Source organism: Vicugna pacos, unplaced genomic scaffold (assembly GCF_048564905.1).
Source record: "Vicugna pacos unplaced genomic scaffold, VicPac4 scaffold_19, whole genome shotgun sequence".
Taxonomy (NCBI): Eukaryota; Metazoa; Chordata; class Mammalia; order Artiodactyla; family Camelidae; genus Vicugna; species Vicugna pacos.
The window spans coordinates 78,261,873-78,406,051 of NW_027328740.1; the positions used below are offsets into that span (position 1 = coordinate 78,261,873).

A 144,179-nucleotide genomic window follows, 5' to 3' on the forward strand; every position below is an offset into this window, starting at 1 on the left:
CTCACAGGGCACACAGCCTGGTTGGGCAGGCGGTGTTCAATCATTGCCCTTTTGTCTTTAATATACTTACAAATTATGGGAAATGCTATTTAAAAAGAACAAAATGAGTCACTGAAAGTGAAAAATACAAGGACAGTATTTAGGCTGAGGGAAGACAGGGAATCTCTTTGAAGATCTGACACTCCACTGAGACCCAAAGGACAACTCTGGCACTGAAGGTGAAGGGCAGGGACACACTGATAAAGGGCTGAAATCCAGAATATACCAAAATTTCTTTACACTCAACAAGAAGGATGAATAACCTGATTAAAAAATGAGCAAAATGCCTGAACACACACCTCATCAAAGAAGAAATCTGGATGCCAAAGAAGCCTTTGGAAAGATGCTCCACAGCACCTGTCATCAAGGGGATGCAGACTGAAACAGCGAGATACCACTGCACACCTGTCAGAACTGCCAAAATGCAGAACACTGACAGCACCGAATGCTGGTGAGGATGTGGAGCACCAGAAATTATAATGCATTGTTGGTGGGAATGAAAAATGGCCCAGGTACTTTGGAAGACGGTCTGGCAATTTTTTACAGAGCTAGACGTAATTCTAACATATGATCCGGCAACTGTGCTCCTTGGTGTTTACTCGATGAAATGGAAACTTATGTTCACACACAAATCTGCATACAGATGTTAATAGCAGCTTTATTCATACTCAACAGGATTCAGAAGCAACTAAGCTCTTCTTCAGTAGGTGAATGGATAAATAAACTGTGGTCCCGCCAGAAAATGGACTATTATTTGGTGCTAAAATGAAATGAGTTATCAAGGAATGAAAAGACATGGAGGAACCTTAAATGCATATTACCAAGTGAAAGAAGCCAATCTGGGAAGTTTCAGCAACTGTCTGATTCCAACTGTATGGTGTTCTGGGAAAGGGAAAAACACAGAGACTGAAAGATCAGTGGCTGCCAGAGGCTAGAGGGGAAAGAGCAATGAATGAGGTGCAGCACGGAGCATTTTAAGGTCACTAAGACACACGACTCTGTATGATGCTGTGATGGTGGATACATGTCATTGTACATCTGTCCAAACCCACAGAGTGCACAACACAATGTGTAAATCCTAGTGTCAACTATGGGCTATGGGTGATGATGACATGTCAGTGTAGGTTCACCCATTGTCACAAATGTACACTCTGGTGCAGGTGTCAATATTGAGGAGGCTGTGGGGGCAAACTGCAGTTCATACACCCAATCCAGCCCCAGCCACCGCTGTTAATAAAGCTCTATGGGTGTGTGGACTATCTGGTTGTTCTGGCATCTAAACAGTAGAGCTGAGCAGCTGCACCAGAGATCAGGAGGTTTTCAGACCCTGAAATATTTACCCCCAAGCCCTTGAAAGGAAAAGTCTGCTGAGCCCTGTTCTAAATGAATCAAGATTCACCCTGATGAGGCAGGACAGCAGGGCCCAAACCAGGCATGGTTAATGGGGCTGAAGCAATGTTTTAGTTCCAACACATTTGCTGAAGTCCTGCAAGTCCAGTGACAGACTGTAGCCAGGAAGCGTCTGCAGGAGGAGTCGGGAGCAGGCCTTCCCGCCAGGCTCCGGGATGCCGGGGGCCGCGTGGCGCACGGGGGCCACCCGCTTGAAGAAGGTGGACTTGCAGTGGAAGCCGATCAACTGTAGAGCTCGGAGAGGATGCTGCACGGCTGAATTTTCTCCTCGGAACGCTGAAGCACAGGGAGAAAAGCAACAAGCATCTGAATGAAACACGTAAGTGAAAAAAGACCCATAAAAATGGTTTTCCCTTAAAACAGAGACCCGATGACACAGGAAGGAAGAGGAAGGCTGACTTAGTGCACTGATGGGACCGGATGCAGAAACGCAGGGAAGCAGCACTGTGCAGACACTCCAGACCCCCTCTGGGCCCCACCTCTCCGCATTCCACCTGTCCCTTTACTAGAAAAGCCCGTATTACCTGAAATAGAGGAATCTGCTACCTAAACATGGGACACAGAGAAGGGAAAGAGGAAAAGGAAGGGAAAGTAAAGGAACAACAGTTCATCTAGACCCTAGGGTCTGGGCGGGACTTTCACCAAACACACAACTTCTCAAAGCACAGAGCGCACAGGGAGAAGCTGACAGAGTGATTGCGACTTCTGCTCCTAAAGCACCCAGCTACCTGTCAGCACACGCTGCGCCCATTACTGAATCATTACAATCATCTCAGAAACAACTACTACCCCGGCTCACAGGCAAGGAAATCTGAAACTCGGGGAGGAATTATTATCATCCTGGACAAAGTCCCACAGCCCAGTAGTCTCAGAGCCTCCGGCAGACCCTGGGCTAAAATGCTCCTCATCACCACGGGCCCTGAGACTCAGGCTGAGGCCACGTCAGGTCTGCACGGGCCCAGAGCACAGTCTGTGGGACAGGGAATGCTCCCACTCGAAGTGCCAGGTCAAGGCCCTCAGGAACTTGTGTAATGAAACCAAATCCCCAAACTCATTTCCAACCCACTGCCCTGTCCGGGAGGACTGCTCGGCACAACTGCGCTGTCACCTGTGCACAGGCTGAGCAAGGGGCCCAGACAGTGATGTGACATCCCAGTGGAAGTGGCTCGGAGACCACTTCATCACAGGACAGATTCTCCCGGCTTCCAACGTTAACTCTCCATTCCATTTCCAACTGGAAAGTAAGTTTAGACTTGTTTTCCTCTCTTAGAAACAAAGAGAGCGGTAACATCAGAGGGAAACTCAAGACAGAGGAAGAGTCTCCTGGTCATTTGCAAGGATAGGCCGGGGAGGGAACAGAGACAGGGATCAGAAAGACCCGTGTTCCAGTCCAAAGTCTGCACGTCACTCGCTTTGACAGTTTCCTTTTTAATACAGGTGATAAAATCTAAATATGATTTTTGGGAAAACTAAATGAAATAACGTATTCCACTAGCATAGGTGTAAAATCCTCCATGAGTGTTCCAGAAATGGACGTGATCGTGGTTAGTTACTGTCTGCCAATTCTTGTGTTCTCAGCTCACATCACCCAACCAGAGATGTGCGAGAGATTGCCTCACCAGCCAGCAGCCTTCTCCAACTTGGAAACTTACAGTGTCCGAAGAGCAGGCAGTGTTGGATGCTTTGCGGCACTCTGGAGGTAGCACTCCAGTGATGACTTTAAAAAGCTGGGGAGAATTTAGGGGACCATACAGTTCAAATACAGAGTACTCATTCCATGTCTACAAATATTCATCTCTAGCCATGATGAGTAAGAGAGGAAATACATATTCAAACATACATCATTTTCCCACATAAGTGCATCAAAACAATTTGGAAAGAGTGTAACTTTCTTCTCTAGATCACACAGCGGGGATTACAAGGTTTGTACTGACAGCCCTACTTGTAAATCATCTGCAAACGTAACTGGGTCCACTATCAGTCATCATAATTTGAAGGGAATGTTAGAAAAGAAAAAAGCCAAGCTAATACTCTCCAATCTTTTGTTTGGTTACGATGTCACAGAGGAGATGGACAGCTCAATAAGGAACCACTCTGCCGTGATCACGGAGCCGGGGAGCGGGATGTGCGGCAAGATGTATGACGCAGCCGCAACTGTGCCCATGATTCTAGGCAGGTACCCAAAGTCACCTTGACAAGGTGTGAAACGTTTATGCCCACGTCCTCCTAACCTGACATGTATTAAGGAGAAATGGAAACTTATAAACGGCCAATACCCTTGGTGGATACACCGTCCAAAGAGCAAAGTCACAGTTTGACAACTGGCCATCCCGGTACCTTGGGATTCATTCTTGAAGAACCTTAAAAACCACTCCTCTGCCCTCAAGAAGTGCTGCCTACTAGTCCTATCTTTGGCTCATGGATACCACATGTTGAAGTGAACTTCAATGTCTGCACAGATTTGACTGTCTTTCTCCAGGTTCACTTGTCCATTCTGAAGAGGCCTGAGCTAAGTCCAAATTCCTTAAGATTAATTCCCTCCAGTGACAACTCAACGAGCCTGTAATTACAAGCCAACTGAACAGGACTGTCCTCAGCGAAAAATGTCACCAACCCTTCACTGCTTTCTTAAACTCCTCTCCTGGTTAATTGCAACATACTAACACCACCCTCCACCAAGTTCCCCAACTATGTCAAATAGAAAGTAAGGTCCATAAAAGAGGAGACAACTCCATAGTCACCTTTGAATTCCTAGCATAAAGTAATGTCAATAAATAGAACTATGATTATGGCTTCTTTCCTTTAAAACCTTTCTGGTTATTTAAATGAGACCATGGAAGGGAGGTGTTTGAGTCCAGTATCTTGATCCAGAAGACTCTGGAGGCCTTTTTCAGAATGGCTGTCCACTGATTCATTCAAAACACACCTTCTCTTTCCGGGAGGAGCTGTGATTTTCTGCCATGGGTTTGTGGTCACTCTCATGCCAGAACAGCTTTAAACTAAATCCTTACTTTGGATATGTTATTTTTCCCGCTTCCAAAAAATTTTACTTTCCTTACTTCCTTGCCTTGAGGAATGCTTTTATTCTTTTCTTTCTAATTCAACCTTTTATAAAGCAGGATTCTCAGGATGTGTTTGGCCTTATATAAGAACAGCCATCCAACTCCCAGTGTGAGAGGACACAGGCTCACCTCCTGCCCTCCTGCCAGGGCAACTGAAACTCAGTTCAGGAGCCAACCGGCACCCCAGGGCTTCTAAGGCTCACGTATCTCCCAGAATCCCTGCTTTCTGGTTTGTCTTGGCTTCTGAGAATTTCCCCTCACTTTCTTGACAATTAGCTGTGCAGCTTGAAAGATGAGGAAGGAAGGTTTTATTTCTTAATCAGAATTTAAAGGAACTTATGTAATGAAGCTTTTCACGAGTTTCTAGAACCCTCCATTGCTGAGACAGAAAACACACAAGATATTTTCTAAATTTAGCTATCATGTGCATTTTTTCTTTGCTTTTGTTTTGTTAACTGCTAATAGACATTTTTTAATTAAAAAATAAAATAAGGTCCCAAATAAGATAGAAAATTGAAGGGGCAAACAAAATTAAAGAGCAAAGACAGAAAAATGATAAGTACTCTACAAAGTTAATAGAATAAATACACTATGGATCAGACCAGCAATTCTCAGTAACAGCTAATTGAAACCTGACCATGAGGTAAAACGTCTCTCCTGTCAGGAGATGACCAACAGAAAATAGAATTAAATCAACAACCTAAAATTCTAAGTCTGGCGAGGTATAGAAGTCTACCAGCTAAGTGTGTCTTCTTCTGGAAAAGAGGGAGACTCACCAGCTCTTTTCTGTGGAGCCTGAGCCCAGGGGAGGACAGTGAAGTGTGTTCTGTAAGTACCCAATTAGCAAAGTGAGTGATGAATAAAGAGATGTGAGCTTTGATGAGAGATGATACTACTATTCACTTGTCCTGTAAAGTATGTCTTCGCGTTCAGAGATCAATATCTCAGCAGGAAAATGCACAGCCCGGGACCAGACCACTTCTGTGATTGTGACACTGCACTTAGATGTCTCAAGGGCACCTCCAACTCCACCTGCAAAGAGCTAACTTCACGGTGTTCCTCCCATAGCCATCCTGCCCAGGGCCCTTGGTCGGGGGCAAGGTCTCCCTGCCTCTCCCAGCTCAGGCCAATCACTCACAGATGTGACAAGACCCCTCCTTCAGGGGCAAATTTCCTCAGTCAACGAGATCCACCACCCACACCTGTCCTACCAGGTACTCACTGGCACTCCCTCAGCACTGACTCTGTGCTGGGGACCATGCTGCACACTGTGCACACGTTATCTCACTGGATCTACACAGCAGTCCTGGGAGTTCGGTACATCACTGCTTCTATTGATTAGATAAATTGTTTCACTTCCTTGGGTGTGTCATACAAAGTGACACGGCTACTGAGCCACAAACCTGGGACTGAAAATCACTTGAAAATTGAACACTGCTACACCTCGCAGCCACCCTACTCTGACTCATCACATCACCTCCTGCCGAGCCTTCTAAATGTTTCTAAGCATTCTACAAGACAAAAGTGATCTACGAGAGCATCGCACTAGCCTACTTAAAATCTGTCAATGACGGTCCACTGCTCTTAGGAGAAAGCCCCACCGGGCCTGAGCACAGCCCAACGGCCCGGCATCCGCTTTCCCTGCGCGGCCGCGCCGCCTCACCCACCACGCAGCTCTACACGTGCAGCGTCCAGGACAGGGATGCTGACTCCGTACAACCCGGGGCTCGTCTCACTCAAACAATGATCACCCTCTTCAGTGGTTACCTTCTTCAATACTGAATCTCAGAAAAATATTTTCTCTGGATGAATCAATATCTTTTTCCTTACAACTTCCCATCATTGATAATGAGCTCCCCCCAAAAGAGAGAAGACCTAATCCTCAGTCTCCTTATCTGTAAAGTGCAAATAACAGGGAAATATGAGAGGTTTTATTAGAAGTAATATTCATGTGAGGCTGAGGGACAATTCCCAACATACAGTAAGTACTCAATATGTGCTTACTTAATATTAATAAGAATAGATTACATTCCAGCAACCTTAAATCAATGCTTTATGGCTTTGTCTAAAAGACTACCGACAAACTGTTGGACGAACTGTTTTGAGCAGATCAGCACAAGTGTACTGGGTGAGGTAAGCGCTGACTCCAGTTACAGCTGCAACCAACCAGCACTACAGGGCGGGAGCAGTTTGCTCAAACTCTTACATGTTGCTTGAGCATTTAGTTGTAGTTATTGAATAAAGACAGGTATTATTTACTCAAAGCTCCTGAAACATAAATCTTCAAAGATTGATGCAAATTATGTTTCAAGTACAACACTCTCACTAGAAATTACTTGAAAATTATAGTCTTAGCTCCTCCGCACATCAAAACAGCATTTTCCTAATGTATCTGACTATGTACTCTGAAAGGATTGTTTAAAAGAAATTAAGATGAAGCCATCCTGAATAAGATCTCAGTATCATCTACACAAACCCCACCCAAAGGTCTCATTTCTCACTTCCACATAGGTGTTCAGATGGCTTAAGCTGGGTCTTGGTTTCTTATGACATGGGGGTGGGAAGAATTGTGGATAGATCAATGTAGCAAATATAAACCTAGTGTATTTGCTATGTAGGAATCCTAGAAATAAATAAATTGATATATATAGTCCCACCCTTATGAAGCTAAGCCGTTCCATTTACAACTGCATAAAAAATAAAATGAGAGATACATTTAACAAAAGTTTACAAGATTTGTACATTGAATATTTTGAAGTATCACCAAAAAAAATTTAAAATATCTTCATATATGGAAGGCATCCCATGATCATGCAATGGTAGAAAATATTGTTAAAAATGTTAAGACTTCCCAAAGTAATCTACATATTTAATGGAATCCCTATCAAAATTCCAGCTGACTTCTTTGCAAAAATTGAAAAACTGATCCCAAAATTCATATTGAAAGCAAGGGACCCAGGTCAGCCAAAACAATCTTGAAAAAGAAGAGCAAATTTGGAGGACTCACTCAAAGGTTACAGCAAATCTATAGCACTCAAGTCATTATGCTTCTGTCATAAGTTTGGATGCAGAAATCTATGAGACACAATAAAAAATCCTGGGGGGAAACTTACATTTACAGTCAGTTTTCCAGAAATGTGCCAACAACACTCCATTGAAAGTATAGTCTATCCAACAAATGGAGCAGAGACACCTGGGTATCTGAAGGCAAAAGAATGAATCTGGAATCTGGACCCCGTATTTTATATAACAAATATTAATTCAAAATGGATCACAGACAGAAACGTAAAAACTAAATATATGAACTTTCTAAAAGAAGACATAGTATGAATCTTTGTGGTCATAGGATAGGCTATGGCTTCCTAGATACAATACCAAGAGCACAAGTGATAAAACAAAATAGATAAAATGGACTTCATCAAATTAAAATCATTTGTTACAAAGGACAACATCAAGAGTGTGAAATGAAAGGGGAAAGGGGTAGCTCAAATGATAGAGTGCGTACTAAGGAAGAAAAACAAAATGAATAAATCTAATTACCTCCCCTATAAAGAAATTGTTTTAATGTTTAAAAAAATTAAAGTGAAATGACAATCTGCAGAATAGGAGAAAAATCTTGCAAAGCATATATCTAATAAGAGACTAGTATCCAGGATATAAAACAAATGCTTACAACTGAACAATACAAAGAAAATCGACCCAATTTTTTAATTTGCCAAGGATTTAAATAGATACACAATTGGCCAATAAGCATCTGAAAAGATGGTCAGCATCACTAGCGAAATCAAAATCAAAATGAGATCTCATTTTAAACTCACTAGGATGGTTATAATCAAAACATGGACAATAACAAGTGTCAATCAGGAGGCAGAGAAATGGATACCCTCAATATGCAGCCGTTGGAAAGGGGCAATGGTGCAGCTTCTTTGGAAGAGCCCGATGTTTCCTCAAAAGGTTAGAGTTATGTGGCTGAGCAATTCCACTCCTACATGTAGAGTCATCCTTCAGTGTCCTCGGGGGGTTGGTTTCAGGAACCCCCACCCTGGATACCATAATCCAAGGATGATCAAGTCCCTTTGCAATCAGCCATCTTGGTCCATGAAGTGGAAACTACAGATATGGTGGGCCAACTGTACAGCCAACAGAATGGAAATGTATTCTCACAAAAACTTGCACATCAATATTCATAGCAGTATCATTCAGAGTAGCTAAAAGTCACTAAAAATATCCATCCATCAATGAATGGATAAACAAAATTACCAAGAATAGTCCCACAAACTTTTGGTAATTGAATCTTTGACAAAGGAGGTGAGAACATACAATTGAGCAAAGACAGCCTCTTCAGCAAATGGTGCAGGGAAAACTGCACAGCTGCATGTAAATCAATGAAGTTAGACTACCCCCTCACAACATACAAAAAAATGAATTCAAAATGGCTTAAAGACTAAAAATTGTAGACAAGACACTATAAACCTCTTAGAAGAAGACATAGGCAAAACATCTGACATATATCTCAACAATATTTTCCAAGAGCAGTCTACTATAGCAATAGAAATACAAGCAAAAATATACAAGTGGGTTCTAATTAAACTTACAAGCTTTTGCACAGAAAAGAAAACAAAAATTAAAGCAAAAAGACAACCTATGGAGTGGGAGAAAATAGTTGCATTAAATGAAAGTGACAAGGGCTTAATTCCCAGAATATGTAAACAGCTTTTACACTTGATAAAAAAGAAAAACAAACAATTCAATCCAAAAATGGGCAGAAGACCTAAAGAAACATTTCTCCAATGAAGACATACAAATGGCCAATAGGCACATGAAAAAATGCTCAATATCATTATCAGAGAAATGCAAATCAAAACTGCAAACAAGTATCACCTTTCACCAGTCAGAATAGCCATCATTCAGAAGTTCATAGACACTAAATGCTGGAGAGGCTGTGGAGAATTGGGAACACTCCTACACTGTGGTGGGAATGCAGTTTGGTGGAGCCATTGTGGAAAACTGTATAGAGGTTCCTCAAAAGACAAAACCTTGGGGGCCCAGATGACACAGCAATCCCACTCCAGGGCATATATCCGAAAGGAAACGTAATTCAAAAAGACAGTTTCACCCCAATGTTCACAGCAGCATTATTTACAATATCAAGACATGGAAACAACCTAAATGTCCACTGACAGACGACTGGATAAAGAGGTTGTAGTATATATGTCCAATAGACTACTATTCAGCAATAAAATAATAATAAAATAATGCCATTTGCAGCAATATGAATGGACCAGGAGAATGACATTCTAAGTGAAATAAGCCAGAAAGAGAAAGAAAAATACCATATGAGATCGCTCACATGTGGAATCTAAAACAAAAAAAAAAAACAAAAACAAAGGAACAAAAAGATAAACTTATCTACAGAACAGAAACAGACACAGAGACATAGAAACCAAACTATGGTTACCAGAGGGGAGAGGGTGTGGAATGAATAAATTGGGAGTTCAAGATTTGCAGATGCTGAGTATGTATACAATAAACAGCAAGTAAATACTGTATAGCACAGGAGAATATATTTAATAACTTATAGTAACTTATGTTTAAAAAGGATATGAAAATGAATGCAGGTATGTTCCTATTTAACTGAAGTTTTGTGCTGTACACAAGAAACTGATGCAACACTATAAACTGACTAGACTTCAATGAAAATATTTTTAAATAGACCAAAAACGAAAAAAAAGGAAAAGGATATTATCAAACAAAAAGAATAATGTACTGATTCAGGCTACAATATGAATGAACTTTGAAAATTTATGCTAAAATAAGCCCGTCACAAAAGGGCAAATAGTGCCCTTTAAGGTGAACTGTATCTAAGCATTTATTGTACTACTCCTGTAAATTTTCCGGAGTTTTGAAGTCTATCAATACCAAAATAAAATGTATTATTCATTAAAAACTTAAAACCCTTCCTCACAGGAGGGCTTTAATTATTAAATGCAGAAAAGCATGTAAAACTCTTGGAACAACAATTTTCACGTCCACACACAGTCACTGCTGTCACTGCCACTCAGAGTGTGGTGCCAGCGCTGGTGAGATCTGCCTCCACTCGCTCCCCTGCAGAAAGGAGTGAAGGCCTGAGCTCTGACAGGCAGGGTGAGCGTGAACCTGAGTCATACACAGCCACGTTCCAGACTCTGCGTTACCCAACTTTCTTATACAAACTGCAACATGTAATGTAAACACTCTAGAGGGATGTATCTTACAACACAGGGAATACAGACAATGTTTTACAGTAACTATAAATGGAGCATCTATTGTACACCTGAAACATATATTTTAAATCAGCTATGTCTTTATAAAAAATTAAAAAATAATTTAAAAATGTTATCCCTTTAATATTCAATTTGGTTTTTAATTAACTACTAAACAGCTTAGAATATATAAAAGCATTTAAGTGTGATGTTTGTTTACATATTTATTTACTTCAGCCTCCTGCTAAAAGAGAAATTAAACAATTTTTTAAACACAGCTTAACAACCATAACAACAAAAAGGCAAAACTGAGAGTGAAGAGAAAATGGAGATTCAATACTTAAATGAAACCAGGGGGAGGTAAACTCATAAAAATGGATTCCATGAAGTCAGGGCAAGTGTTAAAGGCCGACTAGAAATTCAGCTGTAAGATTCTTGGCAGCTAAAGCAAAAAGAAAAAGATGATGGGGCAGGTGGTAGAGCGTGTGCTTAGTGTGAACAGGGTCCTGGGTTCAAGCCCCAGGGCCTCCACTAACAGATAAATATACCTAATTACCTACCCCCCAAAAGAGCCCCAAAGAAAAGAAAAAGAGAAATTTCTTTCCAAAAAAATCCTGATATTAAATTTGGATTAAATACTTTAAAAATAAAAGGAAAATAGAAAAGATGAGTGACACTGTGAACAAAAACCCCAGCTGGGCTAACAAGCTAAGTCACAAATCTAAGTGTGATAAGTGTCGGTTTACTGATCTAAGTTTTGCTGGGCTAACTCGTAAATCTGAAGTTCAGTGTCAGTTTACTGGGCTAACAAGCTAACTCGTAAATCCAAGGTCAACAATTGTCAGTAACGTGATCTGTTCCAAATTGATAAGCTTCAGTGTACTGATTCCTTGCTTTTTGTTGTTCGAGCCTTATTGGCTAAAAGCCCCATACTTGTAATTAACCCTATAAAACCTCATGTGCACGTCTTGGATGTGCTCAGGGCTTGGGAACAGAAGCCCCTCTGAGCCCGCTGGCATAATAAATCTCAGTACTCCCACCCTCTGAGTGCTGCTTATTTCTTGGCTGGCCTGTTGTTTCCGTAACAACACAAGCGATAATGCCCGTGAGATAAATCTGCAATGGCTGCTGGCAGGTCCCCATGTCTCATGTGGGAAAATCTGAAACATATTTCTCACCACTCAGAGTCATCCTCAGCCCACCCCACATCTCCCGCTGTTAAATGCAGGAACACACGCAGGGCCCGGCCTTTGCTCTCTCTGTGTCATCACAGTGAGACAGGATGGAAGGGGGCAGAGCAAGCCATTCAAGAAAGACCACAGCAATTAACATCAAAATGGTGGAGAATTCAACCCCCAATAGGTCTTGAGGCTCAGGATGAAGAGATTTAACTTCTAGTAGATCCTGAGCTTCATTATACACCCATTGTAATAGTAACATGGTGAATAACACGGCCCCAGGCACCATGGCCGTCACAAGGCTAGCCACAAAAGGTCAAAGGGTGGAAAATGGCCAACTCCCTGGAATCCCAGCCCCTTGCCCTAAGGCTGGTCCTTCTACTTATTAGCATATGAAACCACGAAGCCCAAGAAAAGGAGCAACACAGAGCCACATCCCAGGAACCCCTCTCTCTACCTCTTCGGAGAAGGCCCACACTATTTCTGTGGAGTGTGTGCCTACTTTTAATCTGAGCATCAAACCCCCATACTTCGTGACGTTTCTCATGCCTGTCAATGTATCTCTCTGAATAAATCTACCTTTACTCAACACTGGCTTGTTCTTGAATTCTTTACTGCATGAAGCCAAGGAACAAAATCTGGTGGGGCACATCCCAGGGGCTCAACGGAAGCCTGGGACACAGCCCTTCTCATGCCCCACATATTTTTTCTTGTATCAACAGGACTGGGATGTGAAGTGAGGTCTGAGACCCCAGCTAAGGGACAGAAGCAGCCTCCAGGTCTCCAATTGGTGGGCAGCCTCTCCCCCATCAGGGGCCATGGGGTCTGCCTGGTTCTCTGTGTTTTTTTGTTGTGCTGACTCCCCAGTCAGAGAGATTTCTCCTTAGGCCTGGCTCCACAAAACCCTTCTCTCCAAAATACAAGCACATCATGTCACAATCCTCTTGTTCAACCATGAATTGTTCAGCCAACTTTTTCCTTCCCCAGTTAAGTACCTAAATGTCCTCCCTGCCATCCCACCACTTCTTTCTTTTTGAGAACTCTGCACTCCCCACACACCATCCTGAACGCAGGTGCCTTGCTGGCTGGGACCGAGATGTTTCAGTCTCAAACATCCTGAGTCCTTTCTCTTTCCACTTGCTAACTTAAAAAGGCCTTCCTGTGTCTCCCACCGCTCTGATTCTGAACGTCAAAAAATGCTCAGGTTACATTCACTCTGTGAATACCTCCCAGGTTTTGGCTAGGTTTCCTTCCCAAGATCTTCATTAAGGAGCTGCATCAAGAAGTTTAAAGGGGCTATTCTTACATTTGAGTGGAGGAGCCTGCAAGAAATTTAAATGGCTTTGAAGAGAGAGTTAACCAGGGACAGAGAGGTCGCAGGTCCTAGTCAACAGTGTCATGAGGCAAAATGTTCTTCAAAGGCTCAGAGTGGCTTCTGAACACGGAGTCGGCAGGGAGGAGGTGACAGGCAGTGAGTGGGGTGAGAGACACAGGGTACGGTCCCCCAGCAGGGGAAGAATTGGTTATTTTCTAGTTTTCCAATTTCTTACTACCTTTTTCACTTATTGCCACATACCATTTCCTACGAATTAAGCATATCAATGTCAGTCATTTGGGCCACTTGGGAGAAGCTGCACGATGCCATTCACAGGGCTGGGACATGACAGCCACACCAGTCTAGGTTGAAAGACCAGTGGGGGTATTTCCATGGTAATCACGGGCATGCAGCAAACTCCCCAGCTTCAATGACCTCCTCTCAAAGTTGGCGCCAATAAAACTACCAAGCAAAATGCGTGATGATTCTGGCCAATGTCTGTTTATTAGTTAAGTGCCTGTGACACCTGCCACTTAATAGGGAATGAGTACGATCAACGAGGCCCTGTCTACCTGGCCACACGCGCCCTGCCTTCCTGCCTTGGTGCAGCAGCACAGCTTGTTTAGCTGAGATGAGCGCCCCCAGAGCAGCCCCGACGGGAAAGCTCCCAGCTCTGCACGGCCAGACGTGTTCCTTTCCTTCTCAGAGCTGATCACAATTTGCTGTCGTCTGTTTTTATGTTTATCCCTTTTGTAACTGCCTCTCCTCCGGAGATTTTGCTCAAGCAGCACAGGACCAGGTGTGTCTTGTGGCCTGCCGGATATTCTGGGCTGGGAAACAGCCGAGCCCACATCTGGCTCTGGTGCTGAACGGAGAGAGCAGAAGGCCCAGGAGCCCATGCTGAACCGAGGCCCCTGCACACAAAATTATGGTCTGACTTTGGGCAAATTACACAGTCTTTTTTACCCTGAGATTCCTCATCTGTCCATAAAAATAACTGCCCATGGCACACAGAGTTACAAGTATTAAAGGAAATCACCAAATTCACAAAGTAGCCAAGGGGCTACCAGTGCATCCTAAACAGACACATGCTGCCTTTAAGGCTCTGACACACACCAAGCGTGGTGGTCGAACAAAGTGTACACTGCTAAGTGTCAGTGTGTTAAGTGCTTCATGTGTGCTATAATAATCTTCAGAACTTACAACAAGCCCAGGAAGTAACGAATATTATCATGCCCATTTCACAGACTCACCATCAGTTTAAGAGAGGTTACATTCAAGTCCAAGGCGCTATGGTGAGTAAATGGCGATTTCAACCTGAATATGGGCCCAGGCCTGGGCTCCATCTCTGTCCCATCCACCTGACCACTGCCTATGAATTCCACCTGTCCAATACCCAAGTTGAAGCCAGCCAGCTCTTAAATGCAATGTGTGTCACCGTTTGTCAATGTTGGTTCATTACCATAAACAGTTCTCAGAAAGCACTTCAGAAAGGAAAGTTGGACTCACATACCTGCCCACAAAGAAGAAGAATTCTGCCTTGCCTTCTCCTGTAACGTGCAGAAACCCTTCCCATTCACCACCGAATCCTTTTGTATGCTTCCTCCGTGTTCATGTTTACACATGGCTTATTAAAGTAGAAGTTACCTGCAGTAATTCCATCTCGGTTCAATTCCAAGCTTCCAGATTATCCATAATCAGGGTAATACCATAATTTTCTGTGAATGAAAACACTACAAATTGAATGAAAATATTGCAACCATGTCACTAAACAAAGAATGCTGAAAACAAGTCATCAGCGGCTGCCGCCACCCCCCAGTGAAGACAGGCCTGCAGCCATTCACAACGGTGCCCTCTGAGCAGACTCAGAATAAGAAAGGACAGATTACTGGCCCTAGATAGCTAGGTGCTTGTCTAAAGTATATATTCAGTCAGCCCAAATGTTGGCTTCCTCCCATATATTGAAAAGCATTAAATTCATGAACTTGAGATACCTGGCTTTCTTTAGATAACAAGCAATGTTTTATTGTTCTGACTACCTGGTCTTTGTTGTAAAGCTCCTATATAATCCTAGCTTCTCCCCTACTCTTGCGAGCAGTCCCTCAGAGTGTTCTGAGAGGCGGTCATCCTGGCTCGAGTCCTTCTGACAAATAAAACATAACTCTTAATATTCAGGCTGCACGTTTATTTCAATCAAGTCCCAGAATAGACACAACTCATCAATTGTGTAATGGGACACACTGGATCAGGAACCAAAAGAGTGTAGTAGTCCCTAAGAACTACGGCTCCCTCTTTCTTCCTGTCATTATACAATCCCACCAGAACTCATTACTTTGCTGTCTGCTCCTCTGGCAACCAAACTCAGAGAAGAGTCAACTCAGCAGAGCGTCCTGCTGGGGAGAACCCCTGCAGCAGCACTGCAGGCTGCCTGCCCTCCCGCACGCTCTGACGACTGCTAGTGTCCTCCGTGGAAACCAGGCCAACAGAGCTGTTCCCTACAGCTACAAAGTCCCAAATATTAAATAAAACCTTTCATTTTATACTATATGTTACATATATACCCATCTCTGAAAACAGCTTTGCCAGAAGCCCAAATCTTCAACATTAATCTGCAAAGGCAAATCAGGTCCCCAAGGGAAAACAAGTCTTAAGACGATGCTAAGACCTCCAAAGTCCTCTCCACGACCATAAACCAAACTGCCTGCAGGTCTGCAGCTGCAGGAGGCTACATGTCTGCTTTTAAAGCAACCCCTTCCTGCCCTCGGGTGCTACAATGCCCTTCTACGCCCTCCCATCTCAGGGTAAGAGCACCCACTGCAGAACCTTGCAGGGCAGCACTGACAGGACTGGACAATGAGGATCAGAGCTAAACTAAGCCTTCTGATGACACGAGTTGTCACTCGGTCACTTTACAGATGAAGATATATATAGAGAGAGGTGGGGTGTTATTGTTCAAAGTCACACAGATAAAAAGTGACAAAGTCTATAACTCTGCTCCTCCCTCTGGTGTGACGCCCCAACTGGGACAACCACAGGGTTCTTTCGTGCCTGCCTGACCAGTTCTTTCCTATCACTCATGACCCACCACAGGGTCTGAAATTAGCCTGCATTTGCAGCATCTTTTCTCTCCAGTTTCTCAGGAACAAGGCTGTTCGGGCCACTTTATGACTTCCAGGTCCCCGAAATCTCCGTGCTCAGGCTGCTCTTGCCTGTGCATCCGGCCCGCTGCTCAGAGGCTCTTCCTCCCCTGCAGGAGGACGTTTCTACTCTTCAAAGGGACACCCCCTTAGGGGATCCCTCCTCTCGCCCTCAGCTTGGCAGGTGTCCCAGGCCACATCGCGAGATGCCCCAATAGGACTGCATCTGCCCAGGTCTGCTAGTCAGACCAGCAGCCTCAGAGCCAGGGATTATGCCCAGGTCACACTGCAAACCTACTACCCGCCTCACAGCCCCCAGCCAGCAGGTCACCTGGAAGTCACAGCAAGTGCCCCACCCAATCCAGAAGCCTCTTCATTTCCCAGCACCACTGATGACTGGTTTCCAAACTTTGGTCAGTTTCGCACAAAACAACACCTTCTACTGTGTAGCGGGTGGTTTTTGCTTCTGCACCCCATTCTTACTGAAAACGTTAAGGGAAACCAAAAAGCCTCTTCTCAACCCTTTTCTGATGATACCCTCCCACCCACAATATACATATGCTCAAGAGATTTGGATCCACGTGATTTTGTTTCCCTTACGATAAGTGGCTCAAAACACTGCGGGATTATTTTTCCTTTGAGGGTATTAGGACTCAGTTTCTCGGCTTTAATCTGTTTTTGTCTTTGTCTTCTTTGTTCCTAGCAGTTGCCACCTCTTACTCCATTCAGCAGCCTCCCTCCCAACTTCTAGTCTAGGAAATCAGCTGTGATGAGGGGCACGGGGGCATTCACAGAAGATGCAACAAAGGCAAAAAGAGGCTATATAATTTGCCAAAGATATCACCTTCAACCCCCAACAGAGTGTGTCATGTCCCTGTGTTTAACTCTTATTCTAAGCAAGTTAACTTTTTGTAGATTATGTTTATAAAGATGAGAAATCAAAATACATACAAGGACACACATCAACTCTAAGATATTCATTAACTCCACTATTTTGTTTCTATTTATTTTATTTGTATTAAAAAATTAAGAACCCCTGCAACCAATATAGCAAAATGTTACTGGGTTTTAAATACAGAATATAGAGGGGTTAAGTGTGTCATTACTCATCCTTATATGTATGTTCACAAGATAAAATTATTTGAAAGTCTCTCTCCCCTCTCCCTACTCACTACTGGCTCTCACCTGAGATCCCAGACCACACATCTAACAACCTTTCACTTTACCCACAGCTGAACTCATCAGTTTTCCCCCAGAAATCCCTCTGCAGCTTTCCCTCCTCAGAACACAGCAGGACCATCATTTAACTCATTAATCCACCCAGAAACCTGGGCCTTACTCCATCCTACCTTCACAGACAGCTTTAAATCTTTCTTTTTACCATCTAAACATGCCTTCAATCTGTTCGCTTTTACCCACTATCCTACCGCTCAAGTGGAAGCCACCAACACTGCCCACCTGGACTCACGAGTCTCCCAAGTGGCCCCACAGCCACTCTCCCCTACTTGAGACAAATGGGATTGTGTCACTCCCATGCTTTTTGGGCTCTTTTCAGACCCACTGTTCATAGAAGAAACCCCAATTTCTTCACCTTGTGAAGGTGTTTGCCATGAAACTGTCAGCTCATGGAGGGCAGGGCACGCCCTCTCCCCTCAACCCCACTCTCTGGCAGAGCATCAGCTTGGGAGGACCCGCTGAGCTACATCAGCCTGTATCCTAAACCTGGTCTTGGGTTCTTAGCAAACTGCTTCACTTATCCATACATATCCAAGGTAGATAAGAAAGATTTTAGATGTTGAGCTAGACTATTCATTTGGGGATTTTGCACTGGCAACCTGCAAGTATATGTTCTAATGTTTGTGTCTTGTTAAAACCACACACAGATTAAAGGAGTATTTGTGGAATGTCTTCGGAGTAAAAGGGTTCTGTACTTTTACAGATTTTATGTTTTATAACATGAATAACCCGGACAGGGTCACAAATGGAACCGCCTCACAAGTGACAGAAGACAGGTGAGATGCATATAGCAACAGGTCACAAAGATGGTAAGAGCAAAGTTGTTTCTCCAAACCCCAAAAAAATTCCTCCAAGAACAGAAAACTCAGAATTTTGAAAGTAAAATACTATCATATAAGGAAAGAAAATAAATAATCCTCTTCATCAGGGTTTCAAGATCTGACTGCAGAGTTATTAGCAGGCTATACTGAATCCTAGCACAGAAAATTCAGATGGACTAGTGGTGAGTAAGTTCCAGGAAAACGGCAGTAATTCCTCCACTTGAAAGAGGACACACACTCACTTGTTCAAGGTGATTGCAAACAACATTCTGCAGAAATTCAGAATATTCAGGCACCGCTTCTAGATGGTGATGACACGGAAGGATGGCTTGGATGCATGCTTCTAACTGAGTCACCGGCATTCTTACACTGCAGGGGGAAACGGAGGCCCTCAGCCAAGAGCAGAGATGTTCCTGTCATGTATCCCAGGTCGTGCCTCGGGGACTCAGTGTCCTGTAGCAGTCCGGCCCCAGGCGAGGACCAGCAGCGTGGCCCACCCAAGCAGGAAGGGCACTGTGCTTGAGAAAGCCCACACCAGATGGGAGCAAGAGTGGCTGGTGGGGTTTTGTGAACCTATGAATGCTCATAGAAAAACACCTGCATACATTCAAGTGATACAATTAACAGTAGCATTCTTTTTAACAAAATTTCAAATGTCAGTGGTAATTTTACCATTCCTTTTCTCTTGTCCCCTGCACTCTGAGACAGGCTTAGGTTCTCTCACACTTGCAGCTCTGATGCAATAGTTGTGAAGTTATTTTACTTTACTGCAAGTGTCTTCGCTCCACGTGTCACTGTGACTGTCGTCTCTTAACACAGTCAGATATCTTCCTGGATCTCTCCATGAGTTCCTTGCTCCTGCTTCTCAGATCCTGAGATAAAGAACAGGTGAAGGCACATGACTGGAAAAGTCAATGTGGACTTGAGCAAAGTCCTCAGTGACCCCCTAGGTGAGTGTTGACCACCCCTTAGCTTCGATTCTCAAAGTTCTGCCCAGGGTGACATCCAGACAGGAGGGAGTCCTGGGCCCAATTAAAAGCTGTGTGGCTTGGGTGCGGGGAAAGGTGCAGGAGCTAGTTCCATAGCCGGGACCCTCCACACCTCTGCTCCTCTCTCTCCCGAGGCCCCGCTGCCAAGTCCCCACGCTCCCTGATATTCTGTCCTTCTCTTCTACTCTACTTCAAGCGCTTTTCCTCTTCCTTTATTCCCTGATTATCTGCAGCTGGAGAGATTTTTCCATCACAAAATCTGAAAAAATTTCCTGCAGCTGAAAAAGAGGTGCCAGAGGTCAACGCGCATATGGTGGTTCCTGAATAGAGCCCCTGGTTAGGGGGACCCTCACCAACACTCATGGGACATCAGGTATGTTACAGGGTCGACCACCCCCAACAAGAGTTTGCTGTGACCCCAAGGCACGCACAGCATCCCTGCTCACTAAAGTGTAGTTGTAATCCGTTATTAAGAAGCAAAAATAAAAAAAATTTCTCATGTTTCTTACTAAAATTATTTATGAGTTAGAAAAAGAAATTGTAAAAGAAAAGAACAAATTTGACTCCATGTTAGATGTGTTCGTTTGGCTTTAAACCTGTACCTTGTTTTCTAGGCTCCGACTTGCTATCTCTGCACCTTTTGTGAAAAAAAGTTGCCTTTAGCCTGAAATATCCAGGACAGCCTATTCTCCGGGCTCTGATCTTTAAGGATATTAGCTCTTCTACACTTATGTACAGATGGCAAGTGGCAAAATAGATAATAACCTTTCTTTTATTTGGAGGTTTTACGGGGGCACCTTAATTTGACCCACCATGGACAGCTGCAGGAACAAAGGATTCCAAGGACAAACAATTCGTACAGCGAGAAGTTTGCAACAACCAACCACATCCCCGCCGCTTTTTAGTATAAAAGGAGACTGAATTCTGCTTTGGGGAAGAGAGTTCTACTGGATATCAATATGCCATTTTCTGGGTCTGCCAGATTTTCAAATGAAGTCACTATTCCTTACTCCAACATCTCATCTCCCCATTTATTGGCCTGTCATGCAGCAAGCAGAACGAGTTTGGACTTGGTAACAAAATGACTGCATTAGAGGTAGTATGTCTCCACTGTTTCCTCATTTCCAGTATGTCACAACCTATCAATTTTATATGCTGTTTAACAACATGACAAAGACCTATTACAAGGAATTGATTCCACAGAAATAAAATTATTTCTACTCCCTCAAGACTTTTTTCTTTTCTATTTTATTTTGTTTTGCTTATTGAAAAGAAAATAAAAGTCAAATCATTTTATTTCATGTATTTTTATAGCTACATAATGTAAATACTACAAAAATATTTAAATTGCAATAAAACTTGTTAATATATTTGTATAATGATATATAAACAATCAATGCAGATTAGGAAAGGAGTAGATATTTACTAAAAATCTACTGCACATCCAGTCTTTTACAAGCATATCCTGGAATATAAGCTCTATTATCCAGGGGTCCCCCACCCCCATTCTCACTGCCGATTCCCTTAATAATCAACTACCAAGGCACCAGCATAGAACCATGCGATCGCTATTTTAGGTATAAATGAATGAATTAGCTCATTCAATTCTAAAACAGAAACCTTAAAATAAATACTGAACTTATTTACAGATAAACAAATTTGGACACAAAAAAGTACAGTTTCTCCCCCAAGACACAAAGATAATAATTGGTAAAGGCAAGATTTGAACTAATCTGCCTGATTATAAAGCTAAGGTGGAAATCCCCTTCGACTGTGTAGGTCCAGCAGCACAGCCCATCACCCTATCTTTGTTCAGATCTGGCTTTAGACAGCCTGAGACAGCACCCCATTCCTATGGAACTCGAGGGGAAACGATAACAATAAGGATTTTATATTCAGTAGTTTCTTAGGTCTCAATTATATAAAGTGTCAGCAGGTCAGCAGAAAACTCTTGGAAATATGAGTGGGTCCAGAGCTTTTCGCTGATAAGAAACTCAATCTATCAGGACAGAGTGACCTTCCCATGAGTGGCCTCATGAACATAAACTAAAGGCAGCTGAAATGAAAACTAGCAAGAACATGGAAGTGAAGCAGGAAGGATCCCTACTATCCCCTGCCCAGTTGCCTCTTCACCCGCGTGGACAAGATGGCAGAAGACCCAGGTTCTTGTCTAAGTTACAACATCATGGATTCTCACCCATAAAATGTTGCAACTCTATGCTGTCTTAAGTCCTTTACAACTAAAATATGATGACACCAATATCTCAGCGGAATGTCTATGTCTCCACTTTCTCTCTTCTATTAGGAGACTATATCTATGGCCACAAACAGAAATTCAATTAAAAACACCATGCACGAAGCCTGGTGAAAGTCTGTGTAAGAGACATTGTTCTCACTCTCTGTGAATGAAAACTCAGAAAAAGTGGACCTTCTCCCTCTGTAAGTGGGAGGTAGACTGATTTTGTGTGTGTGTGTGTTTGCACGCACATGTGTGTGTGTAAATCATATAAAATATATTCTGGGATTTGCACAGTTTTTTTTATGATACTATCATTTCATGAGGATGAGCCAACCTTTAAAGTAATTTGAATCTATTTTTCTGAGAGGCTCTTTTGGTGGAGGATGGGAAAGGGGAAAGGAAAGGAGGAAAGAAGTAAATGAAGCAAAGCTGTAAGAATACTGCTAGGGAAAGGCAAGACATTAATTTTGTTCCTACTTGCATCACACACAAATTAGGGACTGGCTTTCCCCCATGTCTTGTCAAGCACTGAGCTGCAGAAGAACAGGCGACAGCCCATTTCTCACTGAGCTTGTGACTGTATGTGACATCTTATAGACACAAATTATTTAACCTGATCAAACACTCTAGCAGCAGGATGTAATTCTCCTAATTTGAGAGACAAGAAAACAGGAAGTGAAAGACGGTATATAGCTTGACAAAAGTCAGAGGACAAGTAAACTAAAGAGGATGAATTCAAACTCAGATCTGAATGCAGAGTCTGATATTCCCACTCCCAGGGCTGGAAAATCCTTAACACAAGGTTCCCCAGCTCCTCTGCATTGTTCCTGGCACCAAGCATTTCCCATGGCGATGGTCTCCAATTCTCAGACACAGTGCTCTGTGCAGCCAATAACCTCCATTCGACCTTGATCATCTACCTGCCACACCTACCAGGCTTCACCATACAGGCAGGAAAGCTGGATTTCAAGTGCATACAAAGCCACCCTGGTTTAAGCTGGACTGTTTATCAGCTTTTCCAGCATAAAGGCAGCCATGAAAGTGCTCACAGTTTGTACATGAGCCACACTACCTCTCTCCATCTGTCTCCCCACCTATACTACTTAGCTATGACCATTTTGAGAATCTTGGAAACAAATTTTTAAAAACAGAAAAGAAAGGATTCTGTAACAAGTACTTAATACTTACAATTTTAAATGAGAAGTTACAAAGTGAGTATTTACAAACCGAATCTGCCTTCCTAGGTGTCAGTTTTAACAGTTAAAAAATATAATAGCAAAAATTTCTCACTTAAAAAATTAACAAAAACATCAACAATAATCTGGAATAAACTCAAAAACAATGCCCATGTTGTACATGGAGAAAGTACAGGACTGTACTGAGGGGTAAAGTAAAAGTGTGAAAGTAGAGACATCAACCTTTTGTATGGAGGAAAGCAGTTTTAAAGATGTACGTTCTCGTAAAGTTAATTCAAAATTACTAAAAAATCCCATGACAACACTTATCTTTTTTTTTTAACTTGAAAAAATTATATTAGAATTCTTCAGGAATAATAAAGTCATAATACAAGCCAAGAAATTTAGGGATCGAAAAAAGAATCAAAAAATTCACACTGTAATATATTAAATAAATTTTTACAATATGTAAGATATAGTGCTAGAGTAAGAAAGTAAGATTGACAGAAATAAATCATGAGCTCAAAAAGAGACTCTAGTATACATAAGTATTTTTTACAGGTGGGATTTCAAATTAAAAAGCAAAGTATGAATTTAATAATTGTCTTGTTACAATCAGAGAATACCTGGAAAAAACAAATTCTATTCCCGTCAAAATGACCACAAGAAAAATTACAGAAAATGATGTAAATATTAGAAAGTACTAATAAGAGCAAATACAACTCTTTGCTCATATCAATTCAGCTTCTCCTCACTGTAACAAGTACCATTATCATCTCCATCTTAGAGATTGAAAAAACCTACAGAAGAAATTTATACCATTATAAGAAAGCATTTCTAAGAATAAAACCCAAAAAGAAGACATTTACTATCTTAAGATTATTTTGGGCCACAACAATAATGAACCTACTGAACAAAATGAAAGGCAAGAAATGACAAGTAAAAGCTCTCTGATACATGTTGATGAAGACAAGGGGTTAATGTTCATAATACACATTGAGCTGTCACAAAGCAGCAAGAAGCTCCCCCACTTAAATGTTTGCAAAGGACAAAAGGGATCATTCACTTTTTAAAAGTCAGATGGCTAATGAGTGAAAAATGCTCAAAACCTCACTGGTCATCAAGTGCAAACTAAAATAATGAAAATCATTTTGCTCGTCATATTGGCAAATATGTTTAAAAGATATTATAGCTAGTGTCCATCTTTGAGACAACAAACTGTGAGCGATCTTTTGGAGGATGACATGTCAATGGATATGTAAACTCTGAAAAACGTGTGTGCACACAGGCTGAACTCCACTTTTAGGAATCGTTACATTTAGAAAAAATCAGTTCAAAAAGATGTACTCATCAGAACATTTGCACAGCACTGTTTACAATGGTGGGAAGAAATGCTGAAGTGAAATCATATCCAGCGATAGAGAATTGGTTACATAAGTTATTCTACATCTTTTCATGCCCCACAGGAGAAGGAATTTCAAGATTCACTTGAAAGCATCCTGTGATGTATGAAGTTGTCACATCCAAGGACTAAATTTCCAGAAACCTTAGCTAAAGGAATACTCATACAAGATCACAGGAATGTTTGTACAAGAAGGATGCCAGTCAAACACCCTTTCTGACAGTGGAAAATGGAGAAAACTTAAGTGTTCACCATCAAGACAATGATGCGGTAAATCACGGAGAGCTGTGGGCACTAAAGTTGCAGCGTTTCAGCGTGGTCCAAGGCCTTGTCCACAGTACTCTCCCACGAAAGGTGTCGTTACACAAGAGACCAAACCTGCACATCAGGAGACCCCTTTACTCTATCTGAAAGGACCGGGTGAGTCTGGAGTGGGAGGAGGTCTATGATATATACGTTAGTGAATAAACCGAGCTACAGAAAACATATAGTATGGCCTTATTTTTCAATAAAGCATATATACACACACATATACATAGATTTCTCATATACGTGTATGTATGTGTGTATATATATATGACAAAGGCATAAAGGTCATGAAATATATACTCCACATTGTCAGCAGCTTTTACTCTCAGGAAAAAAGGGGAAGGGAAGTAGGGGACTTTCGGTACCACCACAGTTCTCTTTTCAGAATTTCAATTAAGTATACTTGGAATTTAAAAGTTTACTTAAATACAAAGTAAAATGGACGATGCCTCCACAAAACAGAATGCTATACTGGTCATTAAAAATCATGTCAGGGGAGATAGAATATTGTAGAAAAATGTGTAATAAGCCGAATGGAAAATGGAGGTCTCCACACAGTAAACAGGCACACAGTGCTCACTGGTTTTTATGACAGAGCTGATACACACTGATGAAAAGAACAGAAAATAGATGTTAAAGTGTTAATTATTATCTTTGAGTACTGGGACCAGGATAGACCCTTTTGACTCTTTTTTCAGACTTTTATATTAAATACACATTATTTTTCATCTGAAAAATGCATTTTTAGATGTCTAGTACCACACATTGGAAAAAATACATGAGTAGTTACAGAAACAAATAACTAGGAGACACCGCAGCACCGTCACACAGTGTAGAAAGGGCGATCCTGAATAACACCACGCAGTTACATAAGGACCCACAAAGTGAGAGCACCTGCTGTAACAGGACGCGGCTCCCTTCCATTTGTCAGTTGTGTCTTCAGGGCTGAGGCATTTCTGAGCACGGCCAGTGTCAGTGCTGGTGTCTGGATGGATGCCACTGGAGGTGAGGGCACCTGCAAGCCGAGAGGAAGAACAGAAGTAATCCTCTGCTTTTTCTGTCTTGTTTCTTTGTTACTTTTAAAGAGAGGCGTAAATAAGATAAACTGAAACTTCCTTACTGAAATTTCACTAATGAAGCCATTTTTAAAGTGTTCACAACTTATATTCTGCCTATAACTGTCTTTTCAAAAAAGCCTCATATTTATTAAATGTTAATTAACTCAGTTAATTAACTACATGTTGAAACCTTTTAAAAAACATGAAATGCACTACGTGAAAGCACCACACATGCAGTGACTAGCTCAGCTGTCTTTACGGCAGTGCAGTCAGCCCCCACCATTCCGAGACCCTGAACTCCTGATGCTGGGAAGAGAGCACGCTGCTTCCTCAGATGGAGAGAAACGGTAAAAGCATTTTCTGAAATCTACAGCACTGACAAAACATAACTGCTTAATCCCAGGCTCCTTGGAGGCTGTCATTTTCCGTTTCTGGCCAACACCCGTCAATGAGCAGAACCACCCCATTCCCGAGTCATGGGACTCACGTGGGCAGCAGTTTTGGAGAAATTTCCAGTTATAGAATGTTAACCAACTATACATAAAACTCTGAAAAAGAAAAGATGCAATACTCAGATTTTGGAAGACACTCAAAATATTCTCCTAAGTCTTAGTATTTGGAAAGGCTGGGCTTCTCCTAAGCCACTTATTTATTTCACAGCCAGTGAGCATCTCCCACAAACCCTGCTTCCCTGTGTGTGCTGGGAGCCTCAGGAACATTGATGCTGTCTATCTTATAAGTCACAAGGCAGAGGCGTGTGTCTCACGCCTGCAACTCTCACACAGGCTCAACTCCGAGCCTCAATTTGTGAACTTGGCCCCATTTTCTCACCTGTTTATTTGGTATCTGTTCTTCTGTAAGCTGCCTGAAGTGCTTCTTGGAACAAGTCAGAAGAATGAGTGGGTAGAGAAATGGACAGATGGACAGGTGAGAGATGGGCAGACAAACAGGGAGACTCCAAGAGAAGGGGAGCAAACAAAATTTCCTATGCAAAACCCTCTTCTAGTCAAGGAAGAAAACCATCACGAAGAAGTGTGAAGAGGCAGGTGGCTTAGGACTGTTTCCTGGATTCCATCAAAAGTCACACCACGTGATGAGAGGGTAGAAGTATAAATAATAAAAGAAAAAAAGCATGCATGTTTGAAAAATATATCTACATTATGTACTTTCTAAAGAATAGATTTATATCAGCAAGGCTCAATAACACAATCTTTGGGTATTTACAGAAGTGAGAATCCCATCTCCAATCCGCAAGACATCCCTTCGGAGCACTGAGGGTCTACACGGTGCGATCATAAAGCCGTAACCGCAAAAGCTGTGCTATCCTGCACTTACGAGGAACGAGCAGCTGTGCTTGGCCTGCCCACGCGCGTCGTTTACAACCCACAGCACCTCTACGGGGGAGGGATGACTAGCGAGCCCTGTCTCTGCAGGAAAGAAAAAAGTCCGGGAGAGGCTAAGCCGACCTACAAGTTCTCCATTTCACAGGACTTGTCACTCCAGAGCAGGACTCGAACTCGGCCCACGTTTGTAACCACAGTACTACCGTAATTTATGTGCTTTTTGTGTGTATAATACATTTGTTTCTGGCATGAAAGTGTATTTAATAAATGATCGGTTGTCTTGTATATTTCATTAGCTCACAATCTTTATATTTTTGAATTGTACTCTTCCCCTGGAGAAATGAACGGAAAGAGCAGTGGTCAGAATGAGGTGGGGCTTCATTCTTTATCTGTTACCTCATCTCATCCAAGTCCCCAAGCAGGGAGAAGGAGCAAATGTTCTCTTCATCTTTTAAAGAGAGGGCTCCAGTGATGGTGATTTACTCAACTCCAAAACTAAGTCTGGGGGAAGGGCACATGCAGCAACGAGAGCAGTATCACCTGTAGGAAGGCAAAAAGAGCTCAGGGGATGGCTCAATGGGTCAGCCTGATTTAATTTCAATTGATAATTCAATAACACACTCTAAAAATACTAGCATGCAATGGATTTGCTCTTTCTTGACATCTAGCAAGTTTCCACAGCCGACATGTAACATTATCATGAACTAGTGAAAAGAAGAGTCCACAGACAAGGAAAATCAATGCCACAGGCAGGCTGAAACCCAGGCTGGAGGAAAGGAAGAGAAAGGGCATATTTAAGAAGAGGGGAAAGTCTGGGAAAAAGACATCATCACAAGGACTCTCAAGCGTCATCCAGCAATCATATAATCATTCTTTCAAGAGAGAGTTACTTAGGTCCTATTTTGTGCGAGATTTTACAAAGGGCAAAGAGAGACCACAGCGTCCATGGTGGCAGCAAGTTGCGGGGCTGTAATACAATTCTAATCTTGGTACCTTGCACAATTGTCCTCAGTATAAAGGCAAAAATTAAAGTAAAATAATACTATGTAAACCATACACATTGCTGAAATAAATTAAAGAAGACCTAAATACCTGGAAAGACAAACCACGCAAATTCCTGGATCACATGACAATATTCTTGGGATGGCAGTGCTCCCCAGAGTGAAGCACACATACAACGTGGTCTTGATCACTTTCCCAGCGGGCTCCTCAGCAATAACTGACTAGCTTCTGCTACAATTCATATGGGAATTCGAGGGTCTCAGTAACCAAAACGTACCTGAAAGAGTAGAACAAAGTGAGAGGACTTGTAATTCTCAATTTCAAACATTACAACTGTATCTACAAGTGAGATTAGAGGCCATTTTTAAGGTATTATTGTGTTTATCCTTATTTTCTAAATTCTGTACAACGAATATACCTGTTAGAATAAGAAAAATAAAAACTAAAGTATCTTTTAAAACATGCACACCGATTCATTCATTGGGGAAAATTATTTTAACTATAAAGAGGTAAACAAATATCTAGTGAAAAAGGACCACTTAAAAACAAGTCTGCATTTACAATTTTCATAAATTGAAAACTGAAAAGCACAAACACATCAAATTTCTAGGAAGACTGGTGAAACATATTAATAATTATTTTCAAAAATTCTAATTGCACAATGAAAACACAAGAAAGAGAAAATCGTGATTGACAGGAAACTGCGAACACGTGGAGAGCAAAGGCCTTGAAATCACTGTTCCTTTAACTCTGCTACTAGCTCAATAGGAGAGGAAATTCCTCACTGAGGGGACAGTGGAATCCCATGCATAAGATAGGATACACAGTACAAACTGCAGTAGTATCGGGAGTGAATATGTTAGAAGAATTCTGAAGTTACAACATTGCTGAAAAACTATAAAAACACTGACAGACAGATTAAAACACACAGTCATACATATTATATAGAAACATGAACTCTGCTCCCATGTTGCATAGAAATACAAACATATTTGTTCATTTATGGGCACTGATTACTTTATCCCAGGTAGAATATTTCAACTAAAACAAATAATCAATATTACACTCCTATTGTCAAATGTACTTGATAACTTACTCTGCTATGTAACCATATGTGTCTAAGATAGATCTAAAATTATTGAAAAAGAGCTTTGTATGGTTTCTTGAATTCTTCTCAAAATTCCAAGCTTAATTTTAAAATAGATCTGAGCAGTATTTCTATATTATCTTTTCCCTTGTGAAATGAACAACACAGTCTGTTGTCAAAATTCTGTCCTTACAATGATTCACGATCACCATATCCTCACAAAACTGCTGGACAGCAAGTCACTATCCAGACACTGTGACCAAATAAATGAAACAGAAGGAAGACAGTGATCCTATTCTGGAGGGCTTATAGTCTGTGTCAACACTGGGGTTTTTACTTGATTGGTTTGATTGGGTAGCAAAATAAAATCAATCAAGTACTTTCTTTGAGCATTCTATAAGTCATGACTGTTTTTAGTGTCATTAGCAGGAAAGACTTAAGCATGACTTGGTTAGGTCAACTAGCAACAATCATCACTGGAGAGTGAGTAATAAAGAAGTTAACTGATAGCAATGCTTCTGCCTACATGAGACCTAAAATAAATCTACACTGATATCCGAAAGGAAAATAAGGAGATGAGGTCCCCAATGAGAAAACAAACTAACAAGAAATCAAAAAATGAAAGTCATTTTCATTAACGATTCCAGGCAGTAGTGGAGCATGGTGGTGAAGATCACAAATGCTGGGGACAAACATGAGGGTCTGAAATCCCACAGCACTAGGTAGATGTGACACTGATATTTCAGTGAAATTTTCTGCATCTCAGTCTCCTATCCATAGACTGGGGACAACAACTGCACCCATCTCCTATAACGGTCCTAAGAATTAAGTTATTTTATATATAAAAGCTTAAATAAAATACCTCAGAGTTTAAATAATACCCCAAAAGCACAAGAAACAAAGAAAACAGAGACAAATTGCAGTTCATCAAAATTTAAAACTTTGCTTCAAAGGGCACCATCCAGAAAGTGAAACAACAACACAGAGGAGAAAATTTTTTCAAATCACTTATCTGGCAAGGAATTTGTATCTCAAAATGAAGAAAAAAAAACCCTACAACTCAACAATAAAAAGGCAACTCAATTAAAAGGTTAATAAAGTATCTGAAAAGGTATTTTTCAAGGAAAATATACAAATGTCCATAAAACACAATGTAATGATGTTCAATAGCATTAGCTGTAAGGGAAATCAAGTCAAAACCACTAGGAGAAACCGCTTCACACTCACTACAATAGGGTATAATAAAAAAAAAAGCGTAACAAGCACTAAAGAGGACACAGAGGAAGCGGAGCACGCAGCCCTTGCTGGTGAGGATGTAACACAGCGTGGCCACTTTGGAAAACAGCCTGGCAGGGCCTCAGAGAGTTGAACATTTCGTTTCTGACTTACCCAGCAATTCTGCTCTCTGGGCACACACGTAAGAGAACTGAAAACAAATATCCACATAAATAATACCACATGAGTGTTCACGGCGACATTACTCATCACAGCCAAAAACAGAAACAACCCAAATGCGTATCACCTGATGAATGGGTAAACAGTGGGGCCCAGCCATAGAGTGGAATGTTATTCAGCAATAGCATAGCATAGAATAGTGACTAAGGCCACAACATGAGCAAATATTGAAAACGTTACTCAGTGTGAAAGAAGTCAGTCACAATAGACGTTTCCACTTATATGAAGTGACTCGATTTACATGAAATGTCCAGCACAGGCAAATCCACAGAGAGAAAAGTGGCTCCTTGGGGCTGGGGGAGGATGGGGAAGATGGGAATGTCTGTTTATGCATACAGGGCTTCCTGTTGGGGGGATGAAAATATTCTAAGATTGAATGGGATGCACAATTCTGGGCATAGAGTAAAAACCGATGTACATTTTAATGGGTGAATTGTATTAAAACTCTTAAGAACAAAAGGACCTTGGGCCAGTATCTTCCATAGTAAATGCAAATTGCTAACTTTTATTAGAGGAAAAAGAAACTGCTCTCAGCATGAAAGCAGGAGATCAGCAAATGTGAGTTAACCGAAATTGGACAAGAGCATTTCACTTGAAACAGTTGCTGAGTGTACACGAAATATTCAGAAATAGGAAAATCACCTTGACATCACGAGGAAGCATTCTGTTTCAAATACAGATCAAGGATTCGGCAAGCCCAGCTGCCAGAAATGACCAGAGAAGAAACCTGGTTTATAAAACTAGCACCAGAGACAACAAGGAATGGTGATGAGGAAAGCAGGCGGCAAATATCTGGAACAGTTCACTACAAATAATTTCTCCACCAAAAATTGAAAAATAAAATGAAAGTGATGAAATGCTCTGTTGACATCTCGAGAATGGGCTTCCTTCTGTGCTCGACTGTTCTGTAACCCCGATTGAGAGACTAAGGAGAATCAGCATGGCTCCTGGGGGTCCCCAAAGGACTGCCCACCAGCACGCTGACCACCATCACATCTGCCAGGTTTGAATTGCAGAGAAGAGACCAAGTTCTGAAAGGCACAGGAAATATTGACAAGGGAAGAAAACGCTGAGGTCTGTCCTGGGACAGAGGCCCTCTGAGCAGAGGCCAGAAGGCTGCAGGTGAACTGCAGTAGACCTGGGGCAGGAAGGGATCACGGGGGAGCATATCTCAATTCTCTTCTGTCTCTGCCTCCGGTAGGAGAGATAAAGCCTGCATCCTTCTCACCTGGAACTGTGGGTTCTGGCTGGAAGAAGTCTTACTGACAAGGAATGATTATTCAAGACTCTGTGGAAAAAGTCAAGAAATCGAGAGGGATTAGGGAGCCATCTCCATAAGCCTCTCAAATGCTCCCATATTTATAGGGTATAATCAAAGGAAAACTTCGTTAACAGTTGTGAGATAGTAAGGAGGAAATTCGGGAAAGACAGGATGAGGCAGAGATTGTAGAATACACAATGAGTACAAAGGATTAGTGTATCTTTAGGGAAGTCATGGGGTGAGGGGAACAAGATACATTTTTAGATATGTTCATTAAAAAGCAGACCACCAGACCAGCCAGGTCCTTGTTTTGGGGATAATACATTATCTAACAACACACAAGCCCAGCGTTTATAGCTGAGGGTCTCGGTCCTTGCTTTACAACCAGCAGAGTGCTATCTAAAACCTCAACTACACAAGCAAAGCATTGTCTCTGCTTTTTAAGGCAAGGCGTCTGGAGTGAGGATGCACAGGAACTTGCTTGTAAAGCAGTATCAAAGCATATTTTTTCTTCTTAAAATTCAGAGGCGACTGGGGTGTGTTACAATTTGTTAACCCAATCATCTGCTTCCACATGGAACCATTATGGAGGACACCCTAGGATGAAAATCCTGGATGTGGGTCTCTTCCTGCCATCTTCAGCCACTCTATCAGGGTCTAGGCACATCCGTGAATAACGATCCTACAGTACCACTCACTCTCTTAACTCCTGGTGATTGAAACTTAATTTTAGCTCTACACAACTTAACGTAGAAAAGTTTCAGCAATAAAAGATATAATATTCCATTTATATCTCATCATATTACTGATTTTCTGATTGCTCTAAGCTGCTTCTACTTGGTAAAGCACCTCATTCTGAAGCTGAATTCAGTAATTTCCATTGTGCATTTCTAGCCAGTTTGGGCTCGCTAACTTCTTTTGGTCAAATATCGATATACTTAATTGATTTCTTTGTTTATCAATTTCAACCAGGAGGAGAGGGAGTGTCACTCTTTTCCTCAGCCCACCCTCAACTCTTTTCCCATCAACTCAGGCCTCCTGAAAACAAAACAAAGTATTTTTTTCCCTTCTACTCTTTCCACAAACCCAACAGGAAACATCAGCCTGGAGAAAGAATTCAACACAAATGTTAAAACAAAAATCTATAAACCTGAAACAATACCATCTCCGAATCATGATACACAATGACATGAGATTAAGTGTGTCAGGCACAAAGCATGAGGGAGCCTGACTACCTGATTTCTATTCTTCAAAGGAAGGAAGGTTTTCGTATTTTTTATTATCATTCTTGGTCATTGTTTCTGATTATGCCAAAAAATAATTTATGAAATATTTATGCACTGCAATAACTGATTTTTATTGTATCAATTTTAGAAGGCATTCAGAGGGGATAGGAAAACCCACCTCTGTAAAAAATGCAAAATTTCTTCCCCTGTAAAGAACACGTATACAAAATGCAACAGAGAATTCAAATTCTTGTGGAGAGGAGCAAAAGACACAGAATCAAATCAAAGTCATTACAATGAGTCAATTTAAAATTCACTGGACAAACATGCTCAATGCATACAAATAATTTTAAAGGCACACTGCAAACCATTCACTTAATGATCTGCAGGCTAGAGGAAGAATTTCACTCTTTAACAGACAACAGAAATCAATAGGGTGCCCCACCAAACAAAGAGCAGTGAACAATCAGGTTTTTAACAGTTCTGAGAAATCAGCATGTTCTAAAGATCAAAATCCAGAAATTTTAAACATTCATTCAAACCACAATGAAAAAAGCACTTAAAGAAAAAAAAAAAAAGAAAGTAAGCACATAGATCATTGCAACAGAACAATGAGAATTTCTTGTACCGCTAGAAGAAAGAACAGGCTATAGCCTTTTACTTGAAAAGAGACTACTTTTAAAAATAACTGCTAAAACACATTTCATCATTCATGTTGCATTTAAAAATCTGAGGTACATGTATCTGATCAGAAAAGCAATTCTGAGTAATAGTATGTTACAATTCAGTGCCAGTTTGCTTTAGAAGAAAAGAGAAAAGTTACTGTTTCTAATTCTGCACAAAGTTTAAAGAACCTCCCTGCCTCTATCTCCTCCCATTTCCTAAGCTCATGCTCCCTAATCCTTCTGAAACAAGTATGAGAAAGTCTTATTCCCAATATGCCAAATGACAACTGAATATCAATTTATTAGTGTAAATATATGCCAACACCTTGAAATGGAGGAGAAAGGTATCAGAAGTCTATATGGAATTTCTTTCTACCTTCCTGAAATCACACACACCAACGTTCACACAGACACAGACACAGACACAGACACATACCCCCTGGATTACTGGGCACTTCACAAGCTTAGTACTTACAACTTGTAGAAGGTAACTTTGTAGTTACTTTAAAATACAAAACTGTCAGCTTTTGAAAGCCTTCATCATCTGCTAAACCATCTAAATATCAAAGAGACCCAATTAGCCTTCTCTGTAGAATGTAATTTCCCTTGATGGCAAAACAGTCTCTAAGAAGTACTGGATCAAAGATTCGTGTTTATCACTACCTATGATCGTTTTTAAGCACATTAACAGATTCAGAAATGTATGTCTCAAAAACATTTATTCCTATTGAAATAGTATACGTGTTCAATTGTCTATACAGTGACTAGGTCCCATGATGGTGATTAAGAGCTATTTTGTGTATAGCAATATTTACCTTCAAGTGCAGAAAAGGAGGGTGTGTATTACTCAGTTGTAGAGCACCTGCTTAGCATGCACAATGTCCTGGCTTCAGTCCCCAGTACCTCCAAAAAAAATAAATAAAAATAAGTGCATATTTAAAAATAAGAATAAAGTTATAAAAAATGCAGACTAAAAACCACTGCAATCTAGGTGCTACAATTATACTAAAAAAACAAGTGTTTCTATCAAATATTAACTATATGCCAATCACAGAGACAACCAAAAGTCACACCTGAAGCATCACGTGTGATTCTCAGCAACCCTACTAAGTAGACACGGATGAGAAACCCGGCTCTGCGGATGAGGAGACGGAGCTCGGAGGAGCCGGGGACGCTGACTGTCCTGCTCCCCGTGACACCGCGTCAGCCCAGGGCAAGCGCTGACAGAGCTGCACTGAGGGGACACCCAGCTGCATGGAACCTTGGGGCACTGGGGAGTCCCAGAAAACACTAAAAACTTTTCAGTGAAAAACCAGCTAAAATATATTACACTGTGCTGCATCCTTTAAACAGGGAAAGTGACTGAGACCTTTTTGATGCCTCCGTGTCCTTTCTGCCATTATCAGTTACTTGCCCTCACAGTGCGACCAGTGATGATCTGGACCCCATATGAAGTGCACTCAGATGGAAGAGCTTTTAAAGCTGGTTTATGAAGTTTGTAAGACTGTCTATGACTCACAAAGGCGGTCATTCATCACTTCTCACCGGTGTGGACGTACCACCTGAAATCACTCCTTTCTGCTTTTTAAAATCCCTTCATCTACTCCAGACTTTTCAACAGCAAAGAAGTAGCTCAACCACAGACAGTGGACAGCTTTTCACCAAATGGACTCGAACAGCCCATCTGACAACCTGGAAGCCCTTGTCTTCTATTAAACCCACTTCCAGGTACTTCATCATTTTCTGATTGGTGGACTCGGCCTCTGACTGGCCTACTCAGAGAGCTCCCAACCTCACATCCAGGGGTGGGAGAGGACCATGCTGTTGGGGGAAATCAGTGAGGAAGCTGGACATCCTCCAGCCACGTCTGCACGGGTAGAAGTGCCTCAACGTGCTCAGAAATTATACCGTCATCATCCCTGGGCTCCCATGGACTGGTTTCACATTAACCAAGCTCATGAGACACTGATGCAAGGAAACCAGAAACTTAAATTTTTAATGTAACAGAAGACGTGAATCTATGAACCAGACTGAAATATCAGAGTTCAACCATGAGTACATTTTCTCCTCCACGGCCCAATCACGGGCAGGCAGTCACATGGCAAGCATGGACAGAAACGGAGCAGGAAGGGTTTCTAGATTAATTCAATGGACTATATTTCTATTATACGAACAGATCTACTGCCCAGAAGTCAATTAACGCCAATCACGGTGCACTCTCCGTGGACAGCGGCCAAGAAATGACTATGAGCTCCTGTGTAACACTCCTTTCCCTGTCCTTTCTAGGCTAACTGATGCACAGAGGTATAAAGATTCAGGGATGTCGATAATGCTAAACACCCAAAGCCCATCTCTGGGAACCTCAAAACCAGACAGCCAGGGTTTAAATACCAGCTCTGCCAATTACTAGTTCTGTGATTTTGCCAACTTAATTACCCTCTGTGTGCCTCAATTTCCACACTGTAAAACTGGGATAACAATCAAACCTTCCTTACTCGCTTGTTGAGAAGATTGAAGGATTCATTTCTGTAAAATGCTCAGAAAAGAATGTAGCACATTTTGGGTGTTCAACAAATGTCAACTTAATATCAAATTGTTTTACAAGTGTCCCCTCTAATCATCTTATCTGTTTCCTGGCTAGCCTAAGTCCCAAATAAAATCCTTATTTCTCCTTTTACACACTCTTGGGGAGCACCCTTATGTTCCATCCAACCACCTGTTTAAACTGAGGGAGTGGATGTCTCCTAACCACTCCTCTGGGCCATGGAGGGTGCTTCTCCCTTCACACCCCTGGCCCCTGGCCCACAGCTAGCACTCATTACACTAACAGAGTGAGGTGTGAGTCCGGGGAGACAAGCAGGGCATGTGAAACCCTTCCTTTCACTCCAGTGTTGGTCACCATTGGGAAGCACGCGGGATGCTCAGCTCCATGTCAGGAAAGCCCTGTGCATGAAAGGGCAGGTCTTCTCAAGGGAAGGCTCGCTGTGGCCCAGAGCTACATGGGACAGGGTGAGTCTGTATTTCTGGGACACAGTATCATGCCACGCATTTTCCCACAGCCTTGAAGTTCATGGAGAACGTGGCTTCATCAGTAACAAAGAAGACATTTATTGCCTGTCTACTCTTTTGTGTCATCTCTCAGTAGGCTGCTGGAGACAACATATGTATAAGTATTGGATCTCCTTAAACCCCAAAATATATGAAGTAACAAATAATTCTGTGGCTTAACGTTGGTTTAGGGCGACTGTGTAACAGTTCTGACTCTGCTGATGCTAAATTATGGGTATAGGAACTATGGAACCTCCTCAAATATCTTTCATCATAAAACCATCTCTTCTTATTTTCCTGTTTCTTAGTAATTGCCAAAGACTCTCAAATGATGGCTTCACACAAAACAGCAGCTAAAGTTTAAGAGCCCTCTTGACATACACACTGTGGTAAACACTGAACATAATTTCTAATTCTCACAATTCTACAAATCAGATACGAATGTCCCCATCTCACAGACGAGGGAAAAACTCAAAACGAACTGACTCAGGCTCAAGTGGCTCAGTGGCAGCGCGTGCAGGCAAACCATATCAAAAACTACACCCCTTCGTATATGTACCAAATCTCCTACCACCAATTAACACACAGCGGCGGGGTCAAAACTCAGGGAACTCAATACACTTTTCACCTTTAAGGTCCTCCAGATGCCGCTTCTAGCTGTTTTATAAAATCCCGGCTCACTGGTTTCTAACACTAGAAGAAAAGCCCGATTTTGCTATTGTTTGCACAGCAAGTCTGAAATGTTCACAGTGAGATGACAGAATAAATCTAAGATATAAGCAGAATAACTTTTCCAGTTAGACAGACATAACGGACATTGGGCTATTCTGAAGCATTAAGTAAAGTAATCAAAATAAAATAACGTTGTTTAAGCCTCCTTTTACAAACAGGAAAGTTAAGACTGTAAGTAGGTGCAACAGTGCCACCTATGGGTAAAATGACCTTCCAGATTACCAGGAAAGATGCAACACAAAAATTGCCTGTAGGATCAGTAACGAGAATCAGATAAATAAAACTTATATAGCACATGCTGCACTTTGATTCGGGGGAAAGGAGGGATATTCAGTATTTAATCTGATATTGCTAATACTCCTGAATATAAACAGAAGATATAGGCTCATGGAAACTCATCTTAGAAGAGGAAAGAATCCAGTTCAGCCACTTCATTTTACAGGAGGGGAAACTGAGACATGGGATCTGTCCTCCTGGCAATCAGCAGCAAAGTTCTCCTATGCCTCATGTCTTGCACTGTAGCAAAAACCAACAGATCTGTACTAGGCCTATATTCATAAAATTCACGTTTGTATTTTTCCAACAGTAGGTTATCTAAGTATCTTGCAAAATACTAAAAGAGCCAGGATATCATACAATTTTGTTGCCATACAAAAACATTTATTTACATAATAAAACAGCATGAGCTTTATTCTCTCTATTAAAAAAGTGACATGTCAAATCAATGTTTTGATATTTTAAACCTGTTAAGAATGTAGAAAAAAATCAAAATTTTCTTTAATCACAAAATAGAGGAGTTTATTCCCTGAAAATGATCAATATGGATTTTACTAAACTTAACGGATCTGGTCAGAATCCCACGAATTTAAATGTCTGAGTGGATGGTTACACGGCAACATAAATTCTGATTTGTAACAATACATATTCTGTGTAAATAATCTTCAAGGTCATCTGATTAAGGCAATTTAACTAGTCCCTGTCTCACTAGAATGATACAGATTTCATTAAAACTTCATACTACACCAAAAAAAAAAATGAATCCTTGTTACTTTAAACCATATTCAAATATATCATACAAATACATATTGAATATGTATCAGAAATAAGCGACACTCTTTAGTATTCAGAGTTGATCCTTCTAAAATATCTGTCATTGTGACAGCACACTTTTATTAAGCACCTCTTGGGTTCTTTGTATACAAGGCATCTACCTCTCACAGTCAGACAAATTAAACGATATTACTCAAATTTCACAAATGAGGAAATGTACTTAAGCCATGAAAATAAAGTACATATTCATCAACAGGAAAGAAAAGAGTAAAGACTTTTCTTACAATATTCACTGACAATCTTTTCTTCCATATTAAAACTACATAAAACCAATTCAGTCTTTGTAAGTATTTCTGTCAAAAAGGGCCACAAGAGAAAAACAAGCAACATCATTAGCAGTGGTTGGACTTTAAGAGCTCACTTCTCTTTTGCACTATAATTATTTTTAATGTTTTGTTTTTAGTGCTTACAGAGCACTAAAATAAAAAAAATAACTTTTTATGTAATTACCTGAGAATTAAAAATTTGTGAAAATGAACAATTTTAATTTCTGCCACTCTGTCTCAACTTCTCAATGGTGTCTCTCCTTTCAAGGCCTCATCAGTCTGAGGTCACTAAACTCGGCCGTTTATGGAGTCACAGGTGTTCGGGTAACCACTTAACGGGAGGCTGATAAGAGGAGCAATTAAGAATGCATTCTGTGCAGCCTGGGTTCCAGCACCGAACTAGCCACAGCCTGCTGCGTGTAATTGGGACAAGCTGCTCCATCTCTCAATCCCTCAGCTGCAAAAAAGGAGACACTGATACCTACAATCAAACACCTGCTATGAATTAAAACATGAGGAAAACATTTTAGCCTTAGGTAGGTGTCCACTCACAGTGAGTTTGGTCATTATGATGATGAGGATGGCTGTTAACAAATTAAGCTAGACCAAACAGGAGAAATCCCCTTAAAGGAGAAACATTTTAAGTCAATGAGCATTTCTTTTTGGATGAATTGCAGAATATTCTAATGATTTTTTAATAAACCAAATTTTGTCCATTAATTATAGATTTACAGGTTCATGGACAAGTCTCCAGAAAAAGAATTAGAGGCCTCTTACCTCTGTAAACTAAGAAAGTAAATTTTAACAAAAATCACGGAGGAGATTATACCTCATTTGGGAGAGTAAGTGCTTAACATGCATGAGGCACTCAGTTCAGTCCCCATTAACTCCATTTAAAAACATGGTTTTTTAGGAAATGGAAAATTAAAGCAAAAAGATGGAGGAATACAGAATTTTTTAGAGACTCATCTCAGATTTAAGATGGGGAAGAAACCATCCATTTCTCAGAAGAAATCTTGAGGACTATGTAAACTGGATCTGAGATGTCTAGTCCTTTAACATTATTCAAGAATTCATATTACCAAGTCTTAAAATTACCTGATAACGCACAGTGGTGATACTGATCATAACAGCTTCCATCACGGATCGAGCTCCGGCTAGGACTGCTCTGTTCTGACATCTCTGCCCCTCAGGCCTCACCAGGCTGAGAGCACTAAATTCGGTCATTCAAGAGCATCTTTTGTAAGTCCTCCATTTGTGCTTCTGACTCTCCCCTCACCAGCTCCTCTGAGGGAAGCACTGTTATCATCTTTCCCACTCACAGATAAGGCCACTGATGCACAGAGACTAAACTCGTTCCAGGTCACATTGGCATTAAAGGAATTCTGTATTTCTGCTGTTTGCTTTTGACAAAGGAATCTGAGATATCAATTCAAGGCAGAATGTTAAATAATCAAGTCTGTCAGGTCTTCACCTCAAAGAGCAGATAGTATAAATTCCTGATGTAGGATGAGGCTGCCGCCACAAACTGACTCAGCTTGAAATTAATATCCAAGATGAAGCAGCGGATACACGTAAATATTCACGATTGTCAAGTCTGCTCACGGGTCTGGGCCCTTCACTGCCTGAACGGGGGTGAAATCCCCACCCGTGTCTGGGAGAGATGCACGGTGCTTCCCAGGCTCAAACAGGCTTCACGGGCTATTTCCTCCCACACACTGGCCTCAACGATTAAAAGCTCTCAAGGTTTTTACACCATGCAAAACAAAAAGACATTTCTGCAGATGGAGCACTTTCTTAGGCTTAAATCTTTTTTTGCCTACACTCACCCAGGGGGAAAAAAGAAACATGACTCTGCAAAGTCTCTGACCCTCACCACTCACAGGAGTAGAACAGCCACAGCAGAAGATGGCTCTTCACATTGCAGGATGAGAACAAAATAAAGATGTCCCAACAACAGGCACTCCCAGACACAGCGCTCAGCAGTCTTCTGCAAACTCACGGTTGTGTAGCACCCATCACCTTCTATTTCCAGAACACTTCATCACCCCTAAAGAATCCGCCTATCACTAGCAGTCACTCCCTAATCCCCCTCCAACCAGCCCCTTCCAGCCATCACCTGCTCTCTGCCTCTGCATGTGCCTTTTCTGGGCATTTCAGATCACTGAAATCAACAATATTTGACCGTTTGTGTCTGCTTCCTTTCAATTAACAAGCTGTTATCAAGGCTTGTATATTTTGAAGTGGTATCAGCACCTCTTTCTTTTTTTTTTTTTTGAAAACGTTAAAGATTATTAGAAGGTGGTAAGCACTATCAAAAAGAGTAGAGTGGAGCATAAGTGATTGGGTTTCAAAGGGAAAAGTGTGGGTTGAACAGTCAGGGTGGACTTCCAAAAACAGGTGGCCTTTTTCATTTTCCTCTTTTTTTTTTCTTTTTTATTCACTCTTACGTGTGAATAATCTTCCACTACATGGAGATACTACATTCTGTTCATCCATTCAGCAGCTATGTATGGACGAGTTCCAGAAAACTGAGTGTAAGAGTTGACTAGCATGGATGGCATTTAAGCAAAGGGCAAAATGTGCTTTCAAAAAAAAGGCAACAAACAGAGGCACAAGGAAATTCAGTGCGTTTCTGAGCAAAGTGCTTGCTTGCTTCGGCAGGACTACCGTGCAGGACTGTGGCGGATATTGGCAGGAGTCACGGTGTGGGAGAAACATGAGAAGACTCCCCACTGCAAGTAGCTCAGACAATTCTCCTCCCTCATCCTGTATTGTTAGAGCAATGTTTCTAGGTTACTCTTATTTCAAGTAATAGCACTTTAACTGCACATCTGATCATCTCCATCAGACCACCTTTCCTCCAAGCAACAGAAAAGCATTCAATGACCTGAGCAGCTCCAGGACATAATGGTGATGGATTAGGGAGTCCTGCAGCATTCCAGCCTGCAGGCACAAACCCCACATGTGCCCTGGTGATGTCCAGAAAATAAAATGCATGGAAATATCTCACTGTTTTTACACGACATCTGCCCTCAATTTGCCCCAAAATCATGCTCGCAAAGCACTAATCAACCCTCTCAATACAAAAATAAAAAAGCTAAGAAGGCAAATTTAGGCTCTTTCATTGAAAACCAGCAACCATCACTGCCAGTATCTGAGCTGGAATGCTCCTGACTTTGAAAACCACTGCGCAGTTACTTTTCAAGCGTAAAACTCATATATGTATTCCATGTAGATGATATTGCAGTAGGATTTTTCTTTTCAAAATTTCCACTTGCAACATTAGCACAAGAAAGTTTATGTATAGGCTTTAAAAAATCAATTATCCTCCACTTTCTTAATTTTGAACTAATTATTATTTTATAAATGTGGCTATGCTGCGTATTATAAACCGTTTGATTTCTGAAAACAAGACCTTTATGACCTCACTATTTCAGAGAAAACTTTAACGATTCTTTGAGAGGTGGGGCCTGGGGCGCCCACTATCAGCTCTTTAAATACTGACAAGGATGTGCTATGAAGTAATGCAAAGGCTCTAACTCCACATTAGCTCAGAAAGCAAAGAAACTACACCAAAGACTTCCTTAAATATTTTATATATTTCTATTCTTTTGAATATTAAAGTTCTTAAATGATATGACTTTTTTGAAAAAGACAACAGCTGTATTAAATTTCCTCTCACCAAGAAAGCAATCTTTATGAAGTAAAAAACCCCTATGGAAATCGAAATGACAGGACGTTTCTAGCTAAGTGAACATCCAGATCTGAACACAAACCTAAATCCGATCAGATCTCACTCGAAGGAGCTCTACAAAGTCCTGGGCAACCCTGGAAATTAGCTCTTTTTTTCCAAATGTTGGCTGAGCTAAGATCATCACACTAGGCAGGGAAGGAGAGAAGAGGAAAATCCACCTGGCGGCCTCCATCAGTTTTCTTCCAGCCACAAAATGCCTCTAGGTCGGCCCGCTAACAAGTCCCCCAATAAGGAAAGCCGGCATCCACACTGCCCCTGCCATCCCCAAGTAGCCCCGATGCCCATATCCCAGCCTGTGAATGGTCTTCTAATGATCCCCCAGTTGGTGGCACCCACCCCCTCTTCCCCGCTATACAAACACAGAGAGCCACGGCAGCCTTCCCAAATCACAAATTTGATTACATCAACCCCCACTTCAAACCCTTTAGAGGCTCCCTGTTAGAGTTCTAGCCCCACCCCAGACCCTGCTCGCCCATCCTCACCTAAGTACACAGGTCCCCAGTGACCACAGGGGCCCCTGACCTGCTCCTACTTCCCACTTGCTCCAGTCTCATTTTGACTGTTTCCCAAGGAAGCCTTCCCTCCCTCCAACCTCCACAATTTGTTCCTCTCTTCCTAGAACATTCTAGGCTAAGTCAACTTCTGACAATGCTAAGCTCTCAAGAATCAAATACATTTTGCTTACTAAAGTGGCTACACGCTCTCTCCCCTAGACTCACAGAAGTGCATGTGTAATGTATAAATGAATGACCGGTTGGGTCTCAAAGGGACAGACATACCTGCTCTCGCCCGTCCCGATCCTTCGGTCTGTAGAATATCAGAAGCAAAACCAGAAGTACCTTTCCTGAGGGTCACTTCTGTTGACACCCTTCACTGCCTACTGTGTCAGTTCTAGTAAAACTCAACTTCTTCCAAAGCCCTACATCCCGGACTCTCTCCAGTGTCCTCCCCAGCAGGGGCTCCCTCCACCCTGGACTGCACAGGGCACTCTCCCCGGGTGCCCACGCCAAAAGCCTCCAGGCCTCTGCCCGGGCTGCACCTGCGATCTGAGACACATTCTTGACTCCTTCTCCTGGCTGACTCTTACTCTGTCCTCACAACTGAATGTAGAGCCCATTTCTTCCAGGAATTCCTCTCCGATAATGTCCTTTAGGTCTTGTCTGGTCTCTATCTATAGCAGCAGTACATGGTGACCAACTGGGTGTTTGCCCGCTCCTTTGAGACCACGAACACTTGGGAACCACGTGGGAAGGAGTGAGAGATTACAAGACGGTTGAGGGAAGCAAAAAGCAGAAATCACAGTCCAAGTCCCAAATTCAAGGATACTTTCTCAGAAAAAAGTATAAACTATTTCACACGTGTGCAATTTGGCTACTATTTTTGTGGCTTGGGGACAGCAAGAACTTGGTGTTCTAGTCCAAAACCTAGGTTACATGCAAAGAAATGTATACATTCATATCCAAAGGAAACCAGAGCTGCTCAACAACAGTTTGCAGTTAGAACTGAAAGGAACTTTGATAAAAGCAATCTCTCTCTCTCTCTTCTTTCTTTTCTGGCATCATATAATTTTAGAAGTATTTGCGTGACTAACAGACGTCTACAGCCCGTGATTCTGCACTGAAGTGTTTGGGGCTGAGGAAGCCCAGATTAGATTCACTCTGTAAATGCAATCACACCAACACACTGATAGGTGCCGTGTGGTGAAACTGATGTTCCAAAGCAGGCAACCTTATTCGGTAAGAGAACTCTGAATAGAAAGGAAGAAATGCAATGTCCTATACTGAATTTCATTTGCTATATGGGCCATTAACTGATAGTATATCTTGACTAATGAAACCCAAAAATAAATTGTCAATGTCGGTTTTCTTCATCTGACCATTTTATGCTAACTTCGGATATTAAATCCTCACTCCATACGGAAGCTCAGGCCTATGCTGCAGCACAGTTACACCCCGTGGAAGAAAGCCGACCAAGGGAGAATTGGAGAGTTTCCCTTTAGAAGCTGCGAAGTGTGGTTTTACACCTGTATATCATTTGCAACCACATCATCGACAATGGAGTTAGACGTTACCTCTGTGGGGCGAAAAGCACTGCATGCTTCAGAACCATCAAAGAACGCTGAGCTTTGTGAAACAGTCCTGAGGCACTTAAATCATACTTTTTCTGAAAGGCTCCAAATCTGACCCACTTCACCATTCCAGGTATAACAGGGAAGTACTGGAAACAGTAGAGAGAACATGCCCTTGAAGTCTGACAAGGCTCTGCTTGAATCCTGCTACAGTATTTATCAACCGCTAAAAAAACCAATTCCTTAACCCCTCTGAGAAGGCTTCCCAATCCCCAAAAGGGGGCTGTCAGCGCCCACCTGGGAGTCATGGATGTGAATGAAACACGCAAGTAGGGCGGCCGACTGCTACCTGACACGGGGCCTGGCTAGTTTCGATCCGCTGCCCTTCTGCCCCTTTAAACTTGCACTGATCCCCCTGGTAAGGATCAAGTCCCCGGAACAGACTGCCCGTATCTTCTGTGTATCCCTGGATACATGACTTACACTTAGGAGGCCAGAAAAACAACTGCCTCCTCCCAAGTCACTAACAATATTCTTAAGAGTCTGGGTATTTTTAACTCTATTTTTCAGGGAGACTATTCCAGAACTTTCCAAGCACCATTCTCCAGGTTGGCTCCCCTCCCAGTGCCCATCCTTCTTACCTCAGATCCTCTGTCTGACTGCCTCCTGTTCATGGGAAAGCGAGTCCAGTAGGGTGGGGACTCCCTAGGCCTCCCTCCCTCCCTCACAGGTGACTGTGAATACCTTCTCCCCACTCCAACTCCAGCTTCTGAGGATTCTAACCTTCCGTATCCTGCAGCCTCTGCACCTTCCTAAGACGCACACGTGGCCAAGACTCTCCCTTTGGATTTCTTTCTGGTTGGCCCTGCTGACCCCCAGGCCCCTTAAGGATAAATGGGATTGCTCTGAAAATGATAAACGCCGCTGGCTGACACACCAAAGCTGCATGGTCTGGGCTTACATCCAACCGAGGCACAGCCCTCCCCTCCCTCAGCCTCAGTCTGCAGCTCTCGAGATGATCTAATTCACATGCAAGGCTGTGAACACCAGCTAAGAATGACGACTCCCAACTTGTATCTCTAGTCCAGCTCCTTCACCTGAGCCCCAGTCTCATAGAGCCGAGTGCCTCTTTGAAGTCCTAACTTGGATGAAAAATGGCATCTTAAAAATGCCTCATGTCCACCATTTACTCTGGAATTCGATTCCTGGCAGGTACCTCCCAGACTCCCCATTTTAGTAACAGCCTCAGCACCCACCTAGTTGTCTCAGCTCACATTCAATTTCCACTGTTCCCTCCCCCCGGCCCTGCCCTGGAATCAGTCCTGTTATTTTCGCCAATAAGCTGATCTCAAGTGTGGTTTTGCAGGGACCATGGCCGGAAACACACAAGCTCACAGCATGGTTCACTAACAGTCCGCCGTAGGGTGCTCCCTGGAGGGGGAGGCATCTCCTGCCGCTGTTCACCTCAGAAGGCACTGGATTCTCACACAGGAGGCCCAGGAGAAGGGACTCAAGATTTTCCCGTGGTCTGAGCTTTGAAGGGCCCGAGGTCTGGGGGAGCTCCTAATTAGCAGACACACTTGCCAGTGAGCAGATGAGGATGGGGGAACCCACGCAAGGCTGTTATCACTCCAACTCCTGGGCTCTCGGGAGCCACGGGAAAGACCTGTGTCCAGTGTACAGCCCAGCCATCACAGATCCCAGCCTGCATTTGCCAACCCGCACAGCCTAGACTCCATCTACTTGCGACACTTACTTCTGTTCTGTTCCCCACCCAGAATGTGATGGACTCATTCAGATATTCTGGCCTGTCTCAAGCGAGACAGATTCAGTGAAAAATGAAGTGTCCACATTTGGACCAGAGCATGAAAGGAGAAACAAGGCCTCATGGTCAGCATGATGGTGGTGGCCAAACCCTTCCACCGGGTGAGATGAACCATGGTGAGGGTGAGAATCCAGGGTCCTAGGTCGGCCAAATCATCTTCCTTCACGGTTGTCTGGGGTGTTGGAGACTGACTACCACAAACTAACGACACGGCTGTCAGTGGTGGATGTCAGCTGCAACAGAAACGGATTCAACTCTTTACTGCCAACATGGGTTAAAAGTAAAGGCCGGGGCAGGGAGGTCTGCACGGCTGCTGAGGCAAACCACAGACCCAGCTCTGAATGCCCACTGGCTGGAGCAGAGAGGAAGCTACGGCCCTTTTAGCTGTCCCTGTGTCCAACAGATCCAGGTGAGCCAGCTACTTAGGAGAAGGTCATGTTGTCCTGATACCCAGAAAAACCAGCCTCGTAAAGGGAACAAATAGTGTCATGGATTTTAGACCCAATTCTGCCCCTTTATGAAGGCAAAGTAAAGTAAATGGCACGGGGAAGTTGAATGCAAAAAAAAAATTTAAAGAACCAAACGGTGACCGCTTCCTCCAACAGCGTCCCCTGCAGCTGTCACCTCCGTGGCGGCCACTTCCTCACCAGTGACCGCCGGCCATGAAGCGCCGTCACGCACGTCACACAGCGACAGCCAGGAACCGCGTGCCGAGCACGTTTGTGTAAAAGCAGGAATCGAGCAAAATGCTGCAGAGTTTGACCTTACAAGTTTAAATACTCCATGAAAAGAATCCCTGAGCAGCCGACTAAATCAATTCGCATCTTACTTCTTCAAAACAATCAAACAAATTTAATAAGGGCGCATTTGTCACCAAATAAAAGGAGGACCAAACAGGTTCCTCAAAGCAAGGATTTTAACAGGTATATAACACCAGTGGGTAATGTGCTAACAAAGCAAATATTCCAAAACATTAGAAAATACAAAATGACTAGGATAATACATGGATCAAGACAGATATTAAGATTTTGCTTTTTAAAGCGATGGAGACAGTATGGAGGGCAATCTGGCTATTTCCAATGCAGGGTGTGCACAGCCCACATTTTCAGATGCAACAACATGCTCACTGGGCAGTACAAATGAAAAAGGAATAAAGAAAAAGGAAAAGAGGAACAAGAGAAAATTAGAAACACACAAGAACAAAAATGATTTTGACAGCATGTACAAGAATTTACGTGAGTGTGTGAGGCCAGGGACGAGGGGATGGTGAGACCCACCATCACCCCCTGCTCCAGGGAAAGCAGGGACCTAAGGGGAGCGGCGCTGCTGGGGGACCCCAACGTGGTCAGCGCCCCTAACCAAAATTCCACCTACAAGCTTCAAGGCAGCTTTTGAGCTACAAATTGTGGTCGCATTTCAGTCTGGACCGTTTTACTCACTTCCACCAAGAGTAGCAGGAGAGAATTAGGCTCTGCTCCTGTACCAAAGAATTGTTTAAATAATTAATGACTGTGGAATACTAAAAGCAACAATGGGGTAAAAGTGACTGGAGGAGAATGTGCTTGACCCGAGCTCACTGGCCGCGTTATCTCACTGACGTTCAGAAGCTGGCTGAGCCCTTATGGTACCAGAACAGACAGACCCAAAAGGAGGGAGGTTTAATGCGCTGCTGTATTTCGATACTGGGAGCCATGCCTGGTACACGAGGTTCTGGGTAAACAATGGGGACAGTGTCAACCACTGTGGGCTAATTACACATCCGGATACTCCGCCAAGTCCCAAGGGCAGACTTCAAAAGACAAAAACAATCTGGCATTCTCTGGTGGGGCTGCAGACTCAGAGACAAGCATTTGTTGAGCAAAAATATCACCAGTGCCTCCTATGACAAAAGAGGAGGCACTGGCGTGGGGGCTGGGGCAGGGCTCCAGGCTTCCACTGCTCACTCACCAGTCTGTCCAGGGGGAGAAGTGGTCCCTGATTATGTTGCACTGATGCACCTACCTTGACTAATGCCTGGGGCCTCAGCAGGTGTTGACAGGAGAGGTGAACGGAGCCAGACTTGGTGTAGCACGGTGCTGGCAGCTATGCCCTCAGCAGTGCCCAGGCTCCTATACATGCCAGCTCATCTTAAGAAGCAGATGGGGAGTGCGGGCATGTAGATCACAGGGCCTTGAGAGGACAAGTACAGATCATGGCTACAGCATGCCTCTCCCCTTCCTTAAGTCATAGAGGTATGTCTGGGAGGAACAGAAAATTCATCCAGAGCCGCCTACATTATCTCTCGCAGGTGGGACTCGTGTCCCCTGTGCTTCTCACTCACAGGGCTGGTCTAGACATTCTTTTTATCAATTCTCTAGCATCTTCTCCTCCAACTTACCAACAACCAGAGAGTAGGATCTGATCTTAGCTAAGTTCAAGAGTCACAGAGCACTTCCTTCACAGCGGGCCCAGAAACATGTGCCAGGTTCTCCGACCGTCACCTGTGGGACCACCATGAGCCCTCTCCAGACTCAAGGACAGAGGCCGTAGGCCGGGGGAACACAGCTTCCCTCACTCTCCCCAGCAAAGGTTTCCACGTCTCGGAAAAGGCATCTCACCCTCTTCTGCCTGAGGGACAGCACAACAGATACACCGGGAAACAGAGCTGAAGTTGGGGGGGTAGGCAGCCCAGAAGAGCTCGTCTGTACTTCCGAGGCAATGTGGGGCCGTTGACTTAATCACAGGGAAAAAGTGAGAATGAACATTTCCCTGCTCTGTCCCATACACCGTGATATGCCTTTCCCTGCATAAGGAGTTCATTCGGAAGTCCCCGGCGGTGTTTCTGATGTCCTAACTTGGCATGGAGGCTGTCGGGCAAGAAGAGAGGGCCTGAGCAGAATAGGTGCTGGGCCTGGGAGGCAGGAGACACCGGCTCCAGCCCCAGCTCAACCAGCTCCTCGTTCCGCCTCTCGGGGTTCAGCATCTCATCTATAAGCAAAGGGATGAGACTGTCCCAGGACAGGCTGCCCAACAGAAATGAAATGAGAGCCATGTAAATAACGTTTCCCATTTGCCACGTTTAAAATGGTAAACAAAGAAACAAACCAACAAACAAAAAACAAATACTAGAAACTGATTTTAAGAACAGATCTTACTTAATCTACTGTATGTAAAATACTATCATTTTGACATGTAATCAATATAGGAAGTAAAGAGATAGTTTATATACTTTTACTAGACAAGCCTCAGTGTCTGATGTGCATTTGACCTAGAGCACATCTCAGCTCAGTCCAGCCTCCTCCCCAGTGCTCCTAGCATCAGTGGCTTTGGCTACTTTATTGGACAGCAACCCCAGGGGTCCCACCATGGTCATGGCTGTAAAGCGGGAGTAAGTGTCCACACTAACCCTAAAAGGATCTCTCTGAAACAAAGGCGGATTCACTTTGAAATGTCTGTAAACCGGCGGGCTGCATCTCCATCCCCCCTTGGCTACAAGACAGACTTCTTCCTTGCTCTTCCCTTTCTGGATGTAGGGAAACAATCCGGCACAAAGCCAGGGTGGACTGGCCTCCAGGTAAACTTACCTGCTGTCTGTGTCCAGTCCCATGAAGTCCTCCTTCTCAAACGGGATGCAGGGGAGGGGGATCTTGTCCCCAGAATTCTTGGGGCCACCATCCAGCCACTTGGAATTGAGCAAGATGAAGAGTGACTCAGTGAAGTCCTCGATCCTCTTCTCCACCACCCTGCAGTCCTCTAAATTTGAAGGCAACGTCGGTGCGCGGCTGCTCGACTTCCTCCACATGCAGTACAAAGACAAAGAGCTGAGAGTCATTATCGAGGTGCCATACAGCTCCTCTGCACGTGGAGCTTCTCCAAGGCCTTGGCAGAGAGACAGTCGGTAATGGTGACAAGGCCCACGACCTTGCAGTGTTTCTGGAAGACGCTCCACCCATTCTCGGGCACATAGCGGTGCCTGTAGTGGATACAGAGTGTCCACTGGGAGCCACATGGGCTGATATGGCTCACCGAGGTGAGTAGCTGATAGATGCAAAAGAAATTCTCCTCTGAGATGATCTCCATGGTTTGGACTACAACGGGAAGAGTCTGGTGGTCCTCAGCACACTGCACGTAGTCAGGGATGCTCATGTTGCAGGCCCTGCCGAGACAGGAGAGGAGATCGAGGTACATACTCTGCTGTGTGCTATGGGCCCATCTGGGTTGCGGTGACCTGGTGTGTACCAGACAGAAGGCAAGGGAAGCCAAAGCAAATCCGGGGGTACAGTTTGTCCTCATAGTCTGCACATGGCTACTGTAGCTCGGATCACATTACCCAGCTTTTGGTCTAGGCTTCCTGCCTCTGCAGAGAAAGGTCATTTCTTATTTTCTATTTCCAAGCACCTAGCAAGGCCCTGATGCAAAGTCACTGCTCAAAAATGCTGAATAAAGAAATGAACAAAGGAAATGCTTCCCCAACCCCCTTCAGCAGAATATAAAGAGAAGGACCACAGTAGGATCAAAAGATCTGGATTCCTATTCAATTTATTTGAACCCCTTAGCTTCATAGTAATGGATAAGAAAACTTGCCTTGGGGTAGAGGGTACTGTTCATTGGTGGAGCACATGCTTAGCATGTACGAGGTCCTGGGTTCAAACCCCAGTACCTCATTTTAAAAAATCAAACAAATAAATACACCTAATTTCCCTCCTGAAAAAGTATTTTTTAATTCAAAAGTCAAAAAACACCTTGCAATTGACACAACATTGTAAACTTGACTATACATCAATTAAAAAAAATCCATGCCTTGCAAGAATATATCTGGATTACGGATGTTTGCAAATGTAAAATGCCTAGGGTACCACCTGCATAAAAAGTGGTGACTGTACAATTGTACTATCCCCCCTTTATGAGCTATTCTTCCTTTGGGGGAGTTATAACCTCTCAGAGCTAATTTTCTCAGTTTAAAAAATATAAATATTTCCTGGTTCTCAGTACTGCTGAAGAATCAGATAACCCTAAGAAAGCATCTGACCCACAGAATTTACTCACTAAATGTTTCTTGAATGAATGAATAAACAAGCAAAGTGAATGCTGCTCCCTGCCAAAGACCATCATAATGATACTTCCTGGGAATCCCAAGCCCACGTTCACCAGACTCTGCACTAACAATGTGGGTGACCTGGGCAGGCCTGTGTGCTTCTCTAAGCCCCAATTTAATCGTGGATAGAAATGAGGGCAATAACACAAACCTCAAATTGTTAGTGAGTCAGTAATGAATTGTACCCCAATATTGCAAGATGGAACCATTAAGGAAAACTGGGAAAAGAGTCCATAGGCTCTCTCCATATTATCTCTTACTACCACATGGGAATCTACATTACATCTCAAAATAAAAAGTCTAATTTTTTAAAGAGGTTTTCGAGGTTAGGTGAGCTCACTGTCTCAAATAAGGAACACACAGTACAAATAGGACAATGCCCAGCCCATGAGATACACTCAGTTAACATTCCCACTGAGCCCACTAGTCCCTCCAACTTCTAATGGTGTCCACTTCCAAGAGCCCATGTGACCATCCTTGTTCTAATTTTCTATTTGTAATTTTTTTCTTTTCATTAAATAGAAACACCCAATTCCATAGAATTCTTACCAGATATCATGATGGCAGCCCTTCAAAACCTGACCACAGAGATCATGATGGCAGCCCTTCTTGGTGAAACAATAAAATGAATAGCCATTTTCACAAGACCTCTGAGTAAATCTACTAGGGAACTTCATCCTGGACTGAGGAAGAGGACTGGGGAGGAGGGGGCATTCAGGGGCACAGAGAATCATGGGCCACCTGTCCCACGATGGACTTTAGACTCACCCTCACCCTTCAGGAACTACTAAATACACACAGACAGAGTGCTATGGACAAGATTTTTTTTTTTTAAAACAAATCCCTGAATCCCTAGCAGGTCTTGTTTCTACCCATACACAAATGGCTTATTTGCATAATGTTTCACAAAAGCCTTAAAATATTATCACCCCAACTTGACACATCAAGAAACTGAGGTAGAGTAGTTTATCACATTCTACAAGATTAGAGAGAGGCCACGTCAGACACCGTATTTAAATCCAAGCCCCTGCTCCAGTGCTCACACTAGAAAGTGTGACATACTGCCCCTTTCCTGCCCTCTCCCTGCAATCAATCTCTGAAGAGTCTTTTCTGTGTCACCTGGAATCACAATCACATTCATTTTCCACAAAGAGCTATGTCACTCCTTGGAGGACTTTTCAAAATCTAAAGGGTTGGTTTGAGAGGAGAGATTTGCATTTTCTGTTTCTCAAAGGAAACATGGCTTTAAAAGAAACTGAAAAGTAGTTATCTAGTCTAAGCCCTCATTGTGCAGAGAAAGAACCGGAGGCTCAGAAGAGATGAGGAAAGGGCCTTATTAACAAATATTGCCTCAGCGCAGCACCAAGCCAGACCTGGCACTTCTAGGGGAGGATCTGGAAGGCCCAGGAGAATGAGTGTTAGAAAACAGAAAGAGAAGAAGCATACAAGGCCCCGTCTCTTCACCACCATAACATGAATTTCCACCAAATTACCCAGAATGGGTGCAGCCAATATTAAATTTGTCAAAAGAGGTTATAGAATTCTCAACCATAGTGGAAATTCCAACATTTACTGTGCTTTTTTCCCAGTTCAAGCATCAATTCAGTGGGCACTCTGTACCAGGGACTACACGAGGCCTGGGGTTCTCCCAAATACAGATCTCTTTTACCACGTGTGCAAACCACATTAAGGCCACCAGAAGAAAAGCGCCCACAGATAAGATGGAATTACTGAAACTGAAAGCAGCAAAAGAGCATATATTACTAGGAAAAACGGTGCTCCTAGTAATGGACTCATGGACATAGAAAGCAAACTGTGTTTAGCAGGCAGGAAAGGGGGGATTAACAGATACAAATTAGTAAATATAAAATAAATGACAAGGACCTGCTACATAACACAGGGAACTATATTCAATTTCTTGTAGTGATTTATACTAAAAACAATCTAAAACATATATATATACATATGCATATGTTTATAACTGAATCTCTGCTGTACACTTGAAACTAACATTGTAAATTGAATACACTTAAATAAAAAATAATTTTAAAAAATAAGTAAAAATAAATGCAACGCCATTAAGAAAAAATAAAAGAACTCTCTAATCCCCTTAACTGTAGGTGGTCGAGAAATCTAGCTGCAAACACCAAGTCCACTGGATCACTCCAGCACTGGCTGTCACTCTTTCTGACCATCAGAGAGTCACTTGCTTCACTGAGGTTACTTTTCTCTTCTGTGAAAGGCTACAGTTGCAACTAACGATGTATAGAATCTCATCATTCACAAGCCCAAAAAGTAGTGAGGACTTCACATGGGCCAGGCTCTGGTCAGATGAAAAGATAGGGTCCCAGATATATTCATGGGTAGAAGAAGTTTATGCCATAAAGGTATAAATTCTTCCTGTTTTGATAGACAGATTCATTTCAATTCTGGTTAGAATTCCTACCCGATTTTTCTTGGAATATAACAAGTTAATTTATGGTCAGGAATAGCCAAGAAATTTCTTTAGAACCACCACTTGGGAGGGGTGGATAGGTCATTCATTTCCACTGCTCTTTCTGAAGTGATGAAAACGTTCTGGAATAATAATGCATGCACCACTGTGAATATGCAAAAAGCTGCTGAATTGTACCATTTAAATGGATGGAATTCATGGTGTGTGAACTATATCACAATAAAACTGTCCTATGAAAATTATTTCTTGACAATTATTTTTCAGTTTATACACTAGTCTGTCCCACAATTTAAGAAAAACAAAAAACCTAAACAAGCCAAACTATGCCAGGAGCACTTTAGGGCTGCAATATGCCTGGGTCTCCAAGGCCTCTGGTGGTGCTGTTCCTGTTAACACACACTAGCTGGGCTGGGCTAGTTAGGGACTGTAACTATCTTTTGAAAATCGAGGATCACTCCTTTCACCCTGGGAGAGGGAAGGAAGGAGGATGTCACAGCCTCATGCCTTCAGCACATTTTTAACAGAACCAAGCCCTGCTTTCACCACTGCAATCCCTCTCACTATAAAAACACGTGACATCAACAAGCACCGCCATCATAACACCTGAAAGTGTTCAAGGTACTTACCTGAGGCAGAAACATGGAGGGGGGAGACAGAACCTCGCTTAGCAGTGACGCTCCCTTATCCCGACTCCACCAGGAGAAGCTGGGCGTTAGAGCCGGAGGCTTTCAGCCCAGGTAGCAGCGCCCACGCCACAGAGCTGGTCCTCAGGGAGCGGGAAAGGGAGAGCAGGGCAGCCCCGGGGTCGCGGGGCAGGGAAAGCGGGGAGGGGGACGCGGGCTGCAGCCTCGCTCGGAGGACAGCCCCAGCCACAGTCCCAGGCGCCCGCCCCCGTCCGGGTCCGCAGACCCCGCCCGCCCGGGACACAGCCCGCCCAGGGGCGGGGACGGGCCGCCGGACGAGAAGAGCAAGCCCGGGAGGAGAGGACTAGCGGGAGGGAGAGGGGAAGGGGACGCCAGCCGCGGACTGAGGGGATCCCGGCTGGGTGAGAGATGGCAGGTGCACACCAGGCCCTGGACACTGTGGCCGGGACGCCGGGGCAGGTGGCGCTGGCAGAGGGGTCTGGCCTGAGCAATTCATCTGAACACGGGCTGACTAGCGCCCTTGGGGTCTGTGACAGGCGGACCGCCCTCCCGCAGCCGCCTGACCCCTTTCCCAGGAGCCCCCCACCTTGCACTTCCACAGTCAGAGGCCCCGACCCCAGGCAGGAACCAAAGGCCTACCGGGCGACGTAGTTGAGAAGCCTTTGGGCCCGATCCCCGGCTCGGATATGGAGCTCCCAACCAGCGGACCACTTGGCACTGACTGCGCATGCGCAGGAGGGCCAGCGATCCTCTCTGGGTTCTGTGAGAGAAGGTGGGACAGCGAGGGAGGGAGAAGATGGGAGCGGGTGGAGAGGACGGGAAAATTGGAGGGATACAGATGGACAGGATGAGCAGAGAGAAGGAAGGGATCTGGAGAAGGGAGGGTCTTAGAGGAGTTGGAGAAAAAAAGCTTTACCTCTGGGGCACCCCTAGGCGGCAGACCTGCCTCTGTACCCTTCTGTTACCCTTCAAGCCCCGCAGCTCAATTTTACCACCGTGATCCAACCCTCCGTCCGATGCTTCTGCAGAAACCCTAGGGAGATCACACCCGTTGCCCCCACGCGGAGCTGGGTTTTCTGTTGCTCTGAGAACCAAGCACCCGCAGGTGTTGTCGCTCAGAACTACCTTGGGAAGAGCACATATTCCCCTTTTACACGCTGGGAAACAGGCAGGCAGGATCTCTGCCTTAGCTCCACTGTCCCAGGTGTTGGGCTGGCGGGGAGCGGGATGGTACAAGATCAGAGCCCCAGACAGAGCAGACTGCCTGAGTGTTGGTGCATAGTCCCCATCCCTCCTGGGTAAACCATACCCCACCCTAGTGGAAACATCAAGGGCTCACAGTAGTTCCCTGGGTGTGGGAGAGCTGTCCTCATGTGAAGGAAAAGTCCAGCTGGGCTAACAAGCTAAGTCACAAATCTAAGTGTGATAAGTGTCAGTTTACTGATCTAAATTCTGCTGGGCTATCTCGTAAATCTGAAGTTTAGTGTCAGTTTATTGGCCTAAAAACCTAACTCGTAATTCCAAGCTCAACAAGTGTCAGTAATGTGATCTGTTACAAATTGATAAGCTCCAGTGTACTTATTCCTTGCTTTTTGTTCTTTGAGCCTTATTGGCTAATCCCCCCTTACTTGTAACTAAGCCTTTAAAACCTCATGTGCACGTCTTGGAGGTACTCAAAACTTCGGAGCCGAAGCCCCTCTGAGCCCACCGGCATAATAATTCTGAGTACTCCAACACTCCGATTGGTGCTTTTGTCTTGGCTGGCCTGTTTCCATAACACTCAGCTCCAGTGCCCAGCTTTCTAGGTAGATAGGAGTGTTACCAAGTCGAAATTAATTCTCCTCAGTGCAGGACAGGCCAATAAGTTGGGAGACCAGATGTTGGGGCATGGAATAGCAAGTTTCTGTAGACCTAGATGGCAAACTAATGTCCTGGAAAACCATCTCCCCAAGTCACAATTCAGGCTCCTTTCCTATGTGCTTGGTTAGTGCAAACTTCTTAGTGTAGGAATTCCTTCTTGTTAGAATCCTTTCTTCTTGCAGCTATCTGCGTGGGACAGATCCCTGTAAACCTCCAACAAAAGAAACGTTATTTTCTATTCTGCAATTTGCTATCTTTTAATGAATGAAAAAGTGTTAAATATCCTTAAAGGTCAGAGCCTTCAGAATAGGGTCTCCTGTTTATTTCAGGCTCTAGGCAACATTGTTTTACAAGCAAGATGAAGCCTAGGTGACAGAGCATAGGGTTAAATTCAAAGGAACAAATCTAATATGGAGTCAGATTTGTTCTGTTATATTACCCGGCCAGATGCCACTTGAGGATTTAAACCCCTTTAAGTTAAAAATAACTAAAATTTTAAAGGAATTTACATACATAGGTGGGAATGTGCAAAGCATATCTGGAAAAGCACCCAAAGGATAGTAAACAGAGGCATCTCCAGAGAGGGCTGAAAGAACAGAGGATGAGGGAAAACTTCTTTCACTTGTGTATTTTTGTTCTCTGAGTTTTTTTTAAACCATTTCCTTGTATTTCTTTTTCAGATAAAAGAAATGTGTAATGGAGCAAAGGAGTAATTAGCTTAGCAAATACAGCAGCCATGGAATCACTAGCCATCACTTTTGATTTAAGCCAGAAAGCATTTTTTGACTCTCTCCAATGTGCTCTGTCCTGTTTTAAGACTTCTATTAATATTATTATTATTATTATTATTATTAATTATTATTATTATTATTATTATTATTATTACTATTACTACAAGTACTACTACTATGACTATTACTATTATTACTATTATTTTATGAAATAATAACACGGTTTACCTCACCCCTGCCCATGGCTGGTGGAAAACCAACTGAGTTTTTCTTGAGTTGTTTTCCAAGGAGTAGAGATGAGTTTATAAACAGAACACATCTTCAGGGCAAAACAGGCAGTGTGCATTACCAGCAGGCCAGACAGCAATGAAGGGTTTTCAATAGAGGCACCCAGAAGCTGAGAGAGAAAGCCTCCAGGACACTACAAAAAGCTGCCCAAACTGCCATCTCCATGGTACTACTGAAATAGGAAAGAACAAATCTGACTCCATATTTGATCTGTTTCTTTGACTTTAACAAATCCAAGTTAATATGCTCCGGTCTTTTCATGGGTTATGATGTCACAGAGGAAACGGACAGGTCAACAAGGAACCACTCTGCCGTGATCACGGAGCCGGGGAAAGGGATGGGCTGCAAGATGTATGAAGCAGCCACAACTGTGCCCGTGCTTCTAGGCAGGTATCCAAAATCGCCTCGACAAGGTGTCAAACACTTGTGCCCATGTCCTCATCAACAGACATGTATTAAAGACAAATGGAAACATATAAAAGGCCAATACCCTTGCTGGGTACACCGTCCAAAGAACAAAGTCTCAGTTTGACAACTGGCCATCTCGGTTCCATGGGATTCATTCTTGGAGAACCTTAAAAACCACTCTTCTGTCCTCAAGAATTGCTGCATATTTGTCCTATCTTTGGCTCAGGGATGCAGCACGTTCAAGTGAACTTTAATGTCTGCACAGATTTGACTGTCTTTTTCCAGGTTCACTTGTCCATTCCAAAGAGGCTTGAGCTATGTCCATATTCCGTAAGATCTATTCCCTCCAGTGACAGCTCATTGAGCCTGCAATTAAAAGCCAAGTGAACAAGACTGTCCTCAGCTAAAAAGTTCACCGATCTTTCACTGTTTTCTTAATCTCCTCTCCTGGCTAATTGCAACAGACTAACACCTCCCTCCACCAAGATACCCAACTATGTCATTTTTCTCCCCAAAGAGAAAATAAGGTCCATAAAAGAGGAGACAACTCCATAGTCACCTCTGAATTCTTAGCATATAGTAATGTCAATAAATACAACTCAGATTATTGTTAGTTTCCTTTAAAACCTTTCTGGTTATTTGAATGAGACCTTGGAAGAGAGGTGTTTGCTGTCCAGTATCTTGATCCACAAGACTCTGGAGGCCTTTTTCGGAATAGCTGTTCACTGATTCATTCAAAATACAACTTATCAATCAAGGAGTAGCTGTGCTTTTCTGCCAGGAGTTTGTGGTCACTCTCATGCCAGAACAGCTTTAAACTATATCCTTACTTTGGATTTGTTATTTTTCCCCTCTTCCAACAAAATTGACTTTTCTTACTTTCTTGTCTTGAGGAATTTTTTTTTCCTATTTCACCCTTTAGTAAAGCAAGATTCTCAGGATGGGCTTGGCCCATTATATGATCACCCATCCAACTCCTAGTGTGAGAGGTCTGGGGCTCACATCCCTCCCTCCTGTCAAGGCAACTGAAAATCAGTTCAGGAGCCAACCAGCACACCACGGCTTCTAACGCTCACGTATCTCTCAGAAACCCTGCTTTCTCGTTTGTCTTGGCTTCTGAGAATTTTCCCTCACTTTCTTGACAATGAGTTGTGCAGCTTGAAAGATGAGGAAGGAAGGTTTTATTTCTCAATCAGCGTTTTAAGGAACTTGTGTAATGAAGGTTTTCAGGAGTTTCTAGAACCCTCCATTGCCGAGACAGAAAACACACTAGACATTTTCTAAATTTAGTTCTCATGTGCATTTTTTCTTTGCTTTTTTTTTCTTAACTGCTAACAGACATTTTTTAATTAAAAAAAAAATAAGGCCCCAAAAAGAATAGAACACTGAAGGGGCAAACAAAATTAAAGGGCAAAGACAGAAAAATGATAACTACTCTACAAAGTTAATGTAATACATACACTATGTATCAGATCAGCAATTCTCAGTAACAGCTAATTGAAAAATGACCATGAGGTAAAATTTCTCTCCTGTCAGGACATGGCCAACAGAAAATACAATTAAACCAACAAACTAATTTCCTAAGTCTGTCGAGGTACAGAAGTCTACAAGCTAAATGTGTCTTATTCTAGAAAAGAGGGAGTCTCACCAGCTCTTTTCTGTGGAGCCTGAGCCCACGGGAGGACGGTGAAGTGAGCTCTGTAAGTACCCAATTAGCAAAGTGAGTGATGAATAAATAGACGTGAGCTTTGATGACAGAGATAATACTACTATTCGTTTGTCCTTTAAAGTATGACTTCACGTTCAGTGATCAATACTTCGGCGTCCTTAGGAGTTGAGATTTTAGGAAAATGCACAACCTGGGCCCAGATCTCCTCTTTAAGCTCGTGACACTGCAGTTAGTTGTCTCAAAGGCAGCTCCAACTCCACATGCAAAGAGCTGACTTCACGGTGTTCCTCCCATAGCCGTCCTTACCAGGGCCCCTGGTCGGAGGGTAAGGTCTCCCTGCGTCTCCCAACTCAGGCCCATCACTCACAGATGTGAATGGACCCCTCCTTCAGGGACCAGATATCCTCAGACACCGAGTCCCACTACCCTCAACTGACCTACCAGATACTCACTGGCACTCACTCAGCACTGACTCTCTGCTGGAGACCACGCTGCACACTGCACAGTGTATCTCACTGGATCTCCACAATAGTCCTGGGAATTGGGTACATCACTGCTTCAATTGATTTGATAAATTGTTTCACTTCCTTGCGTGCGTCATTCAAACTGACACGGCTACTAAGCCACAAGCCTGGGCCTGAAAACCACTTGAAAATTGGACACTGCTACACCTCGCAGCCACCCTACTCTGACTCATCACATCATCTCCTGCCAAGCCTTCTAAATGTTTCCAAGCATTCTAGAAGACAAATATGAACTATGAAAGCACCCCACTCTCCTACTTAAAATCTGTCAATGATGGTTCACTCCCCTTAGGAGAAAGCCCAACCAGGCCTGAGCACAGCCTAAGGCCCCAGCATCCGCTTTCCCTGCACGGCCGCGCCGCCTCACCCACCACGCAGCTCTACACGTGCCGTGTCTAGGACAGGGATGCTGACTCCGCACAACCCAGGGCTTGTCTCACTTGAACAATGATCACCTTCTTCAGTGTTCATCTTCTTCATTGCTGACTCTCACAAAAATGTTTTCTCATGATGAATCAATATCTTTTTCCTTACAACTGCCCATCATTAATAATGAGCTCCCCCCAAAGAGAGAAGACCTAATTCTCAGTCTCCTTATCTGTAAAGTGAGAATAACAAGGAAATATGTGAGGTTTCAAGAGAAATAATATTCATGTGAGGCTGAGGGACAATTCCATCATACAGTAAGCATTCAATATGTGCTTACTTAATATTAATAAGAATATATTGCATTCTAGCAACCTTCAATCAATGTTTTATGACTTTGTCCAACAGACTACTGACAAACTGTTGGACGAACCACTTTGAGCAGATCAGCACAAGCATACTGGGAGAGGTAAGTGCTGACTCCAGTTACAGCTGCAGCCACCCAGCACTACGGGGCGGGGGCAGTTTGCTCAAACTCTTACATGTTGCTTGAGCATTTAGTTCTCATTATAGAATAAAGACAGTTGTTCTTTAGTCAAAGCTCCTGAAACATAAATCTTCAAAGATTGATGCAAATTAGGTTTCAAGTACAACACTCTCACTAGAATTTATTTGAAAATTATAGTCTTAGCTACTCCGCACATCAAAAGGGCATAATCTTAATGTATCTGACTAAATACACTGAAAGGGTTGTTTAAAAGTAATTAAGAAGAAGCCATTCAGAATAAGCTCTCAGTATCATCTGCACAAAGACCCACCCAAGGGTCTCATTTCTCACTTCCACATAGGTGTTTTCAAGTAGCTTACCTTGGGTCTTGGTTTCTTATAACACGGGGCGGGGAATAGTTGTGGATAGATTTATGTAGCAAATATATACCAAGGGTATTTGTTGTGAAGGAATTCTACAAATAAGAAGATTGATACATAGTCCCACCCATAAGAAATTCAGCCTTTCCATTTACAACAGCATTAAAAATAAAGTGAGAGATACATTTAACAAAAATTTACAAGATTTGTACATTGAACTTTTTGAAGTATCACCAAAATAAATTTTAAAAGATCTACATATATGGAAGACATCCCATTTTCATGGAATGATTGACAATATTATTAAAAATGTTAAGAATCCTCAAAGTGAACTATATATTCAGTGGAATCCCTATCAAAATTCCAGCTGACTTCTATGCAAAATTGAAAAACTGATCCCAAAATTCACATGGACGTGCAAGGGGCCCAGGACAGCAAAAACAACCTTGAAAAAGAAGAGTAAAGTTGGAGGACTCACTTTAAAGTGTACTAAAATGCTATAGTACTAAGTCAGTATGATACTGGCATAAGTTTGGATAAATAAGTCTAAGAGACACAATAAAAACCCACGGGGAAAAACTTACATTTACAGACACTTTTCCACTAGGGGGCCAAAAACACTCCATTGAAAGAATAGTCTATTCAACTAATGGTTCAGGGACAGCTGGGTATCTGCAGGCAAAAGAATCAATCTGGAATCTGAACACCCATATTTTATATAACAAATAAAATTAATTGAAAATAGATCACAGACAGAAATGTAAAAATTAAACCTATAAACTTTCTAAAAGAAGACACAGTATAAATCTTTGTGGGCCTAGGATAGGCTTTGGTTTCCTAGATACAAAACCAAGAGCACAAGTGATAGAAGGAAAAAGCAGATAAACTGGACTTCATCAAAACTAAAACCTTTTTCTTACAAAGGACATCATCAAGAAAGTGAAATGACAGGGGAAAAGGGTATCTCAAGTCAGAGAGTGCGTGCTTTGCAAAAAAATAAAATAAATCTTACATCAAACTACCTCCCTTGTAAAGAAATTGTTTTAATGTTTAAAAAAATATAGTTAAAGGACAATGTGCAGAATAGAAGAAAAATTTTGCAAAGCATGTATCTAATAAGAGAGTAGTATCCAGGATATATAACAAATGCTTACAACTGAACAATACAATAAAATACACCCAATTTTTAAATTTACCACGAATTTAAATAGATATACAAATGGCCAATAATCATATGAAAAGATGCTCAGCATCACTAGGGAAGTCAAAAACAAAATGAGATCTCATTTTACACCCACTAGGATGGTTATAACCAAAACATGGACAATAACAAATGTCGTTCAGGAGGCAGAGAAACCTCATATGCGGCCAGGGGAAAGGAACAATGTTGCAGCTTCTTTGGAGAAGTCTGGTATTTCCTCAAAAGCTTAGAGTTATATGTCTCAGCAATTCCACTCCTACATATAGAGTCATCTCTCAATATCCTTGGGGGGTTGGTTTCAGGAACCCCACACCCTGGATACCATAATCCAAGGATGTTCGAGTCCCTTTACAATCAACCATCTGGATTCATGTAGTGGAAACTACAGATATGGCGGGGCAAATGTACAGCCAACAGAATGAAAACATATTCTCATAAGAAATTTCACATCAATATTCATAGCAGTATCATTCAGAGTAGCCAAAAGTTACTAACAATATCCATCCATCAATGAACGGATAAACAAAATTACCAAGAATAGGCCCACAAACTTTTGGTCATTGAAACTTTGACAAAGGAGGTGAGAACATACAATGGAGTAAAGACAGCCTCTTCAGCAAATGGTGTAGGGAAAACTTAACAGCTGCATGTAAATCATTGAAGTTAGACTACTCCCTCACAGAATATACAAAAATGAATACAAAATGTGTTAAAGACTTAAACATGTAGACAAGACACTATAAACCTCTTAGAAGCAACCATAGGCAAAACATCTGACATACATCTCAGCAATGTTTTCCTAGAGCAGTCTACTCAAGCAATAGAAAAACAACCAAAAATATACAAGAGGGATCTAATTAAACTTACAAGCTTTTGCACAGCTATGGAAACAGTAAGCAAAACAAAAAGACAACCAACCTATGGAATGGGAGAAAATATTTACAATAAATGAAACTGCTAGGGGCTTAATTCCCAGAATATGTAAACAGCTTTTACACTTAATAAGAAAGAAAAACAAACAATTCAATTCAAAAATTGGCAGAAGTCCTAAAGAAACATTTCTCCAATGAAGACGTACAAATGGCCAGTAGCCACATAAAAAAATATTCATTATCATTATCAGAGAAATGCAAATCAAAACTGCAATCAAGTATCACCTCTCACCAGTCAGAATAGCCATCATTCAGAAGTTCACTGACAATAAATACTGGAAAGTCTGCAGAGAATTGGGAACACACCTACACTGTGGTGGGGATACAGTTTGGTGGAGCCATTGTGGAAAAGTGTATAGATGTTCCTCTAAAGACATAAAATTGACCTCCCAGATGACCCAGCAATCCCACTCCTGGGCATATATCCAGAAGGAACCCTAATTGAAAAAGACACCTACACCCCAATGTACACAGCAGCACTATTTACAATATCAAGACATGGAAGCAACCGAAATGTCCACTGAGAGATGACTGGATAAAGAGGTTGTAGCATATTTGTCCAATAGACTACTATTCAGCCATAAAATAATAATAAAATAATGACATTGGCAGCAACATCAATGGACCTGGAGAATGTCATTCTAAGTGAAGTAAGCCAGAAAGAGAAAGGAAAATACCATATGAGATTGCTCACATGTGGACTCTAAAAAAAAAAAATAGAAAGAAACAAAAAAATAAACTTATCTACAGAACAGAAACAGACACAGAGACATAGAAACCAAACTATGGTTACCAGTGGGGAGAGGGTGTGGGAAGGAATAAACTGGGAGTTCAAGATTTGCAGATACTGAGTATGTAAAGAATAAACAGCAAGTTTATACTGTATAGCACAGGAGAATATATTTAATATCTTATAGTAACTTATGTTTAAAAAGAGGATGAAAATGAATACAGGTAGGTTCCTATTTAGCTGAAGTGTTGTGCTGTACACAAGAAACTAACACAAAATTATAAACTAACAAGACTTCAATGAAAATATTTTTAAATAGACCAAAAACGAAAACAAAGGAAAAGGATATTATCAAGCAAAAAAAATAAAGTACTGATTCAGGCTACAATTATGGATGAATCTTGAAACTTTATGCTAAAATAAGCCAGACACAGAAAGCCAAATAGTGCCCTTTAAAGTGAACTGTATCTAAGCGTTTATTGTACTACTCCTGTAAATTTTCCAGAGGTTTGAAATCTATCAATATCAAAATAAAATGTATTATGCATTAAAAACTTAAAACGCTTCCTCACAGGAGGGCTTTAATTATTAAATGCAGAAACGCATATAAAGCTCTTGGAAAAACAATTTGCACGTCCACACACAGTCACTGCTGTCACTGCCACTCAGAGGGTGGTGACAGCGCTGATGAGAGCTGCCTCCACTCGCTCCCCTGCAGAAAGGAGTGAAGGCCTGAGCTCTGACAGGCAGGGTGAGCGTGAACCTGAGTCATACACAGCCACGTTCCAGACTCTGCGTTACCCAACTTTCTTATACAAACTGCAACATGTAATGTAAACACGCTAGAGGGATGTATCTTACAACACAGGGAATACAGACAATGTTTTACAGTAACTATAAATGGAGCATCTATTGTACACCTGAAACTAATATCATATTTTAAATCAGCTATATTTTTATGAAAAATTAAAAAATATTTTTAAAATGCTATCACTTTAATATTCAATTCGGTTTTTAAGTTACTACTAAACAGCTCAGAATGTATAAAAGCATTTAATTGTGCTGTTTGCTTACATATTTATTTACATTCAGCCTCTTGCTAAAAGAGAATTTAAACAATTCTGTTAAACACAGCTTAACAACCATAACAACAAAAGGCAAAACGGAGAGTGAAGAGAAAATGGAGATTCAATACTTAAATGAAACCAGGGGGAAGTAAACTCATAAAAATGGATTCCATGAAGTCAGGGAAGGGGTTAAGGCTGACTAGAAATTCAGCTGTAGGATTCTTGGCAGCGAAACCAAAAAGAAAAGATGATGGGGCGGGTGGTAGAGCGTGTGCTTAGCGTGCACGGGGTCCTGGGATGAAGCACCAGGGCTTCCACTAACAGGTAAATACATCTAATTAACTGCCCCCCTAAAAGATCACCAAAGAAAAGAAAAAGAGAAATTTCTTTCCCAAAGAACCCTGATATTAAATTTGGATTAAATATTAAAAAAAAGAAAAAAAGAAAAATTCAAAAGATAAGTGACACTGAAGGAAAACCACAGCTGGCCTAACAAGCTAAGTCACAAATCAAAGTGTGATAAGTGTCGGTTTCCTGATCTAAGTTTTGCTGGGCTACCTGGTAAATCTGAAGTTTAGTGTCAGTTTACTGGGCTAATAAGCTAACCCGAAAATCCAAGGTGAACAGTTGTCAGTAACGTGATCTGTTCCAAATTGATAAGCTTCAGTGTACTGATTCCTTGCTTTTTGTTGTTTGAGCCTTATTGGGTATTAGCCCCATACTTGTAATTAACCCTATAAAACCTCATGTGCACGTCTTGGAGGTGCTCAGAGCTTTGGAAAAGAAACCCCTCTGAGCCCGCCAGCGTAATAAATCTCAGTACTCCAACCCTCTGTGTGATTCTTATTTCTTGGCTGGCCTTTTGTTTCCATAACAACACAAGCGATAATGCCCGTGAGATAAATCTGGGGAGGCTGCTGGTAAGTCGCCATGTCTCACGTGGGAAAATCTGAAACATCCTTCTCACCACTCAGAGTCATCATAAGCCCACACCACACCTCCTGCCGTTAAATGCAGGAGCACGGTTAGGGCCCGGCCTTTGCTGTCTTTGTGTCATCACAGTGATACAGGATGGAAGGGGGAAGAGCACAGCCATTCAAGGAAGGCCGCAGCAATTGACATCAAAATGGTGAAGGATTCAACCCCCAATAGGCCTTGAGGCTCAGGATGAAGAGATTTAACTTCTAGCAGATCTTGAGATTCAGTAAACATCCATTGTAATAGTAACCTGGTGAATAACATGCCCCAGGCACCATGGCAGTCCCAATGATAGCCACAAAAGGTCAAAGGGTGGGAAATGGCCAACTCCCTGGGAATCCTAGCCCCTTGCCCTAAGGCTGGTCCTTCTACTTATTAGCATATGAAACCACCAAGCCCAAGAAAACAAGCAACACAGCGCCACCTCGCGGTCACCACTCTCTGTCCCTCTTTGGAGAAGACAGACCTTCTGTCTGTGGGGTGTGTACCTACTTCTAATCTGTGCATGAAACCCCCACACCTCGTGACGTTTCTCTTGCATTTCAATGTATCTGTCTGAATATATCTACCTTTACTCAACACTGGCTTGCTCTTGAATTCTTTACTGCATGAAGTCAAAGAACAAAATCTGGTGGGGCACATCCCAGGGGCTCAACGAAAGCCTGGGACACAGCCCTTCTCATGCCCAACGTTTTTTATTCTTGTATCAACAGGACTGGGCTGTGAAGTGACGTCTGAGGCCCCAGCTAAGGGACAGAACCAGCTTCCAGGGTTCCAATTTGCGGGCAGCCTCTCCCCCAGCTTGGGCCTTGGGGTCTGCCCGGTTCTCTGTGTTTCTCTGTTGTGCTGACTCCCCAGCCATACAGCGTACTCCTAGGCCTGTCCCCACAAAACCCTTCTCTCCAAAATACAAGCACGTCATGTCACAATCCTCTTGTTCAACCAGGAAATGTTCAGCCCACTTTTTTCCTCCCCAATAAATTACCCAACTGTCCTCCCTCCCATCACATCACTTCTTTCTTTGTGAGAACTCTGCACTCGCCACACCCCATCATGAACACAGGTGTCTTGCTGGCTGTGACCGAGATGTTTCTTTCTCACACAGCAAGCGTCCTTTCACTTTCCCCTTGTTACCTTAAAAAAGCCTTTCCTGAGTCACCCACCCCTCTGATTATGAACTCACAATGTGCTGAAGTTGCAGTCACTATGTGCATACATCCCAGTTTTGGCTAGGTTTCCATCACAAGATCTTCATTAAGGAGCTGCATCAAGAAGTTATACAGGGTATTCTTACATCAGAGTGGAGGAACCTGCAAAAAATTTAAACGGCTTTGAAGAGAGTGTTAACCAGGGACAGAGATGTCGCGGGTCCTAGTCAAAAGTGTCATGAGGAAAAATGTTCTCCCAAGGCTCAGAGTGGCTTCTGAACACAGAATCCTCAGGGAGGAGGTGACAGGCAGTGATTAGGGTGGGTGATACAGGTTACGCTCCCCCAGCTGGGGAAGAATAGGTTTTTTTCTTGTTTTCCAAACAATTTCTTACTATCTTTTTCTCTTATTGCCACATACCATTTCCTACGAATTAAGCATATCAATGTCAGTCATTTGGGCCACTTGGGAGAAGCTACACGATGCCATTCACAGGGATGGGGCATGACAGCCACACCAGTCTAGGTTGAAAGACCAGTGGGGGTATTTGCAAGGTAATCACGGGCATGCAACAAACTCCCCAGCTTCAATGACCTCATCTCAAAGCTGGGGTCAATAAAACTACCAAGCAAATTGCGTGAAGATTATGGCCAATGTTTACTAGGTAAGTGCCCGTGAAAGCTGCCGCTTAATGGGGAATGAGTACGATCAATGAGGCCCTGTCTACCTGCCCACATGCGCCCTGCCTTCCTGCCTTGCTGCAACAGCAGAACTTGTTTAGCTGAGATGAACACCCCCAGAGCAGCCCAGACGGGAAAGCTCCCAGCTCTGCACGGCGAGACGTGTTCCTTTCCTTCTCAGAGCTGATCACAGTTTGCTGTCGTCTGTTTTTATGTTTATCCCTTTTGTAACTCCCTCTCCTCCGGAGTTTTTGCTCAAGCAGCACAGGGCCAGGTGTGTCTTGGGTCCTGCCGGATATTCTGGGCAGGGAAACAGCCAACTCCATATCTGGCTCTGGTGCTGAACGGAGAGAGCAGAAGGCCCAGGGGCCCATGCTGAACTGAGGCCCCTGCACCCAAAATTATGGTCTGACCTTGGGCAAATTACACAGTCTTCTTTACCCTGAGATTCCTCATCTGTCCATGAAAATAACTGCCCATGTCACACAGAGTTACAAGTATTAAAGGAAATCAACAAATTCACAACCTAGCCAAGGGGCTACAAGTGCATCCTCAACAGACAAATGCTGCCTTTACGGCTCTGACGCACGCTAAGCGGGGCGGCCCCACACAGTGAACACTGCTAAGTGCCAGGGTGTTAAATGCTTCATGTGTGCTATAATACTCTTTAGATCTTACAACAATCCCAGGAAGAAATGAATATTATCATGCCCATTTCACAGATTCACCAACAGGTTGAGAGTATGCATTCTATTCCAAGGCCCTATGGTGAAGAAATGGCAATTTAAACCGGAATCTGGGCCCAGGCCTTGGCTCCATCTCTCTCCCATCCACCTGACCACTTGCCTATGAATTCCACCTGTCCAATATAAAAGTTTGCAGCCGGCCATCTCTTAAAAGCAATGTGTGCCACCGTTTGTCAATGTTGTTTAATTACCATAAACTGTTCTCAGAAACCACTACAGTAAAGAAAGTTGGACTTAAGGAATTCTGCATTGCGTTCTCCTGCAATGTGCAGGATCCCTTTCCTACACCTCCAAATCCAAGTGTATGCTTCCTCCGTGTTTATGTTTGCACACGGCTTATTAAAGCAGAAGGTATCTGCAGTAATTCCATCTCGGTTGCTTTCCAAGTTTGCAGATTATCCATATTCGGTCTGTGAACGAAAATACTACAATGTGAATGAGAATACTGCAACCATGTCAGTAAACAAAGAATACTGATACCAAGTCATTAAAGGCTTCCGCCACTCCCCGGCGAGGACAGGCCTGCAGCCCAGCCACTGCAGCAACTCACAATGGTGCCCTCTGAGCAGACTCAGAATAAGAAAGGACGGGCTACTGGCCCGAGATAGCTAGGTGCTTGTCTAAAAAATGAATTCAGTGAGTCCTAATATTTGCTTCCTCCCATTCATACAAAATCACTAAATTCTTGAACTTGAGATACCTGGCTTTCTTTAGATAACAAGTAATCTTTTATTGTTCCAACAACCTGGTCTTTGTTGTAAAGCTCCTATATATCCTAGCTCTTCCTCAACCTCTTGGGAGCAGTCCCTCAGAGAGTTCTGAGAGACGGTCATCCTGGCTCGAGTCCTCCCGCCAAATGAAACATAACTCTTAACTTTTAGGCTGCACGTTTATTTCAGTCAACAGTTTTGGACACCATGAAGCACCACAGCAGATTTCTCTCCACCTGAACTCTCCAAGTAACCAGAGCCTTGGTACCAGCAGTGGCCCTTTGTGCTCATCCGCCTCCTCGGGGGGTCCAGATGAATTTGGCTGAGTCTCTCCTGGTTCTCAGATCTCACATATTGGTTGATGATCCTAAGTTTTATCTGGCGGTGTATCCAGGTACGTGGCCCTCCAGTTGAAAGAAACTGAGGTGAATTACCCACCCAGTGGAGACATCCCGAGTGGGTCCAAGTTGAAAGACACTGGGTTCAGGACTGAGTGGTTAGGTAAGAGGCTGGTCTAATGTTTTCCTCAATTTGGTTACCTCCATTGAATTTTTCAGGATAAAAGTAAAACTCTTATGAGGAAACTTTCAACTCCAAATTTTGGACCATCCTCCTGACTGGTAACAGCATTCTCGGGTGACAGGGAATCTTCCAGGAGTGGTAGACACAAAGACTTCATGCCACAGAGTTGTCCCTGTGGGAAATCTTACTAGCAAATTTATTCTGAGAACCCGACCTTACAATGGGGAATAGAACTTTCAAAAAAAAAATAAAGAACAGAAAAGAAAAGAAAAAGAAATGACAGATTGCCAGTCTCCAAGTAAAACCCCAGCCAGATTTATGTACATACAAAACTTACAACATTAATCGGGAATAAGAAAAAAAAAAACTCACTCTGGAAATAACCAGGCCTGATAAAAACATTTTTTGGCATTCTGAACTTATAAAAACAAAATCCCCTTTAGTGGGAACTTGGATTTCTCTTCCTGTGTCCTTGAAATGTAAACGTTTTATCTTTCTCTGGATGTTTTAAGTGTGTGCATGTAAGTATATATATGTTTAGTTTAGTTTTTAAAGGAAACCTTGGACTCTGCCATACAAAAGTTCAAGTATTGTGTACATACGGTGGCCACGCAAATAAATTGGGATTCTAAGCAATTCTTTGATTGTACCAATTTTCAGATATTTTGCCATCTTAAACTTTGTTGCATCAGCCTGGACCACGAAGGCTTTAAGCTTTTGGAGAGTAAACCTTTGAATTTTATTTAGGCAACACCCCGACTCTCATGTGGAAGGGCCTCTTCATCTTATTGGTTTAAAATCACTATATATATATATATATATATATATATATATATATATATATATATATATATATATATTTATATATATATAAATTGATGGCCATATGATGGATTTTTTAATTTGGAAAAACTTTTTAATTGGTGAAAGTTTAAAGAGATCTCATTATAAACGGCTGTTTTATTGGTACCTATTAAAATAAAGTTTAAATGCAGAAAAATATATCTAATGGTTAACCTAAGAACTCAGATATAAAAATATAACTGGTTTGAAAAGCTACATTTTTGTTTTTCCTTTCTGATAAATGTTTCTAGAGATGCTAATAAAAACTTAGTATAATTAATGTTAATTAGGTTGAATAACTGGAAAAAGGATTGTAAAAATGTCAAAAAAACAGATAAGTGGCTTATCCCAAAAGGATAAATATTTTTATATGGTTATTTTGAATGAGATAAATAAAATGGACATTTTTGGATTTACATACAGGGTTTTGATACTACACTACGTAAAGTTAAAAAAAAAGGGCCAAAGAGTTCACCTACTCCCCCCCAACATTAAAGTTCAAACAAGTCCGTTTTATTTACCACAGTTTAAAATATATTTATATGTAGACTGAAATACTTGATCAAGGATTGGGACAACAGACCAATTAATGAAATTAAAAATCGAGAAGGGCCTAAGCTCTTTGGCTGAAACTTGGGCATCCTAGAGACTTCTATAAAATTATATACAATGTACACCCACAAAAAAAAGGTTTCTGTCACTCCTTCTAGAAATAAGAATTATTGATTAAACTTAATAAATATAAAAATTAAAGGTATAAGATTTAATAAAATTGAGATAAAAGTTTGTGAAATTGGTATATTTAGATGGTCTTTATATAAACCTTTTGCTTATGTTGTGGGATAGATATGTTTCAGTGGAAAAACGCTTCCCCTTCTTGGTATTATAAGGCTGGGCACATGTCTATCCCTCTGAAAATATTAATTGAACAAATTAAAGGAAACCAATATAGTTATTTGAGACGTCCAATATAACGTAAATCTAAAAAGTAATTTGAGTAGCTAAAAAAAAAAATATAGGTTTACCCTGGGTTTAACTTATAACTCAAGGAAAAGAGACCTTAATAAATGTCTTATGCAAGCTTTGGAAGACAAAATAAAGAAAACCTTAGTTTTAAAACATGGAATTCTTTGTTTACAGCTCTTCTCACTGATACAAAAATGCCAATTAAGGAGATAAAATTGGGTCTGGGTGACAGAGCAGTTATCTGGGGACCTGGAAGAGAGTGTCTTTGTCTTGCAGATCAGAAATATAAATACAACAAACAGTGACCTAGGACTGAGCCTAATTAGCTCAACGAAATAAAACTTGAGGCCATGAAATTTTTGGCATTTTAGAACTCAGAACTCTGACGGGTCCTTCAGACTTTGTGAGGAAATCTTAATTATCTGTTTCATAAATAGTAAGCCTTAGTGATTTGAGCAAGCAAATTCAGCTTACTCCAACTATTATTATAAATATAAGTAAGTTTTAAAGTGAAGCTATGAGATCTCTAGCTTTTGTCTGTTTATAAGCCTGCATACAGATTATAGAAGTGAGATATTTCTACTGCTAAAAAAAAAAAATTTCGAAGTCAAAGAGCTCTGCTTAATTGATGTAAAAATATAAGAGCTTAAAAATTAAGTATTTTTAAAATAAAAACTTAACAAATTGACTTTCAGTGTCATGTGAATTGGAAAATATTCAATATTAAGGTAATATTTGATATTGTTTAGTTTAAGTATGTTCTAATAAATGTAGACATCTTTAAAATCATCCATCTTAACTATAATACCTTTACTGTACCTAGGTTTAATGAAAGTCAAATAAGATCCTGTTATATCTGTTGCAGATTTGTCAAAAAAAAAATAACAGTAATGTGCTGTGGTAAAATTTTAAGTAAATTAAATGCAAATGAGATGAGAGCTTTGGGTAAATATTTAAAATATATTTTTAAAATGTATGCTTAAAATAATCTCTAAATGTTTGATATCTTTAAATTCTAGAGTTGTGCTAAATTAAGTTAAATGACAAGATTTTATTAAATATCTATGCCATTTTCAGATAAAATAAGATTGAAATATGAATTACTTAACATTTAACTTCCTCTTACAGTGAAACTAAAGGTGTTTAGAAATATTAATAAATGGTTGGTGTCACACAGAAATAGTCTCTATTAGTAAGGGAATGATCTCAGTATCCTAGGAAAGTAATATAAATGCGTAAAGGAAGATGTAAGAATGGAATAATACTTTGTTAATGAAAAATAGTGACTTTCTCCTGAAGCTGGTTACCTCTGAATGGAAGACAAAATAAGGGACACACTAATATAAGTATAGAAAGCTGTGGAAGGCTTGTGGAAAAGGAACCCTGAGGAAAGTTTTGTACGTGGTCAGAATTGGCTAAGTTTAGAATCAAATTGGGCAACGTAAATGAATCTTAGAAGTTAGCTGGAACAAGATTAGATTTGGTTTTCTCTCTGTTAAGAGGAAAAAATTTTCTTAAAATATTAATCCACCTTCAGTAACAGATTGTAAAACTCCTTATACCACTTAGCTGATCTGTTCTGCCTTTACATTTGACATATTTTCTTGTTAATGAATTAGTACTACATTACAGTGATCTATATGTTTATCTGATCAAGTGTTCTGAAATCTTTCAAAAAGCTCCCCAAATATAAAATTCTAATTAATTAAATAAAAATTAATTTAATTAATTAAAATTCTTTTAATCTCCAGTTAAGTTTGGGATGCTACAGAAGGCCCCTGAAACATCCCAAAGAGAGATTTTTAACTATAAAGTTTCATTTGGCATTTTAAATAACATGGAATTGTCAAATGAATCATAAAACTTCTAAGGTTATATTGAATGAGAAATATTATTAATATAGGTATTGTAGAAATTATATGGACTCCCTAAAATTCTGGTTTATCTGAAATGTTACCAGTGATAATTATGGGTATAGTGAACAGGTTTCTTTATTGATTATAGTGTAACGGTGTTTAACCATGCTTTTAAATCTTTTGTCATTTATAGACAGTTAATTGTTTTCTTCTGATGGTTTTGCAAAATGCTTTCTCTTCAAGGAGATTTACTGATTTCTAATAAATTTCAAACTACAGCACTGAACTAAACTGGGTAAGACATTTTAAAGTTCTAATGAAAACTCTCATTAAAAGAATTAGTTACATGGGACTGATTAACCAGCTGAATATGGTTATAATTTTTGATATTGTTTGAAATACTACTGCCTTTTAACCTGTTTCCCAGACATAAAGAATCTCTTCTCCTTAAGCTAGTTATGGTTCACAGCAATTTGATAAATTATAACTATGTATACAGATTTGGAACAGTTATCTTTTCTCTCTATCTGATCCCTCAAAAGACTAAAAATACTTAGGTCCCCAGTGGCTCTATCAGACAAATTACGGAGATCATCTCCTAAGAGATATAGGAGTATAAAGGTATTTTAAGGATTTTAAAGAGAAAAGAATTTACCTAAATCTGTAAGGCAAAAATCCATGAAAAGCCTTGACGTGGCTTTCTTGGCCTTAGAAAACCTTATTAACATTCTACCCTGAGACTCCGTATTAAAACTTCCAACACAGTCAATTTAAAAAGCCTATATGATCAAATAATCAGATTTAATTTGTAAAGAAATTAATCTTGATTTGGCTATATTTGAGAAAACTGAGGGTAACTTTAGAGAGAAAAAAATTATATTTTAGTCGATATTAAATTCTAGTTTTGTTAATTGAGGTCCATATTTACTAAGACACTTCCCAGATCATTCCTTGCTGTTATGTCACACTGCTGTACAGTTTAATTGAATTATGAAAAGAATACTCTAGGTTTGATTCTGAAGCTCAGTAATCTATCCTTGGGTAAAATTCCAATGCCCCATGACCTGCAGCCAGGGGATTATACATACTGCAACAGGCATGACTTAAAGAACTGTCTCCAACCTGAATGGAAAGACCCTTTTTCAGATACTCTTAACTAGACCATACACACCAAAGCTGAAGGAAACGGAGTCTCCGATTCATTTCCTATCTGAAACAGCCCCTGCAGTGCACTGGCCTATAGAGTGCTGCTCACCTTAAAACAATGCCCAAATGGAGAAAAAGCTTCCATACCAGGATGAGAAGAAGACGACATCTGAGCTAGACTGCTGACCCAAGACACCGGACCAGGACTGTATACCAATTACTTTGATAATTTCTCCAACCTTTGATTATGAACTACTCCAATTGTTAAGTTTATGATAAATTACCTATGTCTAGTACTTCTGTGTTACCTTGGTGGGTTTCCCTACTCCAAGGCTCTTACTAGATAGCCCTCAGAAACGTTATTCTAAAAAGAATTTATAGTTCTGTTTAGGCCACTGTTGATCTTACAAGGTGGGAGATTTCAACAGGCCAATTAATACCTGCTCTGACCCTGACCATAAATATGAACTTTCTCATAGGATCAAACTCAGAAACACAAGCAAAATTTTAACCCAAAAATACAACTTCTCGACTATTAAATTCTTACTCGTGACTTTATTAACGTTACTAGCTGTATTACTTATATCCTGTCTATTTTATAAAATTGTTGTCTGTTACATTTCCCAATGTGTAACTAGGCCCACAAGATGGATGATGGCTAAACATCTTGAAGAAACAGATAAAATTTATAACCCTGAATAAAATAAATATAATAGTGTGATTCTAGGTATGGGAATGAGCAAAGATGGGTAAACACTTCCTGGATCATAATAGAGTAGTAAGACAGGTGATCCAGAGAACTTTTAGTATCAACAGGGCCTGATAAAAAAAACTAACACCTTGAATGGCAACTCAGAAGATTCTTCACCTGAACTAGGAATGAGCCATCCTAGCACCGTGGGACAAAATTGGTCATGCAATGTCTCTCAAAATATTGGTCGAATTTAGGACCAAGGGGGAACACTGTGAATGAAAATACTACAATGTGCATGAAAATACTGCAACCATGTCAGTAAATAAAGAATGCTGAATCCAAATCATCAGCGGCTGCTGCCAACCCCCAGTGAGTTCATGCCTACAGCCCGGCCTCTCAGCCACTCACAGTGGTGCCCTCTGAGCAGACTCAGTGCAAGAAAGGACAGGATACTGGCCCTAGATAGCCAGGTGCTTGCCAAAGGAATGAATTCAATGACCCAAATATTTGCTTCCCACCATACATAGAAAACCACTAAATACTTGAACTTGAGATATCTGGTTTTCTTTAGATAACAAGCAATATTTTATTGTTCCAATTACCTGATCTTTGTTGTAAAGATTCTATTTATCCTAGCTCCTCCACTACCTCTTGGGAGCAGTCCCTCAGAGTGATCTGAGAGGCTGTCATCCTGGCTCGAGTCCTCCAGCCAAATAAATCAAAGCCCTTAACATTTAGGCTGAACGTTTATTTCAATGACGTTCCAGAATAGACACAACTCATCAATTCTGTAATGGAACACACTGAATCAGGAACCAAAAGCGTGTTTTAGTCCAGAAAATCTCCAGGTTCCTATTTCTTCCTGTCATTATACAATCCCTCCAGAACTCATTACTTTGCTGTCTGCTCCTCTGGCAACCAAACTCAGAGAAGAGACAACTCAGCAGAGCGCCCTGCTGGGGAGAACACCCCGCAGAAGCACTGCAGGCTGCCTTCCCTCCCGCACGCTCTGCTGACCCTTGGTGTCCCCCGTGGAGACCAGGCCAACACAGCTCTTCCCAACAGCTGCAAAGTCGCACACGTTAAATAAATCATTTTATTTTATATGATATTTTACGTATATACCCATCTCTGAAAACAGCTTTGCCAGAAGCCCAAATCTTCAACATTAATCTGCAAAGGCAAATCAGGTCCCCAAGGGAAAACAAGTCTTAAGACGACGCTAAGGCCTCCAAAGTCCTCTCCACGACCATGAACCAAACTGCCTGCAGGTCTGCAGCTGCAGGAGGCTACATGTCTGCTTTTAAAGCAACCCCTTTCTGCCCTCGGGTGCTACAATGCCCTTTTATGCCCTCCCATCACAGGGCAAGAGCAGCCGCTGCAGAATCTTGCAGGGCAGCACTGACAGGACTGGACAAAGGGGATCAGAGCTAAACAAAGCATTCTGATGACACGAGCTTGTCACTGTGTCTCTTTACAGATGTAGATATATATAGAGAGAAGTGGGGTGATATTGCTCAAAGTCACACAGCTAATAAGTGGCAAAGTATATAACTCTGCTCCTCCCTCCTGTGTGACGCCCAACTGGGACAACCACAGGGTTCTCTCATGGCTGCCTGAACAGTCTTTTCCTATCACTCATGACACACAATAGTGTCTGAACTTAGCCTGCATTTGCAGCATCTTTTCCCTCCAGTTTCTCAGGAACAAGGCTGTTCGGGCCTGTATGAATTCCGGCTTCCTGAAATCTCCGTGCTCAGGCTGGTCTTGCCTGTGCATCCGGCCCGCTGCTCAGAGGCTCTTCCTCCCCTGCAGGAGGACGTTTCTAATCTTCACAGGGACACAACCTCAGGGGAGCTCTCCTCTCGCCCTCAGCATGGCAGGTGTCCCAGGCCTCATCCCGAGCAGCCCCGTTAGGAAGGTGTCTGCCCAGCTCTGCTAGTCAGAACAGCAGCCTCAATGCCAGGGATTATACCCAGGTCACACTGCAAACCTACTGCCCGCCTCACAGCCCCCAGCCAGCAGGTCACCTGGAAGTCACAGCAAGTGCCCCACCCAATCCAGAAGTCTCTTCTTTTGCCAGCACCACTGATGAATGGTTTCCAACCTTCGGACAGTTTCGCACAAAACAGCACCTTCTACTGTGAAACGGGTGGTTTTTCTTCTGCGCCTCATCCTTACTGGAAACGTAAAAGGAAACCAAAAGGCCTTTTCTCAACCCTTTTCTGATGAAACCCTCCCACCCACAATACTCATATGCTCAAGAGCTTTGGATCCACATGATTTTCGTTCTCTTAGGCTAAGTGGCTCAAAAAACTAAGGGATTCTTTCTCCTTTGAGGGTATTAGCACTCAGTTTCTCGGCTTTAATCTGTTTTTGTCTCTCTCTTCAGTGACCCTAGCAGTTGCCACCTCTTACTCCCTTCAGCAGCCTCCCTCCCAACTTCAAGTCTAGGAAATCAGCTGTGATGAGGGGCATGGGGGCAGTCACAGAAGATGCAACTAAGGCACAGAGAGGCTACATAATTTGCCCAAGAAATCACCTTGAACCACCAACAGAGTGTGTCACGTCCCTCTGTTCAACTCTAATGCTAAGCAAGTTAACTTTTTGTAGATTATGTTTATAAACAGATGAGGTATGAAAATACATACAAGGACACACATCAACTCTAAGATATTCATTAACTCCACTATTTTGTTTCTATTTATTTTATTTCTATTAAAAAATTAAGAACCCCTGCAGTCAATATAGCAAAATGTTACTGGGTTTTAAATCCAGAATATACAGGGGTTGTGTCATTACTCATTCTTGTATGTATTTTCACAAGACAAAATGATTTGAAAGTCTCTCTCCCCGCCCCCTACTCACTACTGGCTCTCACCAGAGCTCCCAGACCACACATCTAACAGCCTTTCACTTTACCCACAGCTGAACTCATCAGTTTTCCCCCAGAACTCCCTCTGCTGCTTTCCCTCCTCAGAACACAGCAGGACCATTATTTAACTCATTAATCCACCCAGAAACCTGGGCCTTACTCCATCCTACCTTCACAGACAGCATTGATCCTTTCCTCTTTACCATCTAAACATGCCTTCAATCTGTTCGCTTTTACCCACTGACCGTCCCACCGCTCAATTGGAAGCCAACAACACTGCCCACCTGGACTCATGAGTCTCCCAGGTGGCCCCACAGCCACTCTCCCCTACTTGAGACAAATGTGATTGTGTCTCTCCCACGCTTTTGGACTCATTTCAGACCCACTGTTCTTAGAAGAAACTTCAATTTCTTCACCTGGTGAAGGTCCTTGCCATGAAACTGTCAGCTCAGTAAGGGCAGGACACACCCTCGTCCCTCGGCTCCACCATCTGGCAGAGCATCAGCTTGGGAGGATTGAGTTCTTAGCAAACTACTTCACTTATCCATACAAATCCATGGTAGATTAGAAAGATTTTAGATGTTAAGCTCGACTATTAATTTGGGGATTTTGCACTGGCAACCTGCAATTATATATTCCAATTATTGTGTCTTCTTAAAACCATACCCAGATTAAAGGAGTATTTGTGGAATGTCTTCAGAGTAAAAGGGACTGTACTTTTACAGATTTTATGTTTTAAAATATGAACAACCCGGACAGGGTCAAAAATAGAACCGCCTCACAAGTGACAGAAGACAGGTGAGACGCATATAGCAACAGGTCACAAAGATGGTAAGAGCAAAATTGTTTCTCCAACCCCCAAAACATCCCTCCAAGAACTGAAAACTCAGAAATTTGAAAGTAAAATACTATCATATAAAGAAAGAAAATAAATAATCCTCTTCATCAGGGTTTCTAGATCTGACTGCAGAGTTATTAGCAGGCCATACTGAATCCTAGCACAGAAAAATCAGATGGACTAGTGGTGAGTAAGTTCCAGGAAAACGGCAGTAACTCCTCCACTTGAAAGAGGACACACACTCACTTGTTCAAGGTGATTGTAAACCACATTCTGCAGAAATTCAGAAGATTCAGGCACCGCTTCTAGATGGTGATGACACGGAAGGACGGCTTGGATGCATGCTTCTAACTGAGTCACCGGCATTCTTACACTGCAGGGGGAAATGGAGGCCCTCAGCCAAGAGCACAGTTGTTCCTGTCATGTATCCCAGGCCGTGCCTCGGGGACTCAGTGTACTGTAGCAGTCCGGCCCCAGGTGAGGACCCGCAGCGTGGCCCAAGCAAGCAGGAGGGGCACTGTGCTTGAGAAATCCCATCCCCCATGTGGGCAAGAGGGGCTGGTGGGGTTGTGTGAACCTATAAATGCTCATAGAAATACACCTGCATACATTGAAGTGATAAAATTAAAAGTAGCAGGCTATTTAACAAAATTTCAATTGTCAGTGTTAATTTTACCATTCCATTCCGCTTGTCCCCTGCACTCTGAGACAGGCTTAGGCTCTCTCACACATGCAGCTCTGATGCAATGGTTGTGATGTTATTTTACTTTGCTGCAAGTGTCTTCGCTCCCAGTGTCACTGTGACTGTCGTCTCTTAACACAGTCAGATATCTTCCTGCATCTCTCCCTGAGTTCCTTGCTCCTGCTTCTCAGATCCTGAGATAAAGAACAGGTGAAGGCACATGACTGGAAAAGTCAATGTGGACTTGACCAAAGTCCTCAGTGACCCCCTAGGTGAGTGCTGCCCACCCCTTACCTTCGATTCTCAAGGTTCTGCCCAGGGTGACATCCAGCCAGGAGAGAGTCCTGGGCCCTATTAAAAGCTGTGTGGCTTGGGTGCAGGGAAAGCTGCAGGAGCTGGTTCTGTAGCCGGTCCCATCCACACCTCTGCTCCTCTCTCTCCCGAGGCAGCGCTGCCAAGCCCCCAGGCTCCCTGAGCTTCTGTCTTTCTCTTCTACTCTATTTCAAGCCCTTTTCCTCTTCCTTTACTCCCTGATTATCCCTAGCTGGAGTGATTTTTCTATCATAGAATCTGAAAAAATTTCCTGCAGCTGAAAAAGAGGTGCCAGAGGTCAACGCGCATATGGTGGTTCCTGAATAGAGCCCCTGGTTAGGGGGACCCTCACCAACACTCACGGGGCATCAGGCATGTTGCAGGGTCGACCACCACCAACAAGAGTTTGCTGTGACACCAAGGCACGCACAGCATCCCTGCTCACTAAATTGTAGTTGTAGTCCTTTATTAAGAAGCAAAAATAAAAAAATTGCTCATGTTTCTTACTAAAATTATTTATGAGGGAGAAAAAGAAATTGTAATAGAAAGAACAAATTTCACTCCATGTTAGATGTGTTCATTTGGCTTTAATCCTGTACCTTGTTTTCTAGGCTCAGACTTGCTATCTCTGCACCTTTTGTAAAAGAAAGTTGCCTTTAGCCTGAAATATCCAGGAGGGCCTATTCTCCGGGCTCTGATCTTTAAGGATATTTGCTCTTCTACACTTATGTATAGATGGCAAGTTGTAAAATAGTGAATAAACTTTCTTTTTTTTTGGAGGTTTTACAGGGGCACCATAATTTGACCCACATGGACAGCTGCAGGAACAAAGGATTTCAAGGACAAACAATTCATACAGCAAGAAGTTTGCAACAACCAGCCACATCCCCGCCGCTTTTTAGTATAAAAGGAGACTGAATTCTGCCCTGGGGAAGAGAGTTCTACTGGATAACAATATGCCATTTTCTGGGTCTGCCAGCTTTACAAATAAAGTCTCTTTTCCTTACTCCAACATCTCATCTCCCGATTAATCGGCCTGTCATGCAGCAAGCAGAACGAGTTTGGACTTGGTAACAAATTGACTGCCTTAGAGGTAGTATGTCTCCACTGTTTCCTCATTTCCAGTATTTCACCACCTATCAATTTTCTATGCTTTTTAACAACATGAACAAAAAACCTATTACAAGGAATTGATTCCACAGAAATAAAATTATTTCTACTCCTTCAAAACTTTTTTCTTTTCTATTTTATTTTGTTTTGCTTATTGAAAAGAAAATAAATTCAAATCTTTTTATTTCACGTATTTTTATAACTAGATATTGTAAATACTACAAAGATATTTAAATTGCAATAAAAATTGTTCATATATTAGTATAAAGATATATACACAATCAATGCAGATTAGGAAAGGAGTAGATATTTACTAAAAATCCACTGCACATCCAGTCTTTTACAAGCATATCCTGGAATATAAGCTCTATTATCCAGGGTCCCCCACCCCCAATCTCACTGCGGAGTCCCTTAGTAATCAACTACCAAGGCACCAGCATAGAACCATGAGATCACTATTTTAGGTATAAATGAGACTATTAGCTCATTCAATTCTAAAACAGAAACCTTAAAATAAATACTGAACTTACTTACAGATAAACAAATTTGGACACAAAAAAGTACAGTTTCTCCCCAAATTCACAAAGATAATAACTGGTAAAGGCAAGATTTGAACTCATCTGCCTTGAATATAAAGCTAAGTTGGAAATCCCCTTCAACTGTGGAGGACCAGCAGCAGAGCCTGTCACCCTATCTTTGTTCAGATCTGGCTTTAGACAGCCTGAGACAGCACCCCTTCCTATGGAACTCGAGGGCAAACAATAACAATAAGGATTTTATATTCAGTAGTTTCTTAGGTCTCAATTATATAAAGTGTCAGCAGGTCAGCAGAAAACTCTGGGAAATATGAGTGGGTCCAGAGCTTTTTGCTGATAAGAAACTCAATCTATCAGGACAGAGTGACCTTCCCATGAGAGGCCTCATGGACATAAACTAAAGGCAACTGAGCAATGAAAACTAGCAAGAACATGGAACTCAAGCAAGAAGGATCCCTACCATCCCCTGCCCAGTTGCCTCTTCACCTTTGTGGACAAGACGGCAGAAGGTCCATGTTCTTGTCCAAGTTACAACATCATGGATTCTCACCCATATAATATTACGACTCTATGCTGTCTTAAGTCCTTTCCAACTAAAATATGATGACACCAATATCTCAGCGGAATGTCTATGTCTCCACTTTCTCTCTTCTATTAGGAGACTATATCTATGGCCACAAAGCCGAAATTCAATTAAAAACACCATGCACGAAGCCTGGTGAAAGTCTGTGTAAGAGACATTGTTCTCAAGCTCAGTGAGTGAAAACTCAGAAAAAGTGGTCCTTATCCCTCTGCAAGTGGAAGGTAGCCTGATTGTGTGTGTGTATGTGTGCACACGTGTGTGTGTAAATCAAATACAATGTATTGTGGGATGTGCACAGATTTTTTTTATGTTACTATCATTTCATGAGGATGAGCCAACCTTTAAAATAATTTGAATCTACTATTCTGAGAGAGTCTCAGGATCTTTTGGTGGAGGATGGGAAAGGGGAAAGGAAAGGAGGAAAGAAGTAAATGAAGCAAAGCTGTAAGTATACTGCTAGGGAAAGGCAAGACATTAATTTTGTTCCTACTTGCATCACACACAAATTAGGGACTGTCTTTCCCACATGTCTTGTCAAGCACTGAGTTGCAGAAGAACAGGTGACAGCCCATTTCTCACTGAGCTTGTGACTGTACGTGGCATCTTATAGACACTAATTATTTAACCTGATCAAACAATCTGGCAGCAGGCTGTAATTCTCCTATTTTGAGAGATAAGAAAACAGGAAGTGAAATAGGGTATATAGCTTGACAAAAGTCAGAGGACAAGTAAACTAAAGAAGATGAATTCAAACTCAGATCTGAATGCAGAGTCTGATCTTCCCACTCCGAGGGCTGGAAATTCCTTAACACACAGGGTCCCCAGCTCCTCTGCTTTGTTCCTGGCACCAAGCATTTCCCATGGCGATATTCTCCAGTTCTCAGACACAGCGCTCTGTGCAGCCAATAACCTCCATTCGACCTTGATCATCTACCTGTCACGCCCACCAGGCTTCACCAGGCAAGAAAGCTGGCTTTCAACTGCATACAAAGCCACCCCTGTTTTATCCTGGACTCTTCAGCGGCTTTTCCAGCGTAAACACAGCCATGAAAGTGCTCACAGTTTGTACATGAGCCACACTACCTCTCTCCATCTCTGTCCCCACCTATACTACTTTGCTATGACCATTTTGAGAATCTTGGAAACAAATTTTTAAAAACAGAAAAGAAAGGATTCTGTAACAAGTACTTAATACTTACAATTTTAAATGAGAAGTTACAAAGTGAGTATTTACAAACCGAATCTGCCTTCCTAGGTGTCAGTTTTAACAGTTAAAATATACAATAGCAAAAAATTCTGACTTAAATAATTAACAAAAACATCAACAATAATCTGGAATAAACTCAAAAACAATGCCCATGTTGTACATGGAGGAAGTACAGGACTGTACTGTGGGGTAAAGTAAGAGGTGTGAAAGTAGAGACATCAACATTTTGTATGCAGGAAAGCAGTTTTGTAAAAATGTACGTTCTCCTAAAGATAATTCAAAAGTACTAAAAAATCCCACGAGAGCACTTCTTTTTTTTTTAACTTGAAAAATTATATTAGAATTCTTCAGGAATAATAAAGTCATAATACTAACCAAGAAAATTTGGGATCGAAAAGAGAATCAAAAAATCGCACTGTCAGATATTAAATAAATGTTTACAATATGTAAGATATAGTGCTAGTGTAAGAAAGTAAGATTGATAAAAATAAACCATGAGCTCAAAAAGAGACTCTAGTGTACATAAGTATTCTTTACAGGTGGGATTTCAAGTTAAAAAGCAAAGTAGGAATTCAATAATTGTCTTGGGACAATCAGAGAATCCCCTGGAAAAAACAAATTCTATTCCAGTCATAATGACCGCAAGAAAAATTACAGAATGTGATGTGAATATTAGAAAGTACTAATAACAGCGAATATAATTCTTTGCTCATATTAATTCAACTTCTCTTCACTATAACAAGTACCATCATCATCTCCATCTTAGAGATTAAAAAAACCTACAGAAGAAATTTATACCATTATAAGAAAGTATTTCTAAGAATAATATCAGGAATAAAACCCAAAAAGAAGACATTTACAATCTTAAGATTATTTTGGGCCACAACAAAAATGAACCTACTGAACAAAATGAAAGGCAAAATATGACAAGGAAAAGCTCTCTGATACATGTTGATGAAGACAAGGGGTTAATGTTCATAATATACATAGAGCTGTCACAAAGCAACAAGAAGCTGCCTCACTTAAATGTGTGCAAAGGACAAAAGAGATCATTCACTTTTTAAAAGTCAGATGGCTAATGAGTGAAAAATGCTCAATACCTCACTGGTCATCAAGTGCAAATTAAAACAATGAAAAAGTACTTTTGCTCATCATATTGGCACATATTTTTAAAAGATATTCTAGCTAGTGTCCATCTTTGAGAGAACAAACTGTGAGCGATCTTTTGGAGGATGACATGTCAATGGATATGTAAACTCTGAAAAACGTGTGTACACACAGGCTGAACTCCACATTTTGGAATCGTTTCATTTAGAAAAATTCAGTTCAAAAAGATGTACTTATCAGAGCATTTACACAGCACTGTTTACAATGGTGAGAAGAAAAGCTGAAGTGAAATCATATCCAGCGATAGAGAATTGGTTACATAAGTTATTCTACATCTTTTCATGCCCCACAGGAGAAGGAATTTCTAGATTCACTTGAAAGGAGCCTGTGATTTATGTAGTTGTCACATCCAAGGACTAAATTTCCAGAAAACTTAACGAAAATAATACTCATACAAGATCACAGGAATGTTTGTATAAGAAGTATGCCAGTCAAACACCCTTTCTGACAGTGGAAAATGGAGAAAACTTAAGTGTCCACCATCAAGACAATGATGCGGTAAATCACGGTGAGCTGTGGGCACTAAAGTTCCGGTGTTTCGGCGTGGTCCAAGGCCTTGTCCACAGTACGCTCCCACGAAAGGTGTCCTTACACAAGAGACCAAACCTGCATATCAGGAAAACCCTCTACTCTATCTGAAAGGACCGGGTGAGTCTGGAGAGAGAGGACGTCTGTGATATATACCTGAGTGAATAAACCGAGCTGCAGAAAACATATAGTATGGCCTTATTTTTCAATAAAGCATATATACACACACATAGACATAGATTTCTCATATACGTGTATGTATGTGTTTATTTATATGACACAGGCATAAAGGTCATGAAATATATACTCCACATTGTCAGCAGTTTTTACTCTCAGGAAAAAAGGGGAAGGAAGTAGGGGACTTTCGGTACCACAACAGATCTCTTTTCAGAATTTCAGTTAAGTATACTTGGAATTTAAAAGTTTATTTAAGTCCAAAGTAAAATGGACGAGGACTCCACAAGACAGAATGCTATACTAGTCATTAAAAATCATGCCAGGGGAGATAGAATATTGTAGAAAAATGTGTAATAAGCCGAATGGAAAATGGAGGTCTCCACACAGTATACAGGCACACATTGCTCGCTGGTTTTTATGACAGAGGTAATACACACTGATGAAAAGAACAGAAAATAGATGTTAATGTGTTAATTATTATCTCTGAGTACTGGCACCAGGATAGATCCATTTGACCCTTTTTTCATACATTTATATTAAATACACACTATTTTTCATCTGAAAAATGCATTTTTAGATGTCTAGTACCACACATTGGAAAATTACACGAGTACTTACAGAAACAAATAACTAGGAGACACCGCAGCAGCGTCACAAAGTGTAGAAAGGGCGATCCTGAATAACACCGCGCAGTTACATAAGGACCCACAAAGTGAGAGCACCTGCTGTAACAGGGCGCGGCCCCCTTCCATTTGTCAGATGTGTCTTCAGGGCTGAGGCAGTTCTGAGCACGGCCAGTGTCAGTGCTGGTGTCTGGATGGATGCCACTGGAGGTGAGGGCACCTGCAAGCCGAGAGGAAGAACAGAAATCATCCTCTGCTTTTTCTGTCTTGTTTCTTTGTTACTTTTAAAGAGAGGCGGAAATAAGATAAACTGGATCTTTCCTACTGAAACTTCAGTAATGAAACCATTTTTAAAGTGATCACAACTTATATTCTGCCTATGACTGTCTTTTCAACAAAGCATCATATTTATAAAATGTTAATTAACTCAGTTAATTAACTCCCTGTTGAAACATTCTAGTAAAGAGCATGAACTGCAGTATGTAAAAGAACCACACCTGCAGTGACTAGCTCAGCTGTCTTGACGGCAGTGCAGTCAGCCCCCACCATCCCGTGGCCCTGAGCTCCTGATGCTGGTAAGAGAGCGCGCTGCTGCCTCAGATGGAAAGAAAAGGTGAAAGCATTTTCTGAAATCTACAGCACTGACAAAACATAACTGATAAATCCCAGGCTCCTTTGAGGCTGTCATTTTCCGTTTCTGGCCAACACCCGTCAATGAGCAGAACCACCCCATTCCCGAGTCATGGGACTCACGTGGGCAGAAGTTTTGGAGAAATTTCCAGGTATAGAATGTAAACCAACTATACATAAAACTCTGAAAAAGAAAAGATGCAATAATCTGATTTTGGAAGACACTAAAATATTCTCCTAAGCCTTAGTACTTGGAAAGGCTGGGCTTCTACTAAGCCACTTATTTATTTCACAGCCAATGAGCATCTCCCACAAACCCTGTTTCCCTGTGTCTGCTGGGAGCTTCAGGCACATTGATGTTGTCTATCTTATAAGTCACAAGGCAGAGGCGTGTGTCTCACGCTGGCAACTCTCACACAGGCTCAACTCCTAGCCTCACTGTATGAACTTGGCCCCATTTTCTCACCTGTTTATTTGGTACCTGTTCTTCTGTAAGCTGCCTGAAATGCTTATTGAAACAAGTCAGAAGAATGAGTGGGTAGAGAAATGGACAGATGGACAGGTGAGAGATGGGCAGAAAAACAGAGAGTCTCCAAGAGAAGGGGAGCAATCAAAATTACCTATGCAAAACCCTCTTCTAGTCAGGGAAGGAAACCACCACGGAGAAGTGTGAAGAGGCAGGTTGCTTAGGACTGTTTCCTGGATTCCATGAAAAGTCACACCAAGAGATGAGAGGGTAGAACTCTAAATAATAAAAGAAAAAATCATGCATGTTTGAAAAATATATCTACATTATGTACTTTCTAAAGAATAGAGTCAAATTAGCAAGGCCCAATAACACAATCCTTGGGTATATACAGAAGTGAGAATCCCATCTCCAATCTGCAAGGCATCCCTTTGGAGCACTGAGAGTCTACAGGGTGCAGTCATAAAGCCATCACCGCAAAAGCGATGCTATCCTGCACTTACGAGGAAAGAGCAGCTGTGCTCGGTCTGCCTACACGTGTCTTTTACACCCCTCAGCACCTCTACGGGGGAGGGACGCCTAGCGAGCCCCATCTCTGCAGGACAGAAAACAAGTCCAAGAGAGGCTAAGCCGACCTACCAATTCTCCATCTCACAGGACTTGTCACTCCAGACCAGGACTCGAACTCGGACCCACGTTTGTAACCACAGTACTACCGTATTTTATGTGCTTTTTGTGTGTATAATACATTTGTTTCTGGCATGAAAGGGTATTTAATAAATGATCGGTTGTCTTGTCTATCTCATTAGTTCACAATCTTTATATTTTTGAATTGTACTCTTCCCCTGGAGAAAGGAACGGAAAGAGCGGGGGTCAGAATGAGGTGGGGCTCCATTCTTTATCTGTTGCCTCATCTCATCCAAGTCCCCAAACAGGGAGAAAGAGCAAATGTTCTCTTCATCATTTAAAGAGAGGGCTCCAGTGACGGTGACTTACTCAACCCCAAAACCAAGTCTGGGGGAAGGGCACATGCAGCAACGAGAGCAGTATCACCTGTAGGAAGGCAAAAAGAGCTCAGGGGATGGCTCAATGGGTCAGCCTGATTTCATTTCAATCGATAATACAATAGCACACTCTAAAAAAACTAGAATGCAATGGATTTCCTCTTTCTTGACATCTAGCAAGTTTCCACATCTCACATGTAACATTATCACGAACTAGTGAAAGGAAGAGTCCACAGACAAGGAAAATCAATGCCACAGGCAGGCTGAAACACAGGCTGGAGGAAAGGAAGGGAAAGGGCATAGTAAAGAAGAGGGGAAATTCTGGGAAAAAGACATCATCACAAGGACTCTCAAGCATCATCCAGCAATCATATAATCATTCTTTCAAGAGAGAGTTACTTAGGTCCTATTTTGTGCAACATTGTACAGTGGGCGAAGCAAGAGCACAGCGTCCATGGTGGCAGCAAGCTGCGGAGCTCCAATACACTTCTGATCCCGGTACCTTGCACACTTGTCCTCAGTATAAAGGCAAAATATATAGTAAAATAATCCAATGTAAACTCTATGCAATGCTGAAAAAAATTAAAGAATACCTAAATACCTGGACAGACACACCACGCACATTCCTGAATCAAATGACAGCATTCTTGGGATGGCAGTGCTCCCCAGAGCGATCCATATATTCAACGTGGACTCGATCACAATCCCAGTGGGTTCCTCTGCAGAAACTGACTATCTGCTGCTACAATTCATATGGGAATTCGAGGATCTCAGTAACCAAACCGTACTTGAAATAGAAGAACAGTTTGAGAGGACTTGTAATTCTCAATTTCAAACCTTACAACTGTATCTCCAGGTGAGATTAGAGGCCATTTTTAAGTTATAATTGTGTTTATCCTTATTTTCTAAATTCTGTACAACGAATATACCTGTTAGAATAAGAAATTTAAAAAGTAAGGTATCTTTTAAAACATGCAAACCTATTCATTCATTGGGAAAAAAATATTTTGACTATAAAGAAGTAAACAAATATCTAGTGAAAAAGGACTATTTAAAAACAAGAGTGCATTTACATTTTTTGTAAATTGGAAACTGAAAAGCACAAACACATCAAGTTTCTAGGGAGAGTGTTGCAACATATTAATTGTTATTTCCAAAATTCTAATTGAACAATGAAAACTCAAGAAAGAGAAAATCTTGATTGACAGCCAACTGCAAACACATGGAGAGCAAAGGCCTAGAAATCACAGTTCCTTTAACTCTGCTACTAACTCAATAGGAGAGGAAATTCCTCACTGAGGGGACAGTGGAATCCCATGCATAAGACAGGATACACAGTACAAACTGCACTAGAATTGGGGGTGATTTCCATAGAAGAATTCTAAAGTTACAACATTGATGAAAAACTATAAAAACACTGACAGACAGATTAAAACACACAGTCATATATATTATATAAAAACATATGAAGTCTGCCCCCATGTTGCATAGAAATACAAACATATTTGTTCATTTATGGGCACTGATTACTTTATCCCAGGTAGAATATTTCAACTAAAATAGATAATCAATAATACACTCCTCTTGTCAAAACTAGTTGATAAGTTACTCTGCTATGTATGCATAATGTGTCTAAGATAGATTTAAAATTAGTGAAAAAGATTTTTGTATGGTTTCTTGAACCCTTCTCAAAACACCAAGCTTAATTTTAAAATAAATCTGAGCAGTATTTCTATATGATCTTTTCCCTTGTGAAATGAACAACACAGTCTGTTGTCAAAATTCTTTCCTTACAATGATTCACGAGCACCGTATACTCACAAAACTGCTGGACAGCAAGGCACTATCCAGACACTGTGACAAATCAAATGAAACACAAGGAAGACAGTGACCCTATTCTGCAGGGCTTATAATCTGTTCCAACACCGGGTTTTTATTTGATTTGTTTGATTGGTTAGAAAAATAAAATCACTCAAGTACATTCTTCTTTGAGCATTATGTAAATCATGACTCTCTTTTTAGTGTCATGAGCAGGAAAGACTTGAGTATGAATTGATTAGATCAACTAGGCACAATCATCGCTGGAGCCTGTGTAATAAATAAGTACATGAGATCTAAAATAAACCTACACAGATCTCTGCAAGGAAAATGAAGAGGTGAGTTCCCCAATGAGAAAACAAACAATCAAGAAATCAAAAAAGGAAAACTTTTTCATTAATGATTCCAGGCAGTAGTGGAGCATGGTGGTGAAGATCACAAATGCTGGGGACAAACATGAGGGTCTGAAATCCCACAGCACTGGGTAGCTGTGACACTGATATTTCAGTGAAATTTTCTGCACCTCAGTCTCCTATCCATAGACTGGGGACAGCCACAGCACCCATCTCCTAGAACAGTCTTAAGAATTAAGTTATTTTTTATATAAAAGTTTAAATAAAATACCTCAGATTTTAAATATTACCCCAAAAGCTCAAGGAACAAAGAAAACAGTGATAAATTGGAGTTCATCAAATGTTAAAAATTTGCTTCAAAGGACACCATCCAGAAGGTGAAAAAACATCAGAGAGGAGAAAATTTTTTCAAATTATTTATCTGATTAAGTATTTGTATCTTCAAATAAAAGAAAAAACTCCTACAACTCAACAAGAAAAAGAGAACTCAATTAAAATGTGTATAAAGTATCTGAAAATGTATTTTTCAAAGAAAATATACAAATGGCCAATAAGCACAATCAAACGATGTTCAATATCATTAGCTGTAAAAGAAATCAAGTCAAAACCACTAGGAGAAACCGCTTCACACTTACTACAATAGGTTATAATAAAAAAAATGTGTAACAAGCACTAATGAAGACACAGAGGAAGCGGAGAGCGCAGCCCTTGCTTTTGAGGATGTAACACAGGGTGGCCACTTTAGAAAACAGCCTGGCAGGTCCTCAGAGAGTTGAACATTTGGTTTATGAATGACCCAGCATTTCTGCTCTCTGGTCACACAAGTAAGAGAACTGAAAACAAATGTCCACATAAAAATTCCTACAGGAGTATTCACGGCGCCATTACTCTTCACAAACAAAAAGCAGACACAACACAAACGACTATCACCTGATGAATGGGTAAACAGTAGGGCCCAGATATACAGTAGAATATAATTCAGCAATAGCAAAGCATAGAGTACTGACCCAGGCCACAACCTGGAAATACATTGAAAAAGTTACTCAGTGTGAAAGAAGTCAGTCACAATAGACAGTTCCATTTACATGAAATAACTTGTTTTACATGAAATGTCCAGCACAGGCAAATCCATAGAGAGAGAACAATGGCTGCCTGGGGCTGGGGGAGGATGAGGAAGATGGGAATGACTGCTTGTGCATACAGGGCTTCCTGTTGGGGGATGAAAATATTCTAAGATTGACTGCGATGCACAATTCTGGGCTTTGAGTAAAAACCGCTGCACATTTTAATGGGTGAATTGTATTAAAACTGTTAAGGACAAAAGCACCTAGGGCCAGAACCTTCAAATAGTAAATGCAAATTGCTAACTTTTATTACAGGAAGAAGAAACTGCCCTCAGCATGAAAGCAGGAGATCGGCAAATATGGGTTAACAGAATTGGACAAGAGCATTTCACTTGAAAGAGTTGCTGAGTGTACACGAAATATTCAGAAATAGGAAAATCAGCTTGACATCACGAAGAAGCATTCTGCTTCAAATGCAGATCAAGGATTCGGCAAGCCCAGCTGCTAGAAATAACCAGAGAAGAAACCTGGTTCTTACAACAAGCACCAGAGCCAACAAGGAAATGGTGGTGAGGAAAGCAGGCAGCCAAAAATCTGGAACAGTTTGCTACAAATAATTTCTCCACTGAAAATTCAAAAATAAAATGAAAGTGATGCAATGCTGAGCTGGCCTCACGTTAAAGGGCTTCCTCTGCTGCTCGACAGTTCTGTAACCCCGAATGAGAGACTCAGGAGAATCAGCATGGCTCCTGGCAGTCCCCAAGTGACTGCCCTCCAGCACGTTTACCACCATCACATCTGCCAGGGTTGTATTGCAGAGAAGAGACCAACTTCTAAAAGGCACAGGAAATGTTTACCAGGGAAGAAAAGGCTGCTGTCAGTCCTGGGACAGAGGCAGTGTGAGCAGAGGCCAGAAGGCTGCAGGTGAACTGGAGCAGACCTGGGGCAGGAAGGGACCACGGAAGAGCAGATCTCAATTTTCTACTCTCTCTCCCTAGAGGTAGGAGAGATAAAGCCTGCATCCTTCTCACCTGGAACTGTGGGTTCTGGCTGGCAGAAGTCTTACGTACAGGGAATGAATACTCAAGACTCTGTGGAAAAAGTCACGAAAGAGAGAGGGCGTAGGGACCCAACTCCACGAGCCTCTCAAATGATCCCATATTTATTGTGTATAATCAAAGGAAAACGTCATTAACAGTTGTGTGATAGTAAGCAGGAACTTGGGGAAAGAAGGATGAGACAGAGATTGTAGAATCCACCATGAGTACAAAGGCTTAGTGTATCTTTAGGTAAGTCATGGGGTGAGGGGAATAAGATACATTCTTTAGACATGTGAATTACAAAGCAGACCACCAGACCAGCTAGGTCCTTGCTTGGGGGATAATAGAGTATCTAACTGCACACAAGCCCAGCCTTTATAGCTGTGGGCCTGGGTCATTGCTTTGCGATGAGCAGAGTGCTATCTAAAACATCATCTACGCAAGCAAAGCATTATCTCTGCTTTTTAAGGCAAGGAGACAGGAGTGAGGATGCACAGGCACTTGCTTGCAAAGCAGTTACTAAGCATACGTTTTCTTCTTAAATTTGACAGGCGGCTGGGGTCTGTTACAATTTGTTAACCCAATCATGGGCTCCCACATGGAACCATTATGGAGGACACCCTAAGGTGACAAATCCTGGCTCTGGGTCTTTTCCTGCCAGCTTCAGCCACTCTAGCAGAGTCTAGGCACATTCCTGAATAATGATCATACAGAACCACCCACACTGTTAACTCCTGGTGCTTGAAACTTAATTTTAGCTCTACACAACTTAACGTAGAAAAGTTTCAGAAATAAAAGATATCATATTTACTTTATATCTCATCATAGGACTGATTTTTCTGATTGCTCTAAGCTGCTTCTTCTTGGTAAAGCACCTAATTCTGCAGGTGAATTCAGTACTTTCTTTGGGCATAACTAGCCAGTTTGGGCTCACTAACTTCTATTGGTCAAATACCGATACACTTAATTGATTTCATTGTTCATCAATTTCAGCTGGGAGCAGAGGGAGTGTCACTCTGTTCCTCAGCCCACCCTCAACCCTTATCATCAGCAACTCAGGCCTCCGGAAACCAAAAAAAGCTTTTGTTTCCCTTCTACAGTTTCAACAAACCCAACAGGATACATAAGCCTGGAGAAAGAATTCAACACAAATGTTAAAACAAAAATCAATAAACCTGAAGCAACTCCATCTCCGAATCATGATACACAATGACATGAGATTAAGTGTGTCAGGCCCAAAGCATGGGTGAGCCTGACCACCTGATTTCTATTCTTCAAAGGAAGGAAAGTTTTCCTATTTTTTATTATCACTCTGTCATTGTTTCTGATTAAGCCAAAAACTAGTTTATGAAATAATTAAGCATTGAAATAACAGATTTTTGTTGTATCAATTACAGAAGGCATTCAGAGATGTTAGGAAAAACCACCTCTGTAAAAAATGCAAAATTTCTTCCACTGTGAAGAACACGTATACAAAATGCAACAGAGAATTCAAGCTCTTGTGGAGAGGAGCAAAAGCCACAGAATCAAAGCAAAGTCATTACTATGAGTCAACTCAAAATTCACTGGACAATCATGTTCAATGCATTCAATGAAATTTAAAGGCATACTGCAAACCATACACTTAATGATCTGCAGGCTAGAGGAAGAATTTCTCTCTTTAACAGACAAGAGTAATCAATAGGGTGCCCCACCAAACAAGGACCAAAGAACAATCAGGTTTTTAACAGTTCTGATATATCAGCATTTTCTAAAGATCAAAATCCAGAAATTTTAAACATTGATTCACACCACAATGAAACAAGCACTTAAAAAAAAAGAAAAGAAAATAAGCACATAGAACATGTACATAGATCAATGAGAATTTCTTGAGACGCTGGAAGAAACAGGCTATAGTCTTTTACTTGAGAAATAAAACTACTTTTAAAGATAAATGCTAAAACACATTTCATCATTCATGTTGCCTTGAAAAATCTGAGGCACTTGTATCTGATTAGAAAAGCAATTCTGAGTAATAGTGTGTTACAATTCAGAGCCAGTTTGCTTTAGAAGAAAAGAGAAAAGAAAAGCTACCGTTTCTCATATACTGCACAAAGTGTGAAGTGTCTCCCTGCCTCTTTCTCCTCCCGTTTTCTAAGCTCATGCTTCCCAACCCTTCTGAAACAAGTATGAGAACCTCTTATTCCCGCCAATATGCCAAATGACAAAAGAAAATCAATTTATTTGTGTAAGTATATGCTTAAACCTTGAACTGGAAGAGAAAGATATCAGAAGTCTATATGGAACTTATTTCTACATTCCTGAAATCACACACACAAACGTTCACACAGACACAGACACAGACACATACCCCCTGGATTACTGGGAAATTCACAAACTTAGGATTTCCATCTTCTAGAAGATAACTTTGTAGTTAGTTTAAAATACAAAACTGTCAGCTTTGGAAAGACTTGATCACCTGCTAAACCATCCAAATATCAAAGAGACCCAATTAGCCTTCTCGGTAGAATGTAATTTCCCATGATGGCAAAACATACCCTAAAAAGTCCTTGATCTAAGTCTCGTGTTTATCACTAGCTATGATCGTTTTTAAGCACATTAACAGATTCAGAAACTTATGTCTCAACAGCATTTATTCTTATTGAAATAGTATACGTGTTCATTTGCCTATACAGAGACCAGGTCCCATGATGGAGTTTAAGAGCTATTTTGTGTATTGCAATATTTATTTTTAAGTGCAGAAAAGGAGGGTGGGTATTACTCAGTTGTAGAGCACCTGCATAGCATGCACAATATCCTGGCTTCAGTCCCCAGTACCTCAAAAAAAAAATAAATAAAATAAGGGCATATTTAAAAATGAGTAAAGTTATAAAAAAATGCAGACTAAAAACCACTGCAATCTAGGAGACACAATTACAATAAAAAAAACAAGTTTCTATCAATTATTGGCTATTTGCCAATCGCAGAGACAACCAGAAATCACACCTGATAACCATCACGTGTGATTCTCAGCAACCCTACTAAGTAGACACGGATGGGAAACCAGGCTCTGCAGATGAGGAGACGGAGCTCAGAGGAGCCGGGGACGCTGACCGTCCTGCTTCCCGTGACACCACATCAGCCCAGGGCAAGCGCTGACGGAGCTGCAATGAGGGGACACCCAGCTGCATGGAACCTTGGGGCACTGGGGAGTCCCAGAAAACACTAAAAACTGTTCAGTGAAAAACCAGCTCAAATATAATACACTGTGCCACATTCTTTAAACAGGGAACATGAGTGAGACCTTTTTGATGCCTCCGTGTCCTTTCTGCCATCGTCAGTTACTTGCCCTCACAGCGTGACCAGTGATGAACTGGACCCCATATGAAGCGCACTCAGATGGCAGAGCATTTGAAGCTGTTTTATGAAGTTTGTAAGACTCTGTCTGTGCCTCACACAGGCGGTCATCCATCACTTCTCACCGGTGTGGATGTACCACCTGAAATCACTCCTTTCTGCTTTTTAAAATCCCTTCATCTACTCCAGACTTTTCAATAGCAAAGAAGCAGCTAAACCACAGACAGTGGACAGCTTTTCACCAAATTTCTTGAACAGCCCATCGGACTACCTGGAAGCCCTTTACTTTTATTAAACCCACTTCCAGGTACTTCATCATTTTCGGATTGGTGGACTTGGCCTCTGACTGAGCTACTCAGAGAGCTCCCAGCCTCACATCCGTGAGAGGACCCTGCTGTTGGGAGAAATCAGTGAGAAAGGCGTACATCCCCCAGTCATGTCTGCATGGCTAGAAGTGCCACAACGTGCTAAAAATTTATACCATCATAACCCCTGGGCTCCCATGGACTGGTTTCACATTAACCAAACTCATGAGACACTGATGCAAGAAAACCAGAAATTTAACTTATTAATGTAACAGAAGATGTGAAACTATGAACCAGACTGCAATATCAGAGTTCAACCATGAGTATATGTTCTCCTCCACGGCCCAAACACGGGCAGGCAGTCACATGGCAAGTGTGGACAGAAGCAGAGCAGGAAGGATTTCTAGATGAATTCAATGGACTAAATTTCTGTTATACCAACAGATCTGCTGCCTGGAAAACAATTAATTCTAATCACGGTGCACTCTTCGTGGACAGTTGCCGAGACACGACTGTGAGCACCTGTGTAACTCTCCTTTCCCTGTCCTTTCTGGGCTAATTGATGCACAGACGTACAGAAATCGAGGGATGCAGATACATCTAAACACCCAAAGCCCATTCTGGGAGCCACAATACCATACAGCCAGGGTTAAAATACTTGCTCTGCCACTTACTAGTTCTGTGACCTTGGTCAACTTACCCTCTGTGTGCCTCAATTTCCACACTGTGAAACTGGGATAACAATCAAACCTTCCTTACTCGCTTGTTGAGAAGATTGAAGGATTCATTTCTGTAAAACGCTCAGAAAAGAATGTAGCACATTTTGGGTGCTCAACAAATGTCAAATTAATATTACAGTGGTTTACAAGTCTCCTTCCTAATCATCTTCTGTGTTTCCTGGCTAGACTAATACCCAAAGGAAATTCTTATTTCTCCTTTTATAAACTCATGCGATGAACCCTTCTGTTCCATCCCACCACCTGTTTAAACTGATGGAAGGGATACCTCCTCCCCACTCCTCTGGGCCATGCAGAGTGCTACTCCCTTCACAGCCCTGACCCCTGGTCCACAGCTAGCCCTCCTCACATTAACAGATTGAGTTGTGATTCCGGGGAGACAAGCAGGGCATGTGAAACCCTTCCTTTCCCTCCAGTGTTGACTACCCTAGGGAAGCACCCTGGATGCTCAGCTCCATTGCAGAACAGCCCTGTGCATGATGGGGCTCATTCTCTCAAGGGAAGGCTTGCTGTGGCCCAGAGATACCTGGGACAGGGTGAGTCTCTACTTCTGGGACACAGTATCATGACACTCATTTATCCACAGCCCTGAAGTTCATGGAGAACGTGGCTTCATCAGTAACAAAGAAGACATTTATCGCCTGCCTACTCTTTTGTGTCATCTCTCAGTTGGCTGCTGGAGACAACATGTGTATAAGTATTGGTTCCCCTTAGGCCCCAACATATATGAAGTAACAAAAATTTCTGTGGCTTAACGTTGGTCCAGGGCGACTGTGTAACAGTTCTGACTCTGCTGATGCTAAATTATGGGTGTAGGAATTATGGAACGTCCTCAAATATCTTTCATCATAAAATCAGCTTTTCTTATTTTCTTGTTTCTTTGTAATTACCAAAGACTATAAAATGATGGCTGCACACAAAACAGCAGCTAAAGTTTATGAGCTCTCTTGACATACCCACTGTGGTAAACATGTTACATAATTACTAATTCTCACAATTCTACAAAGCAGATATGAGTGTCCCCTTCTCACAGACGAGGGGAAAACTCAGAACGAGCTGACTCAGGATCACATGGTTCAGTGTCAGCACGTGCAGGCAAACCCAAGTCAAGAAACTACACCCCATCATATATGTACCAAATCAACTCCCACCAATTAACACACAGCGGCGGGGTCAATACTCAGGGAACTCAACACACCTTTCAGCTTTATGGTGCTCCAGAGGCAGCTTCTAGCTGTTTTATAATATCCCGGCTCACTGGTTTCTAACACTAGAAGAAAAGCCCGATTTTGCCATTGTTTGCACAGCAAGTCTGAAATGTTCACAGCGAGATAAAAGAATAAAACTATGATATAAGCAGAAAAAATTTTCCAGGTAGAAAGACATAATGGACGTTGTGCTATTCTGAAGCATTAAGCAAAGGAATCAAAATAAAATCACATTGTTTAAGCCTTATTTTACAAACAGAAAAATTAAGACTGTAAAAAGTTGCAACAGCGCCACCTATGGCTAAAAAGACCTTCCAGGTTGCCGGGAAACATGCAACACAAAAATTGACTGTAAGATGAGAAACGAGAATCAGATAACTAGAAGCTTATGTAGCATATACTGCACTTTGCTTCGGGGGGATGGAGGGGTATTCAGTATTTAATCTGATATTGCTAATACTCCTAAATATAAACAAAAGACATAGGCTCATGGAAGCTCATCTTAGAAGAGGAAAGAATCCAGTCCAGCCACTTCATTTTACACGAGGGGAGACTGAGACCTGAGATCTGTCCTCCTGGCAATCAGCAGCAAAGCTCTCCTAGGTCTCATGTCTTGCACTGTAGTAAAAACCAACAGAACTGTACTACGCCTATATTCATAAAAGTCACGTCTGTATTTTTCCAACAGTAGGTAATCTAAGTATCTTGCAAAATACTTCTCAAAGAGCCAGGAAATCATAGAAGGGTATTGAAATACAAAAACATTTATTTACATATTAAAACAGCATGAGCTTTATTATCTCTATTAAAAAAGTGACATGTCAAATCAAAATTTTGAAATTTTAAAACCTGAAAAGAGTGCAGAAAAAAATCAAAATTTTCTTTAGTCACAAAAGAGAGAAGCTTATTCCCTGATAATAATCAATGTGGATTTTTCTAAACTTAATGGTTCTGGTCAGAATCCCGAGAAATTAAATGTCTGATGGATGGTTACACGGCAACATGAATTCTGAGCTTACATTCTGTGTAAATAATCTTCAAGGTCGTCTGCTTAAGGCAATTTAAGTAGTCCCTGTCTCACTAGAATGACACAGATTTCATTAAAGCTTCATACTGCACTTAAAAAAAACAATCCTAGTTACTTTAAGCCATATTAATGTATATCATATATACACATATTGAATATGCATCAGAAATAAGCTACCCTTTTTAGTATTCAGAGTTGATACTTCTAAACTATCAGTCACTGTGAAAGCGCATTTTTATTAAGCACCTCTACGGTGCTTTGTATACAAGGCGTCCAGCTCTCACAGTCAGACAAGGTAAACCATATTACTCAAATTTCACAAATGACGAAATATACTTAAGCCATGTAAACAACTAAGATATTCATCATCAGGAAAGAAAAGAGTAAGGATTTTACTTACAATACTCACTGACAAAGTTTTCTTTCATACTAAGACTACATAAAACAAATTCAGTGTTTGGAAATTTTTCAGTAAATAAGCACCACTAGAAAAAACAAGTAACATCATTAGCAACAGTTGGACTTTCAAAGACCACTTCTCTCTTGCACAATAGTTATTTTAAATGTTTTGTTTTTAGTTCTCACAAAGCACTAAATTAAAAAACTATTTCCTTTACAGTCATTACCTGAGAATAAAACATTTGTGAAAATGTACAATTTTAATTTATGCCACTCTGCCTCTCATTCTCACTGGTGTCTCTCCTTTGAAGACCTCATCAGGCTGAGATAGCTAAAATCGGTCATTTATGGGCTCACAGGAGTTCGGGAAAACACTCAACGGGAAGCTGATTAGAGGAGCAATTGAGAATTCATCCTGTGCAGCCTGGATTCCAGCATCGAGCTAGCCACCGCCAGCTGCATGTCATTTGGGGCAAGCTGACCCATCTCTCAATCCCTCAGCTACAAAAAAGGAGACACTGATACCTACAATCAAACTCTTGCTATGAAGTAAAATATGAGCAAAGCATTTTAGCCTCAGTTAGGCGTCCACTCACAGCGAGTGTGGTCATTATGATGATGAGGATGGCTGTTAACAAATTAAGCTCGACCAAACAGGAGAAATCACCTTAAAGGAGAAACATTTTAAGTCCATGAGTATTTCCTTTTGGGTGGACTGTAGAATATTCTATAGATTTTTTTTTAATAAACCAAATTTTGTCCATTAATTGTAGATTTACAGGTTCATGGACAAGTCTCCAGAAAAATAATTAGAGGCCTCTAACCTCTGAAAATTAAGATGTAAATTTAAAAAAAAATCAGGGAAGAGATTATACCTCATTTGGGAGAGTATGTACTTAGCATGCATGAGGCCCTCAGTTCAGTCCCCAGTAACTCCATCTAAAAACTTTGTTTTTTAAGAAATAGAGAATTAAAGCAAAAGGATGGAGGAATACGGAAATTTTTAGAGACTCATCTCAGATTTAAGATAGGGAAGAAACCATCCAATTCTCAGAAGAAATCTTGAGGACTATGTAAACTGGATCTGAGATGTGTAGTCTTTTAACATTATTCATGAAATCATATTACCAAGTCTTAAAACTACCTGATAACCCACAGTGGTGATACTGATCATAACAGCTACCATCACGTATCGAGCTCCGGCTAGGACTGCTCTGTTCTGACATCTCTACCCCTAAGGCCTCACCAGGCGGAGAGCACTAAATTCGGTCATTTATGAGCATCTCGTGTAAGTCCTCCATTTGTGCTTCTCACTCTCCCCTCACCAGCTCCTCTGAGGGAAGCACTGTTATCATCTTCCCCACCCGCAGATAAGGCCACTGAGGCACAGACACTAAACCCGTTCCAGGCCACATTGGAATTAAAGGACGTCTGTATTTCTGCTGTTTTGCTTTTGACAAAGGAATCTGAGATATCAATTCAAAGCATACTATTAAATAATCAAGTCTGTCAGGTCTTCACCTCAAAGAGCAGATACTATAAATTCCTGATGTAGGATGAGGCTGCCGTCACAAACTGACTCAGCTTGAAATTAATATCCAAGATGAAGCAGCGGATACACGTAAATATTCACGATTGTCAAGTCTGCCCACGGGTCTGGGCCCTTCACTGCCTGAAAGGGGGTGAAATCCCCACCCGTGTCTGGGAGGGAAGCGCGGCTCTTCCCGGGCTCACCCAGGCTTCATAGGCTATTTACCCCCACAGACTAGCCTCAACGGTTAAAAGCTCTCAAGATTTTTACACCAGGCAAAACTGAAAGACATTTCTGTAGATGGAGCACTTTCTCAGGCTTAAATTTTTTTGCCTACACTCAGCCAGAGGGAGAAAAGAAACAGGACTCTACAAAGTCCTGACCCTCACCACTCACAGGAGTAGAATGACCACAGCAGAAGATGGCCCTTCACATTGCAGGATGTGAACAAAATAAAGATGCCCCAACAACAGGCACTCCCAGACACAGCGCTCAGCAGTCTTCTGCACAATCACAGTTGTGCAGCCCTCAACACCTTCTATTTCCAGAACACTTCATCAGCCCAAAAGAATCCCCCTATCACTAGCATTCACTCCGTAATCCCCCTCCACCCAGCCCCTTCCAACCATCACCTGCTCTCTGCCTCTGCATGTGCCTTTTCTGGGCTTTTCAGATCACTGAAATCAACAATATGTGGCCGTTTGTGTCTGCTTCCTTTCAATTAACATGCTGTTAGCAAGGCTTGTATATTTTGAAGTGGCATCAGCATCTCTTTATTTTTTATTTTTTTTGGAAACGTTAAAGATTATTAGAAGGTGGTAAGTACTATCAAAAAGAGTAGAGTGGAGCATAAGTGATTGGGTTTCAAAGGGAAAAGTGTGGGTTGAACAGTCAGGGTGGACTTCCCAAAACAGGTGGCATTTTTCATTTTCCTCTTTTTTTTTCTTTTTTATTCACTCTTACGTGTGAATAATGTTCCACTACATGGAGATACTACATTCTGTTCATCCATTCAGCAGCTATGTATGGACGAGGTCCAGAAGAATGAGTGTAAAGGGTGACTAGCATGGATGGCATTTAAGCAAAGGGCAAAATGTGTTTTCAAAAAAAAGCCAACAAACAGAGGCGCAAGGAAATTCAGTGCGTTTCTGAGCAAAGTGCTTGCTTGCTTCGGCAGGACTACCGTGCAGGGCTGGGGCGGATATTGGCAGGAATCACGGTGAGGGAGTCACCTGAGAAGACATCCCACTGCAAGCAGCTCAGCCAATCCTCCTCCCTCATCCTGTATTGTTAGAGCAATGTTTCTAGGTTACTCTTATTTCAATTAATAGCATTTAACTGCACGTCTGATCATCACCATCAGACCACATTACCTCCAAGTCACAGAAAATCATTCACTGACCGGAGCAGCACCAGGACATAATGGTGATGGATTAGGGAGTCCTGCAGCATTCCAGCCTGCAGGCACAAACCCCACATGTGCCCTGGTGATGTCCAGAAAATAAAATGCATGGAAATATCTCACTGCTGGAACACGACATCTGCCCTCAAATTGCCCGAAAATCATGCTGGCAAAGCACTACTCAACCTTCTCAGTACAAAAAAAAAAAAAGCCATGAAGGCAAATTTAGGCTCTTCCATTGAAAACCAGCAGCCACCACTGCCAGTATTTGAGCTGGAATGCTCCTGACTTTGAAAACCACTGCACAGTTACATTTCAAACGTGAAACTCATATATATATACCACGTAGATGATATTGCAGTAGGATTTTTCTTTTCAAAATTTCCAGTTGCAAAATTAGCACAAGAAAGTTTATGTTTAGGCTTTAAAAAAAATCAATTATCCTCCATTTTCTTAATTTTGAACTTATTATTATTTTATAAATGGAGCTATGGTGCGTATTTAAAACCTTTTGATTTCTGAAAACAAGACGTTTATGACCTCACTATTTCAGAGCAAACTTTAACGATTCTTTGAGAGGTGGGGCCTGGGGTGCTCACTAACAGCTCTTTAAATACTGACAAGGATGTGCTATTAAGTAATACAAAGGCTCTAAGTCCACATTAGCTCAGAAAGCAAAGAAACCACACCAAAGACTTCCTTAAATATTTTATATATTCCTATTCTTTTGAATATTAAAGCTCTTAAAACATATGATTTTTTGTGAAAAAGACAACAGCTGTAATAATTTTCCTCTCACCAAGAAAGCAATCTTTATCAGGAATAAAAACCCCTATGGAAATCGAAATGACAGGACGTTTCTAGCTAAGTGAACATCCAGATCTGAACACAAACCTAAATCCTATCAGATCTCACTCGAAGGAGCTCTACAAAGGCCTGGGCAACCCTGGAGATTAGCTCTTTTGTTCCAAATGTTGGCTGAGCTAAGATAATCACACTAGGCATGGAAAGAGAGAAGAGGAATGTCCACCTGGCAGCCTCCATCAGTTTTCTTCCAGCCACAAGGTGCCTCTAGGGCAGCCCCGCTAACAAGTCCCCCATAAGAAAAGCCGGCATCCACACTGCCCCTGCCATCCCCAAGTAGCCCCGAAGCCCATATCCCAGCCTGTGAATGGTCTTCAAATGATCCCCCAGTTGGTGGCACCCTCCACCTCTTCCCCGCTACACACACACACAAAGCCACGACAGCCTTCCCAAATCACAAATTTGATTACATCAACCCCACTTCAAACAGTTCAGAGGCTCCCTGGTAGAGTTCTAGCCCCACCCCAGACCCTGCTCGCCCAGCCTCATCTCAGTACATAGGTCCCCAGTGACCTCAGGAGCCCCCTGACCTGCTCCTACTTCCCACTTGCCTCCAGGTTCATTTTGACTGTTTCCCAAGGAAGCCTTCCCTCCCTCCAACCTCCACAATTTGTTCCTCTCTTCCTAGAACATTCTAGGCTAACTGACAACGCTAAGCTCTCAAGAAGCAAATACATTTTGCTTATTTATGTGGCTACACTCTCTCTCCCCTAGACTCACTGAAGTGCACGTGTTATGAATAAATGAATGACGGGTTGGATCTCAAAGGGACAGACATACCTGCTCTCACCCGTCCCGACCCTTTTGTCTGTAGTATATCAGAAGCAAAACCAGAAGTACCTTCCCTGAGGGTCACTTCTGTTGACACCCTTCACTGCCTACTGTGTCAGTTCTAGTAAAACTCAACTTCTTCCAAAGCCCTACACCCCGGACTCTCTCCAGTGTCCTCCCCAGCAGGGGCTCCCTCCACCCTGGACCGCACAGGGCACTCTCCCCGGGTCCCCACGCCAAAAGCCTCCAGGCCTCTGCCCGGGCTGCACCTGCGACCTGAGCCACATTCTTGACTCCTTCTCTTGGCTGACTCTTACTCTGTCCTCACAACTGAATGTACAGCCCATTTCTTCCAGGAAGTCCTCTCTGATAATGTCCTTTAAGTCTTGTCTGGGCTCTATCTATAGCAGCAGTACATGGTGACCAACTGGGTGTTTGCCCGCTCCTTTGAGACCACGAACACTTGGGAACCACGTGGGAAGGAGTGAGAGATTACAAGACAGGTGGGGGAATCAAAAAGCAGAAATCACAGCCCAAGTCCCAAATTCAAGGATACTTTCTCAGAAAAAAGTATAAAATATTTCACACGTGTGCCATTTGGCTACTATTTTTGTGGCTTGTGGACAGCAAGAACTTGGTGTTCTAGCCCAAAACCCAGGTTACATGCAAAGAAATGTATATATTCTTATCCAAAGGAAACCAGAGCTGCTCAACAACAGTTTTCATTTAGAACTGACAGGAAATTTGATATAGGCAATCTCTCTCTCTTCTTTCTTTACTGGAATCATATAATTTTAGAAGTATTTGCGTGACTAACAGACGGCTACAGCCCGTGATTCTGCACTGAAGTGTTTGAGGCTGAGGAAGCCTAGATTACATTCACTCTGTAAATGCAATCACACCAACACACTGATAGGTGCCGTGAGTGGTGGAGCTGATGTTCCAAAGCAGGCAACATTATTCTGTAAGAGAACTCTAAATAGAAAGTAAGAAATGCAATGTCCTGTACTCAATTTCATTTGCTATATGGGCCATTAACTGATAGTATATCTTGACTAATGAAACCCAAAAATAAATTGTCAACTTCGATTTTCTTCATCTGACCGTTTTATGCTAACATCGGATATTAAACTCTCACTCCATATGGAAAGCTCAGGCCTATGCTGCAACACAGTTACATCCCGTGGAAGAAAGCCGACCAAGGGAGAACTGGAGAGTTTCCCTTCAGAAGCTGCAAAGTCTGGTTTTGCACCTGTACACCATTTGCAACCACGTCATCATCAAAGGAGTTAGACGTTACCTCTCTGGTACGAAAATCACTGCGTGCTTCAGAACCATCAAAGAATGCTGAGCTTTGTGAAACAGTCCAGAGGCGCTTAAATCATACTTTTTCTGAAAGGCTCCAAAACTGACCCACTTCACCATTCCAGGTATAACAGGGAAGTACTGGAAACAGTAGAGAGAACATGCCCTTGAATTCTGACAAGGCCCTGCTTGAATCCTGCTACAGCATTTACTAGTCACTAAATGGACCAATTCTTTAACCCCTCTGAGAAGGCTTCCCAATCCCCAAAAGGGGGCTGCCACCGCCCACCTGGGAGGCATGGATGTGAATGAAACACGCAAGTAGGGCGGCCGACTGGTACCTGACACGGGGCCTGGCTAGTTTCCCTCCGCTGCCCTTCTCCCCCTTTAAACTTGCACTGTTCCCCCGGTAACGATCAAGCCCCCGGAACAGACTGCCCGTATCTTCTGTGTATCCCTGGATACATGCCTTACCCTTAGGAGGCCAGAAAAACAACTGCCTCCTCCCAAGTCACTAACAATGTTCTTAAGAGTCTGGGTATTTTTAACTCTATTTTTCAGGGAGACTATTCCAGAATTTTGCAAGCACCATTCTCCAGGTTGGCTCCCCTCCCAGTGCCCATCCCTTCTCACCTCAGATCCTCTGTCTGACTGCCTTCTGTTCATGGGAAAGCGAGTCCGGTAAGGTGGGGCTCCCTAGGCCTCCCTCCCTCCCTCACAGGTGATTGTGACTAACTTCTCCCCACTCCTCACTGCAACTCTAGCTTCTGAGGAGTCTACCCTCCCGTACCCTGCAGCCTCTGCACCTTCCCAAGACGCACACGTGGCCACGACCCTCCCTTCAGATTTCTTCCTGGCTGGCCCTGCCCAGCCCCTGGCCCCTTAAGGATAACTGGCATTGCTTTGAAAATGGCAAACGCCACTGACTGACACACCAGAGCTGTATGGTCTGGGCTTTCCTCCAACCAAGACACAGCCCTGCCCCCCTCAGTCTCAGTCTGCAGCTCTCGAGATGATCTAATTCACATGCAAGGCTGTGAACACCAGCTAAGAATGACGACTCCCAACGTGTATCTCTAGTCCGGCTCCTTCACCTGAGCCCCAGGCTCATCGACCCGAGTGCCTCTTTGAAGTCCTAATTTGGATGACAAATGGCATCTTAAAAATGCCTCATGTCCACCATTTACTCTGGAATTCCATTCCTGTCAGGTATCTCCCAGACTCCCCATTTTAGTAACAGCCCCAGCACCCACCGAGGTGTCTGAGGTCACATTCAATTTCCACTGTTCCCTCCCCCAGGCCCTGCCCTGGAATCAGTCCTGTTATCTCCATCAATAAGCCCATCTCAAGTGTAGTTCTGTAGGGACCATGGCCGGAAACACACAAGCTCACAGCATGGTGCACTAACAGTCCTCCGTAGGGTGCTCCCTGGATGGGGAGGCATCTCCTGCCGCTGTTCACCTCAGAAGGCAGTGGATTCTCACACAGGAGGCCCAGGAGAAGGGACTCAAGGTTCTCCCATGGTCTGAGCTTTGAAGGGCCCGAGGTCTGGGGGAGCTCCTAATTAGCAGACACACTTGCCAATGAGCAGATGAGGATGGGGGAACCCACGCAAGGCTGTTATCACTTCAACTCATGGGCTCTCAGGAGCCATGGGAAAGGCCTGTGTCCAGTGTACAGCCCAGCCATCACAGATCCCAGCCTGCATTTGCCAACCTGGACAGCCTAGACTCCATCTACTTGCGACACTTACTTCTATTCTGTTCCCCACCCAGAATGTGATGGACTCATTCAGATATTCTGGCCTGTCTCAAGCGAGACAAATTCAGTGAAAAATGAAGTGTCCACATTTGGACCAGAGCATGAAAGGAGAAACAAGGCCTCATGGTCAGCATGATGGTGGTGGCCAAACAATTCCACCAGGTGAGATGAACCAGGGTAGGGTTGAGAATCCAAGGTCCTGGGTTGGACAAATCATCTTCCTTCATTGATGACTGGGGTGTTGGGGACTGACTACCACAAACTAACGACACGTTAGGGGGCCCACGTGGTGGGCGTCAGCTGCAACAGAAACGGATTCAGCTCTTTACTGCCAACATGGGTTAAAAGTAAAGGCCGAGGCAGGAAGGTCTGCACGGCTGCTGAGGCAAACCACAGACCCAGCTCTGAATGCCCACTGGCTGGAGCAGAGAGGAAGCTACGGCCCTTTTAGCAGTCCCTTTGCCCAACAGATCCAGGTAAGCCAGCTACTTAGGGGAAGGCCATGTTGTCCTGATACTCAGAAAAACCAGCCTCGTAAAGGGAAAAAATAGTGGCATGGATTTTAGACCCAATTCTGCCCATTTATGAAGGCAAAGTAAAGTAAATGGCACGGGGAAGTTGAATGCAAAAAAAAAAAAAATTAAAGAACCAAACGGTGACCGCTTCCTCCAACAGCGTCCCCTGCAGCTGTCACCTCCGTGGCGGCCACATCCTCACCAGTGACCGCCGGCCAGGAAGCGACGTCACGCACGTCACACAGCGACAGCCAGGAACCGCGTGCTGAGCACGTTTGTGTAAAAGCAGGAATCGAGCAAAATGCTGCAGAGTTTGACCTTACAAGTTTAAATACTCCATGAAAAGAATCCCTGAGCAGCCGACTAAATCAATTCACATCTTACTTCTTCAAAACAATGAAACAAATTTAATAAGGGCGCATTTGTCATCAAATAAAAGGAGGACCAAACATGTTCCTCAAAAGCAAGGATTTCAACAGGTATCAAACACCAGTGGGTGATGAGCTAACAAAGCAAATATTCCAAAAAATTAGAAAATAAAAAATGACTAAGATAATAGATGGATCAAAACAGCTGTTAAGTTGTTGCTTTTTAAAGCGATGGAGACTGTACGGAGGGCAATCTGGCTATTTCAAATGCAGGGTGTGCACAGCCCACATTTTCAGAAGCAACAACATGCTCACTGGGCAGTACAAGTGAAAAAGAAGTAAAGAAAAAGGAAAAGAGGAACAAGAGAAAATTAGAATCACACAAGAACAAAAATAATTTTGACTGCATGTACAAGAATTTATGTGAGTGTGTGAGGCCAGGGACGCGGGGATGGTGAGGCCCAACCTCACCTCCTGCTCAAGGGAAAGCAGGGGCCTGAGGGGAGCGGCGCTGCCGGGGGACCACAACGTGTTCAGCTCCCCTAACCAAAATTCGACCTACAAGTGACTAGGCAGCTTTTGAGCTACAAATTATTGTCGCATTTCAGTCTGGACCGTTTTACTCACTTCCACCAAGAGTAGCAGGAGAGAATGAGGCTCTGCTCCTGCACCAAAGCATTGTTTAAAAAATTAATGACTGTGGAATAGTAAAAGAAACAATGGAGTAAAAGTGACTGGAGGAGAATGTGCTTGACCCTAGCTCACTGGCCGCGTTATCTCAATGACGTTCAGATGCTGGCTGAGCCCTTATGGTACCAGAATAGACAGACCCACAAGGAGGCAGGTTTAATGCGCTGAACCACTGTGGGCTAAGTACACATCCGGCTACTCCGCCAAGTCCCAAGGGCAGACTTCAAAAGGCAAAAACAAGCTGGCATTCTCTGGTGGGTCTGCAGACTCAGAGACAAGCATTTGTTGAGCAAAAATGTCACCAGTGCCTCCTATGACAAAAGAAGTGGCACTGGCGTGGGGGCTGGGGCAGGGCTCCAGGCTTCCACTGCTCACTCACCAGTCTGTCCAGGGGGAGAAGGTGGTCCCTGCTTAGGTTTCGCTGATGCACCTACTTGACTAATGTCTGGGGCCTCAGCAGGAGTTGACAGATGAGGTGAACGGAGCGAGACTCTGTGTAGCACGGTGCTGGGAGCTATGCCCTCAGCAGTGCCCAGGCTCCTAAACATGCCAGCTCATCTCCAAGAAGCAGATGGGGAGTGCGGGCATGTAGATCACAGGGCCCTGTGAGGACAAGTACAGATCATGGCCACGACATGCCTCTCCTCTTCCTTAAGCCATAGAGGTATTTCTGGGGAGGAACAGAAAATTCATCCAGAGCCTGCTAGGTGGGCTCTCGCAGGTGGGACTAGTGTCCCCTGTGCTTCTCACTCACAGGGCTGGTCTAGACATTCTTTTTATTAATTCCCTAGCATCTTCTCCTCCAACTTACCAACAACCAGAAAGTAGGATCTGATCTTAGGTAAGTTCAAGAATCACAGAGCACCACCTCCAAAGCGGGCCCGGTAGCACATGCCAGGTCTTCTGACCGCCACCTGTGGGACCACCATGAGCCCTCTCCAGACTCAAGGACCGAGGCCGTAGGCCGGGGGGACACAGCTTCCCTCACTCACCCCAGCAAAGGGGGACCACGTCTCGGCAAAGGCATCTCACCCTCTTCAGCCCGAGGGAAAACATGATAGATATACGGGGAAACAGAGCAGAAGGTGGGGGGTAGGCAGCCCAGAAGAGCTCATCTGTACTTCCGAGGCAAAGTGGGGCCATTGACTTAATCACAGGGACAAAGTGGGAATGAACATTTCCCTGCTCTGTCCCATACACCGTGATACGCCTTTCCCTGCATAAGGAGTTCATTAGGAAGTCCCTGGCGGTGTTTCTGATGTCCTAACTTGGCATGGTGGCTGTCGGGCAGGAAGAGACGGCCTGAGCTGAAAAGGTGCTGGGCCTGGGAGGCAGGTGACAGCGGCTCCAGCCGCAGCTCAACCAGCGCCTCGTTCTGCCTCTCGGGGTTCAGCATCTCATCTATAAGCAAAGGGATGAGCATGTACCAGGACAGGCTGCGCAACAGAAATGAAATGAGAGCCATGTAAAGAAAGTTTCCCAGTTGCCACGTTTAAAATTTGAAACAAAGAAACAAACAAACAAACAAAAAACAAATACTAGAATGTGATTTTAAGAACAGATCTTACTTAATCTACTGTATGTAAAATACTATTATTTTGACATGTAATCAATATAGGAAGTAGAGAGATAGTTTATGTACTTTTACTAGACAAGCCTCAGCGTCTGATGTGCATTTGACCTACAGTACATCTCAGCTGAGTCCAGCCTCCTCCCCAGTGCTCCTAGCATCAGTGGCTTTGGCTACTTTATTGGACAGCAACTCCAGGGGTCCCACCATGTTCCTGGCTGTAAAGCGGGAGTAAGTGTCCACACTAACCCTAAAAGGATCTCTCTGAAATAAAGGCGGATTCACTTTGAAATGTCTGGAAACCGGCGGGCTGCACCTCCCTCCCCCCTTGGCTACAAGATTGACTTCTTCCTTGCTGATCCCTTTCTGGATGTAGGGAAGCAATCCAGCACACAGCCAAGGTGGACTGGCTTCCAGGTAAAATTACCTGCTGTCTGTGTCCAGTCCCATGAAGTCCTCCTTCTCAAACGGGATGCAGGGGAGGGGGATCTTGTCCCCAGAATTCTTGGGGCCACCATCCAGCCACTTGGACTTGAGCAAGATGAAGAGTGACTCAGTGAAGTCCTCGATCCTCTTCTCCACCACCCTGCAGTACTCTTAGATTGAAGGCAACGTCGGTGCACGTCTGCTCGGCTACCTCCCCATGCTGCACAAAGACAAAAAGCTGAGAGTCATTAAGCGATGCGCCATACAGCTCCTCTGCATGTGGAGCTTCTCGAAGGCCTTGGCAGAGAAACATTCGGTAATGGTGAGAAGGCCCAAGACCTTGGGGTGTTTCTGGAAGACGCTCCACCGATTCTCGGGCACATAGCGGTGCCTGTAGTGGATACAGAGTGTCCACTGGGAGCCACAAGGGCTGATATGGCTAACCGAGGTGAGTAGCTGATAGATGCAAAAGAAATTCTCCTCTGAGATGATCTCTATGGATTGGACCACAACGGGACGAGTCTGGTGGTCCTCAGCACACTGCACGTAGTCAGGGATGCTCATGTTGCAGGCCCTGCCGAGAGGGGAGAGGAGATCGAGGTACATTCTCTGCTGTGTGCTACGGGCCCATCTGGGTTGCGGTGACCTGGTGTGTACCAGCCAGAAGACAAGGGAAGCCAAAGCAAATCCAAGGGTACAGTTTGTCCTCAGAGTCTGCATATGGCTACTGTAGCTCGGATCACATTACCCAGCTTTTGGTCTAGGCTTCCTGCCTCTGCAGAGAAAGGTCATTTCTTATTTTCTATTTCCAAGCACCTAGCAAGGCCCTGATGCAAAGTCACTGCTCAAAAATGCTGAATAAAGAAATGAACAAAGGAAATGCTTCCCCAACCCCCTTCAGCAGAATATAAAGAGAAGGACGACAGTAGGATCAAAAGATCTGGATTCCTATTCAATTTATTTGAACTCCTAAGCTTCATAATAATGGATAAGAAAACTTGCCTTGGGGTAGAGGGTACTGTTCATTGGTGGAGCACATGCTTAGCATGTACGAGGTCCTGGGTTCAAACTCCAGTACCTCATTTTAAAAAATCAAACAAATAAATACACCTAATTTCCCTCCTGAAAAAGTATTTTTTAATTCAAAAGTCAAAAAACACCTTGCAATTGACACAACATTGTAAACTTGACTAAACTTCAATTAAAAAAAAAGCCTTGCCTTACAAGAATATATCTGGATTACGGATGTTTGAAAATGTAAAATGCATAGGGTACCACCTGCATAAAAGGAGGTGACTGTACACATGTTCTATCCCTCCTTTATGAGTTATACTTCCTTTGGGGAGGTTATAACCTCTCAGAGCTAATTTTCTCAGATTAAAAAATATAAACATTACCTGATTCTCAGTACTGCTGAAGAATCAGATAACTCTATGAAAGCATCTGACCCACAGAGTTTACTCAATAAATGTTTGTTGAATGAATGAATAAACAAGCAAAGTGAATGCTGCTCCCTGCCACAAACCATCATAATGGTACTGCCTGGAAATCCCAAGCCCACGTTCACCCGACTCTGCATTAACAATGTGGGTGACCTGGACAGGCCTGCGTGCTTCACGAAGCCCCAGTTTAATCGTGAATAGAAATAAGGGCAATAACACAAACCTCAAATTGTTAGTGAGTCAGTAATGAATTGTACCCCAACACTGCATGATGGAACCATTAAGAAAACTGGGCAAAGGGTCCATAGGCCCTCTCCATATAATCTCTTACTACCACATGGGAATCTACATTACATCTCAAAATTAAAAGTCTAATATTTTAAAGAGGTTATCGAGGTTAGGTGAGCTCACTGTCTCAAATAAGGAACACACAGTACAAATAGGACAATGCCCAGCCCATGAGATACACTCAGTTAACATTCCCACTGAGCCCAATAGTCCCTCCAACTTCAGAGCAAGAGGATGGGTCCTCGTGGCAACAGGCCACAGCACCTGAAGCTAACAAAGCTAATGGTGTCCACTTAAAAGAGCCCCTGTCACCACCCTTGTTCTAATTTTCTATTTGTAATTTTTTTCTTTTCATTAAATTGGAACTCCAAATTGCATAGAATTCTTACCAGATATCATGATGGCAGCCCTTCAAAACCTGACCACAGAGATCATGATGGCAGCCCTTCTTGGTGAAACAATAAAATGAAAAGCCATTTCCACAAGACCTCTGTGTAAATCTACTAGGGAACTTCATCCTGGACTGAGGAAGAGGACTGGGGAGTAGGGGGTAAACTGGGACACGGAGAAATATGGGCCACCTGTCCCACAATGGACTTTAGACTCACCCTCACCCTCCAGGAACTTCTAAATACACACAGACAGAGTGCTATGGACAAGAATTTTTTTTAAACAAATCCCTGAATCCCTAGCAGATCTTGTTTCTACCGAGACACAAATGTCTTATTTGTATAATGTTTCACAGAAGCCTTAAAATATTATCACCCCAACTTGACACATCAAGAAACTGAGGTAGAGAAGTTTATCACATTCTACAAGATTAGAGAGAGGCCACGTCAGACACCGTATTTAAATCCAAGTCCCTGCTCCGTTGCTCACACTAGAAAGTGTCACATACTGCCTCTTTCCTGCCCTCTCCCTGCAATAAATCTCTGAAGAGTCTTTTCTGTGTCACCTGCAATCAAAATCACATCAATTTTTCACAAAGAGCTATGTCACTCCTTGGAGGACATACCAAAATCTAAAGGGTTGGGTTGAGAGGAGATATTTGCATTTTCTGTTTCTCAAAGGAAACATGGCTTTAAAAGAAACTGAAAAGTATTTATCTAGTCTAAGCGCTCATTGTGCACAGAAAGAAACGGAGGCTCAGAGGAGAAGAGGAAAGGGCGTTATTAACAAATATTGCCTCAGCGCAGCACTAAGCCAGCCCTGGGCACTTCTGGGGGAGGATCTGGAAGGCCCAGGAAAATGAGTGTTAGAAAATAGAAAGAGAAGAAGAATATAAGGTCCCGTCTCTACACCACCATACCATGAATTTCCACCAAATTACCCAGTATGGGTGCAGCCAATAGTAAGGTTGTCTAAACAGGTTATTGAAACCTGGAATTCTCAACCATAGTGGAAATTCCAGCATTTACTGTGCTTTTTTCCCAGTTCAATCATCAATTCAGTGGGCATTCTGTACCAGGGACTACACGAGACCTGGAGTTCTCCCAAATAAAGATCTCTATTACCACGTGTGCAAACCACATAAAGGCAACCAGAAGAAAAGCGCCCACAGATAAGATGGAATTACTGAAACTGAAAGCAGCCAAAGAGCATATATTACTAGGAAAAATGGTGCTCCTATAAATGGACTCATGGACATAGAAAGCAAACTGTATTTAGCAGGCAGGAAAGGAGGGATTAACAGATACAAATTAGTAAATATAAAATAAATGACAAGGACCTGCTATATAACACAGGGAACTATATTCAATTTCTTGTAATGAGTTATACTAAAAACAATCTAAAACATATGTATATACATATGCATATGTTTATAACTGAATCTCTGCTGTACACCTGAAACTAACATTGTAAATTGACTACACTTAAATAAAAAATAATTTAAAAAATAGGTAAAAATAAAAGCAACGCCATTAAGAAAAAATAAAAGAACACTCTAATCCCCTTAGCTGTAGGTGGTGGAGAATTCTGGTTGTAAACACCAAGTCCACTGGATCACTCCAGCAATGGCTGTCACTCTTTCTGACCATCAGAGAGTCACTTGCTTCACTGAGGTTTCTTTTCTCTTCTGTGAAAGGCTACAGCTGCAACTAACGATGTATAGAATCTCATCATTCACAAGCCCAACAAGTAGTGAGGACTTCCCATGGGCCAGGCTCTGGACAGAGGAAAATATAGGGTCCGAAATATATTCATGGGTAGAAGAAGTTTGTGCCATAAAGACGTTAATTCTTCCTGTTTTGATAGACAGATTCATTGCAATTCTGATTAGAATTCCTACCAGATTTTTCTTGGAATGTAACAAGTGAATTTATGGTCAAGATTAGCCAAGAAATTTCTTTAGAACCACCACTGGGGAGGGGTGGATAGGTCATTAATTTCCACTGCTCTTTCTGAAGTGATAAAAACGTTCTGGAATAATAATGGTTGCACAACTGTGAATATGCTAAAAGCTGCTGAATTTTACCATTTAAATGGATGTACTTCATGGTGTGTGAACTATATCACAATAACGCTGTTATATGAAAAAATATTTCTTGACAAATATTTTTCTTTTTATACCACTAGTCTGTCCCACAATTTAAGAAAAACAAAAAACCAATACAAACAAAACTGTGCCAGGAGTTCTTTAGGACTGCAAAATCCCTGGGTCTCCAAGGCCTCTGGTGATGCTGTTCCTGTTAACACACACTAGCTGGGCTGGGCTAGCTAGGGACTGTAACTATCTTTTTAAAATTGACTGTCACACGTTTCACCCTTGGAGAGGGAAGGAAGGAGGATATCACAGCTTCATGCCTTCAGCTCATTTTTAACAGAACCAAGCCCTGCTTTCACCACTGTTAATCCCTCTCACTATAAAAACACGTGACATCAACAAGCACCGCCATCATAACACCTGAAAGTGTTCAAGATACTTACCTGCGGCAGAAACACTGAGGGAGGAGACAGAAGCTTGCTCAGCACTGATGCTCCCTTTTCCCGACTCCACCAGGTGAAGCTGGGCGCTACAGCCAGAGGCTCTCAGTCCGGGGAGCAGCACACACGCCACTGAGCTGGTCCTGAGGGAGGGTGAAAGGGAAAGGAGGGCAGCCCTAGGGGGGAGGGAAAGGGGGGGTGCGGGCTGCAGCCCCGCTCGGAGGCCAGCCCCAGCACCAGCATAAGCCGCCCGCTCCCGTCCAGGTCCGCAGACCACGCCCGCCCGGGAAACAGCCCGCCCATTGGTGGGGACGGGCAGGCGGCCAAGGAGAGGAAGCCCGGGAGGAGAGGACTCGCGGGCGGGAGAGGGGAAGGGGACGCCAGCCGTGGACTGAGGGGATCCCGGCTGCGTGAGAGGTGGCAGGCGCACACCTGGACCTGGACAGCTGTGGCCGGGGCGCCGGGGCAGGTGGTGCTGTCAGAAGGGTCTGGCCAGAGAAATTCAGCTGAACACGGGCTGACTGGCGCCCTTGGGGGCTGTGAAAGGCGGATCACCCTCCCGAAGCCGCCTGAACCCTTTCCCGGGAGGCCCCCACCTTGCACTTCCACAGCCAGAAGCCCCGGCCCCAGGCAGGAACCAAAGGCCTAACGGGCGACAGAGTTGAGAAGCATTTGGGGCCAATCCCCGGCTCGGACATGGAGCTTCGAACCAGGGGACCACCAGGCACCGACAGCGCATGCGCAGGAGGGACATGGATCCTCTGGATTCTGCGAGAGAAGGTGGGACAGCGAGGGAGGGAGAAGATGGGAGCGGGTGGAGAAGAGGGGAAAAGTGGAGGGATACAGATGGACAGGAAGAGCAGAGAAGGGATGGGTCTGGATAGGGGAGTGTCGTAGCGGAGTTGGAGAGAAAAAGCTTTACCTCTAGGGCACCCTGAGATGGCAGACCTACCTCTGTACCCTTCTGTAACCGTTCAAGTCCCGCAGCTCATGTTTTACCTCCCTGATCCAGCCCTCCATCAGATGCTTCTGCAGAAACACTACGGGGATCACACCCGTTGCCCCCATGCGGAGCTGGGTTTTCTGTTGCTCTGAGAACCAAGCACCCGCAGGTGTTGTCGCTCAGAACTTCCTTGGGAAGAGCACATATTCCCCTTTTACACGCTGGGAAACAGGCAGGAAGGATCACTGCCTTAGCTCCACTGTCCCAGGTGTTGGGCTGGCGGGGAGAGGTGTGGTACAAGATCAGAGCCCCAGACAGAGCAGACTGCCTGAGTGTTGGTGCATAGTCCCCATCCCTCCTGGGTAAACCATACCCCACCCTAGTGGAAACATCAAGGGCTCACAGTGGTTTCCTGGGGGTGGGAGAGCTGTCCTCATGTGAAGGAAAAGTCCAGCTGGGCTAACAAGCTAAGTCACAAATCTAAGTGTGATAAGTGTCGGTTTACTGATCTAAGTTCTGCTGGGCTATCTCGTAAATCTGAAGTTTAGTGTCAGTTTATTGGGCTAACAACCTAACTCGTAATTCCAAGCTCAACAAGTGTCAGTAATGTGAACTATTACAAATTGATAAGCTCCAGTGTACTGATTCCTTGCATTTTGTTCTTTGAGTCTTATTGGCTAATATCCCCTTACTTGTATTGAAGTCTTTAAAACCTCATGTGCACGTCTTGGAGGTGCTCAGTAATTTGGAGCAGAAGCCCCTCTGAGCCCGCCGGCATAAAAATTCTGAGTACTCCAGCACTCCGATTGGTGCTTGTTTCTTGGCTGGCCTGTTTCCATAACACTCAGCTCCAGTGCCCTGCTTTCTAGGTAGATAGGAATGTTACCAAGTCCAAATTCATTCTCCTCAGTGCAGGACAGGCCAATAAGTTTGGAAACCAGATGTTGGGGCTTGGAATAGCAAGTTTCTGTAGACCTAGTTGGCAAACTAATGTTCTGGAAAACCATCTCCCCAAGTCACAATTCAGGCTCCTTTCCTACGCGCTTGGTTGTTGCAAACTTCTTAGTGTAGGAATTCCTTCTTGTTAGAATCCTTTGTTCTTACAGCTATCTGCGTGGGTCAGATCCCTGTAAATCTCCAACAAAACAAACGTTATTTTCTATTCTGCAATTTGCTATCTTTTAATGAATGAAAAAATGTTAAATATCCTTAAAGGTCAGAGCTTCAGAATAAGCTCTCCTGTGTATTTCAGGCTCTAGGCAACAATTTTTTACAAGCAAGATGAAGCCTAGGAGACAGAGCATAGGGTTAAATTCAAAGGAACAGATCTAATATGGAGTCAGATTTGTTCTGTTCTATTACCCGGGCAGAAGCCACTTGAGGATTTAAATCTCTTTAAGTTAAAAATAACTAAAATTTTAAAGGAATTTACATACATAGGTGGGAATGTGCAAAGCATATCTGGAAAAGCACCCAAAAGATAGTAAACAGTGGCATCTCCAGACAGGGCTGAAAGAACAGAGGATGAGGGAAAACTTCTTTCACTTGTGTATTTTTGTGCTCTGTTTGAGTTTTTTTTTTTTAACCTTTTGCTTGCATTTCTTTTTCAGTTAAAATAATGTGTAATGGAGCAAAGGAGTAACTAGCTTAGCAAATACAGCAGCCATGGAATCACTAAGTCATCACTTTTGATTTAAGCCAGAAAGCATTTATTGACTCTCTCCAATGTGCTCAGTCCTGTTTTAAGACTTCTTTTATTATAATAATAATAATAATAATAATTATTATTATTATTATTATTATTATACTATTATTATTTCTAGTACTATTACTATTACTATTATTACTACTATTTTATGAAATAATAACATGGTATACCTCACCCCTGCCCATGACTGGTGGAAAACCAACTGAGTTTTTCTTGTGTTGTTTTCCAAGGAGTAGAGATGAGTTTATAAACAGAATACATCTTCAGGGCAAAACAGGCAGTGTGCATTACCAGCAGGCCAGACAGAAATGAAGGGTTTTCAATTGAGGCGCAAAGAAGCTGAGAGAGAAAGCCTCAAGGACACTACAAAAAGCTGCCCAAACTGCCATCTCCATGGTACTACTGAAATAGGAAAGAACAAATCTGACTCCACATTTGATCTGTTTCTTTGACTTTAACAAAGCCAAGTTAATATGCTCCGGTCTTTTCATGGGTTATGATGTCACAGAGGAAACGGACAGGTCAACAAGGAACCACTCTGCCGTGATCACGGAGCCGGGGAATGGGATGGGTTGCAAGATGTATGAAGCAGCCGCAACTGTGCCCGTGCTTCTTGGCAGGTATCCAAAATCGCCTCGACAAGGTGTCAAACATTTGTGCCCACGTCCTCATCAACAGACATGTATTAAAGACAAATGGAAACATATAAAAGGCCAATACCCTTGCTGGGTACACCGTCCAAAGAACAAAGTCTCAGTTTGACAACTGGCCATCTCGGTTCCATGGGATTCATTCTTGGAGAACCTTAAAAACCACTCTTCTGTCCTCAAGAATTGCTGCATATTTGTCCTATCTTTGGCTCAGGGATGCAGCACGTTCAAGTGAACTTTAATGTCTGCACAGATTTGACTGTCTTTCTCCAGGTTCATTTGTCCATTCCAATGAGGCCTGAGCTATGTCCATCCTCCGTAAGATCTATTCCCTCCAGTGACAGTTCATTGAGCCTGCAATTAAAAGCCAAGTGAACAAGACTGTCCTCAGCTAAAAATTTCACCCACCCTTCACTGTTTTCTTAATCTCCTCTCCTGGCTAATTGCAACAGACTAACACCTCCCTCCACCAAGATTACCAACTATGTCATTTTGTCTCCCCAAAGAGAAAGTAAGGTCCATAATAGAGGAGACAACTACATAGTCACCTCTGAATTCGTAGCATATAGAACTGTTAATAAAAAGATCTATGATTATGGCTTCTTTCCTTTAAAACCTTTCTGGTTATTTGAATGAGACCTTGGAAGGGAGGTGTTTGCTGTCCAGTATCTTGATCCACAAGACTCTGGAGGCCTTTTTCAGAATGGCTGTTCACTGATTCTTTCAAAACACAACTTATCAATCAAGGAGTATCTGGGCTTTTCTGCCAGGTGTTTGTGGTCACTCTAATGCCAGAACAACTTTAAATTATATCCTTACTTTGGATTTGTTATTTTTCCCCTCTTCCAACAAAATTGACTTTCCTTAATTTCTTGCCTTGAGGAATTTTTTTTTTCCTATTTCACCCTTTAGTAAACCAAGATCCTCAGGATGGGCTTGGCCCATAATATGATCCCCCATCCAACTCCTAGTGTCAGAGGCCTGGGGCTCACATCCTGCCCTCCTGTCAAGGCAACTGAAAATCAGTTCAGGATCAAACCAGCACCCCAGGGATTCTAAGGCTCGCTTATCTCCCAGAAACCCTGCTTTCTCATTTGTCTTGGCTTCTGAGAATTTTCCCTCACTTTCTTGACAATTTGTTGTGCAGCTTGAAAGATGAGGAAGGAAGGTTTTATTTCTTAATCAGCATTTTAAGGAACTTGTGTAATGAAAGTTTTCACGAGTTTCTAGAACCCTCCATTGCCGAGAAAGAAAACACACTAGACATTTTCTAAATTTAGCTCCCATGTGCATTTTTTCTTTGTTTTTGTTTTCTTAACTGTTAACAGACATTTTTTTAATTAAAAAAAAATAAGGCCCCAAAAAGGATAGAACACTGAAGGGGCAATCAAAATTAAAGGGCAAAGACAGAAAAATGATAACTACTCTACAAAGTTAATATAATACATACACTATGTATCAGATCAGCAATTCTCAGTAACAGCTAATTGAAAAATGACCATGAGGTAAAATTTCTCTCCTGTCAGGACATGGCCAACAGAAAATACAATTAAACCAACAAACTAATATCCTAAGTCTGGCGAGGTACAGAAGTCTACAAGCTAAATGTGTCTTCTTCTGGAAAAGAGGAAGACACACCAGCTCTTTTCTGTGGAGCCTGAGCCCACGGGAGGACGGTGAAGTGAGCTCTGTAAGTACCCAATTAGCAAACTGAGTGATGAATAAATAGACGTGAGCTTTGATGACAGAGGTGATACTACTATTCATTTGTCCTGTAAAGTATGACTTCCGTTCAGTGATCAATACTTCGGTGTCCTCAGGAGTTGACATTATTCGAAAATGCACAGCCTGGGCGCAGACCTCCACTTTCAGCTCGTGACACTGCACTTAGATGTCACAAGGGCACCTCCAACTCCACCTGCAAAGAGCTGACTTCACGGTGCTCCTCCCATAGCCGTCCTGCCCAGGGCCTCTGGTCGGGGGCTAAGTTCTCCGTGCCTCTCCCAACTCAGACCCATCACTCACAGATGTGAATGGACCCCTCCTTCAGGGCCCAGATATCCTCAGACACCGAGTCCCACCACCCACACCTGACCTACCAGATACTCACTGGCACTCACTCAGCACTGACTCTGTGCTGGGACCATGCTGCACACTGCAAACGTTATCTCACTGGATCTCCACAACAGTCCTGGGAATTGGGTACATCGCTGCTTCAATTGATTAGATAAATTGTTTCACTTCCTTGAGTGCGTCATTCAAACTGACACGGCTACTGAGCCACAAGCCTGGGCCTGAAAACCACTTGAAAATTGAACACTGCTACACCTCGCAGCCACCCTACTCTGACTCATCACATCACCTCCTGCCAAGCCTTCTAAATGTTTCCAAGCATTCTACAAGACAAAAGTGAACTACGAGAGCACCCCACTCTCCAACATAAAATCTGTCAATGATGGTCCGCTGCCCTTAGGAGAAAGCCCCACCAGGCCTGAGCACAGCCCAACGGCCCAGCATCCGCGTTCCCTGCGCGGCCACGCCGCCTTACCCAGTACGCAGATCTACACGTGCCTTCTCTAGGACAGGGATGCAGACTCCGCAGAACCCAGGGCTTGTCTCACTTGAACAATGATCACCTTCTTCAGTGTTCATCTTCTTCTTTGCTGACCCTCAGAAAAATGTTTTCTCATGATGAATAAATATCTTTTTCCTTATAACTTCCCATCATTGATAATGAGCTCCCCCGAAAGAGAGAAGACCTAATTGTCAGTCTCCTTATCTGTAAAGTGAGATTAACAAGGAAATATGTGAGGTTTTATGAGAAATAATATTCATGTGAGGCTGAGGGACAATTCCATCATACAATAAGCACTCAATATGTGCTTAATTAATATTAATAAGAATATATTGCATTCCAGCAACCTTCAATCAATTTTTAATGACTTTGTCCAACAGACTACTGACAAACTGTTGGACGAACCACTTTGAGCAGATCAGCACAAGCGTACTGGGATAGGTAAGCGCTGACTCCAGTTGCAGCTGCAGCCACCCAGCACTACGGGGTGGGGGCAGGTTGCTCAAGCTCTTACATGTTGCTTGAGCATTTAGTTGTCGTTATTGATTAAAGACAGGTGGGGGTTCTTTAGTCAAAGCACCTGAAACATAAATCTTCAAAGATTGATGCAAATTAGGTTTCAAGAACAACACTCTCACTAGAAATTATTTGAAAATCATAGTCTTAGCTACTCCGCACATCAAAAGGGCATGTTCTTAATGTATCTGACTAAATACACCGGAAGGGTTGTTTAAAAGAAATTACGATGAAGCCATCCTGAATAAGCTCCAGTATCATCTGCACAAAGCCCCACCCAAGGGTCTCATTTCACATTTCCACATAGGTGTTCAGGTAGCTTAACTTGGGTCTTGGTTTCTTATAACACGGGGCGGGGAATAGTTGTGGATAGATTTAAGTAGCAAATATATAACTAGGGTAATTGCTGTTAAGGAATTCTAGAAATAAGAAGATTGATATATAGTCCCACCCATAAGAAACTCAGCATGTCCAATTACAGCAGCATTAAAAATAAAATGAGGGATACATTTAACAAAAGTTTACAAGATTTGTACATTGAACTTTTTGAAGTATCACCAAAATAAATTTTAAAAGATCTACATATATGGAAGACATCCCATTTCCATGGAATGATAGACAGTATTATTAAAAATATTAAGACTCCTCAAAATGATCTACATATACAGTGGAATCCCTATCAAAATTCCAGCTGACTTCTTTGCAAAAATTGAAAAACTGATCCCAAAATTAATATGGACGTGCAAGGGGCCCAGGATAGGCAAAACAACCTTGCAAAAGAAGAGTAAAGTTGGAGGACTCACTTTAAAAGGTACTAAAATGCTATAGTAATAAGTCAGTATGATGCTGGCATAAGTTTGGATAAATAAATCTATGAGACACAATAAAAACCCACGGGGAAAAACTTACATTTACAGACAGTTTTCCACTACGGGGCCAAAAACACCCCATTGAAAGAATAGTCTATTCAACAAATTGTGCAGGGACAGCTGGGTATCTGCAGGCAAAAGAATCAATCTGGAATCTGAACACCCATATTTTATATAACAAATAAAAATTAAAACAAAGTAGATCACAGACAGAAATGTAAAAATTAAACCTATAAACTTTCTAAAAGAAGACACAGTATAAATCTTTGTGGTCCTAGGATAGGCTTTGGTTTCCTGGATACAATACCAAGAGCACAAGTGATAGAAGAAAAAAGCAGATAAACTGGACTTCATCAAAATTAAAACCCTTTTCTTACAAAAGACATCATCAAGAAAGTCAAATGACAGGGGAAATGGGTATCTCAAGTCAGAGAGTGCGTGCTTAGCAAGAAAAATAAAATAAATCATTACATCTAACTACCTCCCCTGTAAAGAAATTGTTTTAATGTTTAAAAAAAATAAAGTGAAAGACAATGTGCAGAATAGAAGAACAATTTTGCAAAACATTTATCTAATAAGAGAGTAGCATCCAGGATATATAACGAATTCTTACAACTGAACAATACAATAAAACAGACCCAATTTTTAAATTTACCACAAATTTAGATACATATACAAATGGCCAATAAGCATATGAAAAGATGCTCAACATCACTAGACAAATCAAAATCAAAATGAGATCTCATTTTACACCCACTAAGATGGTTATTACCAAATCATGGACAATAACAAATGTCATTCAGGAGGCAGAGAAACCTCATATGCGGCCAGGGGAAAGGGACAATTGTGCAACATCTTTGGAGAAGTCTGGTATTTCCTCAAAAGCTTAGAGTTATATGGCTCAGCAATTCCACTCCTATATGTAGAGTCATCCCTCAATACCCTTGGGTGGTTGGTTTCAGGAACCCCACACCCTGGATACCATAATCCAAGGATGTTCGAGTCCCTTTACAATCAGCCATCTGGATCCATGTAGTGGAAACTACAGATATGGAGGGCCAACTGTACAACCAACAGAATGAAAACATATTCTCATAAAAATTTCACATCAATATTCATAGCAGTATCATTCAGAGTAGCCAAAAGTTACTAACAATATCCATCCATCAATGAACGGATAAACACATTTACCAAGAATAGGCCCACAAACTTTTGGTCATTGAAACTTTGACAAAGGAGGTGAGAACATACAATGGAGTAAAGACAGCCTCTTCAGCAAATGGTGCAGGGAAAACTGCACAGCTGCATGTAAATCAATGAAGTTAGACTACTCCCTCACAGCATACACAAAAATGAATTCAAAATGTGTTAAAGAATTAAACATGTAGACAAGACACTATAAACCTCTTAGAAGCAACCATAGGCAAAACATGTGACATACATCTCAGCAATGTTTTCCTAGAGCAGTCTACTCAAGCAATAGAAAAACAACCAAAAATATACAAGAGGGCTCTAATTAAACTAACAAACATTTGCACAGCTATGGAAACAGTAAGCAAAACAAAAAGACAACCAACCTATGGAATGGGAGAAAATATTTGCAATAAATGAAACTGCTAGGGGCTTAATTCCCAGAATATGTAAACAGCTATTACACTTAATAAGAAAGAAAAACAAACAATTCAATTCAAAAATTGGCAGAAGTCCTAAAGAAACATTTCTCCAATGAAGACGCACAAATGGCCAGTAGGCACATGAAAAAATGTTCAATATCATTATCAGAGAAATGCAAATCAAAACTGCAATCAAATATCACCTCTCACCAGTCAGAATAGCCATCATTGAGAAGTTCACAGACAATAAATACTGGAGAGGCTGCGGAGAATTGGGAACCCTCCTACACTGTGGTGGGAATGCAGTTTGGTGGAGCCATTGTGGAAAAATTATAGAGGTTCATCAAAGACAAAACCTTGACCTCCCAGATGACCCAGCAATCCCACTCCTGGGCATATATCCAGAAGGAACCCTAATTCAAAAAGACACCTACACCCCAATGTTCACAGCAGCACTATTTACAATAGCAAGACATGGAAACAACCGAAATGTCCACTGACAGATGGCTGGATAAAGAGGTTGTAGCATATTTGTCCAATAGACTACTATTCAGCCATAAAATAATAATAAAATAATGCCATTTGCAGCAACATCAATGGACCTGGAGAATGTCATTCTAAGTGAAGTAAGCCAGAAAGAGAAAGGAAAATACCACATGAGATTGCTGACATGTGGAATCAAAAAAAAAAAAAAAAGAAAGAAACAAAAAGATAAATTTCTCTACAGAACAGAAACAGACAGAGTCACAGGAACCAAACTGTGGTTACCAGAGGGGGGAGGGTGTGGGAAGGAATAAATTGGGAGATCAAGATTTGCAGTTACTGAGTATGTAAAGAATAAACAGCAAGTTTATACTGTATAGCACAGGAGAATATATTTAATATCTTATAGTAACTTATGTTTAAAAACAGTATGAAAATGAATGCCGGTATGTTCCTTTTTAACTGAAGTCTTGTGCTGTAGACAAGAAACTGACACAACATTATAAACTGACTAGACTTCAATGAAAATATTTTTAAATAGACTAAAACCAAAAAAAATGGAAAAGGATATTATCAAACAAAAAGAATAAAGTACTGATTCAGGCTACAATATGGATGAACCTTGAAATTTTATGTTAAATAAGCCAGACACAGAAAGCCAAATAGTGCCCTTTAAGGTGAACTGTATCTAAGCATTTATTGTACTACTCCTGTAAATTTTCCAGAGGTTTGAAATCTATCAATATCAAAATAAAATGTATTATGCATTAAAAACTTAAAACGCTTCCTCACAGGAGGGCTTTGATTATTAAATGCAGAAACGCATATAAAGCTCTTGGAAAAACAATTTGCACGTCCACACACAGTCACTGCTGTCACTGCCACTCAGAGGGTGGTGCCAGCGCTGATGACAGCTGCCTCCACTCGCTCCCCTGCAGAAAGGAGTGAAGGCCTGAGCTCTGCCATGCAGGGTGAGCGTGAACCTGAGTCATACACAGCCACGTTCCAGACTCTGCGTTACCCAACTTTCTTATACAAACTGCAACATGTAATGTAAACACGCTAGAGGGATGTATCTTACAACACAGGGAATACAGACAATGTTTTACAGTAACTATAAATGGAGCATCTATTGTACACCTGAAACTAATATCATATTTTAAATCAGCTATATCTCTATAAAAAATTAAAAAATATTTTTAAAATGTTATCACTTTAATATTCAAATCGGTTTTTAAGTAAATACTAAACAGCTTAGAATATATAAAAGCATTTAATTGTGCTGTTTGTTTGCATATTTACATTCAGCCTCTTGCTAAAAGAGAATTTAAACAATTTTTTTAAACACAGCTTAACAACCATAACAACAAAAAGGCAAAACGGAGAGTGAAGAGAAAATGGAGATTCAATACTTAAATGAAACCAGGGGGAGATAAGCTCATAAAAATGGATTCGATGAAGTCAGGGCAAGTGTTAAAGGCCGACTACAAATTCAGCTGTAAGATTCTTGGCAGCTAAAGCAAAAAGAATATGATGAAGGGGTGGGTGGTAGAGCATGTGCTTAGCGTGCACGGGGTCCTGGGTTCAAGCCCCAGGGCCTCCACTAACAGATAAATACATCTAATTACCTTCCCACCAAAAGAACCCCAAAGAAAAGAAAAAGAGAAATTTCTTTCCCAAAAAACCCTGATATTAAATTTGGGTTAAATACTTAAAAACAGATAAAAAGAAAAATAAAAAAGATAAGTGACACTGTGAAGGAAAACCCCAGCTGGGCTAACAAGCTAAGTCACAAATCTAAGTGTGATAATGTCGGTTTACTGATCTAAGTTTTGCTGAGCTACTTGGTAAACCTGAAGTTTAGTGTCAGTTTAATGGGCTAATAAGCTAACACGTAAATCCAAGGACAACAATTGGCAGTAACGGGATCTGTTCCAAATTGATAAGCTTCAGTGTACTGATTCCTTGCTTTTTGTTGTTTGAGCCTTATTGGCTAATAGCCCCATACTTGTAATTAACCCTATAAAACCTCATGTGCACGTCTTGGAGGTGCTCAGAGGTTTGGAAAAGAAGCCCCTCTGAGCGTGTCAGCATAATAAATCTCAGTACTACAACCCTGTGAGTTATACTTGTTTCTTGGCTTGCCTGTTGTTTCTATAACAACACAAGCGATAATGCCCGTGAGATAAATCTGCGGAGGTTGCTGTCAGGTCCCCATGTCTCACGTAGGAATATCTGAAATATTTTTCTCACCATTCAGGGTCATCATAAGCCCACCTCACACCTCCCGCAGTTAAATGCAAGAGCACAGGTAGGGCCAGACCTTTGCTGTCTCTGTGTCATCACAGTGAGACAGGATGGAAGGGGGAATAGCACAGCCATTCAAGGAAGGCCACAGCAATTAACATCAAAATGTTAAAGGATTCAACCCCCAATAGGCCTTGAGGCTCAGGATGAAGAGATTTAACTTCTAGCAGATCTTGAGCTTCAGTAAACATCCATTGTATTAGTAACTTGGTCAATAACATGCCCCAGGCAACATGGCAGCCCCAATGATAGCCACAAAAGGTCAAAGGGTGGGAAATGGCCAACTCCCTGGGAATCCCAGCGCCTTACCCTAAGGCTGGTCCTTCTACTTATTAGCATATGAAACCACCAAGCCCAAGAAAACAAGCAACACAGTGCCACCTCGCGGTCACCACTCTCTCTCCCTCTTTGGGGAAGGCCCTCAATCTGTGGAGTGTGTACCTACTTCTAATATGAGCATCAAACCCCCACACCTCGTGACGTTTCTCTTGCATTACAATGTATCTCTCTGAATAAATCTACCTTTACTCAACACTGGCTTGCTCTTGAATTCTTTACTGCATGAAGTTAAGGAACAAAATCTGGTGGGGCACATCCCAGGGGCTCAATGAAAGCCTGGGACACAGCCCTTCTCATGCCCAACGTTTTTTATTCTTGTATCAACAGGACTGGGCTGTGAAGGGAGGTCTGAGGCCACAGCTAAGGGACAGAAGCTGCCTCCAGGGCTCCAATTGGTGGGCAGTCTCTCCCCAAGCATGGGTCTTGGGGTCTGCCCGGTTCTCTGTGTTTCTCTGTTGTGCTCACTCCCCAGACATACAGCGTACTCCTAGGCTTGTCCCCACAAAACCCTTCTCTCCAAAATACAAGCACGTCATGTCACAATCCTCTTGTTCAACAAGGAAATGTTCAGCCCACTTTTTTTCCTCCCCAATAAAGTACCCAACTGTCCTCGCTCCCATCACACCACTATTTTTTGTGAGAACTCTGCACTCGCCACACCCCATCCTGAACACAGGTGCCTTACTGGCTGTGATTGAGATGTTTCTTTCTCACACAGCCTGCGTCCTTTCACTTTCCCCTTGTTACCTTAAAAAAGCATTTCCTGAGTCACTCACCCCTCTGATTCTGAACTAACAAAGTGCTGAGTTTGCAGTCACTATATGCATACATCCCAGTTTTGGCTAGGTTTCCATCACAAGATCTTCATTAAGGAGCTGTATCAAGAAGTTTAAAGAGGCTATTCTTACATCTGAGTGGAGGAGCCTGCAAAAAGTTGAATGGCTTTGAAGAGAGAGTTAACTAGGGACAAAGAAGTTGCAGGTCCTAGTCAAAAGTGTCATGAGGCAAAATGTTCTCCCAAGGCTCAGTGTGGCTTATGAACACGGAGTCAGCGGGGAGGAGGTGACAGGCAGTGAGTAGGGTGAGTGATACGGGTTACGCTCCCCCAGCTGGGGAAGAAAAGGTTTTTTCCAGTTTTCCAAACAATTTCTTACTACCTTTTTCTATTATTGTCACATACTATTTCCAACGAATTAAGCATATCAATGTCAGTCATTTGGGCCACTTGGGAGAAGCTACACGATGCCATTCACAGGGCTGGGACATGACAGCCACACCAGTCTAGATTGAAAGAACAGTCGGGGTATTTGCAAGGTAATCACGGGCATGCAGCAAACTCCCCAGCTTCAATGACCTCATCTCAATGCTGGGGCCAAGAAAACTACCAAGCAAAGTGCGTGATGATTATGGCCAACATCTGTTTACTAGGTAAGTGCCCGTGAAAGCTGCCGCTTAATGAGGAATGAGTACGATCAACGAGGCCCTGTCTACCTGGCCACACGCGCCCTGCCTTCCTGCCTTGGTGCAGCAGCAGAACTTGTTTAGCTGAGATGAACACCCCCAGAGCAGCCTCGACGGGAAAGCTCCCAGCTCTGCACGGCGAGACGTGTTCCTTTCCTTCTCAGAGCTGATCACAATTTGCTGTCGTCTGTTTTTATGTTTATCCCTTTTGTAACTGTCTCTCCTTCGGAGTTTTTGCTCAAGCAGCACAGGGCCAGATGTGTCTTGCGGCCTGCCGGATATTCTTGGCAGGGAAACAGCCGACTCCATATCTGGCTCTGGTGCTGAACAGAGAGGGCCGAAGGCCCAGGGGGCCATGCTGAACCGAGGCCTCTGCACCCAAAATTATGGTCTGATTTTGGGCAAATTATACAGTCTTTTTACCATGAGATTCCTCATCTGTCCATGAAAATAACTGTCCATGGCACATAGAATTACAAGGATTATAGGAAATCACCAAATTCATAACCTAGCCAAGGGGCTACAAGTGCATCCTCAACAGACAAATGCTGCCTTTACGGCTCTGACACATGCTAAGCGGGGCGGCCCCACACAGTGAACACTGCTAAGTGCCAGTGGGTTAAGTGCTTCATGTGTGCTATAATACTCTTTAGATCTTACAACAATCCCAGGGTGAAACGAATGTTATGCCCATTTCACAGATTCACCAACAGGTTAAGAGATTTTGAATTCTATTTCAAGGCCCTATGGTGAAGAAATGGCAATTTAAACCGGAATCTGGGCCCAGGCCTTGGCTCCATCTCTCTCCAATCCACCTGACCACTTGCCTTTGAATTCCACCTCTCCAATACACAAGTTTCAGCCGGCCAGCTCTTAAATGCAATCTGTGCAGTTTGTCAATGTTGGTTAATTACCATAAACTGTTCTCAGAAACCACTACAGTAAAGAAAGTTGGACTTAAGGAATTCTGCATTGCGTTCTCCTGCAATGTGCAGGATCCCTTTCCTACACCTCCAAATCCAAGTGTATGCTTCCTCCCTGTTTATGTTTGCACACGGCTTATTAAAGCAGAAGGTACCTGCAGTAATTCCATCTCGGTTGCTTTCCAAGGTTGCAGATTATCCATAATCAGTCTGTGAACGAAAATACTACAATGTGAATGAGAATACTGCAACCATGACAGTAAACAAAGAATACTGAAACCAAGTCATTAAAGGCTGCCGCCACCCCCCAGCTAGGACAGGCCTGCAGCCCAGCTGCTACAGCAACTCACAATGGTGTCGTCTGAGCAGACTCAGAATAAGAAAGGACAGGCTACTGGCCCGAGATAGCTAGGTGCTTGTCTAAAAAATGAATTCAGTGAGTCCAAATATTTGCTTCCTCTCACACATACAAAAGTACTAAATTCTTGAACTTGAGATACCTGGCTTTCTTTAGATAACAAGCAATCTTTTATTGTTCCAACAACCTGGTCTTTGTTGTAAAGCTCCTATTTATCCTAGCTCTGCCTCAACCTCTTGGGAGCAGTCCCTCAGAGAGTTCTGACAGGCTGTCATCCCGGCTCGAGTCCTCCCGCCAAATGAAACATAACTCTTAAATTTTCGGCTGCACATGTATTTCAGTCAACAGTTTTGGACACCATGAAGCACCACAGCAGATTTCTCTCCACCTGAACTCTCCAAGTAACCGGAACCTTGGTACCAGCAGTGGCCCTTTGTGCCCATCCACCTCCTCGGGGAGTCCAGATGAATTTGGGTGAGTCTCTCTTGGTTCTCGGATCTCACATATTGGTTGATGATCCTAAGTTTATCTGGCGGTGTATCCAGGTACGTGGCCCTCCAGTTGAAAGAACCTGAGGTGAATTACCCACCCAGTGGAGACATATTGGGTGGGGCCTGGTTGAAAGATAACAGGAAATATCCACCTTAAGGCTATGTCCAAAGTGGGGCTGGTGGAAACATATGAGGAAAATACTCACCCAGTGGAGACATCCTGAGTGAGTCCAAGTTGAAAGACACTGGGTTCAGGACTGAGTGGTTAGGTAAGAGTCTGGTCTAATATTTTCCTCAATTTGGTTACCTACATTGAATTTTTCAGGATAAAAGTAAAACTCTTATGAGGAAACTTTCAACTCCAAAATTCGGACCATCCTCCTGGCTGGTAACAGCTTTCTCGGGTGACAGAGAATCTTCCAGGAGTGGTAGACACAAAGACTTCATGACACAGAGTTGTCCCTGTGGGAAATCTTACTAGCAAATTTATTCTGAGAACCCGACCTTACAATGGGGAATAGAACTTTCAAAAAAAAAATAAAGAACAGAAAAGGAAAGAAAAAGAAATGACAGATTGCCAGTCTCCAACTATTACCCCAGCCAGGTTTATGTACATACAAAATTTACAACATTAATTGGGAATAAGAAAAAAAAAACTCACTCTGAAAATAACTAACCAGGCCTGATAAAAACAATTTTGGCATTCTGAACTTATAAAAACAAAATCCCCTTTAGGGGTAACTTGGATTTCTCTTCCTGTGTCCTTGAAATGTAAATGTTTTATCTTTCTCTGGGTGTTTTAAGTGTGTGTATGTATGTATATGTATGTTTAGTTTATTTTTTAAAGGAAACCTTGGACTCCACCATACAAAAGTTTCAAGTATTGTGTACATATGGTGGCCACGCAAATAAATTGGGATTCTAAGCAATTCTTTGATAGTACCAATTTTCAGATATTTTGCCATCTTAAACTTTGTTTCATCAGCCTGGACCACAAAGGCTTTTAGCTTTTGGAGAGTAAACCTTTGAATTTTATTTAGGCAACACCCCGACTCTCATGTGGAAGGGCCTCTTCATCTTATTGGTTTAAAATCACTATATATATATTATATTTGTATATAAATTGACGGCCATATGATGGATTTTTTAATTTGGAAAACTTTTTAATTGGTGAAAGTTTAAAGAGATCTCATTATAAACAGTTGTTTTATGGTTTCTATTAAAATCAAGTTTAAATGTAGAAAAATATATCTACTGGTTAACCTAAGAACTTAGTTAAAAAAATAAAACTGGTTTGAAAAGCTACGTTTGTGTTTTTCCTTTCTAATAAATGTTTCTAGATATGCTAATAAAAACTTAGAATTATTAATGTTAATTAGGTTGAATAACTGGAAAAATGATTGTAAAAATGTCGAAAAAAAAATTAAGTGGCTTATCCCAAAAGGATAAATATTTTTATATGGTTATTTTGAATCAAATACATAAAATGGACATTTTTGGATTTACATACAGGGTTTTGATACTACACAACGTAAAGTTAAAAAAAAAAGGGCCAAAGAGTTCACCTACTCCCCCCCAAGACTAAAGTTCAAACAAGCCCATTTTACTTACCACAGTTTGAAATATATGTATATATAGACTGAAATACTTGATCAATAATTGGGATAACAGACCAATTAATGAAATTAAAAACTGAGAAGTGCCTAAGCTCTTTGGCTGAAACTTGGGCATCCTAGAGACTTCTATAAAATTATATACAATGCACACACACACAAAAATAGGTTTCTGGCACTCCTTCTAGAAATAAGAATTATTGATTAAACTTAATAAATATAAAAATTAAAGGTATAAGATTTAATAAAATTGAGATAAAAGTTTGTGAAATTGGTATATTTAAATGGTCTTTATACAAAACTTTTGCTTATGTTGTGGGATACGTATGTTTAAGAGGAAAAACACTTCCCCTTCTTGGTATTATAAGGCTAGGCACATATCTGTCCCTCTGAAAATATTAATTGAACAAATTAAAATAAACCAATATAGTTACATAAGCCGTCCAATATAATGTAAAACTAAAAACTAATTTGAGTGGCTAATAAAAAAATACAGGTTTACCCTGGGTTTAACTTATAACACAAGGAAAAGAGATCTTACTAAATGCCTTATGCAAGTTTTGGAAGACATATTTAAGTAAGCCTTAATGTTTTAAAACATGGAATTCTTTGTTTACAGCTCTTCTCACTGATACAAAAATGCCATTTAAGGAGATAAAATACGGCATGGGTGAGAGAGCAGTTCTCTGGGGACCTGGAAGACAGTGTCTTTGTCTTGCACATCAGAAATATAAATATAACAAACAGTGACCTAGGACTGAGTCTAATTAGCTCAACGAAATAAACCTTAAGGCCAAGAAATTTTTGGCATATTAGAACTCAGAACTCTGAAGGGTCCTTCAGCCTTTGTGAAGATATTTTAACTGTCTGTTTCATAAAAAGTAAGCCTTAGTGATTTGAGCAAGCAAATTCAGCTTACTCCAACTATTATTATACCTATCTTATAAGTAAGTTTTAAAGTGAAGCTATGAGATCTCTAGCTTTTTTCTGATTATAAGCCTGTGTACACATTATAGAAGTGAGATATTTCTACTGCTAAAGAAAAAAAATTCAAAGTCATAGAGCTCTGCTTAATTGACGTAAAAATATAAGAGCTTAAACATTAAGTATTTTTAAAATAACAACTGAACAAATTGACTTTCAACATCATGTGAAATGGAAAATATTCAATATTAAGATAATATTTGATATTGTTTAGTTTAAGTATGTTCTAATTAATATAGACATCTTTAAAGTCATCAATATTATGTATAATACCTTTACTGTACCTAGGTTTAATGAAAGTCAAATAAGATCCTGTTATATCTGTTGCAGATTTGTCAAAAAAAAAAATAAAAGTAATGTGCTGTGGTAAAATTTTAATTAAATTAAATGCAAATGAGATGAGAGCTTTGGGTAAATATTTAAAATATATTTTTAAAATGTATGTTTAAGATAATCTCCAAGTGTTTGGTATCTTTAAATCCTAGTGGTGTGCTAAATTAAGTTAAATGACAAGATTTTATTAAATAGCTATGCCATTTTCAGATAAAATAACATTGAAATACGAATTACTTAACATTTGACTTCCTCTTACAGTGAAACTAAAGGTATATAGAAATATTAATAAATGGTTGGTGCCACACTGAAATAGTCTCTATTAGTAAGGGAATGATCTCAGTATCCTAGGAAAGTAATATAAATGCGTAAAGGAAGATGTAAGAATGGAATAATACTTTGTTAATGAAAAATAGTGACTTTCTCCTGAAGCTGGTTACCTCTGAATGGAAGACAAAATAAGGGACACACTAATATAAGTATAGAAAACTGTGGAAGGCTTGTGGAAAAGGAACCCTGAGGGAAGAGTTTTGTACATGGTCAGAATTGGCTAAGTTTAGAAACAAATTGGGCAACGTAAATGAATCTTAGAAGTTAGCTGGAATAAGATTAGATTTGGTTTTCTCTCTGTTAAGAGGAAAAAATTTTCTTAAAATATTAATCCACCTTCAGTAACAGATTGTAAAACTTCTTATACCACTTAGCTGATCTGTTCTGCCTTTACATTTGACATATTTTCTTGTTAATGAATTAGTACTACTTTACAGTGATCTATATGTTTATCTGATCAAGTGTTCTGAAATCTTTCACAAAGCTCCCCAAATATAAAATTCTAATTAATTAAATAAAAATTAATTTAATTAATTAAAATTCTTTTAATCTCCAGTTAAGTTTGGGATGCTACAGAAGGCCCCTGAAACATCCCAAAGAGAGATTTTTAACTATAAAGTTTCATTTGGCATTTTAAATAACATGGAATTGTCAAATGAATCATAAAACTTCTAAGGTTATATTGAATGAGAAATATTATTAATATAGGTATTGTAGAAATTACATGGACTCCCTAAAATTCTGGCATATCTGAAATGTTACCAGTGATAATTATGGGTATAGTGAACAGGTTTCTTTATTGATTATAGTGTAACGGTGTTTAACCATGCTTTTAAATATTTTGTCATTTATAGACAGTTAATTGTTTTCTTCTGATGGTTTTGCAAAATGCTTTCTCTTCAAGGAGATTTACTGATTTCTAATAAATTTCAAACTACAGCACTGAACTAAACTGGGTAAGAAATTTTAAAGTTCTAATGAAAACTCTCATTAAAAGAATTAGTTACATGGGACTGATTAACCTGCTGAATATGGTTATAATTTTTGATATTGTTTGAAATACTACTGGCTTTTAACCTGTTTCCCAGACGTAAAGAATCTCTTCTCCTTAAGCTAGTTATGGTTCACAGCAATTTGATAAATTATACCTATGTAATCACACTTGGAACACTTATCTTTTCTCTCTATCTGATCCCTCAAGAGACTAAAAACACTTAGGTCCCCAGTGGCTCTATCAAACAAATTAGGGACATCATCTCCTAACAGATATAGGAGTATAAAGATATTTTAAGGATTTTAAAGAGAAAAGAATTTACCTAAATCTGTAAGGCAGAAACCCATGAAAAGCCTTGACGTGTCTTTCTTGGCCTTAGCAAACCTTAACATTCTACCCTGAGACTCCGTATTAAAACTTCCAACACAGCCAATTTAAAAAAGCCTATATGATCAAATAATCAGACTTAAGTTGTAAAAAATTAATCTTGATTTGGCTATATTTGAGAAAACTGAGGGTAACTTAAGAGAGAAAATAAATTATATTTTAGTGGATATTAAATTCTAGTTTTGTTAATTGAGGTCCATATTTACTAAGACACTTTCCAGATCATTCCTTGCTGTTATGTCACATTACTCTACGGTTTAATTGAATTACGAAAAAGATACTCTAGGTTTGTTTCTGAAGCTCAGAAATCTATCCTTGGGTAAAGTTCCAATGCCCCATGACCTGCAGCCAGGGGTTATACATACTGCAACAGGCATGACTTAAAGAACTGTCTCCAACCTGAATGGAAGGACCCTTTTTCAGGTACTCTTTACCAGACCATACACACCAAAGCTGAAGGAAACGGAGTCTCCGATTCATTTCCTATCTGAAACATCCCCTGCACTGCACTGGCCTATCGAGAGCTGCTCCCCTGAAAACAATGCCCAAATGGAGAAAAAGCTACCAGACCAGGATGAGAAGAAGATGACATCTGAGCTAGACAGCTGACCCAAGACACCGGACCAGGACTGTATACCAATTACTTTGATAATTTCTCCAACCTTTGATTATGAACTACTCCACTTGTTAAGTTTATGATAAATTACCTATGTCTAGTACTTCTGTGTTACCTTGGTGGGTTTCCCTACTCCAAGGCTCTTACTAGATAGCCCTCAGAAACGTTATTCTAAAAAGAATTTATAGTTCTGTTTAGGCCACTGTTGATCTTACAATGTGGGAGATTTCAACTGGCCAATTAATACCTGCTCTGACCCTGACCATAAATATGAACTTTCTCATAGGATCAAACTCAGAAACACAAGCAAAATTTTAACCCAAAAATACAACTTCTCGACTATTAAATTCTTACTCGTGACTTTATTAACGTTACTAGCTGTATTACTTATATCCTGTCTATTTTATAAAATTGTTGTCTGTTACAATTCCCAATGTGTAACTAGGCCCACAAGATTGATGATGGCTAAACATCTTGAAGAAACAGATAAATTTTATAACCCTGAATAAAATAAATATAATAGTGTGATTCTAGGTATGGGAATGAGCAAAGATGGGTAAACACTTTCTGTATCATAATAGACTAGTAAGACAGGTGATCCAGAGAACTTTTAGTATCAACAGGGCCTGACAAAAAAAACTAACACCTTGAACGGCAACTCAGAAGATTCTTCACCTGAACTAGGAATGAGCCATCCTAGCACCGTGGGACAAAATTGGTCATGAAATTTCTCTCAAAATATTGGTCGAATTTAGGACCAAGTGGGAGCACTGTGAATGAAAATACTACAATGTGCATGAAAATACTGCAACCATGACAGTAAACAAAGAATGCTGAATCCGAGTCATCAGCGGCTGCTGCCAACCCCCAGCGAGTACATGCCTACAGCCCGGCCTCTCAGCCACTCACAGTGGTGCCCTCTGAGCAGACTCAGAGTAAGAAAGGACAGGATACTGGCCCTAGATAGCCAGGGGATTGCCAAAGGAATGAATTCAATGACCCAAATGTTTGCTTCTCACCATACATAGAAAAGCAGTAAATACTTGAACTTGAGATATCTGGTTTTCTTTAGATAACAAGCAATGTTTTATTGTTCCAATTACCTGGTCTTTGTTGTAAGCTTCTATATATCCTAGCTCCTCCCCTACCTCTTGGGAGCAGTCCCTCAGAGTGATCTGAGAGGCTGTCATCCCGGCTCGAGTCCTGCAGCCAAATAAAACAAAGCTCTTAACATATAGGCTGAACGTTTATTTCAATGACGTTCCAGAATAGACACAACTCATCAATTCTGTAATGGAACACACTGAATCAGGAACCAAAGCGTGTTTTAGTCCGGAAAATCTCCGGGTTCCTATTTCTTCCTGTCATTATACAATCCCTCTAGAACTCATTAATTTGCTGTCTGCTCCTCTGGCAACAAAACTCGTAGAAGACTCAACTCAGCAGAGCGCCCTGCTGGGGAGAACACCCCGCAGAAGCACTGCAGGCTGCCTGCCCTCCTGCACGCTCTGCTGACCCTTGGTGTCCCCCGTGGAGACCAGGCCAACAGAGCTGTTCCTAACAGCTACAAATTCGCACTCGTTAAATAAATCATTTTATTTTATATGATATTTTACGTATATACCCATCTCTGAAAACAGCTTTGCAGAAACTCAAATCTTCAACATCAATCCCCAAAGGCAAATCCGGTCCCCAAAGGGAAACAAGACTTAAGACGACGCTAAGGCCTCCAATGTCCTCTCAAGGACCGTCAACCAAACTGCCTGCATGTCTGCAGCTGCAGGCTGTTACATGTCTGCTTTTAAAGCAACCCCTTCCTGCCCTCGGGTATTACAGTGTCCCTCTACGCCCTCCTGTCTCAGAGTAAAAGCAGCCATTGCAGAACCTTGCAGGGAAGCACTGACAGGAGTCGACAAAGAGGATCAGAGCTAAGCTAATACTTCTGATGACACGACCTTGTCACTGTGTCACTTTACAGATGAAGATATATATAGAGAGAGGTGGGGTGATATTGCTTAAAGTCACACAGCTAATAAGTGGCAAAGTCTATAACTCTGCTCTTCCCTTCGGCGTGACGCCCCAGCTGGGACGCCCACAGGGTTGTCTCATGCCTGCCTGAACAATCCTCTCCTGTCACTCATAACCCACCACAGGGTCTGACCCTAGCCTGCCTTTTCAGCATCTATTCCCTCCAGTCTCTCAGGAACAAGGCCGTTTGGGCCACTGTATGACTTCCGGCTCCCGGAAACATCAGTGCTCATGCTGGTCTTGCCTGTGCATCCGGCCCGCTGCTCAGAGGCTCTTCCTCCCCTACAGGAGTACATTTCCACTCTCCGCAGGGACACCTCCTCAGGGGAGCCCTCTTCTCGCTCTCAGCACGGCAGGGCCACATCCCGAGCTGCCCCATTAGGACAGTGTGCGCCCAGGTCTGTTAATCAGACCAGCAGCATCAGAGCCAGGGATTATGCCCGGGCTACCCTGCAAAACTACTGCCCGCCACACAGCCCCCAGCCAGCAGGTCACCTGGAAGTCACAGCAAGTGCCCCACCCAATCCAGAAGCCTCTTCATTTGCCAGCATCGCTGATGACTGGTTTCCAAACTTTGGTCAGTTTTGCACAAAACAGCACCTTCAACTGTGAAGCAGAGGGTTTCACTTCTGCTCCCCATCCTTACTGGCAATGTCAAGGAAAACAAAGAGGCCTTTTCTCAACACTTTTATAATGACACCCTCCCACCCACAATACTCATATGCTCAAGAGCTTTGGATCCACGTGATTTTCTTTCCCTTATGATAAGCGGCTCAAAACACTGCGGGATTCCTTCTATTTAGAGGGTATTTGTACTCAGTTTATCGGCTTTAATCTGTTTTTGTCTCTCTTCAATATCCCTAGCAGTTGCCACCTCTTACTCCCTTCAGCAGCCTCCCTCCCAACATCTACTCTAGGAAATCAGCTGTGATGAGGGGCCCTGGGGCAGTCACAGACGATGCAACTAAGGCAAAGAGAGGGTCCATAATTTGCCCGAGAAGATCAGCTTCAACCCCCAACAATGTGTGTCACGTCCCTGTGTTTAACTCTTATGCTAAGCAAGATAACTTTTTGTAGATTATGGTTATAAACAGATGAGGTATAAAAATACATACAAGGACACACATCTACTCTAAGATGCTCACTAACTCCACTATTTTGTTTCTACTTATTTCTATTAAAAAATATTAAGAACCTCTGCAGTCAGTATAGCAAAATGTTACTGGGCTTTAAATCCAGAATATAGAGGTGTTAAATGTGTCATTACTCATACTTATTTGTATGTTCACAATACAAAATTATTTGAAAGTCCCTCTCACCTCCCCCTACTCACTACTGGCTCTCACCTGAGCTCCCAGACCACACATCTAACAACCTTTCACTTTACCCACAGCTGAACTCATCAGATTTCCGCAGAACTCCCTCTGCAGCTTTCCCTCCTCAGAGCACAGAAGGAGAATCATTTACCTCATTAATCCACCCAGAAACCTGGGCCTTACTCCATCCTACATTCACAGACAGCCTTCATCCTTTCCTTTTTAACATCTAAACATGCCTTCAATATGTTCGCTTTTAAACACTGACCGTCCCACTGCTCAAGTGGAAGCCACCAACACTGCCCACCTGGACTCACGAGTCTCCTACGTGGCCCCACAGCCACTCTCCCCTACTTGAGACAAATGGGACTTTGTCACTCCCGCGCTTTTTGGACTCTTTTCAGACCCACTCTTCTTAGAAGAAACTCCAAGTTCTTCACCAGGTGAAAGTCTTTGCCATGAAATTGTCACCTCAGGGAGGGCAGGACCCGCCCTCTCCCCTCGGCCCCGCCCTCTCCCCTCGGCCCCGCCCTCTGGCAGAGCATCAGCTTGGGAGGACCTGCTGAGCTACACCAGCCTGTATTCTAAACCTGGTCTGAGTTCTTAGCAAACTGCTTCAATTATCCATACAATTCCAAGGTAAATTAGAAAGATTTTAGATGTTGAGCTAGACTATTGATTTTGGGATTTTGCACTAGCAACCTGCAAGGACATGTTCTAAAGATTCTGTCTTCTTAAAACCACACCCAGGTTAAAGGAGTATTTGTGGAATGTCTTCGGAGGAAAAGGGACTGTACTTTTACAGGCTTTATGTTTTATAACATGAACAACCCGGACAGGGTCACAAATGGAACCGCCTCACAAGTGACAGAAGACAGGTGAGAGGCACAAAGCAACAGGTTGCAAAGATGGTAAGAGTAAACATGATTCTCCAACCCCCCCAAAAAATTTTTGAAACAACCAAAAATTCTGAATTTTAAAAGTAAAAGAGTATCATATAGAGAAATGAAATAAATAATGCTCTTCATCAGGGTTTCAAGATCTCACTCCAGAGTTTTTAGCAGGCCATACTGAATCCTAGCACAGAAAAATCAAATGGACTTGTAGTGAGAAAGTTCCAGGAAAACTGCAGTAATTCCTCCACTTGTGTAAGGACATACACTCACCTGCTGAAGGTGAATGTAAACCGCATTCTGGATAAATTCGAAAGCTTCCAGGCTCCGCTTCTGGATGCCAAGGACATGGACAGCTTGGAAGCATGCTTCTAACTCAGTCATCGGCATTTTTACACTGAAGGGGAAACGGAGGCACCCAGTCAAGAGCAGAGATGTTCCTGTCGTGTCTCACAGGCCGTGCCTCGGGGATTCAGTGCCCTGCAGCAGCCCGGCCCCAGGCAAGGACCAGCAGCGTTTTCCACCCAAGCAGGAGGGGCACTGTGCTTGAGAAAGCACAGTGGGGGCAAGAGGGGCTGGTGGGGTTCAGTGAACCTATAAATGCCCACAGAAATATGCCTGCATTCATTCAAGTGATGCAAACAACTGTAGCAGGCTATTTAACAAAATTTCAATTGTCAGTGGAAATTTTGCCATTCCTTTCCGCTTGTCCCCTGCACTCTGAGACAGGCTTAGGCTCTCTTACACCTGCAGCTCTGTGCAATAGTTGTGAAGTCATTTTACTTTACAGATACCACGGTTCTGCCCAGGGTGATATCCAGCCCAGAGAGGTGGCCCAGGCCAATTTAAAGCTATGTGGCTTGCGTGCGGGGGCAATTACAGGAGCTGGTTCTGGAGCCAGGCCCCTCCCCACCTCTGCTCCCCTCTCTCCCGAGGCCCCGCTGCCAAGCACTCAGGCTCCGTGATCTTATGTCCTACTCTTCTACTCTACTCCAAAACCTTTTCCTTTTGTTTTTTTCCCTAATTATTCCCAGCTGGAGTGATTTTTCAATCTCAATATCTGAAAAAAATTCCTGCAGCCGAAAAAGAGGTCTCCAGAGGTCAATGCCCATATGCTGGTTCCTGAAGAGAGCCCCTGGCTACGGGGACCCTCACCAACACTCACGGGGCATCAGAGATGTTGCAGGGTCGGCCACCCCCTACAAGAGTTTGCTGTCACCCCAATGCCTGCACAGCATCCCTGCTCACAAAATATAGTTGGTACACTTATCGGTTATTAAGAAGCAAAAATACAAAATTGCTCGTATTTCTTACTAATATTATCTATGAAGCTGGAAACGGAATTGTAATAAAATGTACAGTTTTTACCCTATGTTAAATCTGTTCCTTTGAGTTTAAACCTGTGCCCTGTTTCCTAGGCTCAGACTTGGTAGCTCTGCACCATTTGAAAAAGAAAGTTGCCTTTAGCCTGAAATCTGCAGGAAAGCCTATTCTCCTGGCCCTGATCTTTAAAAATGTTAGCTCATCTGCACTTCTGTAGAGATGGCAAGTTGCATAATAGACAATAGCCTTTGTTTTTTTGGAGGTTTTACAGGGGTACCATGATTTGATCCACATGGACAGCTGCAAGAACAGCGGATTCAAAGGACAAACAATTCATAAAGCAAGAAGTATGCAACAACCAACCACAACCCCGCCCCTTTTTAGTATAAAAGGAGACTGAATTCTTACTTGGGGAAGATAGTTCTCCAGGACATCAGTCTGCCGTCTTCTGGGTCTGCCAGCATTGCAAGTGAAGTCACTATTCCTTGCTCCAACACCTCATCTCCCGGTATATTGGCCTGTCATGTGGCGAGCAGAACGAGTTTGGACTCAGTAACAAAATGACTGCATTGGAGGTAGTATGTCTCCAATGTTTCCTCATTTCCAATATGTAACATGCACATCATTTATGATCTAGTGCAAATAATTCATCAAAGACAACCACAAAAAGAAACTATACTCACCTAGCTATCAACACTGAAGTCACAACCTGTCAATTTTATATGATGTTGAACAACACAATGGAAAAACCTAACATAGGTAGTTGATTCCACGGAAATAAAATTATTTCTACTCCTTCAATACTTTTTCTTTTCTTTTCTATTTTATTTTGTTTTGCTTATTGAAAGGAAAATAAAAGTCAAGTCATTTTATTTCACGTATTTTTGTTATAGCTACATTCTTTAAATACTACAAAGAGATTTAAACTGCAAAAAATTGTTCATATATTAGTATAAAGATATATACACAATCAATGGGGATTAGGAAAGGAATGGACATTTACTAAAAATCCACTGCAATCTTGTCTTTTACAAGCATATCCTGGAATATAAGCTGTATGATCCAGGGGGCTCCACCCCCATTCTCACTGTTGAGTCCCTTAGCAATCAACTACTAAGGCACCAGCATAGAACCATGTGATCAGTATTTTAGGAATAAATTAGGGAATTAGCACATTCAATTCTAAAACAAAAACCCTAAAATAAATACTGAACTTATTTACAGATAAAGAAAATTGGAACCAAAAAAGTAGTTATTTCCCCAAGGTCACAAAGCTAATAACTGGTAAAGACAAGATTTGAACTCATCTGCCTGATTCTAAAAACTAAGGTGGAAATCCCATTTGACTGGGGAGGGTCCAGCAGCAGAGCCTATCACCCTATCTTTGTTCAGATCTAGCCTTAGACAGCCTGAGACAGCACCCCATTCCTATGGAACTCGAGGGCAAATGATAACAATAAGGATTTTATATCCAGTAGTTTGTTAGGTCTCATTTATATAAAGTGTCAGCAGGTCAGCAGAAAAACTCTGGAAAATATGAGTGGGTCCAGAGCTTTCTGCTGATTAGTAACTCAGTCTCTCAGGACATAGTGACCTTCCCATGAGAGGCCTCATGGACATAAACTAAAGGCAGCTGAGCAATGAAAACTAACAAGAACCTGGAACTCAAGCAAGAAGGTTCCCTGCCATCCCCCACCCAGTTGCCTCTTCACCCGCGTGGACACGATGGCAGGAGACCCAGATTCTTGTCTAAGTTACATCATCATGGATTCTCATCCATAATAATGTATGACTCTATGCCGCCTTATGTCCATTAAAACTCAAATATGATAACACCAATATCTCAGCAGAATATCTATGTCTCCACTTCCTTTCTTCTAATAGGAGAATATTTTTATGGACAAAAAGCAGAAATCCAATTTAAAAAACCATGCACGAAGCCAGGTGAAATTCTGCTTAAGAGACTGCTCTCACGCTGAGTAAATGAAAACTCAGAAAAAGTGGCCCTTCTCCCTCAGCAAATGGGAGGTAGCCTGATGTGTGTGTGTGTGTGTGTGCACGTGTGTGTGTGTGTAAATCAAATACAATGAATTCTGGGATGTGTACAGTTTTTTTAAGTCACTGTCATTTCATGGGAATGAGCCACCATTTAAATAATTTGAATCTAGTGTTCTGAGAGAGTCTCAGGCTCTTGGTGGAGGAGGTGAAAGGGGAGAGTGAAGGAGGAAAGAGGTACATGAAGCAAAGAACTAAGAATACTGCCAGGGAAAGGCAAGACGTTAGTTTTGTTCTTCCTTGCACCACATACAAATTAGGGACTCGCTTTCTGCTGATGACTTATCGAGCACTGATTTGCAGGAGAAGAGGGGACAGCTCATTGCTCACTGAGCTTGTGACTGTACGTGGCATCTTATAGACACAAATCATTTACCCTGATCAAACACTCTAGCAGCAGGCTGTAATTCTTCTGTTTTGAGAGACAACAAAGCAGGAGTTCAAACAGGATGCATAACTTGACAAAAGTCAGAGGTCCAGTAAACTAAAGAGGATTAATTCAAACTCAGATCTGAATGCAGAGTCTGATCTTCCCACTCCCAGGACTGGAAAATCCTTAACACAGGCTCCCCAGCTCCCCTGCATTGTTCCTGGCACCAAGCATTTGCCATGGCAATGGTCACCAT

The 144,179-nt window shown here is 42.0% G+C and overlaps 1 protein-coding gene and 1 long non-coding RNA gene across 2 annotated transcripts; one reads left to right on the forward strand and one right to left on the reverse strand.

Annotated features, from left to right (window-relative positions):
- Positions 1-1,687: 1,687 nt before the first annotated feature.
- On the reverse strand, positions 1,688-116,791 carry LOC140693564 (uncharacterized). The gene is made up of 11 exons (XM_072957352.1): positions 116,398-116,791; positions 115,449-115,588; positions 110,792-111,010; positions 86,300-86,420; positions 50,021-50,592; positions 34,467-34,554; positions 28,048-28,234; positions 25,449-25,569; positions 19,113-19,312; positions 18,683-18,809; positions 1,688-1,725 (listed from the first exon to the last, which is right to left on the reverse strand). The coding sequence occupies exons 1-5, from the start codon at positions 116,511-116,513 to the stop codon at positions 50,268-50,270; spliced, it is 921 nt and encodes a 306-aa protein (XP_072813453.1). The 5' UTR covers positions 116,514-116,791; the 3' UTR covers positions 1,688-1,725; positions 18,683-18,809; positions 19,113-19,312; positions 25,449-25,569; positions 28,048-28,234; positions 34,467-34,554; positions 50,021-50,267.
- LOC140693599 (uncharacterized) lies at positions 21,123-82,260 on the forward strand. Its single transcript, XR_012069363.1, has 2 exons — positions 21,123-21,339; positions 82,177-82,260. It is a non-coding gene; the product is annotated as an uncharacterized lncRNA (long non-coding RNA).
- Positions 116,792-144,179: the final 27,388 nt, after the last annotated feature.

Bases quoted from the DNA above. Each gene is read 5' to 3' on its own strand.
- LOC140693564 (XM_072957352.1), bottom strand. From the start codon at position 116,513: ATGGGGGCAACGGGTGTGATCCCCGTAGTGTTTCTGCAGAAGCATCTG. The intron at 86,421-110,791 runs GTAATTTTACCT...CTCGGCTTGCAG, and splicing joins GGACTGGACACAGACAGCAG to GTGCCCTCACCTCCAGTGGC. The intron at 50,593-86,299 runs GTGCTCTCACTT...CTGTCTCGGCAG, and splicing joins GCCGCGCCCTGTTACAGCAG to GGCCTGCAACATGAGCATCC.